We start from the raw sequence: 133,659 nt of genomic DNA, 5'->3' as shown, positions 1-133,659 counted from the left end.
ATCAGCTGCAGCAATAACCGTGAACTTCCCCTGCTGGAGGCTGGGGACAGGGTGCAGTGGGGCCCCCAAAGTGCCCGGCGAGGACACAGCTCCAGACTGAGCTAATGGCACATGTGTGGCCAAGGGACTATAGCATCGTGGTTAATTGTGATGAGCAATAAAATTCCAGCTGGGGATGAAGGTCCCAGCGCCTGCCAATTAGTCCTGGCATCCTGAAGACAGGCTGTAATGGGATTATTGAACCAGTCCTATTATGCACTAAAGCGTTCAGGGAAGCTCGCCACTGTGCCTGGAGAGCTGCTGGGAGCGACGTGCACAGAGCTCCTGCTGGGAAGGGATGGAACCAGGCACCCACCCACCCTCCCCACAGAAAACAAGCACTTCTCTTACTCCCTGGCTGAAATATTCAGCATGCCAAAGGGGTTTGAGTCAGTGGGCAGTGACCAAGATTTCGCTGTTTAAAATGAAAATGGATTTGTTTTCTCTCTTGAACAACAAACCCAAAGGAGCTGCATCAGACCCCAGCTGAGAACACTTAAAAGGCAGTGCCGGAGCAAGAAGCTGTTTGCTTGGCCATCTTGCTGTAATGGCAGGTATTTGTGATTTGGAGCTTTTTCCTTGGCAGCCCTGATGAGATTTCATGTTTATAACATCACAGTTCAGGGTGTGAGGATGGGCTCAGCCTGCCAGAGGAGCCACTTGCTGTCTCCAGCTCACAGAAGACATTTGGAGCCGGTGGGTTCACCACGGCAGATGATGCAGGAAGCTTCCTGCAGACTCCTCATCTCAGCAGCTGCCGAAAATACATGACCCTCTGGCTGTGCTTGCTGCAAGTATTGCTGGAGAGATCTCTCTTTGATGGGAAAGAGACCAGACCTGTTGTTTAGATGACAGCAACCCTGGCAAACCCCAGGCATGGAGAGGCGCAGATGTGTCTGCTGTGAGTGCTGCCTCCCCCAGTGCCTCCCAAGGGGGAGCCCAAAGGCAGGGACCACATCTGGTGTGTGCCAGTACCACAGCCCACACAGTGCCACCCTCCACCCTTCCTGGAGCTCTGAGGCCACTAATCACCCCAGAGAGCCCCTGGCCTGATCTGGAGCTGCGGTCTTCTGGATTGTCACACAGTTCCCATGGCCCCTGTCCCCTCAGTGCCATCAATCACTGCTTGTGGGTGAAGGGCCAAAATGTGGTTCCATTTTGCATGCTCAGCCAAAGAGATGAAGAAATTCTGCACTGAGAGAGGGCATTTCCTGATCATGGCTCACTCCAAAGCATCTCCTCCTCTGGAGCAAGGACCTGGCTGTCAAAGGGCTCTTCCACCTCCTCAATGGAGGGATATGGGAGCTTGCTGCTGCTGCTCCAGCCCCTCCACTTGGCCCCATCCCCTCAGCAGTGCTGCTCCTGCAGGACCTGGGGACAGGAGCCCAGGCAAGCCAGGGATTATGCCTGTCTTGGGCAGGACCACCACCACAGCAGTGGATGCCAGAACTGAGTCAGACACCATTTATTAGGCAATAAGGGTCACAGAAAGTGGAAAATGAGTGAGGTGGGAGAGGACGGGTTCTGGGTTGTGTCTGCAGGAAGAATTAGCAGGACATGGTTTACAGGGATGAAAAGCTTTTTTATTATAAGGACAATATTTAGTGCCTGTGACTGCAGGAGAGGAAATGCTGCTGCTTTTCCCCCTGCTCAACATAGAGCCAGGACTCCTCCAGCTGACCTGGTGGAGTGCAGCCACCACAGTTGAGACTGTGCATCATCCAGGGAAAAGTTAGGAAAGGTCCTGCTGTCAGATCAAGGCTGCTCTGCCCACGCTGAGCTGCAGCCAACCACTCTTTAAAGAGCTTCAAGAGGGTCTCAGTTTTATCTCCAGTCCATAAGGAGCTTTGCTTTTCTGTCTGGAAGCCTGGGCATGAGGTGCCTTGAGGTTAGGATTTATTTCACCTTTATCATCCTGGACAGACATCCGCAGGCTCCTGGGAAGGTCTATGTGAGCTGTTTAACTTCAGCCAGCTCAGCCAAGATGATGTGCACATCTCGGAGCCCAGACAGATGCAGGGAATGCCCTGGGAGCTGCCCGTGACACGACCTGCTCTGCTGTCCCCACGAGGCCAAGCAACAGTGACAGCCCACAGCAACGCTCCAAACTGACTCTGAAGCTATCATTTCCAGTGCATTAATTCCTACTCATTATTGATCACCTTGTAACATGCTGGGACTGTGCCGTGCTCCACTGGCCCTGAGTTATGGACCCATCAACGTCTGGCTGCAGTAAAGGAACTGCCCTCAGGAGCCACCCTCCTGTCATAGGGAGAGGAGAGGAGAGGAGAGGAGAGGAGAGGAGAGGAGAGGAGAGGAGAGGAGAGGAGAGGAGAGGAGAGGAGAGGAGAGGAGAGGAGAGGAGAGGAGAGGAGAGGAGAGGAGAGGAGAGGAGAGGAGAGGAGAGGAGAGGAGAGGAGAGGAGAGGAGAGGAGAGGAGAGGAGAGGAGAGGAGAGGAGAGGCTCATCAGGTTGCAATCCTAACATGTCCATTGACAGTAGTTACCTGCTCCTAACAGAGCATAACATGCTCACCACACAGCTGATCACTACAGTGGATTCAGCTATGGGTGGAACACAGCCCTTTGTTCATGCACTCCCGAGTTATTTGGGAGCCAGAGAGGAGAAGAAGACCAGGGCACATCAGTTGACATTTTTAAAGATTTTAGGGTTAGCAACCAGGATTTATCCTGAGTCACGGGTGCCCTGCGGGGTCTCCTCGATACTCTCAGCAGCCTGTGCAGCCTCGTGGAACATGCAGGCAGCGAGGGGACGGGGGGGGAGGCTCAGTGTTGGAGAAACAGAACTTTGATTTCTTAAAAATTAGATGCTCAAGGGCTCAGCTCCCACTCGGGACTCGGGTGCAAGAGCCACGCACATGCTGCAAGAGTGGGTCTCTGCGTCTGGGGAACACACCATCGGCAGCTGCTGCGGACACTGCAGGGAGGAGAAACATCCCAGGGTTTGCTCCTCACGTCCAGGGTGAGAAATGGGGGAGCAGGAGCCGTGTCCCCTCTGCAGCGCTTTGAGCGGTTTAAGTGCATCAAAGGACAGAGCAGCTGCGGCATCATCTGCTCTGGAGACGCTGGCAAGGACGGAGGGAGGGAGGGAGGGAGCAGCCTCTCTCTGCCCGTCTGACGGTGTCTGGGGCTGGTGGCAGTGGCTTGAGCATCCCTCAGAAGGACGCAGAGCCGACTCACAGCGCTGAGGACAGCGGCCAGAGGAGAGGACTCGCTCTGGGTCGTGCCGGGGGTGCTGAGCCCTCTGAGCCTCGCACCGGGCTCTGAGCTGCGCTGGGAGCAGCGTGCACTGAGCCCGGGGCTCTCGCTTGTGTCCCGCGGCACCACGAAGGCTCCTCACCCCGAGGAGAGCACACCAGGGTGTCCCCAGGGCACTGATGGGGTCCCTGGGCTGGGGGGAAGGACGCAGAGCCGGTGGCCTCCTCGGGATAGGCGGGAGCAGAGTCGAGGTCACATCAGGACAAGATCCAGTTGCTCAAGCAGGCCGTGAGCAGCAGCATTTCCCCCAATGAATTCCCTCTCATTTGGCTTTGTCTTTCCTCTTACCACTTTTCCCACCCTGAAGGATTTTCTGCACAAAGCAGGGGGCTCTTCCCATGTTTCAAGACATCGCCTCCCTGCCACCTGCTGCTAGTGGCAAGATAAGCCTGGGTTTTGGGAGGGGTGGCAAGCAGTTTCGCATGCACCAGGGAGCAAAGGGATGCCAAACACAGACAAGGACAACAAGGGGCTTGAGGTGAGCTGCCCAGAAAATATTGTGAGTTGCAATGTCGACTGCACAGACTCACTGCTTGAAAAAGAGTGACGGGTTTCCTTCTGTCAGAAGAGCTCATGTGCCTTCAGATGACCTGCCTGAGACATGAGAGAGAACAAGAGGGGCTGGCTCTGCTCTCTTTGGGACAAGCATCCCCTGTAATGCTGCTCCTGGCAGAGCTCACACCCACCTCCGTGACTGTTCCATCACCAGGCAAAACTGCTCCTGCCTCGAGCAGCTGCTCAGCTCTGGACACCTGAACAAACACTCCAAGAAAGCAGAAATCTCCATTGTGGGACACTGCGCTGAGCAATGGCTGCACACACCAGCTTCCTGTAGGTAATATGCATAATTTCTCTTGAAAGTAATTTTCATGAGCTGCAGACTCAGAAATGCCAGTCTCTTGGCTTCGTCAGAAACCAGAGCAGCTCTGCATATGCATTAAAACCCAGCACACGCAGTTTATCTTAAACTACCTGAACTTCTTGTTCTAGTGCAGTATCTGCCAGCATCCATCCACCCTGGGAGGCGTAACACAGCATCTCTCTGCTCAGAGCCCTGGTCCCTCAGGGCCTCGGTGGTTTAGATCATAATTCCTCAATAAGACACAAGCAGTTGGAAAAAAACCAGTAAACACACCACAAAAATGACAGGGAGCCTGCCAGCACATATGGAGAAAAGGCAAAGCAAGTTCTGGGCTTCCCACCCCTGCTCTCTTGAGTGTCGTGTTAAATTCCCAAACCGACTCCAGGCAAAGCCCAGATGTTTTGCAGCCATGCAGTGGGAATTGTTCTTGTCCCCGTGCTTCCATCACAACATTTTCATTTTTAGAGGCTCTTAATTAGCCACTTCATCTCTTGCCAAGCCCTCTTCGGTTTTGCAGCCTGCATGTTGGGATGGGGCCACGCTGGCTGCAGAATCCCAGCAGCCCCATTCCCACAGGACCATTCCAGTTCCCTCTATAACCCCTATGGAAATACACAGCAGCACATCCCTCCAGCCCCCCAAATATGTTTTCCAAGTCATTTATTTGTAAGGGACTTAGCAGCGGGCTTAAAACTTTCCTTTTTGACTCCGTAACTCCAAAGCACTGATGCTATAAACAAACAGCAAAACCTCAAACCTCTGGGCGGAGGTTCCTCCTTTGGAGTGATCCCCTCTGCAGCCAGGCTCCTCCCCAGGGCTGAGGTGCTGCAGGGACACCTGCAGACCTCTGGCAGAGCTCAGAGGGGGTTGCATAGCCTCTCTCAGCCCACACAAGAGAAGGGATGGTGGTGTCCCCTTCCCACTAACATCCAACGAAGGAGGGCAAGCGCAGGGATGAAGCAGGACCTAAAGCATCACGGGGCTCCTCAGTGACTCAGAGGAGGAGCAGCCAAACAGAGCTTCCTTTATTGATTTATTTATAGAGAATGAGATATTAATGCAAGACCTGTTGTTTGAACGGGTTTCTCCTCGCTGTGCCGAGAGAGAAGCCCTGCGGTGAGGGGGTTGTGTGGGGAGGCGTGTGTGGAGTGCTAATCCCTGCCCGGTCCCCTCGTCCCCTCCTCACTCCATCTGTTCCTTCAGATGATTCACTGCGACTTCTCAACTTCCTATTCCCCTTTCCCCACCCTGAGCAGGGAGTAGCTGGCAATTAAAATATTAGCAGGGGGGAAACATTTCATAATGCACATGATTATTCCTTAGTCCGAGGAATTTTAATTAGCTGAACACATGGAAGACCAAGTTTTGCAGGTCAGACCCCACAGACTGACGCTGAGACCTCACTGGCCGCCTTCTCCTGCCCACAATGTGCCTGGGACGCTCTGTTATTGCTGGGTCAGAGCTTGTGCCTCCAGATTTTCCTGCAGCTTTATTATTATTTTTATGTCTTGAGTTTTACAATACACAGGCTTTACAGCAAGGTACTTTCTGTGATGTTTTAGCTTTGGTTTTTGCTCAGTAGCATAACAAGGTGATGGGATTTATGGGCAGCTCTGGGTTTTCTGTTACAGCTTTCCTTAGCAAGATCATCACTTTTGCTACTATCCTTGCTGGCCTTTTTCTCTGGCTTTGGTCGTCCCCAGGAGTCACAGCCCACATTGGTCTCCAGCTGTTGTTCAAGCAACCCAAGCAAGGGATCACACAGGAGCTATTGTAGCTAAATAAAAGTTTCAAGAGCAGCAGGGTTTTAAAAGTCTTCTGATCTATTTCTGCTGTCACCTGTTAACACCAGTTTGAGCAAAGCCCTGCTTACTGGGGACAATGGCAAAAAGTATTCTTGGCTGGAGAGCTAAGGACTAATGCTGCAGTCCTGAATGACCAGCTGGGGACTGAGAAAGCAGCCAAGAACTGCACAAAGCCAGGAGCTATAAATTGGGAGGGGGGGGGGGCGGGGGGGGAGTGTGGAATAAGAAGAACCAGGGTATTATTTCTTAATGATGCCAAACCCAGGATTCAGGCGGGGAAGGTGTGAGCCAGCACCACTGTGTGCCCGAGCTGCTCCAGGAGGAGCTGCCTCATGGCAGAGGAAGCAAAGGCTCCACCCAGATGTGAATTTGGATCTGTGATTTTGGGGACAGCAGCCACGAAGGCTGAGGGATCCCCAGAAGCCATAGGGGATGAACCTTCCTGCAGTTTTCTTACAAAGGGCAGCAAAGAGCATCCTTCAGCTGCGATCATGGTGAGAATTTGGGAGGTCCCTACCAGACAGCCAGCAGCCTCGGCAGGCTGAGTCTGGATCCAGTCCCATCTCAGGAGCAGGAGTCTCAAAACACAGCCTCGTCTGCATTTGACTGTAATTGGGCAAATGAGATTCACCCACCAGCCCACCCACCCAGCCACAGCATGAGGAACAAGACCCATCAAAAATCTTTACCCCCTTGATTTTGTGGAGTTAACACTTGAGCTTTGTGGTTTTACTTAGCTTGAGTCCCAGACTGGGCACCAAAGGACAAAGGGAGGCTGGTACTGCAGCCTTGCTTCTTCAGCATCTCTCAAGGAAGGACAAGGGCCACAGCTTCCTTTTCACACCCTCAGCTCTGACAGCTTGCAGAGATGAGGACATTTCGATGCTTTTGCTTACACTTTGCAAATATTTCTCCACATGTTTGGCCAAATACTGGATTTTTTCCCCTCAAGGGAAAAGTCCCAGTCGCAATGCGGTCTGTGACGGTGCTAAGGCAGGTACAGAGTCTGGGGGTGTCCCTTACATTTCCTAGAGCTATTTTTTAGCTTAGCAAATACAAGATCGTTGTTTCGCAAGTCCCTCCCTGGAAAAGACCAAGGAGGAGTGCCTGGGGGTTTTACAGGAGTGGCACAACCACTTGGCAGGTAGCCTGCAGGCAGGACTGACCCTGTATGGTATGGGGCAGCCTTGCTCAACCTCCTCCTGGGCTTCCCCAAGCTCTGCTGCCTCCAGTGCCACTTCTCTCACCAACACGCCCCTCCTTACCACAAGAAGAAAAAACCCAAACATAAAGAAAGGCGGAATTTTTTTAGACGATCCAATTACAGAGGCATGGAAAGCCTTTCCCATAGCAAGAGCTCTCCCCCTCACAGCAGCCAGGGCATGGCAGGGCGGAGTCTGCCCTCTGGCAAGATGAGAAATTGTTCAGTGGGCAGTGTAAATATCTCAGCAGTGTTATCCCCCGTGTCTAAGTGCCCTGGCCATTCCCGGCTAATTCCCAGGGGTCCTGCGCAGAAGCAGGCTGCTAGAAGCCACTGCAGGGACACACACAGTCTCAGTGGGCTGGACACACATTTCCAGAGCCCCTAAGACAGGAAAATGTAAAAAGGCTCAGTTTGGAGCACAGAAGGTTGAGGGGAGATGCTGGGATGTTAATCCCAGCTCCAAGAGCAGGCTAAATGGGAGGGGTCAAGAACCGGGCAGGAAATATTGATCAGCAATGGCACTGAGAGCTGGTCCTGCGCCGGAGCTGAGAGGGGTGATCTCTAGAAGTCCCTTCCTGTGAAATCTGCCTGTGGAAAACAAAAATAGTGATACCCACCTGAGATTCATGGGCAACACATAACCTACACCAGCAAGGCATTACCACCACATTACAAAGCCTCCCTCCCGGAACTGCGACCAGCCAGGCCAGCAAGACATTATTCCATTACATTTGGGAGCAAGATGAGAAATCTTGTATGGTTTCCCTGCAAGGGACAAAGCAAGTAGGGCTGGGTTTTTTCCTGACAGAGCCACAATGAATGCCAGAGGAGGAGGGAGCCAGCCTTTGCAGGCACTGGGCAATGTGAGGTGGGAGCAAGGGATGCTGATGGACCATGGCTGAGGCCATCTCCTCTCCATGCCAGGTGTCTGCAGGGCACAGCTGCTGCAGGACCAAAGCCAAGCTGGGCTGGTGCAGTGCAACTCAAAAATTATATAAGGAAAATGACACTTCCAGCTTTAGCAGAGACTTGAAGAGAAATCTCAAAGGGGTGCTTGCTATCAGCAATCAAAAAAAAGGGGGCAAGGATGTCGGATAGAAGCAGAGATGCAGGTGCTGGTAAAAGAAACTTCCACTTGGTATTCATCTTTCCCAAGCTGCTGGAGGACTCAGTCTGGGCTGGGCATCTCTGTCCTTCATCCCACAGGAGAGTCCTAGCAGCTCCAGGAGGAACAGTGCCTGTCCTCAGCAGCTTGTCATCAAAATAATAATTAAAAAAGGAGGCGGAAAGCAATCGAAGCTCAGGTGAGTGAGGTGAATTTCATATCAGGTAGGAATTTCCCATGGTTACAGTTTGCTGGCTCTAATGCCACTCTCATAAAAATGAACTTTTTTTCCTTGGGAATATTTCAAGACTGATGAAAAAATATGAGTTTCCTATGGGAAAAAGGGTGTGAGAGCCAGAGACATTCGCTTAGTCCCATTTCTGCCTTCAGGGAGAAAACAAAATTAATGGGCGCTGGTTGAGCAGTCACATGTTGAGCTGAAAAACCCCGCTGAGCTCTCCTAAAGTTGTGCTGAATATCTCCTCACATGGAAAAAAAAATCTGATACTGCATTTCACCCCAATTCAGGTACAAAAATGGCTTTGAAATCACATTCTCGAGCATGGGCTGGGGTTTCATTTCCCAGCTGGCAGCAGATGCCTTCTGTCAGCAAGACCTCTGCTCTCTACAGCATGCCCTGCCCAGCCTGCCCCAGTGTCACCAGTTTAATTAGCTGCTGTTCCCAGTGCCTGTGGCTCAGCTTAACTTCATGTGAACAGACCCTGCTGTGCTCCACAAGCTGGACTCCTGCTGGCACCAGGGAGAAATCAGCGCCTTTGTCTCTGTTTTTTTCCCTAGACCTCATGTCTGGCAGAAATTAAAACTCGGAAACTGGGCCCAGTTGGATTCATATATGCCTTGGTCATTCAATCTTATATTTTATCTAAGGAGGAAAATAGAAAGAAAAGGGACCTGAGGGAAATGCATCCTCCACTGAGCCTTGATGTGCAGCTTTCCAGGCTGCTGGTGTCTGCCTGGGAGTGGGATTAATACCCACCACAGGGACTCATGGAGGGAAGAGCACCCTCACCAGATGCAGGAGGGGACAGAGAGGGACCAGGAGGGCCACATGGGGCAAAAACCATGAAGACTGGCTGGTAAAACTGGGCTTCAGGCTCAAAAAGAGCAGGTTGTAACAAGGAGATAATGGGAAAAGTGACGTCAAGAAAGGGAGGTGCCCGTTCTTCATCCTCTGCTGGTTGGGACACAGCGGGATGGAATGAAGCAGCAGCAAGAACATTTGGGGCTGGACATCAGGGAAACCCTTCCAGGACAGCCATCAAACCTGGGGCAGGTTGGCTGGGGAGAAGGCAGACACTGTCACTGTGGGGAACAGCCCAGCTGCACTCTCTGTCTCTGGGCACAGCACAGGGAGCTGATCCTGGCTGGAGCACGGCTCTGGGCCAGACAAATTGCTGAGGTTTCAATGGCTCCATTCTCCACTGGGCCAGCCCAGGGCCAGCCCCTGCCTGACTCCCTGGGGGATACATTTACAGCCACCTTTTGTCATTTTGCCACTCGATTTCCCAAATAGCAGCAGCACCCACCCACGGCTTGGGCACCCAGCTCGGATCCCATGAAAGGAGCTGGATTTACTGAGCTGCAAGACAAACCTGTGCATCCCTGGGTGAGCCAAGGGAAGTGTGCACGGCAGGGGGACAAGGACAACTGCCTAAAATATTTTTTCATGGGCTCAGACAGCAGAGGGGATTGGGAAAATACTTTGGAAAGGTTTGCTGAAGTGGGATTTTTTCTTGCTTGGCTCCACATGAACCGGATCAGGAATCCCAACTGGTGTCTCAGGGCACTAAAGTAATCTCTTTCCTTTTGGATAAATGATCAGAGACTTCTCCAAAAAGGTAGAAGAGAGGTAATATTCTTTTTCCCAAGAAGAAGTGTAGCACAAATGGGCGAGACTGCATCTACCAGACTGACCTGGATCTCCCTGGCTGCCACAGCCATGTCCTGTTCCTTTCCCAGGGCTCAGCCACCAGCCAAACCTGCCCCAGCCACAGCCAAGCCCCCTCCCCATGGCAGTGAGCAGCAATGACCCCAGGGACAGGGCTTCATCTCACTCTCAGGGTAGAGGAGGGGAGAGGGAGGGGTGTGCAGGAGGGGGTAACCCTGATGCTATGGAGTTCACCAGCTTTTTATGGTGTCTGATTTTTGTCATCTGCAAAGCTATCAGCCGAAAACGTCAAATTAGTGCTGTTAGTCCACTGTGCAGCTCTTATCTGCGTCTCTCAGGATGGAAGACACTTCAAGATGATTATTGTTCCCCACTGCTCCTGAAATGAAATTGGCCCTCCCAGAGTGCTAAAAGGGAACCGAGAAATTGTTTGCCTGAATTTGCATGAAAAGCCCTGGAGACGTAATGAAAGCGGGTGACAAGCCCAGTGTCACCTTCTGCCAGCTGAATGACAGAAGAGAAAATTTCCTTTGTGTTTCTGCTTCACTTTAGGGTCTTGATTCCCTCTCCTGCCCTTTCCCCTGGCCTGCCCCAAGCTGCTGAGCCCCGTGCACCTGCCTGCCCCATGAGTGACCTGGGGCTGCCTGTTTGGAGTCTGGATGATATTTTGCCACCCAAGGAAGTGTGGTCTGTCCTGCACGGAGATATGGACCCTATTCCCAGCACAGCAACAAGTATCTGTGTCCCCAGGGCACAGCTCTCCCACCTTCACCCCAGGCACAAAGTGGGGTCCCCCCCGTTCTGGAATATCCCATCCTGCTGTAGCTTTTCCCCAGTTCAGGAAGTCTTGCACACTGCAAACAGGTGCAGTGACACAACTTCAGCTCCCAGCCCTCACAACTTGATATTTTCCTTTTGATCCACCTGTTTGGCTGTGAGCAAGCAAAGTAACATGGTCCCTCGGGACAGACTGTGTGCTTCCAGGGCTCCTCCTGATTGCCATGGGACCATCAACCCAAACCTGCTGCACTCTGGATGGGGCAGGAGCGTAATGATGGGGCTTTGCTGGTAAAAAACCCCACAGCATCAAGGAAGGCAGTGCTGGGGAGGAGTTTCTCACTGGGCTCAGGGCAGCATTTCGGCAGCCAGCTCCTGCAGTGCCCAGATGGGGCTCCAGAGCCAAGTCTGGCCCAAGCGAGCTCATACATTTGTGTGTGTGCTTGCCCAGGCTGGGCAGGGAGCTGGCTTGGGGAGAGCTGCAGCCAGCTTCCAGCAGGGAATTTGCTCACAAGTCCTAGTTTGTGAAATTGCTAATTCCCACCAGCCTCGTGGTGTCTGCTGCCTTGTTCCCCAGCGCTGGTTATTCCCTGCCTTGCGGCTTTCCTTTGTACCGGGAGCACCTTTGGAGATTTCATACTCCAGGAGGAGGCCTGGAAATAATGATGCGAACAGGCACAAAAGCTCAGAAACCCAAAGGAGAATACTGAGACCACAGAAAATGTGAATAAAATGTAGAAAGCCATGGTGTGTTCAGTTTGAGAGAGGAGAACAGATCTCTGCCTTGCTTTGTCAGGGCAGTGCTGAGCCATCTCCGCCCTGAGGATTGTGGAAGCTGCTTTCTGAGAGCCCAGCCTCATCGGCTCCTCTGTTCCCAAAACTTCATCCCACATGGTTTTTCCCTCTTCTGCCTCCAGCCAAAGGGCTGCTTGAGCACCAGTACAAGCATCTGCATGGGTGGAAATGCCTGGAGGTTCAGGGAAGAACTGTGCTGCAGAGACCTTAATCCACTTTGTTTCTCTTTTAATCCATACACAAAGAAATGTCCTGGAGGCAGGACCAGCTTAGCTGGGACCTGTTCCTGAATTTTCTTCGCCTCCCATCAGCAGGGGAAGGCAGACACAAGCCCCTGCTTGGCAGATGGGTGGAAACAACTGTTTCAAAGATGTAGAGTCCAGCAGTGAACCCCAAAACTGGTCCCAGAGCAATGCCAGGAGCTGCTTCCAGCTGTCTGGGTGAGTCCCACAGAATCATGGCTGCCACCATGGGGACCAGGTGGGACATCAGCATATCCATTACTGTCCCACACCCTGACACGTCTGCCCCAGCCCCAGCAGAGCAGCACCATCCCCTTTCCCAGATGACACCTCCCAAGTGCAACTGGAGCAGACACAGAGTCCCACAGGGTGCTTCCTCCAGCTCTCTGCCTGCCTTTGACTCCCAGCAGCACTGGCAGCATCCCTCCCTGCCCTGGGTTATGGGCTGTGATGCACCTCACACAGGAGGGAACACAGCCAGAGTCACACGAGTGTCTTCATGCTGCTGCCTGGAGAAACCGTGCTGACACATTTTCCCTCTTCCCCATCTTCCCACCTCCAGCAGTGGGAGTTTTCTTGCGGCTTCGCCTCCCACAGCCAAGCGAAGGTGGGATATTGTGTAACAGGAGTCCTCGGGAAGGGAAACTGAGTCACAGCAGGGCGGGTTGGGGTCACTTGGAGGGGAACAAGGGAGGGCAGTGAGTGAGTCCAGCTCATCTGGGGCTCCGTGGCCAGAGGAGCCCGCCTGGAATGGGGGCTCAGGCACAGCAGGAGCCTCCCTGCAGTAGAAGTCGTTGCCATGCCGGGGAATAAACCTGCCCAGGGCGAGACAGGAGGATCTGTAAACAGCCATCACAACCCTGGGAAGGCTTCTGTGCTCTGGCTGGCTGCGAGGGAAAAAAATCTGATGGAAAAATACACGGCTGGGAATTAGGAGGGATCTTTTAGAGCCAACAAAGGGACAAAAAGACTGGTTACAGAATCAGAGAAGGAAGCTTGTGGGTCAATGGTGAAATGAAAGCAGCGATCACAATGGGAAAATGTACATATGTATATATGGCCAAGGAGAACCTAAGAGTGGTTCTTATGTTGTGGAAGAAATGAGATGTTAAGAATTAAAAAAAACCAATGAAAGTACTGGGGGAAAAGCATACCCAGAAGGGCTAAGGGCAATAAGAATGGAGTTTTTTAAACTCTATTTGTACTATTACAGACAAATGCTTAATAGAGATGGCAAAATTGCTAATGATACAGAACAGGCAGAAACAGGCAGCAAATATTTCTGTTTGGTATTTGGAAATGAGCAGGCAGCTATATTTGTGTCACATCAAGCTGCTGAAGCGCTTTCTAGTTCATTAATTATGTGGCCTTATTAAATATCATCTGTCAGGAATAAACACTGGAGAAGTGGTAAGCCAGGGTGCCTCAGCTCCATGCCCTGCCTGAGCCAGATCCTGGAGTGAAGCCCAGAGCCAGGGATGCTGCAGGAGGTAAAGGGGAGTTGGCTCCTGGAGAGGAAACAGGGGATGACCCAAATCGGTGCTGCCTGCTCAGCCTGGCTTTAATCCTACGCAAAGTAAAAGACAAGCTGATGCAAGATTCAATTAATAAAGAATTAAAGGATAGAAATCTAATTAATGCCATTCCACATGGTTTATGGAAAAAAATGTCTTGTCAAACAAAGCTGGCTCGTTCCGTGGGGGGGTGACGTTGGGTGAACGGAGGTGACTGCAACGCTGCACCAACCCACAACTCCTGGGATCTGGCTCTCAACTGGAGGGTGCCTGGTCCCCAAAACTGAGCTTAGCAGACTGTCAGCAAAGGGTGTGCAGCTGGGGTGAAATGTGGGGGACGAGCAGCTCACAGCATTGCAGGTTCTCCTGCACAGGCTCACCCCAGCTCCTGGGGCTGTGGTGACACGCACAGGGACCCTGCTGCCCCCCGCTCAGCTCCTCATGGTTGGAGTTTCCCATGTTAACTGAGGCGGAAGAAGACCCTTGGTGGCTTCCTCTGCTGCAGGAGGTACTCTGGCTGTCCCACTTGATGTGTGAGGTGAAACGACCTCACCTCAACTCCTGCACATTGGACAGTCAGCCACCAGATGGTTTCTCTCTTTTTATTTTTTTTCCCCCATTATTCCCCTGTTGCTTTCACCTTGATTACTTTTTCCCCCTTTGTTTTAATCAGGGATAAGATTTGGAGGCAAGCTACATATTGCGGTTGCCTGTCCCAAGGGAAGGGGAATGTGTTTATCAAGGCCAGGAGGACGCTTCCCTGCACTTGTGGGGTGCACAGGAGGATTTTGGGTGCTGGAGGGGTGCTCCCCTTCTCTGGATTTGGGACTGAAGTGAAAATGGATGCTGTCTGCAGGGATGAAGGCTCTGATAGAGGAGGCAGGGGAGGTCTGTCCATGAGGAGCAGTCAATCCCCCTGCTCTCCCTGCCTGCCAGCACACACACACCCAAATTAGACCCACAAACAAGGCAAAGGGAAGGGAACAGGCTTCTGTGTCCTGCCCAGTAGTGCCCTGCACATCTGGTAATTGGCCTTCACCCCCAGCACAGTGCGAGGGCATGTGGGGCTCTGGCAGGCACTGGGCAAGCATCCCTCACGTGCCAGGGGCAGGGGGTTTGTCATTCATATTTCTCTCATTCTGCACATCACTCTGCTTTCACTCCTGAGGTCCTTACAAGAAAAACAGAGATACTCTACTAAGGCTGGTCCCCAAGCACCTGCCACGTCACCTTGAGGCGCAGCACCAGAGGGGGACTGCGAGAGCCGCGTGCAGGGCGGCGTAAGCTCGAGAAATCTCTTCATCAATGGGAAGGAAAGGGAGAGAACAGCTTCTGTGCCAGGCACGTGAGCAGAGGGAAGAAGGAAACACCGCGGACATCCCGGTATCCTGGTGCACTCTGGTGCCGTGAGCCGGGCTGGCCGTGAGCCGCAGCGAGGCCGCTGTCCCCTCCCCGGGCACTGTGTCCCCGGTGGGGAGCACCGAGGTCCGTCTGCAGCAGCTCTATCTGCGCTCCGGGGCTCAGCCCGTTTCAGCCTCATTGCGATTCCGTGTCCTCGCGGCGTCTCCTGACACTGGATCATTTACAATGCCCAGGAGGCAAATACAATGACTCATTATTATAAGTTAATGAAGCATCCAAGCACTAAACCCACAGTCTGCCGGACGGATAAAGAGCTCAGGCTGAATCCGATTTACCACGCATCTCGCTGGCTCCTCTGGCAGCGATGGAGCTGCCGCCTGCTGCAGCCCCCGGCCCCTTCCCACTCTGGGTGCAGGCAGCAGGCAGGAGCCGGCAGGGAGCGGGGCCGGGAGCATCCATCCCGCTGCCAGAGCTGGTGAGTGGTGCTGGCTGCTCCCGCTGGGTCACGGCGCGGAGCAGAGACCACCAGTGAGGCACTGGAATCCCCCCTCCCGCAGCGGCAAATCCCTGACACAGCGCTGGCTTCAAAGCCACCAGCCTCGGGGGACAAGGGGCTGCGGGGGACAAGGGATCGTGCTCTGCGTTTCAAGCCTGCACCAAGGGGTCAAGGTGGGGTAAGGACAGGGGGAGGCATGAAGGACATGACACGTCGTTGGCTGGCAGCACGGATAACGCAGAATTTCTCAGGCTGCATCTCCCTTCCCAGAAGAATAAATATTTGATAACAAATTACTTTGAAGATAATCCACTTAATCCTTTGCCATGTCTCCAGGTTTCAATATAATTAAAGTGTGATTAATGTTCTAAAGAAAAGCTAAAACCCCATGCCTCATCTTGCCCCCTCTCCCCAGGCTGAGCAGGGGATGGGCTCATCCCATGACGGGGACAATGGGGTCCTACCAAAATCTCTGCTGGTGGCCAAGTAAAGTCCTGAACTGGACCTAAACACATCCTGCATGGCTCAAACCACCAGGCTTGGAGCAAGGACAGGACAGCCAGATGTGCTTCTGGCATGGGGAAGGGCTGACACAGGCATGCAGTTCCCAGGAGCTGCTCACCCAGATGTGTCCCTGGACTGGGAAGGGGCTTTTGACCCCATATCAGCTTTCCTCAAACTCTCCACCAGCCTCTCACTTTCATTAGACCTTGTCCCCCACTCAGGGCAGCTGATGTCCCACTGGTGTCCTGGTTTAAGGCTGTGGTCTGCAGAGCTGGTAGGGTGCTCTCCTGCATCTCCCAAGGGCTGATGCAGCTCCAAACCAGGGCTTTCAGGTCCTCAGCCCCTTAAGCCCACCTCCATAGAGGCAAAAATGTATTAGAGTGGTATCTTGGCAGGGATACACACGTGACAGTGCAGAACTGTGTGGGCTGGGGAGCAGCACAGAGGGGAGATGTGTGGGCTGTGCCCTGCTGATGGAGTGGGATCACCTTTCCACTCCTCAAGCACTGAAACCAGGGTTGACTCAGTTGATTAAAAATAGAGAGTGAGGGGAGGTGTGAAAGCCATGGGAAAAAAAGGAAAACAGGAGAAAAATGAAGAAAAGCCAATCAACCCAAGACAATCTGCATTCCCCTCCCTGAAGGTCCAGGAGCTGGGAGGTGGGGGCCTGGCACTTGGGGTATTTCAGAGCTGAGATACCTCCAGGGAGCCACAGTGACATCTCCCTGGTGCTCCCAGGCGTGGCAGCACTGGTCCCCTTGGGGATGGTAGCAGCTCTGACTTGTCACACCTCACAGCACAGAGCGAGGGATCCGGGAGAGGGGTGTGGGGGTGCTGGCAGCAGGTGACACCACTGGTGTTGGAGGACAGAACCCTCTCTCTGCTCTTCACTTCCCAGCACAGCTATCAGGGACTCAGACATTCAAAACCACCAGGAGGTGCATCCTTCATTCCCAGCAGTGTCCCTTGTCCCAGAGCTGTTCACAGTGAACCCAGGTTGGATTTTCTGGATTTTGCTGACTGGTGCTGAATGAAGCTCCCTACAGACCATCACCACAATGTCCCTGGGGCAGCACAAGCAGAGCTTGTCCCAGCCACATGTGTGTCCCCTACCATCAGAGCAGAGCAGAGGAGAGGAGAGGAGAGAGGCAGCCCTGGCTGCTGACACTCACATATTCCACTTCCCTCGAGGCAAAGCAGCTTTCCCAGCCAGCACTGGGAGGATGGATGTTGCTGCATGCAGCTCTGCTCTTGGTCCTGCATGACTGGTGCCACCACCTTGTCATCCCCAGGGAATTCCCCAGTTCTGAGCCAGCTCCTTTCAAGGCTGGATGCCCTGAAGAGCTCCCAGCTCCAGCGCAGGCTGAGGGGAGACAGATGAACAGACACAGTGGTAGAGTTGAATTGGGGTTCTTGTAGGAGATGATCCTGCCTGGGGACATTGCAGCATATCATGGGCATGAAGCCTTGGTGCCAGGCCAGCTGAGCTGTCCATGCCAGCCAGGGGAATGCCACACTTTGCCTGCATCTAACGAGGATATGGATCCTGGCTAAAATTAACACTGTGCTTTCACTGCACCAGTCCTGGCTGGGCTTTCCTTGTTATGTGCCCTAGGATAGTTCAGGTGTCTTCAGGTCAATCCTGTTAAGAGAAGCTCAGGACCATTCACCATGAAGTTAAACCCCCCTGAGCTCAGGGAGCGTGGGAGAGAGGCACAGAGCTGCACTTCTCAGACAGTTCAGCCCAATCAATGCTGGCTCTAAGGATGCAGATAAAGCTGCAGTATTCAGAATGTGAGGTTTAGCTATTGATTGTCAATAGCTGGCCAGTGCTTTTAAGCATCAAACACAGCAAGCATCTCGCTGCAAGTCAGGATGCTGCCCTGGAGCTGCTTCTGCAGCCGGCACGCGGGCAGGGACACGAAAATCTGCTGAAGAGAAGGAGCCAGTTGTCGAAGCCTGCCAAACCGTCAATGGAAAAAGAGTTACACTGCTGAAGGATCAGTTATTCAACAGAGATGGCAGTTTCATTGCTGGGATGAATCAGAGCCGTGGCAGCCCTGGTCGGGGAACTCTGCCCAGCAGAAGCTGTGCAGCCATTGGGGTCCGTGCTGCTGGAAGCTCTCAGCACGATGCTGAGCGCCAAGAGCAGGGTGGATTTCCAATAAAATACCACCAGTTTTTGCATCACGAGCTGCAGGGTTTACATTAAATGATCATGGTAATGATGAGGCATAAAACTCAGCACATTCCCAGTTTTTCTCTTGCAGGTGCTCAGCACAGTGCAGTCTGCAAGGCAAGAGACCTCTGCTCCATGTACTTTGCTTTTGCTGTACCCCGGGGTAGTCCTGAAGAAGTGAAGAAACAATTGCTTTCACAAGCCTTCCTCCCTGCCTCTGTCCTCCTTCTATTTTCCCCATTGTATTTGGACTCCCAAACAAAACTAGGCAAAGAAACTCCCCTGGTGGTCTCTGACTGAGCTCGCTGCAGCAAGGAGAGGTATTTTAGGAGCATCCTGCTGGGCTTTGTCTCTCCCCTTACAGGACCCAGACAGCCATAGCACAAAAGACCAGTGGAAAGGGGTTGAAATCAGCCTCAACCAGCACCTCCAAAAACCACTTGGCAGTGTCCCTGGCTGTCCCTCCCCATGGTCTCCCAAGCCCTGGGATGCCCCTGAGGGCTGTGCCCACACTGAGGCACGTGAGAGTTCACCTGGGGCAATGCCAGCAGGCAAGTTTTGTATTTATTTCCCTTGAAAATATGTCCTTAACGGGCAGTTAACATTATGCTTAAGTGACAACGAATTACACATTTCATTTAAGAGCAGGCACAAGGAACAGTGTAATTCCCTATAGACTAATGGTGCATTTCTCCTCACAGACAGTCAATTAAATATTTAATCAGCACAATAGCCAGTTAAGTATTGTATATGGCCATAAATACAACCCAATACATTTCCATGCCACATTAAGCTGAAGCTTGTAGACACTTGTCTCCCCAGCATCAGGCACGACAGCTCGGTCAATGCATCCTTCAAAAGCAGATTCTATTTATTTTCTGTCATATTAAGCAGGCATCATTTCTGTCCTGTCCCAGCCAAGTATATTAACTCCTCAGCAGCACCATGTGAATAATCTGCATCACACTGTGGACTAGGGGAAGATTCCTGCCTTCCTGCTCAGCAGCCGTTTGTGAGGTGACGGCAAATTTATTTGAATAATTTCTCTTTGGGTCACATCCTGGAGCTACAGCAGTGGCTGGAGGGCCACTGCTCTCTGTGCTCCTCAGATGCTTTAGAGGAGATGAAAGATTCAGCAATTAAAAACACAAGCCAGGAAAAGAAAGGGAAAGAAGAGAATTCTGCTTCTCCTCATTTAATGGAGAGGGCTGAGGTTAGAAAAGCATTAAAAATTAGGTTTGCAGACAGTGCACTGCCAGAAGGAGGGAGGGATGGGGCTTGTGGAACCCTCCAAGGACACAGCAGAGCACCGGGTGTGGGTTCTTGGTGGCAGCATAGCACAGGCTGTGGGCACAAGTGTCCCCCATGGGCAAGTGGAGCTGGCCCCAAAGAAGAGCAGTGCTGGATCTGGGCATGCAGGGCCATTCCAGCCCAGTGTCCAGAGAGAGAAACATTAATTCCTCTTTCCATCATCTGGGAGATGTGCTCATTCCACCAGTGTCTTCTCTCAGGCTTGATTTCTGCTCTGCTTACTTTCAGTCCCCACTTCCCAAGCTCTCATCGGCTCAATTATAACTGCGAGAATCAATCTATTTAAGGTGCATTGTTGCAAAATGAATCGATAAACCTGAAGCAAGCACAAGGCCAAATCCTCGACAACCTGAATGGTTTTGTGTCAGCTGCAGCAGGGGCTGCCTCCCACATCCCCCCTGAGCCTCTCAGGTGAGTGCTGTTTGCAAGCACAGGGGTCATTCCTGGGACAGAAAGTTAAGCACATGGGCTATTGACAGATGATTTTTCTTTCCGGCTTCTGAGCAATTTCAGATACAAGCCAAAATCCTCTTTTTAGTTTTGGCAGCCACAGTGATTGGTGCTGGTAAAGGAATGAGATGAATATGAACCCTTGCTTGTGGAGATAAGCTGTGCTTGGAAAAGGGGTCTTTGCTTGATTTGGGGATTTCAAGCACATATCAAGGAGATGCTGTGATACAGCACCTCAATATGGCAGAGCTCCCAAAAATTGGGGACCATGTAACAGTAAATCCTGCAAAATGCCACTGTAAAAGGCTTTTCAAGGGTTGTGAGCCACCCTTTGGAGAGCTGGAGACTGTGAAAAGGTGGTGTGCAAGGAAAGGTCAAACTACAGGAGGGACACCAGATTTTGGTTAATTTAACCTGTTTTAGATTAGTTTCTGGAGAAATCTGCTACATTACATAAAGATTTAGGGAAGTAAAGACTGTGTAACTCACTGGAGGCCAGTGTACCCCAGGCTGAGCGGGTTCACACCTTCCCAGCAAGCTGTGGTGGCCAGCCAGGACTGTGACAAGGGGCTCCATGACCTCACAGGGCTTCATTCTGACATGTTATTCCATCCTCAGCCAGGCTACCAGCGTGCTTTTGCTGACTGCATCATCTTGGCTGAAGCACAGTAAGGCTTTAAGCCACAGGAATGCCCTCAGTTCTGTGCCCCTTGCCTTAATTACAACCTGAATTTCAACAAAAGTCAGTTTGATCCTAGACACGGGGAGAAATGGAGCTGGGAACATGCCCACAGGTGCCCCCAGCCACCCCCACAGGCTTCCTACTAATAAATCCCCTTCCATTAGGAAACAACAGGCAAGCACCAAAGGTGGTTTACACTTTTCTCTCTCTGTTGCTCTTAGTTCAACCTCTGCAACAGCTGCCAGGAGCCATAAATCACCCAGCACAGTCCTGGAGCTGGGGATCACTGTCTTGTAAAACAAACATCTTCCAGATTTTGTAGCACCTGATGCTGGTTACAAACTGTTGGTTGTCAAATTCTTCCTCTTCCATTTATTTCCCAGCCCCTCATCTCTGCTGCTCCTTGTCTGCTATATATCTTCCGTTTATTGTTATTTCTTTCCCCCCTTTGTTTTAATAACTCTTTTACTGTGGATTCTTGTAAAAACAGCTGCTCCAGCCAGTAAAAGAAAAAAAAAGAAGAATATCTGGAAACAGATGCCCTGGCATTGCTTCAGCTGTAATCTGTTAGATTTATAATTCCTCTTCAGTTCAATATTGATTCAGAATAAAGCAACTCAAAACACACTGGCAGCTCACATCTTTTTGTAGTCTTCTCCAGTCTTTCTCTACCATAACATTTCTTTTGTCTTCATCCACACAACTAAAATATGTGGAGGAACAAACCAATTCAAGCTGATGAGATACACCCAAGTGCCTGTAGAGCAGAGGGTTTATGCCTGTGGCAGCTCAAAGGAATGATGTCAGCTGAATTTTTATTGTTTTAATTTCTTTCCTCTTGTCCAGCATTATCTACCTCCTCACAGCACCCCCCCTTAAGTCACTGCCCTGCATTTCAGGGACTTTGAGAGTCCCCAAAGCTCACAGGGAGGCAGTGGCAGCCTGGCAGCCCTGAGCCAGAGCACAGCACCTGCCAGAAGATGCAGCTGGGGCCATTCCCCTCGGGCTCTGGGTGCAGGAGCCCAGGGAATGGGCATTGAGGCTCCTTCTCAGCCTGTGTGCCACTGAACAGCTCCACAGGGATTAGTGAGTCCTCTGGCACCACATTGTAAAGGAAACACTGGAATTTCCCTTCCATAAAGTGCCTTGAGAGTCCCCACAGGACAGGAGAAAGCTGTTAGCACACATCTCAGGTCTGTGGGAAAACAAGCCCATTTAGGATGCATGTGTTAAACATAAAGCAGCAGATGTCCCTGCAGCCTGACTGTAAGTGGCTGGAGGGCCACACCACCCATCCACCAGCACACAGATTTCTTTTGGCTGACCCCACAGCAATGAGACTCTACCTAAATGCTGAGTGGAAGGGTTGTCTGGAGCCTAAAAGAGGAATCTGCTCTTTTGAACATTTTTTCACAAACCATAGACAATGGCACCTGCCTCTTACATCTCAGGACTATTTGCTTTGAATGGTTGGGACTATTTATACCTGGCCAAGTCCAGGCCCCCTTGCTCGCTCCTGAGAAAGCTCTTGAGAGTCCCACAAGCTGTGTCTTCCCAGTGGAGCTCTGTAAATGTATTAATTTCTTCTCAGAGGTAGCCTGAGCTCTCTTTAGCTTGTAAAAACTCAGAGGGTCTCCAGTCTCACATCTCACCCAGATATGGTACCACCCACACTCTCCAAGCCCAGCAGAGTCCTTTGGGTTCCCCCTCAGGTTCTCCCCTGTGTTCTTTTCTCCTCTGGCTGCTTTTCCCTCTGAGGAAATGGGCCCAGCTCAGTCAAGTGTGTCTGTGCTTACTTAAAGCCAGGCACTAAGAGGCACAAATTTGGGAAGTAAGGTATCAGTCCTATGATAAGGTGGGAAATGCCACCTCTAGCAAAGCTAAACTGCTGCAGGGAATTTGATTTGGGGAAACAACTCCCCAGCCCTCCCAGCCCATAGCCAGGCTGTCTCAGCAGGGTACTAAGTTCACTGGTTGCCCCAGCTGTGGCACATGTCAGCCCGGAGCTGAGAAACCCTCCAGCGATCATTTGCATCCCTGTGCCTGGAATGACAGAAATGCTTCTAGAAATGTTCCCAGAGGCTCTGCATCAGCAGAAGAGCTGTGCTCCATGCTGCCTGTCTGCAGATTGGAGTGTTCTGTTCTCCTCAGCGTGGAACTTCGTGTCAGGGTGGGTGATTTCTCCAGCAAACAGGAGGGATGGGAAGGTGCCTGTTTTTAGCAAGCTCAAAATCCACCTTTACCATGTTGGCCCAACCTGAAATATGTGCTGGCCAGGGAAAACACCACAGGCAGGAGCGGCTTTCTGTGCTGAGAGTACCTGTGGTCCCCAGCTAGATGTCAGGCACAGCCTGTTGGAACCAGACAGCCGATGTCCCCTGTACCCTGCCCAGTCTGCATCTCAGCAGAGCTCACAGATAGTTCTGGAAAGTCACCACGGAATGGCAACAGTGAAGTAACTGAGTGCTTCCAGCAAAACAGCTTGGAAGGCAGAGGTGGTTGTGGGTCTGGGGTGCACCAGGGTGTCAGTACATCTTGAGCAGGTCAGCAGGGTGACAGACACCAGGAATGCCTCCCTGCCTCTGTGCTCAGCTCTCAACAGCAGTGGGGGGGTTTGCAGCTTCAGTGTGTCACATTTTCTGTGCTGTCCCCTCCTTCCCATAGGAACAGCATCAGGACTGAGCTCTTATGTGAGGTCTTACATCTGTCAGCCGGAGAGCTGGGGACCAAGACCCGCCTGAGGTTTGTCACAGCGTCCTTGAAGTCTGCTTGTGCAAAACAACTGGGATTTAACAAACTGGCAATCTCCAAGGAGAAAAAAACCTGTTCTGTTGAAGCATTTCCAACCAGCTCTGTGGTCACTGTATTTTTCTTTCAAGAACTGATGTGCTGGCAGAGATGCACAACCCATGCGCAGTCCCTCAGGGTGGCCTCTCCCTGCCTTGCATCTCCAGCTCACTTCCAGCACAATTCCCCACTGCTGTCCATCACCACTGTTACTTACTCTGCCACTCAGCATTTCCAGGAACGTGCAAGTGCACAGCCTTTCCCATGCAGTCCCTGATGCCCATGGCAGGCACTGGTCCTGTCCAAGCCCAGGGAGGGGTGGGTTCCTGTGGGAAGCAGGATGGTGTGGGGAGGAGGGCTTGCTTGCCCTGACAGCCACTGTGCCAGGAGCTGGCAGAGCCATCGCCAACCAATCTGGGATTGTCCTAATTTGATTATTTGTTGGCTGCCTTCGGGGTGCCAGAGGAAAATGCACACAGCCAGGGCACGCCTGTGGGTTGGTGATGGAGATTCATTAGGCTTATTGCATACCCCATTACACAGTTATGAGACTCTCTGTGGCTCTGACACAGCTCTAGAAGATTTGCAGTCACAGTGCTCTTTCTTGGTCTGTCTGTATTTATTTTAGGGAGGAAACGGGGAGCTAGGCATGATGGTGGCTGGAGAAACAGTCCATGTGGAACTATTCCCAGAGGAGAGTCCACACTATTGCAGTCCCTGTGCAAGGAGCAGGGAAATGTGATTTTCCAGATGAGAGCATTTCTTCTCCAGCACTGGACACATTTACTGTGTTTTCCTTCCCTTCTCCCTTCTCAGACAGCCCAGCAGCAAAGCAAGATGTTGCTCTCTCAACACTGGTTCACCCGGTTCCTCCCTTGCTTGCTCTCCTGGGCAAACCTATGTGTCAGCTTTAGGCGGAAATCCAAGAGTCCCAGAACTGACTTTCTTGCTCAGTTTCCAACAAATTAAGCAAGCAACACCAGAACTGCATAGGAGTGTTCTGGGGCACAGAAGAACTTGAACCCCTTCCCTTTGTCTCTGTCCTGGTAATAGGGGGACCTCTGATACCACCCCTCCGACCCTGACCATGACAGCGACCACACAGCTCAGGCCAAGGCACTTCTCTGCCTGCTATTTCCCCTCTGTAGCCTCCCTGTGATATGGACAGGGTTCAGCCTGAGGTCTTCCTGGGTGGATGAATTCTCCTGTCTCCTCTGAAACTTTTTGATGTGTTTCCCAGGAGGGCAAGTCTGGGGGAATCCCACGGGAAGTGCTTTGTCTTACAGTGCTGTGTACTGCAAGATGATGGTTATTAGCACACTCAAAGCAGCTGTCAGTTATCTTTCATCCTGCTGTATCCTCTGGGAACAAGGCAGAAAGCTCTGCACAGGGCTTTGCTCAGTAGGCTCAAGTCCTTAACACAGGGCTGCTGAATCAACAGTCCTCAGCAACAGTAACAGCAATGGGATGTGACAGCCACAGCCTGGGATGTCTCTGGTGCCTCATGTCAGCCCTGCAGACTCACCTTCTAAGCAACATGGATATGGGACATGCAGGATTTTGCTTCCCAGGCTTCCTCCAAAGGCAGCATCATCCCTCCTCCGTTCCTATTCCCACCCCAGCCCAACACTGGTCCTCTCATGTCATCATCCCTGCAGAAGGAGCCCAGGGAGCACTGAGAGCCTGTCACAGTGAGTTTTCCTGATGGTCCCAGGTTAATGACTGCCTCTCACGCACACAGCCACTTAAGGCTGCTGTTTGCTGCCCCAGGAGACTCATTACTGGCTGCCTCAGAGGGCAGGAGGAGAGGAAGGAGGAGGATGGGAGGGATGAACAGCAGACTACAGGGGGAGGAGAAGAAAGGACGTTTGGGATCTTCAGGATGAAGGCAGTACTGAACTTCACCTCTCCAAGTGCAAACATCCGGTCCAACCAAGTTACTGTAGCATCTTCTCTGTCAAAGAAGGGAAAAATTCCTCCAGAGGAGAGGCTGCCTGTTTGAAATGCCTGTTGGGCCTTCCAGGGAGACAACTGCCTCTTCATTGACCTCCAGATAGTCTCTGTGTACTTCTGTACAACAGAGTTAAAACATAATGGAATTTCGGTTAAATTACAAGATTCAGCTGATGGGAGCTGTACAATTCCTTCCACCATGTCTTTGTGTGTCTCAGAGGCCAGAAGCTTTATCAGGCTCTGAAGAAATAGAAAGAACAAGAGCAACCCTGGGGATGTGAAAAAGAAACCATGAGGTATCCAAACCTCTGATGTTAACATATGAATTCATCTCTAAAAGATAAAAAATTGGTAAAATACACTGAGCAGCTGAGCAGCTCCATCCCTGGCTGATGGCTACCTGCAGCCACAGGGCAGCCTGGAGGAGTGAGGCTCCTTGAAGATGTGGAGGGCAATGACTTTGAGACAGCTGAAGGTCTGACCTGACCCAGCAGACCTGATCCCATAGGCCTGAGCAGCGAGCTCCTGGTGCCACAGAGCTCTTGGCTCTCCCTGTTCATCGCCATGGATCAGCACCACAACTCCAGCAAGCACCAGCCCTCCCAGTCTCATCCTCTCATCCTATCCCACACCACATCTGTCTTCCTTCTCTGCTTCTCAAACACAGCTTTTTCTGCCTCTCTTTTTAGAGACAGAATATAAAGGACAGAGGTCCTGATTTCCTTCTAGCTCTTGAACACAACAGCTCTTGGAGAGGGCCTATTTTAAGAGTGGAGAGCCTTCCCACTGCTGGAAAAGCAGCTCAGCAAGGGCAGGCTCAGTGCCGTGCCCTCCAGTCGGGCACTTGAGACACCTGCTAACAGCCACTCAGGCTGCCAAATGCTCCTCCAGCAGTGGCAGAAATCACTGCCTGCAAGCCAAGCTCTGGCAGCATCCATGGGGAAGAGCGGGGAAGGTGAAGCCCCCACTGCAGACCTTCTGCACTGACTCATGGCATGGGTGGCAGCAATGCCACCTTTTCCCTGGAGTGGGCAAAAGCACCTGCTGGGTGGTTCGGGCCCTCTCCAAGGCTGAACATGTCATGCTCTCAATCCAGAGGGCTGAAGAAGCAGAAGGCTCCCATGGGAAGAGCTGCCCAGGCTCCTCTCACTGATGGCAATCATTTTTTGCCCAGTATGAAAAATCCTGAAGCTGAGTTCATGTCAGATGCAGAAGGCAGGGCAAGATCCCACAGAGGCCACTTGGCACATTTTGTTCTGTGCTTAGAATTGTAGAATCATTTAGGTTGGAGAAGACCTTTAGGATGATGGAGTCCAACTGTTAATCCACCACTAAAGCAGCCCCAGGCTTGGGCTCCAGGGTCACATCTCATCTTGGAAAGCCCCAGTGTGTCCACTCCAACCTTGCCCAGCAGGTCATTCCCTGCTTTTTTGATTCTCCACTTGGGAAGGCGCTTCTTGACATCTGTTCTGAATTTGAATCTCCTCTATTTGGGTTTTATAGCCCTTGTTCCTCTCCCCTTGGAAATTCTGATGATATTATCCATATCGCTTAAGCTTTTAATCACTTCACCTAAATTTTCTTATAACCAGCTTTATTTTCCCCTTCCTATATTTTTTTTAGTGCTGGGTTAAGCATCTTTATCCTGATTTCCCCTTTCCACATGCTTATTTTTTAGGGGTGTAAACAGAGTTTATCACACATAGCAAATAATCTGTTGAAAGAGAGTTTGAGCATATAAGTGTTCTGATCCACTGCAGATCCACCCTAAAGAAGACTTTGGACCCAAGTGATGTTCCTCTTATCCTAGAATGCATCCAGCAAGCTGGAAGAAGAGCAGATCTATCCTCCAGGTTCAGCTCAGTGATGCAGAAACGAATCCTGTTCACAAGAAAGCTGCAAACCTCCATTGAAATCTTTGTTGCTCTCACATATGCATTGGACAGTCTCTTTAAATTCCTCCTTGTCAAAACCATGCAAGCCCATGGCAAGCCCATTTTAAGAGCTGGTACCTGTTCCAAGCCACTACAGGGCTGCTGTGAGGAACAGAAAAATGAGGCTGAAGGCTACAATGTTCAAAGCTGCCTTAATTATTAGAGCGTGAGCTTCCAAATCCCTTGAGAAGCACAGAGTGTGTTGGCCTCAAAATTCACAGCGTGCTCAGAGAAGCCAGGGAGCCAGGGAGTTTTGGGGACATCTTGACTGCAGTCTGTCTGCCTGGCTCCACCGGACTTGGAATGAGTCCGATTCATTGCAGCAGCTCTGAATTCAGAGCAGAGGGAGCAGACAAGGCTCACTGCTTATTCCAGCCAGAGAGACTGCAACAACATTTGTGGTTTTCGTTTTTTCTTTAAAATAAGGTTACTTGGGTAGACAGCCAGGAATAGACCCTCTGTCTCCTCATCTCTAAACTGAGCCCCACTGATAATTATGCACAAACTGTCAGGGCTGCTTTGGAAAAGCAGTTCTGGAACTAAAGCAGCCTGACGTGGCTTTGTACAATGCTTTGCCTGGAGAAGTGGTGTCCTCGATGACCACCAAAGTCCACAGGGGAGAGCTGGGACCGTTCAGACCCTGCACAGTGCACCAAGAACTTTTTCTCTCAGCCACTAATGTTCCTGAACGTTGGGTAGCCTGGCCAAGAGGGGCATGGATTCATGTTACTCCTGAGGAAAAATATATTCCTGTGCAAAGGAAATCTCTGCATATGTTGGTGCATCTGTTTGCATCGTGGAATGCATGAGGTTCCCTCCTTGCTTCATGCTCTGCTCCAGTATTTATCCTCCCAGCAAGCCATCACTGCCTCATCTTCCAGGACTGTGCTTCAGCTTAGACATCAGCAAATTCCCCTGCCACTGGCAATCAGTGAAATTACCTGATTTAAGGCCAGAAGAGTCAAAAATGTTACACTTTGGAAAACTCTTTCCACAGCTTCATTGCTTTTGCACATCTGCAAGCTGCAGATGGACCCAGTCACTTCTTCCATTTTGCACCAGGCTGGAGGAGCGACCACTGGCAATGGCACTGCTTTCTGAGCAGGACCCTGAGCATCCTCCACCAGCATCCAGCTTCAGCCACCCTCTCCTGCCCTGCACTGCTGGGCTCTGTTTGTCCAAAGTAAATGCAGGCAGATTTCCCTGTTGACCGTGGGGATTTTGCTTGCTCAGGTGGATCACCATTTTTATTTTATTTATTTTTCTGCTAAAAGTCTGTTCCATGCAGATAAAACCCCAGGTCAGTCATGCCACAGATAACTCCCAGCCAGGGCACAAGGATTCATGGATGTTGGTGCTGTCTGTTCATTTCTTGGGAGGGATGGGAAGATGCTCCCCCGCAGCGACAAGGTTTGCAATTTCTTTTTAAAAGCCTGTAATCATCTCACTTCTATGAGCTATTCAGGCATTTACATTGTTTTGCAGCATCTTGAGTGCTGGCTGGAAGCAGCTCCAGGGTTTGGGGGAGTGCAGCAGGCTCGCTGTGGGGGGCTGTGCTGACAGGCACCCCCATACTGAGCAGAGGAGGGCTGTGCTCCTGCCCACAGGTGAGCAGGTTCCTGGGCATCGTCCTTTATCAGGAAAGAAAAAAGGGGAAAAAAACTCCAACAAATCAATTCTGTTCACATGAAATTTGAGCTGAACTTCAACTAATAAACACTGAAGGATAAAGAAATGCCACGGCAACAGAAGTCCTGTTGTGACAACAGCCACGGCTGAGGTTCATTCATTTTTTAGAGATTGTTTTTCCCTTTTTCCTCCTGGCTAAAAATGAGATTTTCAGAAAAGAGGAAGCATCATCAGCATACAAACACAAACCAAAAAAGGAGCTGACTTTCCCTGTGGGTGCAGCCATCTGACACAGGACAGTGTGGACACAGAGACCTGGATGGGAGCTCCCTAACTCCATCCCCCATAGTGGTAATGTGTATCTGCAGCATCTGGGAACCCAAGGAAAGAACCTAACAGGCTCTCGGGTGATATTTTTCCCAATTTCCCCCTTGCAGATAAGCCATCTCTCTGGCAGTGTTTTCTCCCCCTAACCCATGCTGTGAGGCTGGCACAGCCACCAGGAGCATGGAAAGACAGCTCTTGTCTCACTTATGACCATTTAGCAGGAGAGGGGGGATACCATAACCGTTCAGCTCACTTGCAGGGATCCAAAGGACTCCCTGCTTTCCATCAGCCACCCCTGCAGAAGTTCCAAGGTCGAAATGCAGCCCTTCACATGAGTCAGTCCCTGCCCTGAGGAGCTGCAGTTGGAGCTGACCAGAAGGCAGGAGAACACTGATTCCCTAAGTCCGTGCCATCTCGTCTCCGTGCTGTCATGCCATCTGTGGGCTTTATCCCAGGAACTCCTGTCACATCCACTCCCATTAGCATTTTTCAATGCTCTCCTGCCCTTTCCCAGCATCTGCTGACCAAGTCCCTCTGGTCAACCCTGCTCCTCATCCTTCATCAAGGCTTTTATTTTTCATGATGCCGTTACCCACTTTTGCTGTGCTCTGCCCTGCAGCAGCTCAGCACATGAGCTGCAAACCAGGCAACCCAGCTCACCAGCAAAGAGAGTTTCCAGATGGGGATTGAGCTGCTATTAATTTATCCTATATTTATTTTGAAAAGATGCCGGGGGAAGGTACACCATTTCCCTTTCCAGTTAGAGGCTTAACAGCCACAGGCTTTCTCCTTTCTCAGAAATGTAAATCCATGTTTATTTTGCATGTACCCGATTAATCCCCAAGGCACTGCATCCAAGAGGCCAAAATCAGATCTCTGTCTCCACCAAAACACTTCAGGAGAAAGAGGAGAGTGAGACATGCTCTACCTTTACTAGAAGAAACATCTATTTATTTGGGATCGAGGCAGCTGCGTGGAGTATAAATTACTTTAATTGGTAAGCCCAACAGGACTCACTCCCTCTTGAAGCAGAAAGGAAAGACCTGGAACATCCAGAGTGATCACTAAGGAGCAGCCAGACTTCAGCTCCTATGAGGCTCTTCAGAGGGTTTGATCATTCAGGATGCTCTCACATATACAAAATGCTAATCTACCTGCTGCACCAGCCATAATCTGGTCCCAGTTAAAACTTGTGCAACACTGCTGAAAACAATTTATGAAGCAAACATTTAATTTAGCGAGCAGGCTCACAATCCTAAATTTAAACATATGTCAAGCCAGCTAGTGGCTTTGTTTTAATTAACTCTCAAACTTTGTGGCTGTCATTTCTTTATATAAATGAGGATGTTCTGCCAAGGGCAGCCTGTAAGCCTGTGTGCATCCCTACGAAACCTCCTGCTATTTCACAGCCACTTTTCAAAGAGCTCTTGCAGAGGCAAGGGGTTGTGGATGTTATTATAAGGGTCCATATGGCAGTACACTGGCACTGCAGTATTAAATCAGAGGTATTGTAGCTTTCCAGCCTGGATTCTCACAGTACCAGGTAATGTATATGTAGCTTTATTGTTGTACAATTTTAGTGGCTATGCATTATTCAAGAGCAGCCTAAGTCTCAGCACTGCCGGAGGTGATTCAGTGATGATAAAGGGAATACGCTTTGCTTTAAAGGCAGGAGTGAAGGGATTTCACGGGTCGGTATCTTCTCCACCCACGGAGAAACAATGGAAGCATTAACACTTCTGGTAAAGAAATCAGCTGGCGACAAATTCTCATCGATAATTAAAATGAAAGTACAAGCTGCCTTAACATGTAGTTAGACTTAGGAACTCTAACCTGCTCTCTAAATTAAATGCTTTCCTTGATAATTTGGCTCTCGCAGCAGGCACTGAAATCTGCTGGAAGATGCCATCTAGTGGGTTATGGAAGTTTATTTAAGTTTAAATCCACACTTGCTGGTGTGGGGCGAGGGTGGCAAGAGCTGCAAATGCTGGGGTGCATAATGGTTTCCGCGGACTTTTTGTTGTCGCTCTAGGAAATTAGATATTTCCCTGCGGGGGGGCTGCATTGGAAGAGAACTAATGTTTATTTTACCAGTGCCCAGCAGGGCACCGGATTGTCACAGCTTTGCTGTTGACACAGCCGAGCCTCACGGCTGTTGTGCTGGCAGAGCATCTTCCTGAGCGCCGGGGCTGCGCGCTCTTCACTGAGGAAACGGATCCGCTCCCCATTTTGGGGAAAGCTGCGCCGCCATTGTATTTTTTCCTAAAAAGACCCCTCAAACACTATCCTGTGCCTCTAAATTATGTAGTTTACAGTATAGTTGAAACCACTTAATTGGTATCGGACTAAACAGCATTGTTTTTTAATGCGAACCACGGACTGGGATGGATTTGGAGCGATCCTGAGCGTTGGCGCGGCCGCCGATGGCTCCTCCATCCACGGAGCGCTGCTGGCGACTGCCTCGTCCCCCCGTTGCCGTGTGTCCGTCAGGCGAGTTGCAGCCCTTTGGGGACCACCTTTGAGGAGCACTCACAGCCCTCCAGGCTGCTCTGCTCCCCCCAACCCACGGCCCAGGTCCCATCTGAGGGCCCCCTCCCTTTTAAGGCGTTTGAAGCCAATTAACCACTTTGCCTCCCCCCCACCGACAGCCGGTTCGAATCCCCCTCCCGCGGCGCCCGCCCAGACACCCCGCCGTGCCGCGGCCTCCCCGGAGCGCTGTTCTCAGGGAGTCATTAGCGGAGGGTCATTAGCAAAGGGTCATTAGCGGGAGCGGGGGCGGGGCCGGGCTCGGGGCCTCCCCGGGCGGTGGGCGGGGCCGCCGAGGCCGCGCCCCCGAGGAGCGGAGCGGAAGTGCCGGAGTTGCCGCCCGGCGCCGCCGCCGCCGAGCGCGGGCGAAAGTTGCGCTCCGGGAGCGCGGCGGGGGCGGCCGGACCCTCACCCCCGGCTCCTCATCCCCATCCCGCTCCTCATCCCGCTCCCGGCAGCCGCTCCGATGCGGCGGAAGCAGAAGCGGCTGCTGCAGGCGGTGGGGCTGGCGCTGGCCGCCCTCGTCTTCTTGCCCAACGTGGGGCTCTGGTCCCTGTACCGCGAGCGGCAGCTGGAGGGCGGCGGCGCGGCCGGCGGGGACGGGGCGGCCGCCGTGGGGGCAGCGGCCGGAGAGGCGCCGGTGAGTGGCGGGGCTGGGGGTGCTGAGTGGCCCCGGGTGTGCGGTGGGTTGGGGGCGGTGGGAGCCGCTGTGTGAGTGTCGGGGGCGCTCCCGTGGGAGCCGCTGTCGCACGGGGCGTGTGCGGGGCTGGGCGCGACCCCTCCCCATCACAGAGGGGAGCTCGGCACGGGAGGGGGGCGAGAAGCGGCGGTCGCCCCCATAAGAGGAGGGGGCAAGGGAGGGAAGCCTGGGAGGGCTCCTGTGGTCCCCAGGAAGGAGCTATTTTATGTGTCCTGTGCCTGCGTTGGAGGGGGAGCGTGAGTACTTTCTTGGCAATTCACGGATGCGGGGACGGGAGGGTCTGCTTGCCTTTTTTTGGCTGAGCTTGGTAAGGGTGTAAAGCAAGGTCTTTGCTTCTTTCGCCAAGGAGTGAGGAAGGGGAGCTTGTCCCATCTGTGCACAGAAAAGAACGGCAATTCCGTTTCCCAAGGGCGTGCTTCCGTGCCATTTCCCTTTACCTGTCTTGGAAGGGTGTGGGAAGCAAGCATCACCTGTTACTCTGCGTCCCCGCAGAGCTGAGGGCGAGAGAGTACCAGGTGGAGCTGGAGGATTATGTCAGTGGAGTGATGCTCCTTTGGGAAAAGAGAAGCGGATAACTCTTACTGAGAGGCAGAGGATGCCCGCTGGATACGTGGCCTGAGGATGTTGCAACACATGACTGTGTTCCTTTCTTGTCCCACTGGTACAGTAGTAAATTTAACAGCCAAACCTGTCTGTATAGCGTGTGAGTCAGGAAGGCAGGATCACCCAAATCAGTCGTTTGGAAGCACAGTTTAGCTGCACTTACTTTTGGCTCTGTAATTGCTTTGTCCCCTTCTGGGTTTAGCTTTGTACCATTAAGAATGATGGGGACTTGAAAGCTGGAAATGTCATTGTGAAACTATCAGTTCAGCTGCCACTCTAAAAGGCTCTGCTTGTTCAAAACCACTTAAAACTCTTAATTGCCTAAATCTTTCCCTCCTTGGAGACTTCCTGCTGTAACTGCACCGTAAAGGTGGAGAAACCTGCTGTGACAATTTCTGCTCTGAGGGAGAGAAGGCTCTCAAAGAGCTATAGTCAAACTGGGACTGAGCTCTTCTTTCCCCCAAGAAATGCTTTTTCGAATTCAAGCTTTTTAGTGTAAGTCTGGATATAACCATGCTCGTGTCCCATGCTTTTGGGGAAAGGGATCAGCTGTTGCCTGTCATAAAACATACATTTGTAGCACATCCTCAAATCTGCACAGAAGTCCTTTTGACGTGATCACACAGTGATCATTACATGCCTGGAGTTCCTGATGTTACTGCCTTATGGTTGTATTTCTGTGGGATGCAGGGAATCTGTTTTGCATGACTGGTAAAAATCAAGCCCTGCTCCATAGCTTCATGTGACGTGGCGTTAGGGCGAAATGAAGACCTTTGTAAAATCATGTATGCTCCAGAGGTAAAGAGGAGAAAGTTGTAATTATTCTGAGGAAGCTTCAAAGTGACAAGTTGACTTTTATGGTTTTGGTCTTCAAAAACTGTCCTTGTACCGTGGGGTTTGGGTAGGTGTAAGCCAAGCAGTACCTCTCTGCTGGTTTCTGTGTCCTTGCAGTGTTCTCGGTGTCCAGATATCCCGAGCTGCCCGTGTTGTACACAATGCCTACTCCATTTTTCTTTATGTCTCTGTAAAGTACGGCAGCTGTCAGTGAATTGAGATCTGCTTTTGTTTTGATGGTGTGTGGAGCTGGGCAGGAAACGCCTGTGCAGCTCGCAGAAAAATTTGCAATAAAACCTCTCTGCACTTGTGTAAATCACAGTTGCTGGGTTTTAGGTTGAAGGCTTCATCTTCCAGTCTAATTAATGTGGAGTTATGGGCTGCAGGGGGTCTGTGAGGGAAGATATATTTGTGTCATGTGCTTATTTTTTGAAAGATTTGGCCCTGCAATGATAGCTCTAGTTACATTGAGCAAGGGAAAACATAGCCTAAAGGACAACAGGCTGTCTTGGTAAAAATAATTTCAGATGAAGTAGAATAAAAACAACTCAAATGTGATTTTGTTTTTCTGTTTAGTTGTGTGGGTTTGTTTTACTGTTGTCATAGAGGTATCTGCCAGCTGACTGCAGAGTTTTTTGGGCATCCTCACAATCAATGGTTCCAGCCTTCCTTCCTTGGTCCCAACAAGCATTCATGGGTTTTGTACTTAATAATCAACTTCCAGCTTGTAAATGAATATGCTGTTTGTCTGCTTGTTCCTGAAGCCATTTGAAAGAGCTGACTTCTTAATACAAAAACTCCAGATGATAGGAAAGAATATAATGAAAAAATACATTCAGAGCAGTCAGAAAAGATTTTCTTCTGTTTCTGGCTTTAATTTGCCTTTTTGTGCAGGCTAATCTTTGAATTGAGGACGTTTCCTATGTCCTACAGAATTGAGCTTTTCAATGAAATCTCTGTCCAGGCTCATTCTTTCTCTTTAAATGGTGTCTGCTGTTTCAGTCAGTAGTTTTATCCCTCAGAGAACAGCAAAAGGGGGAAAAAGGTTTTAAGACACAGCTGAATTAAAGCTATAAAGCAATTCCTAGAACACTGAGTTGTGATGCTAAAATTTTGACATTTGAAACCACCTAGGAGTTTTTGTTGTCTATCTGTGCTGCATATTACCTTCAGTAACATGGCAATATAGGTGATTTGGCTTTATTTAATCTTTCTAGTGCCTGAAACAAATGTGTCAGAAAATTAAGCAATCAGAAACCATGTAAATATATTCTAGGAAAGATTATTCTAAACGGTTTCTGCGGAAGTGCCTAGGCAGCTAATTGCTTCTGTATTTATATGTTCAGGGGAAACATCATGGTGGCTGAAAATAGTGTATTGCTTTAATAAGAAGGGTGAGGTCTCTGCTCTTTCCTTCTGCCTTTAGGTTTGTTCTTTTGCAGCTCTGTGGGTGCTTCTTGCTTCACAGAGGAGAGAGGGAGAGAAGTCATCAAGGTCTTGGCCTCAAGGTCGTGCGGCAGATCTCCTTAGAAAAGCTGAAGCTTTGAGTTAGTCCTCACTTAACTGCTCTGTGCTCAGAAGTGGCCTCTGCCACTGTGTACAGTGGCTCAGCAGACGAGATGGTCTGGGAAGTCCTTTTCTCGTGGGGTGTGTAACAGGTCTGGCTTTAAAAGGGGATGGTGACATTGTGGTACTGAAGTGTTTCTGCTGACGGCTTAGAAGCTGCTTTGACTTCATGACTGTTCTGTTTGCTCACCACTACATGAATCTCGGTGTGCTCACGGAATGCAGATTGACTTTTCTGTAGATTCATCTTTTTCTTTTTTTAACAACTATTCAATAAGTAAAAACATACAATCTGTGGGTGTGGGGGTAGGAAGAAGCAAAAGGAATGCTATTCCTTTTGTCTCTTGGATCTCTGCTGTCTGCCTCAGAGGCTGCCGAGCATCCTCAGTCAAAATGTTTAATTGATGTGGATGTAGCTGTGCAGTGTGTAAACCGAGGATGGCTTAGGCTGGTGGTTTATGCTTGGGCTAAGTATTTATGCTTGGGCTAATGCAAGTATTTACGTGGCTTCCAGTGCTCTGCAGAGCTGCTGCTCTGCACCTCTGTGGTCAGGCTGGAGATCCGCACTCTGCGTGAAACCTGCTGTTCTGGGAATGTGTCATTTGAGCTCGGAGAGATACTAAGCTTGAAGGTTTTTCTTTGAATTGCTGGCTAAAAGCACTGTAGCAAATTAGCTGCCTTTTGTGGCAGTGCGTTTTTATCTGATATGATGAATGCTTTATGGAGTCGCCCTGTAGCTTGTTGTAGCAGTAATTTGTGCTCTATAAATTAACTCGGGAGCATGATGGAAGTGTATAAATCACATTGGTGATTGTGTGGTGCCCTCTGCTGCCGGCCGGCTGGAGTGATGTGGGGTACACCCTCCTGCTGCTTTCTTGGCAATGAGAGACCAACTGCAAACTTGGGATTGAAAAATGGCTTGGGAGGATGCTGCTGTTGGAAAGTTTGGGATGATAAACTTTAGCTTTGGTGCAATTGAGCCTAAGGCGTCCAGCCAGCATTGCTGAAAATGCAGCCCTGGTGATGATCTGAGTGGGGAGCGATGCTGCTCTGCCTTCCAGGCTGCTGCTGCTGGTGTCCTTCTCAGCTCAGGAAGGGGATGGGCTTTGCTGGTCTGACCTGGAGGAAGCTGGGACATTGTCAAGGTTTGTCAGTGTCATGATGTGGTTGGCAGAAGCTAGTAAGGAAGAGGGTGTTTGTTAGGTGACAGACTCGCTGCTGCCAGGGCTGGGGACGGAGGAGAAGGGCTTGGGAAAAGTTAGAGGAAAAGCTTTTCTGCTCTCTGCCAGCCAGAGGGAAGTAGGACAACCAGCTTGCTGTACTTCACAGGCAGATTCCTCTGGCAGGTAGACTGGTTGTGTCCTAGACCTTGCTGCTGCTGCTGTGTGGGGCCTGGCTCCTCACAGACCTCTTGGACACTGCTGTGTTGGCAGCTGTGTTTGCCAGGCACTCATCAGCGGATGTAAAGGGAAACTTTGAAAAGCTTATTTTTGTAAGTGTAGTGTAAAACAATTGGCATCTAAGTACTGACGTGCAAGTGCTACAGCTGAACAAGCCCGTTTTAATTTAAGAGTGACTGATTCCCAATGTGGGCTACTCTGAAGTTTATCACTTCAGTGCACTTGTGAAACAAGCAGGGTTTCCAGAGCTAGGTAAGCGTGTCCTGCACTCTTGATTGGCAAAGTGAGTTGAAGTGAAGGTGAAATGTCTAAACCATCTCACAGCTGTAAAGTGCAAAGTAAAATTTGAAAATATGTTTATAAAGAAACTGGAGTTTTCAGTGGCCTTTACTCAAGGTCTCATTGTGGTTGTCTTCACTGTAATGGCAACACAGAGCTGAATGAACAAATAGGCTGTATTGTAGGTCTCCTGTGCTGTGTGAAAATAAAAGGTTTATTATATTTTCTGTTCTTCATCGTTGAGCAGGTCCTTCTGTTACTGGAAGAGTTGTTCTGTTTCACTGTTCAAATATGCTCCACATGCTGCAGTGGTGACCTTTCTTCATGGAAGGAAGATTTCTATTGCAAAGCTTTTTGGCTCCTGGCATCTGGACTACACTTTAGGTTACTGGTGAAAACCATAATCATGTGGTGATCTCCAGAGCTGTTTTTTTCCTGTAAGAGTATGAATCAAACTGATTTAAGAGCAACCACAGTTACAAATTTCCTGGCAGATAACTGCCAGGTATTTGACTTTAAGAGGACTGAAAAACTAACAGGAAGTTACTTATTACCAGTGAGGAGGGTTGGTAAAATTAGGCAGAAAAATGTTATCAACCAGACTTTGTTATATAGTGTCACTTTCCACTCCCTGTTTGAATACAGTACAGGCGTCACTAGAGAAAGATAAAGAACTGCAGTTTACCTTGCTGTCACTCTGTATTTGCTTCCTTGTGGAGCCAGCTGTAACCTGGCGTACACTGTGTAGGAACAGACCCTGTCTAACTTTGAGGAAATTGTATCCAGGTGTTAAAACAAATCTGCATGCTGCTCCTGTTTCTTTGCAGCCTTTTCCTGTGCCAGGTGACACAGGCAGGCAGCCTTCAGCTTCCTTCTGGGAAGTACAGAGCTGCTGGGGTGCATTCGGAGTTGGTAGGAGGGATTCTGCTGTGTGCTGCAAATATCAGTAGAAGAAAAATTGTGCTGCAGGAATTTGTTTTTGATTCCCTATGAAAGCAGCCATTTCAACCTGTGAGCTTGTTTTCCTGTGGGTTTTAGTGGAGCTGTTGGTGGTAGGTTTTTATGGAGTGCACCTCAACCGGAGTGCAGTGTGCGGAGTGCCCTGGCACTTCAGCATGGAGTAAATGCTCGTGTAAACAAAGCTGCTGTGGTATTTGCCATCAGAGGACACTCTCTTTCTCTAGTGTCCATCATGCTTCATGCCTCCATCCTGTTAACTGTGGAGTAACCTGAGTTAACAGTGCTTTTATTCAACAGTAGCATGAATAATGCACAATTCTGTGTACACCCAGAGAGAGAGGTGGCTGCGGTGACTTTGTGCATATGAAATTTTTTAATAGTAATAGGTCTCCCAAGTCAAGTGACCTGAGTGTATTTGTAGATTTTTTTTTTTTTTTTTTTTTTCTGGATCACCTAATCTAGAAAGCTGGAAAGGCTGAATGGAGTAAGAACTGTCTGCTGTGATAGGATACACTGTGATGGCAAGCAGACATTAATGATTATTTTAATAGTCATTCATTTAAATATTATTTAAATGTTGCTTCAATCAGACTGAGCTAGATTGGGAATAGTTACCTTCTGTTAATTTAGTTTGCTCTCTGTTCCTGTTCTGGAATCAAATCAGGAATAGCCTTTCTGCCTGACATTTGCACTTTGTCTTAACCTGATCTCCTGTCCCTGGACAGAAGGGTTTTGGTCAGTCCTAGTGCAGTTTGGCCACTTGCATATTCCTTCTAGATACAGCTTGGCCTGGGATTCTTCTGCTTCTTGAGAGTTGTATAAAAGACATTCTATCTTGCCTTCAGGGCCCAGATTGTTTGCAGAACCGAAAGCTGTCGGTGGGGATTTTTAGCAGTTCAGGGATAGTGTGAATCTGTTTATCATGTTTCACAGACTCCTGAACAAATTCTGGTGCCTGAGTCACTTTCAAGAGTGTAGCAGTGTGATGCTTAATTTCTAAATCCAGGGATAATAGCCCCCACTTTCTAATTTTAAAACTTCATGTTCTGCTTTCAGACTGCCTTTTGTCTTGGTGGTGGTGAAAAAACTTTCATATTCTCTGTTATCTCTTGAAGAGCCTGCTTGTGGTTTTCCCTTCAGATCATGACTTCTTACAGCTCAGGGATCCAGTAAGTGCTACTGGTCTTGCTTTATTCAACATGAAGCCTGGCCTCTCAGTGGCAATGGTATCTTTTCTATCAGTGTAACCAGCACCCGTGGTGGTATTTCCTGCATTTCTGTTATCCTGGATGGGTGATGGATAGGCAACAAGGAATGGAGTGTTTATCTACACAGCTTTGTTAAGAATATAAGTAGTAGTGGATATCAAATTATGGCTGACTTGTCAGACTCTGCCTCTTTTGTTAGATTTACAGGGTCTGGCAAACGATTGGGGAAAGCTACAGATCAGTAAATCAATACAAGCACAAAGAGTTGCCAGGCAGCCCTCCTTTTCAAATGCCTGGGTAGAAGAGTAACTTCTACTGTGTCTGAGATCTGCTGGCAGCTCTGCACCCCCTAAAATACAAGAAATGGGTTGTTTGACATGTCTCCTTATTGTTCCTTGTATAAACTTGATAAAGCTTTCATTTGCAGCTTCAAAGAAGGGAGGTCTACCAGTTTTTGGTCCTTAAACTTGCTTTTCTTTCTAAATAATGACCTCTCTTCTCTGCCCTTTTGCAGTTCCTCCATTTTCTCTAATCTTAGCTCTAGGTAATAAGGGAGCTCCCTAGAGCATAGATCTATAATTAAGGCTTTTTAACCACAGTTACAGTGGAGCGTCAGCAGTGCTCTGGTGTGGCCAATACCCAAGGGAGAAACTTGCTTCAGTAGGAAAGCTGTTGATGTTATTACAACCAAAGTCTCTCCTATCCCACTCACAGAGTTTCCTCTGATGGTGCTTCATGCCTTCCCACTTTGCTAAGTTACCTTTCTAAGGCTGATGACCATTAATGGCACGTCTTCTGTAGCTCACAAGAATAAAAAGGTTTTATTTAGTCCGCCTGTCATTTTGTGGAAACACAGGCTGCCAGCTACTGCAAATCATGTCCCTCACGAGTACATTCAGAGAACTTGAGGATTTAAAATGGAAACCCTGTTTTGAGCAAACTCGTGTAACTCATGTGGATATTTTGATTCTTTCCTTGGCCAGAAATAGAAAGCAAAGGAAGGGAAGGAGGATGGAGTCTACGAAGGCTTGACTGTGTTGTGCTGCCCAGCTTGGTGGTGAAGTTCACTCTTAATGTCACCAAGTAAGGTGACTGTGTCTTCCAGTCTCAACTTCATATTAATTTTTCAGCTTGAATACTTTTTTCCTTCACAATTAGTGCAAGTAGCAGAAAGCAACTTCTAAAAGCTGTCTTTCAAAACAGTGAATGCTGACATCCTTCCCTGTTAGGCTGAGAATTGCTTCTGCCCAGAGGTAACTAATTTCTGATCAAAGCATCTCCCCTCACCACTAATGTGTATTTCTCGTGTGTATGCCATGTGTAGCTGATCTAGCAGTGACCTGACACCTGTCCCTGATGTAGCTTTCAAAGAGAGAACTTGTCCTGTTCTTCGTGGTTGCAGATCACAAGGTGACTGCTGAAGTGAAACTTCCAAAAGTCATGTCAGACTATTTTTTAAAATACACAGAAAATGCAGCTGTTTACTGAAATAATGACCAGCAAAGGGGTTAAATTTCAAACAAAAAGAACTCACGTCTTTAACTTGGATGCCTGTAAATGAAGCCTGTCTTCTTGCTGTAGAGCTATTTGGTCATAAAAATAACGAATTCACGGAATAACAGTAGATCGGTCTGTCTCCTGCAAGAATTTTAATTTTTTGGATGCATGAAATGTTCTTGTTTGAATACTGTCCCTTTCAAAAAATCTGATTAGATTGCATTTTGTCTTTGTTAGTCAAGGTCTTGTGATGTTTTGGGGCTTTACCAGATCTTATCTGGAAACACTTGTCAGCTGTCCCTCCTCCACGAAGAGCTGCCTTGCTTTAGCCCTCCTGAACAACTGTTTGTTTGGGTTTTTTTTTTACAAGCTTAAGTTACTATGAAAAGTTCTGCTCTGCTTGATCCCTAAATCCTGAAATCCTTTGCTTGCAGCTATGTGTGCAAGCTAAGGTGACTTTTCAAAGGAAAGTCATTTTGTTGTCTGTCTGCTTATGATTATTCGGAAGATCTAGTATTTAAAACCCCTCGTAGCCAGTCCTGTTTTGTCAGTGGAAGATCACATAGGCTTGTTTTTCTGTAAGTTACCTTTATTGTTTTCAGATTCATTTGGGAGGTTACTTTTACCTAGTTGATCACACTAGCAAGGAAACAATTTTTCTCAATGATGGCAAAGAGGTAGTTTGTTTTTTTCTTCATTGAGCTTCCCTAACACTTCTCAGTCTTCACATGAGGTCCAAAGAAGAAATGTTCACAGGGACTAGTAAGCATGAGCTGTTTCTTAATAAATAAATAAAACAGGTGAAGCAGAGTTTGAGTGTTCTTAACACTTAGACTAAAGTTTTCAAAGATGTCTTAGGGTATGATGTTCCTTTGAAAAACAGGAATCTTGGTGACTTTGATCTAGGGTATGATATAAAAATAACCACAATCAGGACTGGTATCCCATAAGATTTTTTTTTGTTTGTTTTCTGGGGCTTTTTATAACATTTTTAAAAGAGTAAGCAGCTCCTTCACTTCTGCTCAGACTGACTTTAATCTTAACTATGCTTGCTTGGAAGTGGCTCTCTTTAGAGACTGTACTTTCAACTCAGATAAAGAGACTGTACTTTCAACTCGTATAAATACAAGCAAAATATATTCCATCACTGAAGAAAATCAGAACCTAGATAAATACAGACATAATGATGTTGTAAAAGGCTTTCATTGGGCAAGTAAGTAATTTTCTGTAACATTACAGAAGGTCACTTAAATTTAGCCTGTCGGTCCACGTTAGCCACTATGTAATGGGCTTATTCAGGATCTCAAAAAGAAGTGAACCCTGTGATTATCTTCTGTCTTCTCATTTATCTCCCAGGTGGCCTGTTGCCAGTGTTTTGTGTGTGATAGCCAAGAAGGAATAACTCTTTGTTTTCCACTCCTGTGTGTGTTGATTTTGCTGATCCACCAAATACACTCTGAGCTGCCACTTCCCTTTGATTCTCAGGCTGTGCCTTACTGTGTCAGAAATATTTAAAACTCCTATGGATATCTTGCTGCTGCATGTTGCCTATTTTTTTTTTTTTTTTTGTATGTGTGTGGCTGTTTTGGAAACTGATCCAAGGTACTAATTTAGCCTGGAAGAAAAAAAAGTCTCCCTTTAGAAAACCAGCATCTGCTCACAGGTCTTATTTGCAGCAGTGAAGAAGTTATATTGGTACAGTTAATGTGTTTAGAGTGAGATTTCTCAAAATAACTTTGCTTGCTTGGTACTGAGGGCATGGATGTAAACTGCAAAAATTTCTGCAAAGTACTGGAAGACCTGGGATTTTGATGTAGAAACTGGCAGATGTATATCTGGCTATGTGTATGGAGACCAGAGAACTATCTAGGTTATCATTGTTGCTGTTGCAGCTGATTTTTGGAAATGTGATTCTTGACCAATTGTGCCCCAGGTTGTTTCTGATCTTCAGATGTGAATTGTGTGCTCTGCTAATGGGGATGTGGAAGATTGGAAAAGCCTTATCTGTGACGCGTGAAGGTCCTACTTTTGTTGTCCTTGATTTTGATTGCTTCAGAGAATCTGTGTATAAAAGATAACAAGTGTTCATTCATTGTACTGTCATATTTTCTGCAAATAGGAACTTGGGCCTCCTGATTACAGGAAGAGAGTCCTTGGCAAGGCAATTACAAACTAACAAGAAAGTGTCTTGAACCTCGGTCTGTGCCAACAGCCCTTTCTGTGTATCTTGGCCAAAGCTGTTACCAGCATAAACTAATACTGGTCACCATGGGTGAAAAGCCTAAGCTGTGGAAACAACTGATGGTTTGTGGCTTTTCAAGTGCTGATATTTTTATAATAAGAGGCTGCTCCTGATAGAAATGCATCTGAGAAGCTGTGAATTGACATATATGAGTAGAGAGCACTGGCACTGCTGATAAATTAGCTGGGAATTGTCAGTTGTGTAAAAGAACTCAAATATTGGCTTAACCTGAAAATGTGAAATTAAATAGAAAAGAACAGATTTTCTCTCTGGATACTTGAAAACAATAACAAGTCATGTGAAAACTCGTGTTAGAAATTATTTCTAGAGGGTATGAGTTTTCAAGCCTAATGCAGTGAAGTCTATTTTTACAGTCCTTGAAAACAAAACCTGACAGACCATATTTGCCAGCACTTATATTGCTTTGGTGACAGTGCTTCTTTTTAGAGCATGCCAGAGGAAATACTCTGTGCTGCAGCATATGTCAGTGATTAGTGGACTAGTGCTGCAGGATGAAGTGGAAGAAATATGGTTGTGTGAAGAAAAAAGCTGAATGGACAGAACGTGAGAAATGTAGCGGTTTATGGGTTGGGTTTAGGGTAGGAATGGAAAATAGTTATTTTTAGGGATATCTGTATGTAGCTGACATGCTGTCTTCCAAATCATTGGGGTTTAACTGCGAGGATGACTGGTGCCTTTCTCTGTGTGTTCCCCTTAATTTCTTCTTCATGTAGAAAACTGTTTTCCCTTTGAACCGATCACTGTTTGTATTATGCAGGTGTTACCTAATGCAGGTATTTGTATGCTCAGGGTCACCTGAAGACCTCAGGAAGTGAGAGACTTTGGTACCCAACTCTTTTTATGAATTTGTGAGTTTAAGGGCTGAGGCAGAGAATCTTCCTCAGAAACCAGCTAAGTCTCTCCAGACCTGACTTCCTGGGTCCAGAATTCTTACCAGTCAAGCCCAGGAGGTGTGTGCTCACGTTTTGGTTTGGGGTAGCATTTGCCATTTCCTTCTCCCCCCAGAGCCATCCTTGGCATCAGCCACCTTGTGAAGGATGCTGAGGTCAGAGCACAGCTCTTGGCCCCAAGTTCTGCACAGGCCATGTGGGACTCGGGGTACTTGTGTTCAAAGTCCTGGAGTGGAGGGAAGAGGAGGAGGAGGATGGAGCCCTGCTACCCTCCTCAAGGATCACTGACAGCTTTTACTCGAGAGCTGCAGTGCAGCAGCTACAGCCCTCAGTTGACTTTGCCTCCCTGCTTTGACCATCCAAAATAACAGATACCTGTGCTGTCTGCAGGCACCAAAGCTGCAAACAGGTACGAGTGATTCATGTGCAGTACGGACCACCATTGTGCTTAAGCCATGTACAAGGACCTGGAGAAATCAGGTCAAAAACCTGTCATACCTGGTTGTTCTAAATGTGATCCTGAAAGTGCCCGCAGACCTCACTCAAGGACACAGACTCCTCTGTGGGAAGCACAAAGCTGGAAGTTGAGCTGCAAGATGCACAGCCTTGTGGTTTTTAAATTTCTTGTATATTTAGCCCTTGACATCACAGGTTAGTCATCAGTCAAGTGCTGTAAAAATATTCTGCTGCCTCACCCCGTTTTTCGTATCTTGTCACTTACGTTGGAGTGCTCCAAAATTTTTGCTATTCAACATAAATGGGAGAGAAATTAAAATGCCCTGTTCCCTTTATCACAATTGATGCCTGTACTTGAACTTTGCCAGTATTGTTTATGAAAACTGCTTGTTTTCCCCTCTGAAATGTTTTTGTCAGAGCAGCTCAATACAACTTGGATTAGGGGAAGTCAGAAGAGAATCTCTGAAAACTAGAAAATGGATAGATTAGACTCCTACATAGAATTACCCAGCTGGTATCAAAATTAGACTGCTACTGCAAAGTAGACATTTGGCTATTAATAATTAAAGAAATAATGCAAGAAGCCAAGCAATATTCAGTTAAATGCAGGTTATAAAATAACTGTTCTGAGCTCACTACACCTGTGACTTACCTGACTTTGACTTTTTTTTTGCAGAGTTTTCCCTCATATTAAAGAGTTTTTAAAGCTATTTTAGGTCTGGTTTTTGCTACCCTGTAAAGTTCTTGCTTTTGAGTAACTTTTGAGATAATTGGAAAAACAGAATTAAATTATTTGGGCCCTTTAGGAAAAAGTGAAAGCTTCATGAGGTTTGATTTGTATTTCTATAGCACATAGGCAGCCTAGTCAGAAGTCTTCAAGGAGAAAGTAAAACACCCAAAGGCAGACTGCTTCCCATAAAGTAACCCAAACTGGAACTATATATTTATTTTTCTTTCCTAAAGTTGCTCTGTAGAAAATGTCTTAAAAAACAGATTGTTGGTGGTACTTGTACCAAAAAAGGGAGCTTCTCAGCAGTGCAATAATTAGATTTTGTACTGTGTCACCAGTACTGCACGGATTTCTGAAAGGGACATCTGGGTTTTCACTGGTGACTGAACCCAGTGTTTAAAGGTCTTGGTGTTTTCAGTCTGATGTGTGGTGTCTCTCAGTTCTTTAATTGCTTCATACTTGAATCTGCTGGCTCAGGCATGAGATTTATGGATCCAGTTTCCTCTTTGTTAGTTTGTCAGAGCTGTGAAAGGAACTGACTTTGAAACCTTGATCGTAGTTAATCTTTTTGTTTCCTTACAACTGTTAAAGATCTAAGCATTTTAGAGGAGCACCAGCTTACCTCATTTGTGTGTCAGAGCTTCACAGTGACAGGATGTCTCCTGCAAAATGTTTTCAAGCTCCTGGAAGTTGGATCCATTTGTAATGGATTCACGTGGTCTCTGTCTGCAGATGCACTCTGGGGTTTTTTCTCTTCTGCTGGAGGGCTGTTGAAAGCTGTGGCTCTTGGTGAAGTGTTGTGATGTTACTGTGAACTTCTTCATCAACTGCAGTGATCTCTGCTCAGGAGGTGGAAGATAATACCAAAGGAAGTTTCCTTCCATCCTACTCAGGAACTTTGTCAGCTTAACATGAATGAGTTTGGTGCTCAGTGCTGCTGGATTCTGCAGTTAGGATTCTGCTCTGGCTTCCTAAACAAGAGCAGCGTGTAACACATCACCATTCAGTGCGTGTGCAACCTGCCCTGGTTCTGTGCTGTCTGCAGTCAGCAAGAAGGGTCAGGATTTAAATAACGAGATCAGTTTGTGCACCTGGATCTTGTTTGAAATCACAGGGTGAAAAGCTCCTAAAGCCTCTAAAACCTCTCGGTGGCTCCTCAAAAGAGGAAACTGGTTGGCAGACGAGAGCCTGAAATCGGATTGGTTATAGAGTACTCTTAAAATTTAATGAAATGTAATCCGAGGTTTTAATTGCATGTCTGGGCTTATGCATTTAATGTTGACCTTAGCAATTCTGCTTAGTATCTAATGGGGCTGAACTCTTTGTGTAACTGTGAACCTCCTCCAAAAGATCTTAAGATTAAGAAACACTTGAGAAAGCAGGGAGGGAGAGGCAGCCGTTGCAAAGATACCACCTGGTTTCTTGAAGCTCCTTAAGTTTTGAGCGTCCTTTGTGGTTCAAAGTAATCTTGGCTTTAGTTTGTTATGAAAATTTCCTCCTTCCTGGTCTGCAGAATGGCTTAGGCAATCTATGGCGAGTGTGTAAGAGATTTCTGTGATCTGCAGCCAGAACAGTGGAAGCATCAAACAGGCTCTTTAGCAAACATACTGCAGAACAGCTTTCCAGAGGGGTTTAGACGTGTCCATTCCTCCATCTTCTCCTCAGGCAGCATCCTAATCCCAAATGCAGCGGGCAGAGTGGGCTGCAATGGGCAAACACTTGGCACTAACCCTAGGAAAGCTTATGGGCACTAGTACTAGAAGCTGGCATCCTGGATCTGACACAGTGCTTGACACAACTCTTAATGTGTGTTAATGGAATTGCCTGAGCGGCCTTAGTTGTTTCATTGTGGAGTCAGCAAGATGGATGTTTCAAGTCTGTGGTGTTGAATATTTGTTCCCAAGGCTCCCACCCAGCTCCAGGGTGGGACGGTGTTCTAGCTCAGCAGCTTAATGTGCAGCTGATGCAGGAGGTGGTTGCACTAAAGCAGCACTCTGAGGTGATGATTGTGTGTCCTCTCTTGCTTTCATGCATCAGAATAGCTCTGGTTTCTCTCCTGGTCTACAGCTTGAAAGGAAATGTCTGTCATGTAAACATTTTTGTGTGTATGTAACAAACTGTAAACACTGAGGTGTTTCGGTGTCGTACAGTGTAAGGCACCATCTATAAACAGTGGCACTGGTTGGATGGGCAGCTTTCAGAAAGAGAAAGGTGTCTCTGCTGTAGCTTTTGCTGCTCCATCCATTTCTGTGGTCATGTCTATTGCTAGAAGGGGACTGGCTGTACTTTGGAAAGGTTATAGTTGAAAGAAGTTACAAAACAGCACCCCAGCAGGGTATAATCTCCTCCAAGTAATCTCTTGGGAACGTACGTACTTGATAAGGCATTTCAAGACATAAGCCTTCTCTAAAGAGTAAAGGAAAGTTCATTGGTACCCAGACAAAGACCCTTTGGCCATCTGGACTTGACTTCTGTCATCTGCTCTTGCTCATGGGTGAGGAAGTGCTGTCTGAGCTGGGCATATAAGGTGCTATGCACCTTAAGCTCCCTTGACCTAATTCACTTGCTTTTTTGCTGGAGCGTGGATTAGCAGTGGCTTGCTGGTGCAAAAGTAAGCAGCAGTTAATTCTTGTAAGTCAAGTCCTGTATGACTGATTTGGGTGATGCCATCTTTGTGGGAAAAACAGGGCAAACTCCTCAGATGAAATGGTAAAAGAATGGCAGGGGTGATCCTGGAGGCGAATACTGACACAGCAGGCAAGTTGTGTGTTCAGGTTTGGATGATGCTGGCTACTTTTGACTGCTGCTTTCCCTTTCTAAGTCATGACTGATCTCAGCTCAGCCAGAACAGGCTTCCTTGGAGGCCTTAACACATTCCACAGGATTCCAGATTGTTCTGAAAATGCTTTCTAAATGCTCTCTTAATTAAACTTTCTCTAAGTCAGAATTAAGGTATTAAAATGTTCCAGGCATTTTCTAGAAGTCTTTTGAAAGCTGGCTGTACATTCCTTTCAAAGTTGATATACTGCCTGTTTTGAGTTACAAAGTAATATTGTGCTGCTTGTGGGTTACAGATAAGGTCAAATAAACAGATGATTAGGGTTTTTTGCAGCAGTTTGCCTTTTTGTGAACTGACACTGCTATTGAGTCACTCTTCAGGATTTTGCAATTGTGTAGTTGTGGTTCTTTAGCTTCATATTTCTGGGAGGGCACTTCCAAAATCCCTGGGTATGTCAGAGCAGGTAGTGCTGGATAAGACAATAAACTAATATCCATCTAAAATGCTTTCGTTTTGTTTTGCAGAACCCCGTTCTAAAAGACTCGATGATCATAGATGATAGATTTTGTATTATATAGAAAAATTGCACTGTGTGGCAAGTTTGCTCACCCAGCTGTGGTGCTGCAAGTATTCAGTGTGCTGCTGAGGTGATCTGAAGGTGACAAGTGCCAAAGAAAGAGAAGTTGTGCTGTCCTGGCTCTGTCCCTGCCAAGCTCTGTGAGAAGGGGTGGTTCTCTGCCATCAGAATAGTGGTTAGAGCCTCAAAGCCAAACCCTGTCCTGACTTCAGATGCATGTACTGACATGGATTGAGTGCTGCTGTTCTGGGTTTTAATTAGGCTTTTAGTGTTTTAAAGGCGCACTGCGACTAGAAGTATTCTGTGTATCAAATTGAAAAGGCTGTTTGTTGGAGGGAAGTGGATTTCTGTAGCAGTAAAGTGGAGTTCTTAGCTTAAAATACCTGTTTGTAAGAGAGCTCTTGTTCTGCTTCCTTTGCATATCCAAGTTCTGCTTAGATTATGCTCTTCCTTGCATTTTGCTGGTAATTTAGAGGAGCTTCAGTGGAGTTGTCACCTTTTCCTGTTGAGTGCAGTTAACTTCTGCAAGATGATGATAATCACTGTCCCCTTCACTCAGCCAGTGTTAGGAAAGCTTGACTGCTGGTTCCAAGATAAAGTCAGTGCACAGGTGTCTTTCTGAGCTTGCAGTTGGCTTTGGCATTTTGCTGCTCAGCTCTATGAAGTTGCAAAAGGTTTTTTAAAAAAAATTGAATCAGTACCTTGTCAGTTTATGTTGCTTCTGCTGTGGCCCATGAGCAGCTGTGAAAGAGCTGATAAAGTTGATGTTCCAATTCTGACTGGAATTTGGAAGAGCATGTCACGTTAGAACTTGGCCTGAAAACAAATGTGTGGGTATAGAGAGCCCTGTTGTCACGTACATCATCCCAAAATCTTTTACAGTGAGCGAAATGTTAATTGTTTTCCGTTTGCTCTGCAATCTTCTGGTGTATCAAAAGCTGTGTAATTATCTTTCCTTATTAAAGGTTCAGCAGTGGGAATGGATGACTGTGTCCATATTTGCTGTGCAATTACTGTTAAGTAATGGGAAAGCCTGCTGAGGGGTCAGTCAGCAAAAGCATTACTGGGAAACTACGCAGCTATGGAGCACTTGGAAGCAGAAGAGAAATATTTAAGTGTCCTTTGTGTTCTGAAAGAAGGATGGGAGGCAGCTCTTACAAACTTTGCACTGAGATCATAGTCTAAGCAGTGAAGGCAGTGAGTGCATTAATCCATGAGGCTGAGAAAAATGTTTCTTTTCCTAAGATAACAAACTTTGACAGGGCTGTTTATCTCCCTTAAGCTTCCCAGGAGGTATGAACACAAAATATGTTGTGCTCAGCCTCTTCTATCACTGTGCTAGATAATTTCTTTGTAAAACATCTTACCCAGAGAGGTCAGGTTTTTAGCACAAGCCTTGCTCCTCTGTTCCTGCTCTGTTTTTGAGAGTGTTTTGCAGATGTGCCTGGTTTGTGAGAGCTGCTCTCTCCAGGGCAGCAGAGGTAAAATGGAGTTTAGAGCTGCTTGCATTTAAAAGACAAAGCAGCATCACGGCTGTGTGAACAGTTGCTGCTCTCTGACCCACAAAGCAACAGTTATTGGGAAGATGCAGTTTTGGGGGAAGGTTTACATAGTTTTTGGACCACTTCACTGCAATCTGAAGCACAAGTTGTGTGTTTGTTTAGAGGATTTCCATTTGCAGTTCATCACTCTCCCAGTGCTCTTGCTCTGGATCTGGCTGGTGGAGTGTCCTTAGGGATGAGAAACTCTAGTCACAAAGTTGTGCTGAACATTTGCTATTTAAATTGAACATTTTTGCCTGCCTGTAGCACAAGTTGTTTGAGCTGGCTTCAGCCTTTCCATTCAGGAATGCCTGTTTGGGCCATAGGAACAGCAGCTCAAGAACCTTTGCAGCAGGAAAATCCTCTCACCTTGTTTGAATGGCTTTCATTCAGAGGGAATGGAAGACCTGGATCAAAATGGAGTTCCTGACTGATTTAAAATCCCGGCTTTCATGTACTTCATTTGAAGCAGTAAGCCACTATTTATTTGAGATGAAGTTTAAATTTAAAACCTGCAAGGTAAATTACTTGGGAAGGGATGTCTTTTCATGCACCCATAATGGTGATAAGCTTAATAAACAATTGCAGGAAACTTTTATTTCTGGGGGAGAAGCCAAGGGAGGTATTTTAGCCATGGCACTTTTATGATAACTTCTGGAGCTTACTCCTCTTACAAGAAAGATTATGGATGTTTGACTGGTACAATCAAAACCAGCTGGATTTGGGGAATTTTAAGGGGTTGTTTTTTAAAGCATTTTTATAAAAACCCAAGAAGTCCAATTAGTAGAATTCAATTCATAGGAGTTTAAAAATTAATGGTAACTTACCCTATGAAATATAGGTCACTTGAGACTAAACTAAGAGCAGACATATGGTTTTGATTTCTTTTTTTTTTTTCCTTTAAACACTGGCACGGTACTAAGGCCAGACAACTTTATTTTCCTGATGCATTATAACCAGCTGCAGATGTTTTAGATGTTATCGCTTCTAAATGGGCTCTGACAAATGTCTCCTGGAAGCCAGCAGCTCTAAATATTACATGCACTGTATTCCGAGGAAATGTTGAAAATAAAGTTTTAGGAATTAAATGTTCAGTGTCTGAATGAAGAAAATTTACTTTCTGCCTTTCTCAGGGGGATTTGCTAGCTGAAAACATTCTTCTGTGAGACAGGCACAGATGTTAGTCAAGACACACGTGGAGACTGAAATATTGCCACAGATGGTCTTGCATGGTGTTATTTACTGGCCCTCTATTGCTAATACTGGAAGGTGGACACTCGAAAAGGTACTTTGACATACAACTAAATGCTGACCTGGAATTTGTAACAGGTGCACAACTATTCAGCATTAAGGCAAAAAAAAATTTGAAGTATTTATTAAAACATATGGAAACATTGTGTTTTGTGCATCAGTGAGCAGGGCACGGCCCTCTGCTACAGAAACTTGTGATATTTCAGTTACTCTGTTCAAGATTAAAGTAAATAGTTTTAAGGTTGGTTTTTTGTGTTGTTGGGGGTTTTTTTTGTGCTTCTTGTCTTTTCTGCATACCTTTGAATCCTTTGAATTACCCAGAAGGACATTTTCACATATATATAGGCTGTAAAATGTTGCTTGCATATCAGATGTGTGGCTTTGTGGGGGGAGAGGGACCATATGAATATTGACATGGGAATTGCATCTGATGTCCTTGATTTGCAAAATTCAGACAGATTGATTCATCACTGCATAAGCCATTCACATTCATTTTTTCCATACCCTGAGAGTGGGAAAAGATCTGTGCTTTGCTGTAGACACCTCATTAACATGTGATTCCATATGCAGCTCTGTGGGTTCTCAGGTCAACACAGGAGAGGAAGGAGGTGTCCTGAGGGGACAGGCTGAGTGACTAAAGGCTGCAGGCTGAAAACTGGCTAGTAGAAATACCTCTTCAGGCAGGGATGTGCCAAACAGGCACTATATATGATAGGGCTTGTTCATATGTTAGCAGTTCACCAAGTAACGGTGGTCCTGATCGCTTGAAATTTTGTTGGGAGTCTTGCCAAAAATCTTTATAGAGTTTTAAAGGGAAATGGGGATTGCTGAAGTGTTATCAATAACTTTTTGTGTGTGTGAGAGAGCTGTTTTGGTAAAGAGATACTTCAGAACGTGGTATGCACTTATTATGTATATAAAAGGTTAATGATGCATCCAGTTTGCACCACACAGGGTGACCAAAAGGAGTCTCCTTGCCTGTCTGTGTTACCCCTAAAGAACCTTGCTCCAGCTTTGGTCTGGTTTAAGTATAAGCCATCTTGTGCTCATTGGAATCCCTGGAGTCTGCCTGGCACTGGGGAGCAATTCCAAGAGCAGATTAGGGCTGGAAGCATCAATGGGTAAGTGCTTGAGCAGGGTGCTGCATGCTTTGCTGGGAGGGACGTGGCACAGTGCCCTGGGCGGGAGCCGAGCCCAGCAAATGCAGGTCTAATGATTTGGATTGTGCTATTTCACATTAGTGTTTAAAACTGCTTAGATATAATCCCCCCAGCAAATCTCTCCATGCTCAGGGATGGTGAACATTCGCTGCTGCACACTCATTTTTAAGTATGAACTGGTTACACTGAATTCTTGTGCAGCTGAACAAAGGCTCTCACTGGTGCCTGGCAAAGAGGAGAAGTTTTCATGTCTGATTCTGTTTGTACAGGAGCATAAAATGGGTCTTTGTATCAACGTGCTGTAACAAATGAAACATTCAGGCAGAGGTTTGGTTTGATGCTTGCCAGTTGTGTGGTGACTCTGGAAAATCATAGAATGTATGTATAAAATCCTTGGCAAGGAGAAGAACTTCTGCTGAGTTCAGAGTCCAGAGCTACTGGTTGAATGTGTTGAGTTGGACATGTTTTCTTGGCTTACAATTATTACTAGGAAAGTTTATACATTGAAGGTTGATGTTCTTAATGTGAATCTTTTCTTAGTGGTTGCTCACCTGAGCCACAAAGTTTTTTTTCCCCAGTCACCCAGGATATTTCCACTATCTCTAGAGCTTGCTCTGGTTTCTTGCGGTAACTTCATCAGAAAAAAATCTGAAAGATAGTATGTGCCCCTCAGCTGCAGCTGTCTGAATGTACTTATGCTCAGAGGTCCTTTTTCTCTACTGTGTATGGAGCCCTCATATTTCTGAATAAAAGACAAGCCACAGTTCATTTTCTGAACCATCAATCAAAAACACACAGTATTTTTATGCAGCTCTCAGAAGATTGATCTGAATACTCTGAAATCTATAGAAGCTCTGAACTTTGGCTTGCATCTTCTTAAGGAAAAGAAAATGATCCTACCTTTGATGGAAGCTAGCAGAAAGTTGGCTTCTATTTAACTCGGAGTTTGGGATGGTTTCTCATCTCTGTGGTCTAAGTGGAATATCTTGGCTTGTTCAAAACAAGTGCTTCTTTATTAAAATGCATTTAAAGGAATTTCAGAGGTTAAAGTATTTGATTTTCCTGTGTCACCCATCATGTACTGTAGTTTCTTCATACTTTCCCCTTCTTGGTGGAAATGTTGAGCTTGCTGCAGAAAGTGTTCCAGAGGGTCAGGAGAGTTCTTACAGAGGACAGAGGATTAAGTGATGAGGGCTTTTATAACTACATGAGCATTGGGTTATTTTTGTTTTTTGGGGTTTTGGGTTTTTTTCCATGCAATGATCTTTCTGAAGCTTGCAAAGAAGATTAAATAGAACGGTGCTACTGTGGAGTTGTTTAATCGGGCTCTTCTTTGGCTGTCACTGAGATTAAAATGCTAGCACAGGCTTGATGCAGTTTTGGAGACTAAAGCAAGAGCCTGTTTAAAGTTTTATATAGGGAAGATGCCTTAAATTGCAGCAACTAATTAGATTCAACTGTTTGGAGATGTTAAAATAGGTGTACTAAGCGGACAAAAATGTGTGGAATTTCTCACCTACTAATAATTATTTATTGATTCCTTTAATGCTGGCACTGAGGTTTCTCTTCTGTTTTTACAGAAGCAACGTCCTGCTTTAAAAGGTTTTTAAACCTCTTTGGTTTGATAAGCCTGAAAGTTAGGGGAGGTGGAGATAGATACATGCTCTTGTATGAGGAAGTATGAAAGTGTGAATTTGACTTTCAGAATGGTAGAGATGCAGGAAGAATAGTAAATTAATTGCCTGAGTGTGCTCTGCTGCCTGAAGAGTAACGATCCAGTAACCAGGGCGTGTTAAGGAGGGCTTTGACAGGGGTTGTCTCAATAATAGAGGCAATTTGATGATCTTGCCCCCATTTTCCAGCTTACTTTCCTCTCCATTGCGCTTGTACAGCCCCGGATGGGGGACTTAACTGCAACCAGATCGATGAGAGAAGCTGGATTTGAGACAAGAAAAAAGCCTTTAAACTGAGCTCTGCTTCCGAAGATGATGAGTGTGGAACAGCACTGTAATTTGGCCAACTGTTTTTGCTCAGCTGTGTAGAGCAAAAAGACTGTCGGTCTCACCTCTTCAAAGAATTTGCAAGGATTTACTTCAGACCATGGACAAAAGTGTCAGGATTTATCAATCTTAAGATTAGCTTTACTTGAAAGTACAGAGCAGCCTTGGTTTTTGTTTTGTTACGTGAATTGGAAACTAATTCCACTAAATTGCATGCATTAAGAATCTTACTTTTTACTTTTTGGTAAGATTGACTTCTCGTCATTACAGTAAGTGTCATGGTCCTTCCTCCTCTTAATGTAATTTGTGAAAATCCAGTCCTATGTAGGCTCTTCTGAGCAGCTGTCTTAAATAGGATTACTGAAACATTGACATTTATCTGAGCTTTTTCTTTTATAATTCATAATAGCCAAGTGCTCTGGCTTATGCTTTTTGGGACGGTGAACTTGTCTTGCCTCTTTGCACAGTGGTAAATTTATGGAAATACATAAATATTTCCTAATCTGGTAGCATCATGTGGACACTTAAATCTTGAAGTCTCTTTGCTTACTTCAAGTTTCAAGAGATGTTCGTAGAAGTAAAAAAGACTAATTCACTTTATGTGTGGCCTCTAGAGTGTTTTGTAACATGAGGCATGGGAAAATAGATCTGGTTGAAGTCATCTGTGAAGAGGTACTGAGAGAGAAGTGGCACTTCTCTCTGAGGTAGATACTGAGGAAGGGTGAAAGTGTTTGCTTGCTCTGTCTGCATGCTGAAGTGAATTTAGATGCATCTGAAAGACCACTCTGGTTGGCAACTTGCTGTGAAATACCAAGGCTGACTTTTAGTATGTGTTAGATATGAATTATGAAGTGATCTGGGTCCATATTCAGTGTGCATCTCTTAATAGCATAAAATTATTCAAAGTTGACTTGTTTCCATGCATTAAATGTCTGGCATATTTATGATTCTCTTGCCTTTCTAGCAAAGGTGGTAACTTCCACATCTAACATTTTGATTGCATTTTGGGAAGGCAGTTGCTTTTTTTTTTTTTTTTTTTTTTTTTCATATTACCTTAAGATATGTAGCTTATCTCCTCGTGGTCTTTCATGTGCTGACACCCAAAACTAGCACTGTATGTAAAGGCTTTGGGATTCAGGCTAATGTTCTTGGGCAAGAAACACTTGCCATGTAGCATCGTGTTTCATGATCTCATGGGGAGAGACTGCTCACAGGATGAGGTGTGGCTGACTGTGGTTTGGGCTAAATAATCTGCCTACTTATTACTGTGTGGTGCTTTTTTTCCCTGAAGCTTCACAATCATCATTCCTGTTTCAGTTCCACCTCTCCTTAAAAAGCCATCTTTCTTACCACAGACTGTCTCATCCATGAATCCTTACCCTGAGAGCAGCACTGCAGAGGGGATGTTTTCCACAAGAGGTTAGTTGATTAAATGCTATGACAAATTATTATAGCTACTTGAAAGCAGTTGCTGCTGTCTTTAATTTTACAGTGTCAAGTTACTCTGTCTTACTTAAGTGCCAGCACTCTCCAGCTGCCTTTTGTCGAGGTCGTTGTACATGGCTCACCTGTAAACATGTTCCCTTCTCTGGGAGGGGAGAACAGATGTATCTGCCTCCAAAAGATGCTCCAGGCACTTGCTGCAGGAGATGGTCAGCAGGCTGTCAGAAGCAATCTTTATGGGCAGGCTGGTCTTTCACAAGATGTGTTTACAGAGCATGAAATGAACATTTTTGCACAGAGGCAAATAATTGCTTACAATGGAGACTTTAGTAGCAGATTTGAAGCTTGAATGATCATTAGTAAGGTCAGCTGGAGCATACACGATGTCCATCTCCTGAGCAAAGTCATTCAGGACTTTTTAGCTGTTCTTTTGTGCTGAAAGGTTTTAAGATGTTGTAATGTTCACGCCTTGAGCTTGTCACTTTTGATAAAAGCTTGTGATAGGCTGTGTTGCTACATCTGTATATGTGGTATAGTTCTTTCAAAATCGTTCTTAAATGGCGAATTATTTTTTGACTTGAAGGAAGAGAGGAAGGAGCCCCCATGCCCATTATCCGAGTCTTGAATTATTATCTAGTAGTACTCCAGGGTTGGCAGGGCTTTTAAGATGCAGAGAGCATGTAGTGTGTGGGGAACAGGCTGTTGTCATGAGCAAAAGGGATCTCTGTGAAAGCTTTCTGTGGTCAGGAGATGGGTCTGAAGGGCAACAGCTCTCAGGGAATGTTGGCTGCCCCAAAATGCTCTGGTTAATGCTCTCACTCCTCAGGTCAGAGCTCTTTCTTGGGCAGTAATGAAAAATGGTTTCCGAAGAATTGCTATTGGCAAAATTAATCAGATTGATTCTTCACTTATGACACAGATCAAGACTTGAACTTCAGTCTTCCATGGTAATAAGACCAGTTCATCATCACTAATTGCATCTCTTTGTTCCCGGCAGTTTCTTCAGCCTCCTTACTCTCCTCCAAGGTCACTTCCTCGCTCAACAGATGTGCAAGTCTGACAGAGCGTTTAAAAGCACAGGGCTTGAAGTAGATGAAGGTTTTGTTAAAGCAGTTTTGTTTGGTTGCAATTAACCACGTTACAGAACTCAGGAAGTCTGACTGATGTTAATTGTGAGTGCAGACAAACGTCAGAGCAGAGGGAGCCTCTCCCCTCTGCACACCACGGTTGGAAATGCTGCTTGAGGCTCGGAGTGCTCCATTTTTGAAACATCTATGCTGCTTCAGGGAGGGAAAAAATTGCCAATGTCACAAAGGCTGTTCTGAAAAGCTCTTTAAAATGCTGTGTGTTACACTCATGATCTTCCCATTGCTTTTCTGTAGGACATCACTCTCTCCAGAGGCTGTGGCCCTTCTTCCTTCATTCACATTGTGCAGAACAGCCTTAACCATAACCCCTTTCAGGAGAGTTATCCTTGTCTGTGCTGAAAGCCAGTGAACATAGCTCTTAACTGGAACATTAGAGCACTGCCTGAATACTCCCAGAACAACTGTCCTTGAGTTCAGGGAACACACAAACTCTAGGATACAAGTTGTGTCTTGCTCCCTGTTCCCATGAAAAGGCTGCTTTAAAATAGTTTATGCTACTCTGTACAAGGCTGAGCAGAGTTTCACCTTCAGAGTTCCTCCAAAGAGGTGAAATGGAGCTCCCTGTGCGAGCTGAGCAGCACTGTTTTGCCAGCACTGTTTTTGCCATGAGGTGTTACACCATAAATTTTCAGAGGACTCGAGAGAGATGAACACACAATGAATTAGTCAGGCGCTCTCTAACATGACCTGCTAATAGCCTGCCCTCTCCGAAACAATCCCAGCAGTGGGAGCTTAATTCTTTTTTCCTGTTTAATGAGACTTGGTAGAGCAAACACCTAAGCAAATCGGAGGAGTTTGTAGCTGTCGTTCTCTGCCGCATCTCATGTATAACCATGCGTTTTATTTCTTTATTGATTTTTTTTTTCTTTCTTTGTCGATGCTTAAGCAGTATTCTTTCAATATGAAGCAAGACTCATAAAAATACCAGATATAACATATTCGAGTCAAATTGGGTACTTCTGTATTCTGGTATGAGACGCTACAAAAACTGTATTTCAGAGAATGTCCTGCTGTACAGCAATTTTTCTCAGTCCCATGGAGCTTCATTATAGCGAGGTCAGACTATGCCGTAGAGAAGAGAATTTATGTTTTATCATAGGGCTAACTTCTATGCTCTTGTAATGACCCTGAAGGACAGTAAATGCTCTAAATAATTCAGCTTCTTTGGAATTTAGTTCCACTGTGCTATAGGAGCTAGAATAGATCTAGGAAAATAGAAAATATTGTGGTATATTTTAATGTGATGCCTGAGGGATGCTCATGAGGATGTTTGGCTGCCATAACTCTATCCAGGGAGTGGACACTGAAAATTTCAGGGATTCAGTGTTTTCAGTGTATTCTCGAGGGAAAGACCTCCCTTAAGATCCTTGTGGTGAAATGGGACTCCTCAAAGTCTAATTGCCTCTTGGCCCAAGATGGAATATATTAATTTCTCACGTAGTTACAAAGCCTCTTCCATAATTTCATGTGTGGTACTTTTAATTTCATGTCTTGGCCTTTTCTTCTTTGCAGCAGTGTGGAAAAGTGTGAGGGCTATTTGTAATGCATGTCCTTTATTTTCTGCACAGTCATCTCTGCCCTCATCAGCATCCATTATATTGCATTTTTCTGTGTGTGATGTTTTTGTAAATATCTCAGGATGAAATTAGCTTTTTCAAACAGCAGGACAGAGTTCCATGCAGTCATGATGATAGAACAGCTGCTGAACAGCTGCATAAAAAATCATTGAAGTCTCACATTTGTACAGTTAATGCCTTCTTTACCCTTTGAATTGTATCCTAAATTTTTGATGCTTTTTTCTGTGGTTGGGACTGCTTTTGAATTTTAATCCCATTTTCCCGTTAGCAACATCAGCAGATTTAACAAGCCTGTTTTCCATTCCAGTATTGAAATCAATAGATAATTTTACAGAGTCTAGAAAGATTCTGGCAAAGATTGTTTTGACACATGACCTGAATTTTTGCATCAGAGTGTGTAAGTTTTGATTAGATTTGAGTGAATCCAATTTGGATATTAACAATAACAAGATTCAGTATGCTTAGTTTTACATCACTGAGTGACACTTCTCTTTTCTCTCCTGTCTGCTTGGTTGTTACCTGTCCCACAAAGAAGCTTCTTGTTTCTTCCTTTTTAATCCTGACACTGCTATAGTTAGCAGCTGTTTGTCACTTTTAAGATGACATCCAAAAGTGATTTGTCACCTTTTAGACATATACAATGTTTTGGTATCTGCATCCCCAGCCCTGCTCTTCCTCAATTCCCCAGAAGTGTTCAGCATCTTTCAGTTATTGGAAATATTATCTGCCTTCCACAGGCAGCCCAACACTGTCAACCAGCTTGTTCTCAGACCCAACCAATTCATTTTTCCAGCCTCTATCTTCCCCTATTGCACCCAAACCAGGCTCAATGGTCACTAGTAGAGGGCATCTCTAGAAGGGACCAGTGTACCCACACAGGGTCTAACCTCTAGATTCAGCATTCCAGTGTGGATTACTTGATCCTTTCCTGGCCTTGAGTCAGCCCCACCTCACCCCAGAGTGGAGGCGTGGACAGTTAAGTCTTGGTGGCATCAAGATGTGTGATAGTCCCAATTTCATGCTGTGTTTGAAAGGAGTAGAGTGAAGCCTCATGAGCAGCTTGCTTGGGAGAGGAGTATTAAACTTGGGAAGTGTGATGAGATGATGCACATACGGTGCCCAGGAACGGGAGTGCTGCAGGGAGCTCTGCCAGTGCTTTCCCTGTGGAGGGAGGAGTGGGGAAAGGGTGGCAGACGCTCTCCCTTGCGCTAGGTACGTGTACTTGGCACCTCAGCTTTTAACTGCTGGGAAGCCTCTAAACATCACTGTAAATGAAAGTTATTTTTAAGGTGCCCAGAACTTGTCCATGGGGTCACCTTCCCTTCGTGGTTCCTGGTGGGTTTTTAATCCATAATTGTGGGATGTGTGTGTTCTCCGAGTCGCTTTTGCCACCCATCAGTGGTAACGTGGTGTCCTAGAAGAGGTTGGTGACTGAATTTGGGATTTTTGTGCAGTAACTGATTTTTGAGATTTTGGGATTTTTGTGCAACATACTTAGTCTGAGCAACAGTTAACTAACTCCTTGGGAAGAAGAGCCCTGTTAAATGTTGCTTTTTAATCCTGATGTTTTCAGTTTAACATAACACCGTCAAGAAGCATCAAGCTTGTCAGGAAGTTGGTAGGAAATTCACTTTAAAATCTTTAAACAGCTAAAAGGGAAATAGGGATAGTCTGTTGGTGAAAACCAGAAAATTGTTGTTTTGCTGCATTGCTGTTAAGAAAAAGTTGTGCTGAGATTGATGCTGTTGGTGGGAATCAGGCAGCAAACCTGTTTTGGAGCACCACCTGAAGTAATAGTAAAAGTTTATTGAAAACAATGATTTTCTTTTTTTTTTTTCCCTAAAGTAAAGCTGCCAGCGTGGTTGTTGATTTTCCAGTGTCTGCAAGGTAAGTGAGCAGTGTCAGCACTGAAGGTACTGCCTGAAGAGTGTGGAAAATAAAATAGAAAAATGCTTGTGATTCTTTTTGCTTTATTGGAGTTAGCGGGAACTATTTGGTTCAAGATGTGTGTAAGTATTATGTAGGCAGGATAATTGCTCCTGGTAGCAGAGATACACTCTGAAAACATCTGTAGGCCTCTTGATGGCTTAGGTTCTCCCTAAAATCCTTTTGGCCAGGTATTTATTGTCACCTGTCTGCATTTCCACGGACAGTTTAGGGTTAAGCTGCAGTCAGGGTCTGCTGAGCAAGGTGAGCTGGCACAGCCTGTCTGGGGATCGTTCCCTGCACAGGTGGGTGCTGCTCATAGGTGCTGTGACATCCTCTGGTTTTGGGTCTGACTTTTCCACAGATGACAGTCAGATTGTGCCTCCTCTCAAATAATCTGGTTGGAGATACTTCATTAATTTTATGTGTAGCTCCTAATGATGGGTGAAGGCTCAAGGAAAAAAAAACCCTAAAGTGCAGATTTTTTTTTTTTTTTTTCCTAGTAGCTTTCAAAATTCATCAGGGAGGAAACAGTTTCTAAGCATGATATGCAACTTGCTGCGGGTAGCACTGTGCTGACATAAAACACATTCTCAGTACCTGGCACACAACAAAGTGGCAGCTACAGTTCTTATTCCAGTTTTTGAGTCATATCTGTCACGTAGGTTTTGTATGGATTGAATATATTTTTCCATAGCATTAAATGTTGGGTCTTTTTTTACCTTTTTGGAGATTTCAGAAGAGCAGTATTAACCTTTCTGAAGCCAGGGTACTCTGCATGCTGAGAAATCTTTGCCCCTCACCAGGCATCAAACCTTCCATAATGTGCCCTTGAATTTTGTTTGTGTAAGTTTGGCAGCAGCCCAATTTCCATGAGGAAAGGTAAATATCTGATCTACACTGTCAGCTGTTGCAGACTGCAGCAGCTCTGTCAGGCTTATGGATGCCTTATGGTGCTCTGCCTGCTTTTTTGGGCAAAATCCTGAGCATTTCTGTTTACTATTATGAACTATAACTGTTGGCAAGCTTTCAAACTGCCTCGCTCATCTTACCTCAGAAAACTTGTTCTAGTGCAGTCATGCTTGTGCCTTTATCACAAAGTGCAGGGCATCCTGGTAGTATACTTTGCACATTGGTAAGTCCCAAAATTAAGTGTTTTTCTCTTGAAATGTCTGTCTCTAAGGAAAGTACTTAGAATTCTTCCTTTGCATGTCTAGCAGGTAGATTTTGTCCTGTCCTTGCTTCAAAGATTATTGGAACATTAGCAGCCTTATGTTTTTGTTTATTTGATTTTCCAGTTATGCCAGTTTATACCAGGATTTATGCCAGGGTTTCCCAAGGACCTGGTACCCAGTCAGGTGGATTCCATTGTATGAAAGGCACAAATTGCCATCATTTCATCATTCAAATAGTTGTAAATGTTGTGTATTTTTCCTGTAAACTGAACAAAATCATATTTGCAGTCACATGTTTGCCAGGTCCACCTACATGCAGCACCACCTGAGTTGTCATCTTGTATTAGTTGGGTGCTGGGAATTTCACCTCTGTAGTATTTCTGTGTTGAGGATATTCAGGATGCTCATTGTGATGTATTTAATGAGATTTCTGCTAATATGATACAGGCTTTGCTTCTCTGCTTGTGTATAAAATATTTGGAAGTTGTGTTCATCTGAGCAGTCCTTGATTGGCTTAACATTCCTATAATCTGATCTGGAGTTTATGGCTCGAGTACAGGGAATTCACCAAAGTGATGGAATTAATAGGCTTTGTATCCTGCATTTTTATTAAATCTTAATGCAGATTATTCAACTACTTCTGCATATGCAACATAATCTGTAAATCTTACTGGAAAGTCAGATTTCAAAGTGTGTCCTTAGAGGAAGCCACTACATCTTGTGGGCTGTTCAGTTGTGTTAAATGGAGTGTGGGTATCTGCAGACACGTGCCAGGTTCTGCCTCAAATGGTCACTTCTCAAACTGATCTCCAAACCAGCTTGCTCCCTCCTGTGACTGTAAGGCCGTCTTTAAGACAGCTTCAGCTAGCACTAGATTCTGTGGAAAACAAAGTGCATCTCTCTGGATTTCATGCTCGTAGCTTCTGCCAGGAGTTGCAGTCCAAAACCAGCTCAAGGATGTGATAAAACACTAAATGTACCCCGGTTCCTTGGGAGAGCTCATCTAGTTTTAAGTTTCCAGCAAGCTGTAAAGCAGAAAGGGAAGGTGGGAGGGATGGGAAGTCTGTAATCTTATTTGGAGTGGCGGTTCAGAGATTCCTTTTGTCTACATCTTCATTCTGTGTGTTTGTTGTCTGAGCCCTCCTGGCTGTTGTCCCTCAGGCAAGGTGAGTAGCAGGTTGTCTCCATCTCAACCAGAGGCTAGCCCACGGTGTGATGTGTTCCTTGGAAATTTTATAGTGTTGCTGTGTCTTAGAGCAAGGTCAAAGAAATGTTCTTGTTGCTTGAGGGGAAAGCAAGGTGGTTCACCCCAGCTAAATGCCTGCAGGAGCTGATTCCAGGGTGTTCAGCAGATGCCTGCGACAGGCTCAGTGTGGGAGGAGGAGCAGTTCTGTAGATGGAAAGGGCTGTAAACGTTTTAGTGAACAGAAAAGATGAGAAAGCTGTTGTGGGCAAATGCATTCTAAAACTAGGCCAGCTGGGGTTTTAACAGCTGAAAGGAAAGTCTGAGACTGAAACTGCTGTGCTGTCACAAGATGTGCTTGAATTCAGGGAGGAACTTGCTGCTTGGTGCTCTGTGCTGACGACCTTGGAAGGTGCTGTGCCTCTGCAGGCCTGGGCTGAATTAGTCAAACAGGGAGTTCAGAGCAGCAGACATCACAAAACCGTAATATTATATCTAAAGGTAAGACAAGAACAAAGTGTGAGGTATTTGGTAGAGATAGATGACTAAGCTGGATGTCATATCACTGTCCTCAGCTGACATCTGCAGACTTTAATCCACCGATGATCCAGGACTTCTTGCAAGATGAAATTTTTCTTTGTGCTAAGGGGTTTTCAGCAATTGATGTTGAATAAAACTTGTTAACTGAAAGAATTCAAAGGGATGGGGGGAGTTTCAGTTCAAGCAGGTACTGTTCTAGCACTTTTTAATGCTTTCTGCATTAAAAAAAGCAGTCAGCTAAAAGCAGCAGGCTGCCCCATCCACCAAGGAGCTTGCATTCTGCAAGGAACATATTTCTATAATAGCTCTACAGCTCCCAAATTTCCCTGGGCACCCTGCACAAAAGGCTCTGCTTTGTGCCTGTCTGCACTGATCCATTCAGCTGGTTCTGGTCCAGCTGTGGTTTCATTCTCTGACATAGGGTAAGGACTGATCCAGGAGTGCCCACAGTTATCTGGGGCTCTGTTTCTGAAGGAATTAGGCAGGATATTTCCATACTCCGAAGCCTGGCCTCCTCAAAAACAAAGAAGAAATCTGAATTCAGTATTACTGGTGTTACAGGTGGGAAAGAAAATGATGGCCAGGGGATAGCATTCTGCAGGAAAAGTTCAGGTCTGGTTCAAACCTGTTGCTTGGGTGTGAGTCTCAACAAGCTGTGAAGATGAACTTGGCTTTTTTGTCTTTGAAAGCACTTAAAAATTCTGCATGATGTGGTGCCATTTAGTCCTGCGTTGCCTTTTAATAGTTCCTGAAATGTTGAAGGTATGGATTATGTTAATGTACCTTTTAAATTTTTTATGGACTGAAATAGCTTCAAAAATTAACCTTTTGAAAACACTTGGGTAGATCACACAACAGGCTTTTAGCAGCTTTTTCTTCCAGTAGTATGCTGCCTCCTGTTCCAGTAAACGAGGAGCTTTGATTAACTGAGGTTATGCTCAGCTTCCTGACCCAGGAGCAGCCTCCAGCTGATATTGGTGATATTTTTATTTTTCATTAGCTCATCTGAAAGTCTCAGCTGTTTTCCTGCCAGTGAAAAGGATGGAGGCTGTTTGTGCTGTGTGAGTGCTGTACCAGTTTGTTGCTCAACGCATGCTAATAGAGCTCTGACAAACCAAAAAAAGAACTGCATTTCTTCATGGTGCAATAACACTTTCTATCTGTTTATTTATGAAAGGGTTACTTACATTTAGCATGGATGGTCTCACAATCCTTAAAACCTGAGCTTGCTGCAGTGAGAGGGAGGATTGCTCCTGGTTTCTGCTAGACCTGGCTTCCCTCACATTTTGCTTCCTGAAACACCTCAGGTACTGTAGGTTTTGGAAGACTGGAAAGAATCCGCCTATAGATGTTTTCTATTTCTGCTTTATCATGTCACAGAATGTGACAACTGGGTTGTACCCAAGTGTGTACTCTCGAGTATTCCACTGAGTTCACCTCAGGTTGCAAGCTCCTTTAATAAATAGAGGAATGGTTCCTATTTGCTGCTTTCCCTTTGCCTGTTGGTTTTTTTTTTTTAATTGTTTTGGCATCTTCAACATCTTGTTGTAGGACATGAGTGCAGGATAGACTTGCTGAGGTGCTGGGATAAATGAAGAGGTCTGGGGTGGAACAGATGCCCCGTTTGACACTGTCTGCAAAGATCATGGGTCTGATCATAGCTCCTTGGTTTGAAAGAAAATAATAAATCAGTAAAACAAATGTTTGAAGAGGGTTTGAGATCTGTACAGCATTATGGTTAACATACATGCTTCAGCAAATCTTTTTTCCTCATGTGCAGAAAACTCTTGGCTTATGTCTCTATCCACACTTTTTTTTTTTGGCTGCAGCCAGGCACACTAAATAGTGATTAAACAAAAAATTAAAATTCCATTTTTGTGCATTTGGTGTTTGAACGCTGATCAATTGCTTTGGCGGCGCATTAAGTAACAGTGTGGTAGACAACAGAAGGGGCTTATTTACAGCAATCTGTCTAAATCCATTCTCAATGTATTGCTTAATATGCCTTTCTACTTTAGTTCATTTTCAGTTTTTAAAAAATGAAGGCTGGAAACAGGCAGGAGAACAGTTTAAGATATTGCTGGAGAAGTAATCACTCCTTAGTGGTAAACAACTTCCAGTTCTTAAGGAAAAGAAAATGTGCTTGAGCTGAAATAGAACTTATGGGCTTGTTGTAGGAGTTAATGGATGGAATTCAATGGCTGGTGCACTTACATAGCCTGACTAGTAAGTCTATGATCATAGATGATCATAACGAAGCCTTCACGCTTTAAAATGTGCTTTTTTGCATGTTGTTTACAATTGACCATTTAAAAAACCAGCGATATTTTTACAAAATGGGAAGCTAACACAGAACAAAAGTGAAAATTACTGACCTAATTTTTTATAGGGATAGAAATCCAGATCCATAATGTCAATTTACCCTAACCATGCAGAATTGACAGCTGCAGTGTTCAAACAATGGTCACTGCATTTCACAGATAAAATGCACATAAGGGGGGGATGGTTTGGACAAAAATATTCTACCTCCTGCTGTGCAGTTATAATTAATGAGAAATTAGGATAAGAGTGAAAATTGAGGTGAAATACAGCATTACACATATGACATAGCTCCCCATAAATGAGATGCTTCTTTAAGAGTTAAAGTCCTAGGAAGCTTGCTGTGTTTTGCAGATTGCTCTGATAGCACAGTCTAGAGCATTTGTTGAAGGAGTATCATCAAGTTATGTAATTTGCATAATTGAGTCAAATCCCATGCAGCATCCCTGAAGGAAACCACTAAAAAAAGCAACATTCTGGTCCCTGTATGCTGTGTCTGGATTTCTAGAGCTCAGACATCTTCTACAAAGAGGGAGGGGAGGAAAAAAAAAGCAAGAAAGAAGGAGAAGAGCTTCCAGAATCACATCGATGTCAGCAACCTGCCCATTTTCCCAGTGAGAGGGACTTGAGGACATATGTGCACATCCTCCCTCTGCCCGTGGTGGCATCATGCCCACAACCTTACACACAGCTCTGCTGGTAGTGATGGCATGAGATAAAAGCTGCAGTCGAGGATGGGGAAGGCAAATGTTTTATGGTTCACACTGCCTTTTTTTGGTAGTCTGCTGAAATGAGGTTGGTCTCGAAAGTGTGGTTCTTAACCAGAAATACGACGCTGATCAGGCTGCTGCAGCTACACCTTCCCTGCAGGGCTGTGTGGATGGTGAGGGCTGGCAAGGTCTCCGAGGCAAAGACACTGATATTCCTTTTCTAGCACTGAAAGTCACTTCAAAATTAATGTTTAGACACTGTTGACAGAACTTGTCAGTGACTCACAGCAGACTTTTCAGTTATGGTGTTTTAATAGCGACCTGCAAAACCAGAGCCCTGTATGTTTGCTTGCAAGGGGTACATACAGTAAGAAATATTCTAACCTCTTAACATTTACCCAAGCTGAATTAAATGTGATGGAGGACTCCAGTGTTGAATGAACTACGGTAACTTCTCTGCCCAAGACCAAGGAAAGCTCAAGAATGCAGCATGTCTGCCATGATCTGGAACTGAGTCTACCCTTCAGGATTCTAAAAGCCACTTGGAGGTTTATGTTGATCCAACAGAGGTTCATGTTTTGCTTGTCCTGTGTGAATCTCTTTTGGTGTTAGTTGTACAGAGAAGAAACACCATGAGCACTGCAGGCAGAGGAGCTGATAATGACTCACCCTGCACAGTCCTCATTTCATTTTGTTGATGCCAACATGAAGAAGTGTTGATCCTTGTGAGTCTCCAAGACTGAGCGCTGTACAGAGTCTGTTCCCCAGGACTTCAGGATCAATAACTTATTCTCTGCACCTCTGAACTCCCACACTGCAGAGAGGCCTGAATAACTGATGCACGTGCTTGATAGTTTTCCCTCTTGCTTAAATTTAAAGTTTATAAATTACTGACATGTGTGGCCTTGACAGGGTTAGCTTAACCCAGCTCACAGATGCTTTTGTGTGTAAATTTATCTGAGACTGAGAGAACTAATAGATCTATGTGCTTGACTTTCTACTGTCCATCTGCCTGATTGGTACTGTGTGTAACACAGAGGCAGTCTGTGATTTTTTTTTTTTTTTCTTTTTTGTTTTTCTTTATTTTAATAGCCCTGGAGGATGGTGTGCTGCTGCCTGCTTCTGCTCTATCTCAGGGTTTAAATTGCTTGCATTAGGTTGTTGCTTGCTCTGAGGATGTTTACATGCACATTGCTGACCCCTCTGAAGAATGGCTTGAAGCTGTGCACAAAATTTACTTCCCTGTACACATTATCCTACACTGAGTGCACAAACACAAGGATCCCTTCAGCCCAGAGCCTGGGGGTGCTCATGCTGAGCAGGGATGGCTGCACCTGCTTTTTAATGGCTTTTAGGCTGCTGCTTGGGTGGGACAGCTGTGTAATGGTGAGAGATGCACCTCCCGAGCCAGCCCAGTGTGGCTTCCATCAGAGGGTTCTGGAGATGTTGGTGTGAATCCTTTGAGGTGTATTTCAAACTTCTCTCCCGTCTCCTGGGAGCTGTTGTGGAGGACAGCTTGAGATCCATCCCATTAGTGTATTTCAGAAGGAGTGAGTCGTGGTTGTATCCCAGCTGCTAGCTCAGCCCCACGCAGCCGCTCGCTCACCCCCACCGTGGGGTGGGGGTGAGAACTGGAAGAGTAGAAGTGAGAAAACTCACGGGTTGAGATAAAGAGTTTAAAAAGTAAAGCAAAAACCACGCAAAGCAAAACAAACCAGGGAATCCACTCCCCGCTTACCACGGGCAGACAGTTGTTCAGCCTTCTCCAGGAATGCAGGGAAGATAAATGCCATCACTCCAAGCAACCCCTGCTTTCCTCCTCCTTCCCCCAGCTTCATGTACTGAGCGTGACACCACATGGTCTGGGATGTCCTTGGGGTCAGCTGTCCTGGCTGTGTCCCCTCCCAACTTCCCAAGCACTGCCAGCTTCCTCTCTAGGGCAAAGCAAAAAGGCCTTGGCTCTGGGTAAGCCCTGTTCAGCAGTAATGAAAACATCCCTGTTTTACCAACACTTTCCAGTACAAAACCAAATAACAGCCTGTGCCAGTTTGGGCAAATTTGGAAATACATCCTCTGAGAGAAGGCAGGTTACAACCCTTCCCTCCCCCACCAGGTTCGGGAAAAATTGAATTTTCCTCAAAGTGAAAGAGATAAAAACTATTTATTTATTTAACAAATACACAGGGAAAGGATAATAATGCTAAATAATAATAAAACCTCTTGCTCTGCTGAGAGAAACCTGGGAAAATTTCAGAGTCCTGCCGTAGATCTCTCTCTCCCCTTCCTTGGAGCTGGGATGGGGTGGTGGGCCCCCCCCTCCAGGGCCAAGGCCTTGGTGGAAAGTCCTCCCAATGTATTCTGATGTTGAAATCGTCCAGCAGAGAAGAAGGGAAAAATCGGAGTCCCAGGAAAACAAAGTTCAACTGTCTGGAGGAAAAGGAGCTGAAAAACCTGGCCGAAAGCTGGCTGGAAAGAAAGCAAGCCGGGTGATTCCTCCTGCTCCTGCCTCTGCTGAACACAGAGAGCATCTCTATCTTTGTGTCCTTGAAAACAAAATGTTTTAAAGAGTTTTGTTGGGTTTTTTCTCTCCCCCCTCTCATTTTAAAGGCATAGAACAGCGATATGGGATACACATCATAAAGTCACCCCAAGACACAGCCCCACACCACCTCCTGTGAAGAGAATTAACTCTACCCCAGCCAAAACCTGCACAGAGGGCAATCCCCATGGGTACCTGCAGCAGTGGAAAATTTCCAAGGGATGTTTTCAGAGTTCAGAGGGAAGGGAGGTGCCTCTGCAATTCTAGTTTAGGTTGCCCGAGTCCCAAAAAGGGGTGGGATTTAAAGCACTCTTAACAATGCCCTGTTACACAGACTTGGATGTCTTTTTGCTGGTGGGTGTCAGTTTTCCTCTTTTTCTTCAGGGTGCCTGAATTCCCTGCTCACTTTGCACAGGTTTGACACGGGATGCTGGTTCCCACGTGCGCAGTTGGTGTTGTGAGGTTCAGAGTTGTGCTGTGTATTTCCCCTTTTGGATCTAGTCCCTGGACACTCTGGCCATGCTCTCCTCTGCAGTGGTGGGTGGGGTTTCCAGAGCAGCTGCTTTTAAGGGATTTTCACGCGCTGACTCACAGGCAAGTGGCAGGAGGGACAGTGGCATTGCCAGCGATTCTCCTGGTGTGTGCATTCCGTCCAGAGTGCTATAAACAAAGAGACAAAAGAGACCTAAAATATTGAGATTTCAGACTTGCCAGTTGTTCCTGTGCCCAGTATGATACTTGTGCACAAGCCTAGTGCTCAGAAAGTTGGCAAAACTCTCCTGGCAAGGATGTGCTCTGGTCTGCGAGAGCTTTCCAGGACTTTTCCTGGCAGAGGAGTACCCTGCAGAGGAGACTGGTCAGTGAGCTGGCCTGGCAAAGAATTGTTCTTGCAAAACAGAGGCAACAATTTCACAGGACGGTAGTGTGCTATAGCGTGGGTTATTTAGTGGGAATGATTAGAAGGATGGCATTATCAGCAGCTAGGAATTCACAGGAGAAGAGTGGTGTTTAATGGGACAGCTGGAAAACCACAGGGCAGGTTAAGCAAATTAATTTGATATCTATGTTTGGTGAGTTCAGGTGAGCCCTTCCATGACAGGAGTGTGTGGTTTTTCACCAGCTCTGCTGCTCTGGGGCTGCACTTGCCTTCTCCTGCATGATGTGAATCAATAAGGCTTTTGCAGTGCCTCTCATTAATCCTCTTCCCTTCAGCAAGTCTGAGTCTCCATCCTGTGCAGTCAGAGGTGAGCTGGAGAAGTTGGATTACTGGGGATCTTCATTTGCTGACTTGTTTTCAAAGCACCCCTGGCTTTTGAATTTCAGGAACAACATAATGAAATAGAAGCTCTAATTGGGTTCAGCAGCAAGAGTCTTAATAAATGACCTTTTAAATCTTGTTTTGATTTTATTCAGGTGTGGTAGCGTCTCATTAATAATGATCCTGCAATAGGTCTCCCATTACATCCTATTTAATTAACAAAAAGGCTCTAAGATGTATTGGATGTTTTCAAGATGAAAATGGGAGTTTTTAATAGATTCTCTGATCAAGAAATACTGTTCTGCATACATGATGGTGCCCTGGAAAAATATCACTTAACAGCCATAGCTAAAGTACTGTTCTGAGACAAGCAAAACTCACTTCCTCCCTCACCGCTTTCAGGCTAAAAGCCACTTGCTTGTGATGATTTTGCCTTAAGGGAGATGTTTAATTTCCTCTTACAGGAAGGGGAGGCTGCTTAGGAAAGGTTTCATTTGTTGTGTATTTATTATATATCCAATTTTTTGTTTAAAAGGCATCATACGTGAGGCAAAAGAAAGACCATTACTTTGCTGATGGACAAAGGAAAAAGGACTGGCATAACAAAGAAGCCATAAGGAGGGACTCTGAGCGTGTGGGTATGTGAGATTGCTATAAAAATGTTTTAATACAGATTGTAACTTAGTTTGATTTTATTTGGTAGGCTGAGTGTAGAACAGCGTGTTTAACTTCAGAGTCAAGGTGATGTTCTTGGCATGATGCAGCATTAACGCCAATTTATCTGTTAATCTTTTACCTGTGTTAATCCCAATTTAATTCCTTTTTCCCCAACTGCACAATAACCATTTTGAGGTGAAAATGTATCAGTTAAATCTCGGTGCTTTCATGACAGGTGGAAAATTGATTTTTTTAAAAAAATCCCCCCAGAAAGTGCGTGTGTACCTCTCCCAAAAATGGGAGATCCAGAAAGGAAGAATGAGAAAACCATTCTGGACTATAACATTCATGAAAGTCCATTCTGCAGTTCTGGGGTTTGTCTTGCATTGCAAATAAGGGCCCATTTTGAATATCACAGCTTTACACTGGCATGTTTGCAAGGGCTCTGCCCTTCAGTGCAAGAGCTGAGGTTGTAAATGCACAAATCCATCTGTGCTGAGAATTCCAACAGTGCTCAGATATTCAAACCGTATGGATTCTTCCCACTGTGAAACAAAAGGCATTCTGTAGATCCTCCATAGCATTGCCAAAACCCCTTCATCTGTTTCTGATGTTAGAAGGAAGACTTTTACCTTTGATTTGCACAGCTGAGTGGTTTGTAGCAAAACTGCTTATCAGATAAAATTGTTAAATTGGCGTGGTTGACTCAGTGCTAAATATGACACAGAGCACAAAACTAATAAAGTAATGTTCAAAGGACTATAAGATGCTCTTTTTTTGCTATATGGATTAGTTTCTGGCCGTTAAGCACTAATTAGCAGTAATGATCTGTATTTACTTTCTGTCTATGCACAGGAAATGGAGAACAGGGAAAACCTTACCCAATGACTGATGCAGAGCGAGTGGACCAGGCATACAGGGAAAATGGCTTTAATATCTTTGTGAGTGATAAAATTTCTCTGAATCGTTCCCTTCCAGACATCAGGCATCCAAAGTGAGTATACAGTTGCATTTCTACGAGTGAAGGTTTGCAAGCCCTAAATTACCACATCAACAGGAATGTGTTCTTTTTTATTCTGGACTCTTGTACCTTTGCTCATCAAATACAATCCTTGCACTGCTGGGTCTTGGTATTTCCTTAATAAAGGATGGTGTCTAGTAAATTCAGTGGGAAATAGAAGAGATCGAATCTGGGGAAAAAAATCATTTTTTGATTTCAAAAGACTTAAAATTACCACAGACTTGCAACCCTGCTTAGAAAAGACCTTGAAAGTAACCCAGAGGTTCCAGTTCTTATGTTGGCCACTAGCTGGAAATGACAATGGAATGCTCAGGAGCAGAAGATGCGAGTAGTTTCACTCAGCTATGTATGAAGAGCTTTATCAGGTTTATGGATTATTTTTGTGGACATCTTCCTCATAAAAACAGCCTCATCAGGGCTTACAAGTAGAAATGAGTTCCAACTGAATGCTGATTTTAGAGTTCATCTGGTTTTGGACATTATGATGTAGAATGGCATTGAACTGGGTTTTGGTAAAGCCAGAAGTTTTTCACTAGCAAAAGTGCTTCAGTTAGGACTTAACCCTTGTTTATACAAAACTGGGAGGTTTTTAAATACTGTTTGTGTGGTTCTTAATCTGAAAGCATTGCTAGACATTTGAATCCAAGCTTCTTTTGTGTAAAGCTGTGTTTATTACAATTTAGTAAATCTGAATTCAACATCTGCTTTATTCATGAGATACAAGTTCCAGAAGTCAGGTTTTATAATTTGTTAACTGCACAATTGAGATATTACCTCTTCAGCTGTCACAGCAAACTAATCCAATACACTGGCTTGACACCCTTTCTCAATATATACACATAAAACAAAGTAGTGAGTGTAGCTCCATAAATATTTTAGGCATGCAGCTGAAATGTTTAAACATAGAGATAAATCAGGTAACCGAAGATGTTTGTGGATCAGCCCATGCTCAAGTTCTAGGAAATACAGTTTGAGTTTACTAATCTAAATTCCACCTGTCCTCCATTTACACGGGCTGTCTTGGGCTCTGAGAACTTAAACATCAGACAATGTCAGTATTTCGTTATCTGAGGATTTAATGTGTTACCTCACATGCCTCAGTATTTCCTGAAATTGCCAACTCAGTGTTAATTCTGCTATTTAAACTTCTTTAAAAAGTGAGACTTCTAACTCCAGCCCCAGTTAAAACTAGTAAGTGAAGTGTCTGGGACACCAACAACTTAAGCTGTGATTAATGGTGCTGCTGCAGTGGTTTGCTTGTTGCTTGACACATCCTTTCCCCCAGCATAGCAAGCTGTAATTGTGGGGGCCTCGAGGAGAGGATAAACACCGTGTGCCTCATGGGTGCTGGGATTAGCTGGGCAGGGAGCAGGGTTACCCATAGAGTGGGGGTGTGCACTAAAGGAATTCACCACTGGAAAGGTCTGCTGTGCATTCGCTGGGCCCAGTAAAAAAGCTATACATGAAATGGTATGGTTTGGGTTACTTGAGAGGTTGATGAGGGCAGTTTATAACAACGTTAGGCTGAGACCTAGTCATAAAGTCACAAGTCCATAAAGAGTATTCCAGAAGGAAGGGAGCTGTGGTTTAGAGCCTCTTACATCCAGTGAGGTAATAGAGGCTTTGGAGAAGTGCCCGCAGACAGCAGGGAGCGTGAGGAGAAGGTGTACTGGGCAAAAATGCATCATCTGCCTTGCCCTAAGCTTTGGAGCCACAGCTGGGCTTCTCCCCAACAGCTGCCCTGGGTGGAGAAGGACAAAGAAGCAGCTGATGTGTGAGCTGATGTGTGGACTTTAATATACAAATAGTGTGTCACCTCTGCTTTCTGTTAATTGTGGGACTCAAGGAGCTGGGGCACAGCATGTACTGGATCTGCCTGGTGCACACATACTTGTTTGTTTCAACAGTCATGTCTTCCCCTGGTAACATTTTTCTTTAAGTGCCTCTAGGGCTTTTAATATTAAACACTAATTTTGCAGGTCTTGTAAAGCAGTTGTAGATACAGTAGCTGGAGGGAAGCAATTTCTCTCCACACTTAATGGTTAAACTTAATAGCTAAAGTTTCCCACTTGTTAAAGTTAGTCAGAAAATGAGAATTCCAGTTTAAGAAGAGTTAGAAAAGATTCAAGAGCTCTTGGTTCATACAGGAACAGGACTGTAGCTAGTAGCTGTTGGAAGAAGGTTAGGATGGCAATGCCAAGGGCCGGATGAAAGCAGTCCCTGCAGCTTCAGTTTGCATCTTGCATCTGTGCATTGCAGCCACAGCCTGCAGGCTCTTGGCAGCACCCCAGGACAATTCATTACACCCAGAATAAGTTACTGTCCTCTCACACAGGCACCAGAGTAACTTCCTGTAGGCACAGATGTATTGAACTTGTATAACATAGGTGTGTCCTTCTCCATGCCCTGGGAAAGGTCCAGAACAAAGCTGCCGCTGCCGGAGCCGCTTTCATTCCCGTCTGCCCTTTCGGGAGCCAGGGGAAGGAATTACTGCCTGTGTGCATGGAACTGTGCACAGAGTGACTGCCTCCTGGGGGCCTGGCAGAGCACAGCCTGCACAGCAGCCTGGGGGCTGTGCAAGGGGCAGGGAGCAGCGTGGGACCTCCCTCCCCTGCTCCTGGGCACAGGGCAGCTCGTCCCGCTGGCACTGTCGTTGTACCCTCCACACACCTCCATTCACACAGCCACCACTGGTTTGCTCTGGACACAGGGGCCTCCAGGAATCAAAGAGATTTTTGATCCCTTCTGAAGAGCTACTGGGTGTTTTTTAACTGCATTGGGTCACTGTGTGGTCTTAGAGGTTACCTGTTTAACAAGCTTTGAAATCCACTTATGGCCACACCTGCAGGAAAGTAAACACTGCACTTCATACTACAGAATTTTCTTTTTTAAACTACTTTGAAACCAACCCTACAAGGCAAGAAGTCGTTACCCCTATTTCAAAATTAAGAAAATTAATGCACTTTGCATCATTTTGAGGAGTAAAGAATGAACTAAGTTGCTTGCTGGTAATTAATATTGAAGCGCTGGTGTGTTCTGGCAGCACCTTTTGACTTGCTCTGTCTGTGTCCAGCTGCAAGAACAAGCTGTACCTGGAGAAGCTCCCAAACACCAGTGTGATAATTCCCTTCCACAACGAAGGATGGTCCTCCCTGCTCCGGACAGTGCACAGCGTCCTGAACCGCTCCCCTCCCGAGCTGGTGGCAGAGATCGTGCTGGTGGATGACTTCAGTGACAGAGGTAGGATGGTTTGTGTGTGACATCCCCACCGTATCTCCCTACCTAAGGGATCAATACACTTGCAAATACATGTATTTGCATGAGGTTTTTTGCTTGCCAGCAGCAGAGCTCAGGGGAATCTTGTTTTAGTACATCAGAAAGCAAAAAACCTCGTGTTCCATATTCAGGGTGTGCTGGTTTAGCTGCTGCTGACATGGACTGTCCTGCCTTCTGGGCAATGTGAAAAGCCAGGGAAGCTGGTTTTAATATTCAGATAAGGGGCTGAGTAGCCCTTAACATAAAATGTTAAATGTTGACTCTTGAAATAACCAAAAAAAGCCAAGAGAGAGGAATAGCTCACTCCTTACATTCTGCTTGCTTTTTTTTTTTTCCCCCCCTGGACACAGAACATATAAAAGAATCCTTGATAAAAGGTTTCCACATGGGTCTGTCTATGATTTGGCTTGCCTTTCTCATGAATTTTTTTGCTCCTGGAAAGTAAATGTGCAGCATACAAACCCTTGCTCTCTCTTGCTGGGAACTTCCCTCCTTGTTTTGTTCTGCACTGCCCGGAGTAGTCCCTTTGGGCTGGGTTGAAGTGCTCTATGCAGAGGTGTGGAGTCACTGGCACCTCACATCACCACTAATGGAACAACCACTTGTCATTGCAGCAGCAATGTGTGCATGTAGTTGCTGAGATCTTTTTCTCTGAACCATTTAAATGGTGCCTGATGCAAATTTAGCTGTGCTTTGTCTTGTGTTTTGCACCCTTGCTGTGGTAGAAAAGGCAAGTGAAGGAGGAATGAATGCCCCATCATGTGGACGTTGCATAGCTGGAGAGATCCCATGGAAAATCCTCTGACTGGGGTTGAAGAGGGCACAGTGACTTTGAGGGGTTATGGTCAGATGTAGCAGCTGTATTTTCTCCTTTAAAGTTATTAAGACTATTTAGCTTTATGAGCTGTGGAGTTCAAGCCACTGATACTACTCAAGTGAGGCAAAAGAGTTTCTATACAGATACTAAAGGATACATCTCCAGAAACCTGACATATAGGAAGCCCCTAAATGAGCTTGGAAACAAGCTTGTGAATATTTAGTGTTCTGACCTATACTGGCTTCCAAATAGGCACTACCAACAGCTGTAGTACTTGCTCTAAAGTTCTTCTCTCATTAGTTTGCAAGCAAGGCATGCTACTTTGGAGAAATCAATGTTACATGAAATAAGTATTTCTTTAGAGGATTTTCAGGCTAAGGCGAGGAGAAGGAAAACCCACCCTCCTGACAAGGTCTTTTTATTGCTACTCTAGAAGTCTAGAAGCAAATTAGACAAGCTCATGCTGCAAGCACAAGTGAATTGTGCAAATGGGTTCCTTTTCAGAGAAGTAAACTCATGAATTCTGGTTTCCTGTGGATCTGTTTTCCTTGTTCTTTAGATGTGCCCTGACCAAGTGAAAGAGAGCCCTCCTGGCTCCTCCCCTGCTCCTCAGTCTGTACCTGTGCTGTTTGTCCAGCTTGCTCTTCTCTGTTCCACCTGCCTCTGATAAGACACAAACTCTTCTCCCTTGGTCATCCATCTTCCATAAAAAGGTTGCAATATGTAGCTGAGATTCATTTGTGTGCAGCATCTATTTATAAATAGATATAAAAGACTCCAGATGCTGGACAGTGAGCTGAATTGTCAAGGGAAGAGAATAGCACTCATGCAAAGAGAGTGTGTTAATAAAAACTGGTGTGGGGGTTCTCTTTGTTTGGGGGGGGGGGGATTTTTCTTGGTTGGGTTTTTTTTAAACCAGAATTTTCCTGCCAGCACAGCTGATTTCTGCACACTGGGACAATTACTGGTTAGGATGAAACATCTTTCCTTCAGTGCTGTCAGTTCTGTATCTGCACTTTTCTTCCTTAACCACACTGGGGTTGGCTTCCACATCCCTCAATGGGCTTAAATAGATCCTTACTCTTAGGGGGCTCTTAAGTGCTGATCACATGATCTTGATTTGAAAGGCTGATGGTTACAAATTTCTGGTTGTAACTTATCCATTGCTTAAAAAAACAAAAAACAAATAAACAAACCAAAAAGCCTAAAACCTAAACAACAAACACTTCAACCCAGTAACTGAGAATTGATAGTTTAATGCATCAAATTGAAATGCAGGAAGGTGTGGAAGTTCCAGGAAAACTTCTACTTGACGTGTTGTATGTTTGAAAAGGGCACATTCTTGGGTTTGGACTGTTAGGGCAACTGCTGCATTATTTTCTGTTTCTTATGATTAAATTGGGCAGGTAATAAGAACTCTGTGTCCAAGCTGATGATCATCACAGCTGTGCCACAGAACTGGAGAGCACTAAAAAGAATGAGAAGAAATGTCTTGATTTTTTTCTGCAAATCATGAATGATTGGTCCTCTGCATTGTCTGCAAAGTATTCTGTATTGTCTGCAAGAATTCTGTGCTTCTGTTTGAAATAATAGTTCCCCAAATTTGTAGCAGCATCTTTCTTTTAAAGTTATAGAATCACTATTAGATATAGTGACAGTAGAGGCCACGTTTGAGATCAGAGGGGCATTGTATGAACAGTAAATGTCATCTCCTTCCCTGAAGAGATCAGTAAATAGTTGCCATAAACCTTTTCCAGTGAAAAGCCAAAGATGGAAAGGATAATCACTCAATAAAAAATCTATTATTCATTTTTTTTATCGAGAGGTTACTCTGACAGGATAAAACATAGGATATCTCTGCTGTACCTCATGCTGGCTTTTCACTCGAGGGTTGTCTAAACAGACCTGTAGAATTTTAATAACTCTTTAAAGCATAATCTTCAGTACCTTGACCTTCCCTGGCAAGGAGACTGTCTCTCTTGCCAGTATTTCTTGTGTGCTGACCTGTGCTGGGGTTAAATGTGCTGGGGTTTGCCAGCTGCCCTTGAGGTGCTGCTAGGGTTTCTTTCTTGTTCTGCTGTTTCACTGGTTTCTGACAATGGGGATATTGGTGCTGATCCATCAGCCTCTTTCATCCCTGTGTCTCACACATGGAGAATCTTTGCTGCTCATGAAGTAAAGAGGACTTTGGTAATAATAGAAATAGTAAGTGTGGAAACCTGGCTACTGCAAACAGTGTTTTTCCTGACAGATGTTATTTTCATATGTTTTTCATCTGGTTTCAAGCTTGAGAGTAAGGAATTTTTGGTGTGTCTACGAAGAGGGCTGAGAAGTTGGCTAACAGAGTGACAGGAGAGTGAAGACAGATTTCTGGGTTAGCTGGTGGCTGCTGTGGTCTGCAGCAAACCTGAGGGGCAGCTGTGGCTGTGTGTGACTGGAGCTCCTGGACAGATGAATCATCATCTGGAAGTGTCAGCAGCCATTTATTGCTTAATTTGTTTGAAAGAGACAACTCTGTGACCTTTAGCAATAAACATTTTTCATCCAAAAAATGCTGTCCTGATGACAGCAAATCTTAACAGGGAGCAGCAAAAGCTTTACGAGTCATGTTTTTTAAATGTTTCCTTTGCTTCGTACTTGGAAAGTCAAAATGTGCTGGAACAACTTGCTGTCTGGATTTGGGGGGGTTTTTTTGTATGCCTGCAGTATAATGCAAATGGTCCAAATCTAAAAAAAGGCTAGAGCCTTACCTCACCCAGATTGTGTGCTGGATGCCATGTCAGCCAGATTGCTGTGGGAAAGGCTGCCTGTCAGAGGGGTCAGTCGGTGTGGTGGTTCCATCCCCTTTGCCTTGAGGTGCAGACCATGTTGTCACCTTCCTGAATCTTCCTCTGTGGGGATTCCCTTGGTAGGTTGGGTTGGCTTAAAAGGAGCTCCTTTCCATCACGTGCCATTAGTCACAGGAGTAAATACTGCAGGGCTGTTTTTTACTTTCTCTATCAATAGTCTCTGTTATCAGTGTAGCATTGCATTAAGACTGCTGTAATGCTTTTTTCCCCACAAACTTGTTTGAGATATCTGATGTAAGAACTTTCTTCCCAGTTCAAAACACTTGCAGAGATTTTCTGTACAGAAGAATATAGGTTATATTGGAGAGGGAGACACCAATTCAGCAAACTGTTGTTGGAGAATAAAAATTAACCTGCCTAGCACTGGCTGCTTCTTCCTGCATGGTACAGAGAACTGCTAGAGAGCCACAGACTGACCTCCACGGGTTTGATGAACCTCAGCTATTGCAGGGTGCTCCAAAATAATGCCTGCACTTCTGGATAAGCAGAAATTGGAATGCAACCCATGTGAATTACCACTCTAGAATTCCTGACCATAAAAACTCCTAGCTGTGGCAGTCCTGTGTGGATTAGTGGCTTCACTTTTAATTTCTATAGCTATTCTTTAGGTCTGATCTCAGTTAAATTAAGCCTTTTCATATGCTGGCTTGCAGGGTACTAATTACATCCCTCTGAGCTTGTGTTACCAGAATGGCCCCAAGTAAACTAAAATGTTTTTTCATATTTATCAGTTTTCTCCTGGGTACTGTCATGTGAAATTTGTTTGCTTTTTGAATATCTAATTACCATGCTGCTGAGTGGGAGTTTGGTTCTACTCTATCACAGAAATGGGAGGAGGAGAAGACAAGTGGAATTGCAGGCCAGTTTGTAACACTGCAGGTTTTTCTGTCAGCTCTGATGGCATTTTATTATTGATAGCAGGCAACGAGTAACAGGCAGGCAGTTCATGGTTCTTCAGGGTCTGCTTCAGTCCCTGGGCCTGCAGCCTGAATTGCTGTGATGAGAAATGGAGCTGTTCAGCTCTAGTGTCTGTCTTGTACGAAATGAATTGTTGGTCTCCACCTAATTCTTGTAGCTTGTGGGCACCTCTGCTGTAAAAGCTGTCTCTGTGTCCACATGAACAGATGTAAAGCTGTCCTCTGTCTCTCACTAATAAATGATCAGCCTTAAGCTGGAGGAACAAAGGATGGCGCATCCCTTTGCAGGATGCTTGTCAGAATGTTCTTTGCTTTTCACCTGGCACATACTTGGTAGTCCAGCAGTGTAACATCAAATACTCCTGGTGAAAGGCAGAAGGCTAACTCTTCGTTTTGGAGGAGAGGTCTCTTACAGGTGCAGAATTACAAATAGTTGAGTTTGGAAAGTACATCTGGAGATCATCTAACTCAGCCCTTCTGCTCAGCTACAGCAGCTTTCTCCAGATCTTATTTATTCACTCAAAATTGGAAAATCTCCAAGGATGGAGACTCCATAATGTCTCTGGGGAACCTGTTCTGCTGTTCAGTCACACTGTCAGTGACCTAGTTTAAAAAAAAAGTAATTAAAAAATTACCTTACGCTTAAACAGCATTTCCCGTGCTTCAGTTTATGCTCAAGGACTCCCAGGTCCTTTTCTGCAGAGCTCCTATAACTTATCTAGGAAACACCTGTAAGAGAATACCTCTAAAACAAACTAATTGTTTGCATTTATGTGCTTCTGGAGCAAACTGATATCATGGATTTTTCAGCCTTTCCCTTAATGTCAGACATGGTAGGATTTTTACCTTTTCACCCTTTGCAGCAATGGAAATTTAAAAATTCTTCAAGACATTTGAAACTGCTGAATGTCATTTAAAAGAAACATCTTGTGGTGTACTTGGGGCTGGCTGTGTGCACACAGGAAAGGGTACACACCACAAGGGGTTTATCTTATTTTATGTCTGAGCTTGACAGAAATCAGTGATTGTGGCTAAGTGCTTAGATTTCACATAAAACTCACGTTTCAGCATTCAATTATTTGCATATTGAGTGACAGCCTGTTCTTACTTGTTTTTAAGATTACTTTGGTATAAATGACAGTGTTTTAGAACAAATGTTGTCCCTTGTTGAAGAAGAGAACTGCAGCATCAGTCATCTCCAAAGCATGAGTTACATGCAAAGCACTGTGTTGGTACAATAATAAAGCTGGATGTGGCAGCACTGAAAATGCTGCAGTCTCCAAACATCAGGGTTGTTCTGGAAGTCTTAACCCACCTGGGCCCTCTGCCTTACAGTGTTGCATGTTTGTATGGTGGCAAGATGCAAAAACTGAGCATCCTTGTCAGAGTAACCAGTCAAAATCTGCACCTGTCACTGGGAGGCAACAACAGCTTTCAGCCCAGGTATTTGAATATATTTAACCCAATATGACAATAACATTTGCAAAGTGAACCTTCTGGCTTTTACATTCAGCACGGTCTGGTTTAGGGAGTGGTTATCCAGAAGGCTGTGTAAATGCATCCTTGGCTGCTGTGCATTTCAAGGAGACAGTTTTGTTCTGAGGAATGTGTATGGGAACTCATTTTCCCATGGGTGGTTGTTATGGAGGTTATGGATTTCAGTTTCATCTTCCAAGACTACCCAGTTGCCTTGAACCTCATCTTAATTTGTGAAAACTTTTTTTAGGATTCTGTTCTATTTATTTGTTCAACCATTTAAAATTTTTTCTTACTCCTTCCCCATTTTCGCTCCCTTTTTCCGTAGCTGTGTGTGCTCAGCAGGATTTGTGCACTCAGACTTGGAGCTGCTCTTTGGTGTTTGGGAGGCAGCGAAGCACCGTGAGCCTGGAGTGTGGTGTGTGGCCACTGCTCATCTTTGAAAGGCAGCAAGGGGATTTCAGGCCTTGCAATAGAGGAGTCCAAGGAGTGTTTTCCCCAGGCAGTGTCATCTCAGCCCTGGGTTTTGACCAGCATCGCTTGCCCTCTCCCCTCACGCGCCGTTGTGCCATCGCACTGCCCTGGAGTTGCCCTGGATATTTACACATTCTTGGAGCCCATCCTTTCCCAAATCCGAGAGGAGACAATCAAATCCTGTTTTTTCCCTTGACAGATAAATCCCTGTGACATTTTAAACCTCTCTTTATATTGCAGTACAAGTACAAGTAATTCTGGAGGTACAGGATAATCTGAATGGAAAACCAAATGTGAGTGAGGCAACTTGGCTGAACCCTGAGCAGCATAATTTGGTCTGGAGGGCAGAAGTTACTAAGTAGTGTAGTGAGGGAGAAGGCAAGGGGTGATTCATGGTCATTTGGTGCAGCAGCAGGTATACAACAAAATCAGCTCTGTTCCATTAACTACATCTGCCAGGCCTTAATTGAAAGAAATCATGTTCTTAGTATCTGAAATAGAAAAAGGTTTACTACTGGAATTCTTTTTGATCTTTAAATGGAACAGTAACGGATTTATGCAGCTAAAGAGATTATCTTTTCATCTTTAGGCACATGCACTGTAAAAGTAATTTTTTTTTCCTCTTAAATGCACTAAAGTGCATCTGGTTAGTACATCTCAGAATATGGAGTGACTGTGCTTAGGACAAAGTGATGACAGCCTTTCTTGCTGAATTATCAATACATTTATCTTAAACCTTTTTACAGTAAAGTATGGAGAAAAGAAGAAAAAGCTTCTTTTGGGCCAACTGCTTTTCCACAACCTTTTTGTAAGTGTTGCTTTCAAGCTCTCTTGTAGAAGTTGTGGTAACTGTTGTCCCAAACAACTAATAAAAAGATTATTTTTGTAAACTAAGTCAGAATAAATAGGGTATTTCCTTGTCTTCAGAATTCATTGGAGGCCATCTCAGGTCTGTTGAGACTCATGAATAATTTCTTTGAAGTAATAGTCAGTGAGACAGATCTCCCTTTGGGTAAGTGGGAGAGGGTTGGTTCTTCTAGGTGGAGAGATGTGAAGTTTCTTCTCCAGACTGCAGCGTGACTCCCAGGTAGCCCAGCAGAGCAGGGATGTGGGTGTAGGAGTGAATTTGTGAACTCACCAACAGTCTTTTCCATAGTGGGCACCAAGGGGAGCAATAAAATAAAAGCTGGTGCAGATGTCCCATTTTAGTTTATGAGAAGAGAATAATTTGTTATTCTCCCTTTCTGGCAGTGTCTTGTGGGTGTGGGATACTTTAGATAACAGTGACAGAGTCTGCTTTGGATCAGAGTGAGATGTGGATGAGATTCAGTTTTATGTTTTCCCTTTTTTGAGTATTCATTTTTAATGTGTCTTTAATGTCTGTACTCATGTATTGCCTTCCTGAAAGGATGTCTAAAACCTGCACTGTTCATTAGGCAATGGCTGAGGAGCATTAAAAGCTTATTCTCTGGTGTTTTAAGAGGCATGAGCGCCTGTTGTAGTTGTTTACTACAGGTTGGTTTGTGACAGCCTAAATTAACTAACCAGTTTACTTTTCATCATCTTGTATTTTTTTGTCTAAGATTGGTTGCTGCGGGTGAAAGATTATTCTAGAAGGGAGAGGAGTTGGCTTTAAAAGGTCGAGTTTACTGTGACCTCTTTCTCAGCTAATTATTGTGTAGTGAAGGATGTCTGGCAGTCTAAAGTTTAAAAATAAATAAATAATTCAGAAGCAGAGTTTCCATTACAGCTCATTAAGTAAATCTCAGTGCATTGCTTGCTACTAAGAAACCCTACACATGCAGCTTCTGTTAGAGGAACTTTGCGGGAAAACAGCTTTAATTTTATTCTACTCACCTTGAAGTACATGTCCTCATCTGCTAGGAGTCAAAAATCTAGATATCTGCCAGCTGCAGTGCAAATCAGCATTTTAATGCTTTCAGCTGCTTCTCTGTAGAAGTTAATTTGAAATGTGATTCAAGCACCCTCTGCCCATATATGATACCTATTACTGGTAATCATAGTTTCTGCTATGTAAACCTGCATTTGGGGTGGTGTTAACAAAGGAGCTGTTCCACACAGGGACTTTGATAAAGGTGGAAACTTCTTCATTTTGAGAAAATTGGAAGCTAAATGCTGCTTCAACTGAAAAATAAAAGTGGATAAACCAAACCACATTCCTTTTCTAGTTTTAATTGTAGTGATATTTTCTTAGTAGAGAGATGCACACCATTCTCTCAGTGTAGCATCAGTTCCTGAGGACCTCTGTTGCCTGTTACCCACAACAGGGATGCACTCGTGAACACAGTAGATTAACTGTGCTGAGCATGGGGAAGCCAAAGCTCCAGATTTAAATGCAGGTACCTTCAGCTGTCAGTCCTGCCCTGTCATCCAGATAAATTGGATGTGTTACTTGAGAATGGTGTTGCCCACAAGATGGCTTAGTTTTGGTATCAGTACAGCTGTGAACAGGCCTGGATTTGTGCTTCAGGATTTAATAGATTTTTTTGACCTTTCTAGCAGATGTCACTGACTTACTGTGATAGCTGCATTTCTCATGAGAAAAGTAAACCAGTGTTGGGAACTGATGGTGAAGAGGTCTAGAAGAAGAGTAAAGTGTGAGCTTATAAAATATACTTCTGGCGTAGCAGATTTTGTTACTGCAAGTCAATCGTGTGTGTTCTCCCTGCAGCTGTATTGGTAACTTTTTCATTTGCCAGATACATTGTTTTCTGTTCTCTGACACAGACTACAAGACAAAATTCCTTCTGCTTTGTCATTCATGGATATTAATGTTTGAGCATCATTGTAGGATTGAAGGATTATCAGTTAATTTTCCAATATTCCAATTTGGCTGCAATGCCAAAGCAAAAACTTTGTAGTTCCCTGTTATTAATTTTAGGCTTCATAGTTGTTCTTCCACACTTAGACACTTGAGATCAGAGCCTGTGGGATCTGAAGGGGTGCATTCCTACCAAATCAAAGCCATTTTCAAGTGGGTTACATCTTGGGCCTAACAGACTGTTCTCTAACAAGACAAAAGTCTGGAGCAGATTTCTCTGTCAATCCTTGTGCTCTTTCTGGAGTATTTCATTTTTTGATGGTTTGCACAGAGCAAATACTTTTAGGCCAAGAAGTTCTTTGCCTCTATCAGCACTATTCATGTACAAAGATAACTCTCTGAGGACTGGCTTGTTTTGGCATCTTCTTTTCTTTTTTTCCCCAGCAAAACTCAGTGACTTTTAAGGCTTTAATCTTGCAGCTTTGATATGATCCAAAATGTTTCAGTAAGAACTGCCTTAACACTTCATTTGCCCACATCTCTTCAAATGGTGGCAAGTTCTGCCTTGCTGTTGGTCGTAGGCTTTAGGTTCATGTCATGGTACACCGTGCAGAGCGTCGCTGGCAGCAGTGGCTGTATCCTGACACAGAGATCCCTGGGCACTGAGTAGGCTTTGGAACAAACTTCTGAGATGCTTTTGCACCCCTGCTTGTCTCTCCAGTGCCCAGAAAGCAGTTGATGGTGTAGGTTCAAGGCAATTAAAGATTTTTGGAGTGTGGGCATTCCCTTGGTTAAATAGCTGGATAGTCAAAGCTACTGGTGTGGCCTTAAGATGAGCGCAGAGATTCCTTGGGCTGAAGGCAGTATTTGGGACAGTAATGCCCTTCCTTGCCAGTCACCATAGCTACATCAAACTTGAGCTGAATATTAAGTGTACTGCAAGGAATTCACCCCTGTTTTGCAGCTACAAAGGCTGCGTAGGCCAAAACCTGCAGCTCTCCAGTGTGTGCGTGCCAGCACAGCAGCTCTGAGGTTAAAAGCAATCAACAGGAAATGACTGAGAGTCACAAAATACCCTCTTTAGATGAGATGTAGTCAACAGAAGAGGGAAAAACCTAAGTGGGTGCTTTAATCTTGATACATATTTAATGAAATGGAAAGGGAGAAGAGTAAGCTAATGAGAATGACTTGACTGTTTCCCCTGGGAGAGATGGGTTCTGGCAGAGGGGGAAAAACTGGTCTTGTGAGTTGGCCAGGAGATCAGTGTGCGGGATGATCTGTACTCCACAGGTTGGCTGCACTGCTCCTGAGGAACAAAAAGTGTTTAAACCTTTACAGCATGAAGGAAAGATAAGTAAATGGATTGGAATTTACAGTTGGAATAGACTCCTTTACAAATCAAACCTTCCTGAGAGATTGAGAGGTTGTGCTGTAACTAAGATGATTACTCCCAGTGTATTTCCCTGCTTGGAAATGCAACCTACTAAACTTTCCTTGGGGTCTGGGTGTATTTAGATGCTAATGCCAATAAGTGTGAATTTTTCCATTTTAAAATCAGACCTTTGTCTCTGCATTCAGTACTAGTATCTCCTGAAGGATACCTGAGCAGGGTTGGGATGAGAAAGTTCCCTTTGCAAGCTGAAGAAGTAGGATGGTACAAGCAGGACAGCAGTTCATGCACCCGTGTTTATCACAGCACAGGCTCACACCAGTGGTTTTTGCCCCACTGACTCACAATCTGGCTTATTTCTTGGGCTCCACACTTCCACTTCTGTGCACTTTATTGTACCTAAAACAGAAGCTTGGGTTTAAACCATTTAGAAAGAGGACAAAACCAGTAAGGTTTTCAGCAAACCCTTTTAATCTTTGTTGAAGTCCAAACGATGCTGTATTATCAAGTTGGGTACACATTCAGCTATTGTCCCATGCACAGAAACCCTTTCCCCCCTGAGATTTTGTTTGTAAAGTTGTGCTGAGACCCAGCACTGATGCAGAATGGGCAGTGGAAACTGGGCCCCCTTCCCTTTTGGAGTCCACCCCAGAACTGTAATCAGTGAAGCAACAAATATTAATTCTCTCCCTTCCCAGACCTTTTCCTCTTTGTAAGATAGATTCAGCTTGGAAAGCTATGATCAGCCTAATCAATTTTCTATTACTGAGACTGGTGCTCATAGTACCATTTGTTAAATCAATTTATTATCCTCCCAACCAACTTCAGTGATCAGAGCGTGAAAACATTGAAAGAAAATTAAAACTAGTGGAAGTGCTGCCTGTTTGGATAACAGCACATTTTGCTGTTTCAAAGGATTACTCATCTGCACCAAAGTTAATTTCAATGATTTAGAATCTTCTATTTCAGGGAGGCCTGGCTTGCACATTGTGATGGATTCAGGAAGAAGTATAATTCGTTCTTAAATTGTTAAACAGCACGTTAGGGCCAAGTAGCCAAGTAAAAATGAATGGATTCATTTGTAATCCTAAACAAGCGTGTCTTAAACAAGCGTGTCTGCGTGTGGGAGGGTAGGGATGGCAGGCTGGGGTAACCTGTAAACAAATGCCAGATGCACAGTAGCACTTCAGGCTTTGGTGTTGGAAAGTAGCCAAAATAACCTGCAGAGAAGGGAAACGGTCCTTTTCTGCCTAAAATGGAATTCTGCAGATCCTCCAGTCCTGTCCTCCCATGCCCTTCAGTGGGAGGGGGAAGTTCCCTGGATTTTCAGAGTGCAGTGGCTCTCCCATCTTCATATCTCTAAGCTTCTGAGTGTAAACTAAAGCAAAGCACCTCAGCAAGTGCCACAATCCTGTAGGGCAGAGGGACTTTTGGAAGGTGTCTGGGAATGTTTCTGATTTCTGCTGCGCTGTTCCTTCTGGATTGGGTTGATGATACACATATGGCAGGGGCACTGGAGCTGCAGATGTGCTGTACAGGGTAAAATTCGGAAACCAAAGCTGATGGTATCATATGAACCATGAAATGTTGCACTGGCGGGACAGGGGAAGTATTTCACTCATAGTTCTTTCTCAGGACATAAATCTCTATAATAATAGTTTCAAGTCATGGCTGGTACTTAAAATTAGTTGGTTTTTTTTTTTTATATGGCAAATATTGGTACTTTCTTCCCTGCCAAATACTGCAGAGCTGTTACAGGGATTATAAGCCATTAAAAGAAAAAAAAAAAAGAGGTCCTTGGACTCTTCTGTCTTCCTCTGGGTTCTGTATATGCTTGGTTTTGAATTTCTTATATGCCTGTTCAGGTGGCAGAGTGCAATGTTGGAATGAAAAGTCAGCTGGATATGAGGAATTGCAGTCTTGGAAAGTCCTTGCCACGCTGCCACCAGACTAGTGGCATCTGAGGGCAGCTCTGCTTGGATGAGGCCAGTAGGAAGAAATACAGTAAGACCACCACGGAAATTTAACCTAGGGGAAAAAAATGCCTTATTTTGGAAAGTTTTGGGCTGTTTCTGTAAAGCAGGCTGCCTGTTGAAGCTTTTCTGCTCTCTTCACACAGCTTTATTTACAGCTCAAAGTAAAGGAAGTGGCAGTTCTTGACTGGGACTGTTAATGTATACACTGTACATCACGTTTATTGCAAAGTGTGTTAGCAAACTACCAGCCTAGTTTTTAATCTGCAGATAATCTTACTCTCATTTATATTTTTGGGCTGTGTTACTTTCTTTGCCCAGCATAGGCACAGCCATTGGAATCCATCCAGTTCACCTAACAACTTTCATTAAAGAAAATAGCCCTTGTAATAAAAATTACTCAGTGTGACAAGATTCTATAATGTATTTTTTTAAAGCTTCATAAAATTTTGTAGCAGTTAATGCCACTTGTTTGGGGTTTTTTTAATTTTCTCTTAAAAGAAAAAAATTTGGCTTAATTGGGACAATATTTGAAATAGAATTAAATAACTATTTTCTGTCCGGGTGCATAGAAGCCAGGCTGTGTGGCAGGAATAGCACAAGGATAAAGAAATAAGAAATCTCCTTGAAAAGCACATTTTACTGACTTTTGTGTCTTGTGAGGTTGCTCAGAAATCTGAGATTCTTCAGTTAGGGAAAGCAGATGCAATAAACTCTGCCCACTTACAGTTCACAATAGGGAAGTCTTAATCTAACAAAATGCAGAGATCAAACATGGATTTTTCTGCAGCAGTTGGGAGGAGCAGCTTACCTGAGCATCATCCCTCTGGCTGCAGGACAGCCCTCAGCAGGTGTGTCCCCTGCAGCAGTGCTGAGGGAGCACTTGCAGCTTTTCCTTGTTCTCCCAGCCATCAGGGACATGATTCCTGATGTGTGAGGCACTTCTTACCAGTGCAGTGAGCAGCAGGCTCCTCACTGCAAGCATGGAATGCTTTGGTATTTTCCTACTATGGAAGTGTAGTAAAGAAGTGCTGAAGAACCAAACCCAGCTTTAGGGAATGCAGTGAGAAGTCAGTGGATTGGGCTCTCTGCTGTCTCTTTGCAGAGTACTTGCCTGAGAAAACTTCATGGCTCCAATACCATCCTTTCCCCTGTTGCACAATAAAAATGGGGAAATCTCAGGTTTTAGCTGCTTGTTCATCCATACATCCAAATCACCCTGTCCTCAGTCAGTGTAGCAGAGCAGCCATCATCATCACAACTGATATGGTCAGTTCAGTGACTGTCTTCACCTTCTGGGGCGTGTGTGAGAGCAGATCCCAGGACAATCTCGTGTTTGGTAGCAGGCTGAGTGTGCCATGCTCTTACCCCTGGAGGAGTCACTTCAGCTGCCTTCAGGTCTCACAACAAATGAAATGGCACCACAAACCAGAACGGTTCAGAAAGGCAGATGATGCTAAAATGGAAATAATGAGCGCACACGTGGAAGACAAACCTCTGGGATCTTTCAGAGTCTCATTTTCTCATGTTAATCAAAGAGCTGAAGAAAGTCTCACTATATTTTCCATCGGTTTGGAGCTTAGGATTTTTTAAGACTTCCCACTGCTTTTTAGGTTTGGCTTGGATAATGTAAGTATTGTGGGGTCTGATCTTCAAAGTGTCTTCTGCTATTACCAATCTCTGGCTATTGTTAGGAAAATCAGACTGAGAGTGTCTGTGTGATGGTTCCCTCCTTTATTATAACGAGCACCAGGAGCCACTCCCGTGTTTATCTTGTCTTGGGCACACTAAGTGAGGTCTGCATCCTGGTTTGGGTTTAGCTGATTTATGCTTGAAGTGAGGATTGTTTGTTCTCTGCAATGAAACAATCTTTTGTGACAGACTAACAATGGCAAGGGATGAGCTCTGATGTTAAACAGTGGTAGCTTTTCTTTCCTTTCTTTTTTTTTTTTCCTTCTCTTCTCGTTTTAAGTCTACCCACTGCCTCAGGAGGAAGGCAGCTGCACTAATAATATGCCTAGTCTCTGTGGAAGGCCCTTATTTGGAAAATCTGTAATTGAGTGGACAAAATTTCTGGTTGCTTGAGAGAATCTATTCAGAGGAGACCTGAAAAGGATGAGGGAAAAGCACACTAGACATCAAGAAGTCCTAAGGGCTCTATTGAGCAGGGAAACCTATGTAGATATTGTGGGACAATTACACTTGTCAGGCAAAACACGAAAAAGGATCTGTGAAAAAAAATTCCTGGGGAATGTTAAACAAAGCTTTGAACAGGGCAAAGAGCTTGCTGGGAATACCTCAAAAGCAAGGAGGTGTATTTGGCTGATATCTGAAGGAAAGCACACGATGGCTGCTTCAAAGAGCAGGCACAGAATGTGTTATGACAGGGCTTCTGACCATTTTCACAGTTGCCAGGTCAGCACAAGGGGGAGAGCTCGTAACTAGCTTAAGTTTATTTGCTCCTTTGCTCTTTTCAGTGAGCTGTTCCAATGCCCAGCCTCCCTGGTGCCCTGTTCAGGGACACTTTCCTGCTGTTGGCCTTTCCAGCCCCTGCCTTTCATGCCTCCTTTGGAAGCTGAGGAAGATGTGCTGTACAGAGTGGAGAGGATGTGTTCGCTACAGAAGGCAAATAACCCTGTGAGGTTATTTGTATTTCAGTGATTGCCTCTAGTCAAGTTTTGTTGTGTGAGATTTTAAGAAGTTACTTGCTTGGATGTAACATACTAAGTTTTGGCTAGTGAGGCTTCTTTCCTGCATCGGTTGCTGATGGCAGTGGGTGGTGTGGGGCATTAATGAACAATTCCTGGCACCCTCTGAATGGGGTTTGCTGTTAAAACTTCAGATGCCTAAAAGATCAACCCATTAGTGATGAGGCCAGCATCAGCTCAGCCTATTTTTAGGGTTTTTTTGCTGCTTCACTCTGATGTAAAGACAGCTGTGTTCCCCTCTCTCTTGATGCAGACCAAACTTTTTATCTCCACTTTGGAACAAGCTGTCCATTGTTTTGATCACTCAGTGATCTTTCTCTGCAGCTCTCTTGTTTGAATTCTTGTTAATCATGGTGACTGCCAGTGTCTGTGTTAATTCAGATGTGGCTCCAGTCCATGTTCAGTAGTGTAAATATTTCCGTATTTAAATGCTAATCTCCTCTGATAAGCATTTAACGAAGCCATCCCCCTACACATTGTGGCTGTGCCTGTCTTGCAGCTTGGAGGGGTGTCTGACTAGGCTTTTTCCTGGTTTTTATTTATGCATGAGTGGATGGTTATGTTGTGTGTTTTGAAGAAACCAAACATAACTTAAATGCCCTGAGTGTGGTTTACTTCTGAAAATAAATTCCCCTGTGTCTCTTCTAAGTTACAGTGGTTTTCCACAAATGTCCAAGAATCCTGGCTCAGGGTCTGCTAGCTGTCTTGTTATTTCTTTTCCTCTTCCTCTGCTGCTTTCTTTCTCATCCTATACTCTTTGTTCCTTTTTTTTTTCTCCTCTGTTTAATTGCTTCTGAGATTTTGGAACATCTTCAAAAAGTCTTGCTTAGGCAGTTATTTTTAGACCTTTAAAAGAAGTCATTTTTACTTCTTTTTTCCTGTTACTGCATCTGTTACCTGTTGAGGCCATACATCTCCTTCTGGTAAAGACAGAACTGCATTTTTAAGAAATGGGTTGTTACAGTGTCCCAATGTCTCCTTTTCATACAGAGCACCTGAAGAAACGCCTGGAAGATTACATGGCCCAGTTCCCGAACGTGCGGATCCTGCGGACCAAGAAGAGGGAAGGGCTGATCAGGACTCGCATGCTGGGGGCCTCCGTGGCCATCGGGGACGTCATCACCTTCCTGGATTCCCACTGCGAGGCCAACGTCAACTGGCTGCCACCTCTCTTAGGTGAGTGGGGAGTTGTTGAAATTATTCCCACCTGTTGTTTTCCCCTCATGCTGTAAGTGGATAAAAGAGACATGGGATGTCATAAAAGGGAGAACAAACCAACCACAAGACTCAAGTGAATTGTTGGCAACTTGTAGTGTTTAACAGAAGATTTTTTCTGTTCTGGAGTCCTGCACTGTGCAGTAACCCTGCCATATGCTTTTGTTAATTAAAGAGCAGAAATCATATTCTTCTGTTTCCTCGTTAAATGAAATCTTAAATAATTTACAGCTTGGTAGAAGAGTAAACTATCACATGGTCATTCAACAGCTTGCAGAGAGGAATGGCTTTATGATACAGAAAAGATCTTTGCATACAGTTTTTGAGTAGCTTTATAACTATATTTAACTTCATAGCCTGTGAGCCTGTGAAAAATACTTCTTGTGAATGAGAGCTGCTGGTGTGTATTTGCAGAACATGAGCACTCTTTTCCAAGGCAGCACTTCATCTTTGAGGAGGTGTCAGTTCTTTTTAAGGATGCCTAATAGCAGGGACAGTGCCGTCTGTTTCTGGTACCTTGTCTGCCTCTGGCTGGTACCAAACTCCTTCACAGCCCTACTGTGAGTGACCTGTCAGAGCTCTCTGAGGTGTGACTTCCTCAAATAGGCTGTGGCAACAATCATCAAGTGGACATTTAAGAAAGAGTCAGATTTTCCCTCAGGATTGATGGATTGTTATCCTGTTGCTTTCACTACAGTTTATATCTGGCAATAGTTTGAAACATTTGCAGCTTTATGAGCCCCAGGGAGGGAGGACAGAACTAGCTCCAACACCATTTAAATGAGAACACAAAGAGGATGCTTTGATTTTTAAAGCACAGAAAGGATTTCTGTGAGATGTGTTTTGGAAGCTGAAACATCATTTTATCGCCTTTGCTCTGAGAGCTAACTTCCAACAAGAGACCGTCTCAGTAATAAAATATTTTTTAAATTCCAGATGTTTATGCAGGAATTAATCCTGTGTTGTATTATTTGGAAGAAAAGGTTGGAGGGGAGGAGGTAGCACTTGCATTTCTTCAGCCTGCTGAGAGTACTTATGCCATTAGTCTGAAACGTTTCCTGCCAGATTCTGGCATGACAGTTAGGGCTGGGTGGTGCCGTGGGTTATTCCCTGGATTTGGATCTGCACAGAAGGGTTCACATCCTGGTCAGTTGTGGAAATGGGGATTGCTGACTGAGTACAAGAAGTCTGGTTTCAGCCTGGCAGTCAGCTCTCTGTGGTAGTGTGGCTGTGTCTTCCCATTCTGCTTCTGGGTGATGGGTGCCTGATGTTTTTCTCTCAATGATTGCAGAAGTAGCAGATAAATTGATATAAATTGGAGCATCTGCTCAGGAGAGAAGCAACAAGGAAGAAAGCTGTGTCGTTCTTGGACAACTTCACATTTTGATGCTCTTTTTTTGTAATTTCATGGTCAAGAGAACCAACTGGTGCAGATTTTCTAACGTGTTTCTCCAATCTTCAGATCGCATTGCCCGAAACCGCAAGACTATCGTTTGTCCTATGATTGATGTTATTGATCATGACCACTTTGGATATGAGACTCAGGCTGGAGACGCAATGCGAGGGGCATTTGACTGGGAGATGTATTACAAGAGGATCCCTATTCCTCCTGAGTTGCAGAAACCTGATCCCAGTGATCCCTTTGAGTAAGTTACTGAAACACAGTGTGCTAAGAGCCAGCTAATGAAATAACACCCGCTGCAGACTTGGTTTACGCCTCAGCATAGCAAAAGCCAGAAGCTGGTGTTAAGCTACTTGCTTTTTTTGGCAGCTGTTTGCTTTGTTGGTTTAAAAGAAATGCATTGTATAGTAGCTGTGAACACTCTCCTTTTCATTGCTGTTTTTTGCCATGTTAATCCCGCAGAAGTTAACATTTCATTTCATTGAAAACTCTAATGTGTAACAATTAACGTGGTCATTTATTACTGAGATCTTTCAAACATAACTTAGTATCCCTAATGCTCTGCCAAAAACAACAAACCAAAGGTGGGTTATGTGTCATTTCCAGGTGGGGGAAGAAGAAAACCTAGCAGAATAATTACAGCAATTTTGATGATTACAGTGCACTGCAGAAGTAAATCTGTGATCAAGTTGTCCTCTGCTGTTGCTGAGGACACTGAGACAGTTCTGCTTTTATACTTCTGCAGTGTTTTAAAAAAACCAACAAAACAAAAATAACCCAAACAAACCCCTTTTTGAGGTCAAACTCAAAGACTTAATCCTACAACTGAGGCAGAGCATCATGTGTGCAGCATACAGGTCCCGTGGGGAGAGGTGGTGTCCTGTGTCCTGTCACTTAATGGTCAACTCCTGCCTGTTTGGAGGAGAGGCATTGGCTGGTTCTGAAGGGAGCCAGGTCTGGTCCTCCTCGTTTGCAAGTGGGAAATCAGTAGATAACACCAAACCAACCAAAACGAACTTTGACAGGGCTGTAAAGGCACCAGGAATACTGGGTGGTGAAAAGAATATTTGTCAAATCTTGCTTTGTTTTTTAAATGTTTAGCTAGAGATCTGTGTCTTTGAATGTTTTGTAATATGGAGTCTGGTTTTTCCTTAAGGTCTCCTGTAATGGCTGGAGGACTGTTTGCAGTCGATAGAAAGTGGTTCTGGGAGCTGGGAGGGTATGATGCAGGTCTGGAGATATGGGGAGGAGAGCAGTATGAAATATCCTTTAAGGTGAGCCATGTTCTCTGGAAATTACTTTTGTTTTGAAAAGTAAGAATTTGTTCTGAGGCACAGAATGTGAATGATCTATCTTGTCCTTGCTTTTGCGTGTGACTAAAGGTGAAAGAGCTGGGAGTAGTAAGGTAGTGCACAGAAGAAACAGTGCTGATGTGAGCAGTCAGCTCTGAGGGTCAGTTTTGGAGCAGGGTTAGCTGGGGTGTCCCTGTTCTGTGGCCACAGCTCCTGATGCATGCACCCTTGGCAGCAAGGGTAAGTCAGCTTGTGTGGAGCTCTTTGACTCTTAGGCTCACCCTGGAAAGATGGTGAAATACTCTCCTCCTTGAGGGAAGGATTCCAGTTCCAGGAGCTCAGTTTGAGTGCCCAGAGAGGAGAACAACTTTGTCTGTAATCAATCCAGCTGACTCCTGGCTGTGAGGAACCCAGGCTAATACTTACCTGGGAAGAAATCTTCAACAACTGGAGTCATAACTGTTGCTGGCAATGACTTTGGATCATTATCTGCCTGGCTTGGGAACAGTTCTGCTACTGACTGATTGGCTGAGCTGGTCAGTCGAGGGCTTTAAGAGTTAGCCAGCTGACCAAAAATGCATACTAAGAGTAACACGCTACTGTAACCCATCAAGACTGCTGGTACCTGTGTTCTGTTGGAATATGGCACTCTGAAATCCAACTTGGGAAACCCAGCAGAATGTCCCAAACCCCTGAAGGCAAGTGGCCTTCTCTTCAGTAGGGGGAATCCTTCCCATAGCCTGGACCAAACTGAGTGAAGGTTTCTGTGTTAAACTCTGTTTGAGGTTTCTTTCAGAGGTTGAATATTTAATTTTACAGGTGTCTGGATGCCACTGACCTCAGCACGGGGCTAAAAGATGGCAGGGGTGCTACTGTAGTGCACAGTTTGGTTTCAGCAGCTAAAACTCTGCACATCTCCCCTGACAAGTCATGGCTGATCTCTTACAAAACAGATTCCTGAATCTCCACGCCTCTGTGCAATTCAAAGGATATCAATCCTCAGCAAGCCCTGTTGCCATACACACACCCCGTGTGCTACTGGGCAGCAAACAGAGGGAGAAAAGACTTTGATTTTGAGACATTCTTTTCTTCCATCATTTTCTCACAAGAACCTCTAAGTCACCTTGGATGTCCCTTGTCCTCTGTAATGGTGGCAGGAAGGGAGGGGTGAGGGCACCCTCTTTGGGGGTGTCACTGTGGTTAGAGCCATTTCATCTTGGTGTTGCATGTAATGAAATTGTGTAAGGCGCTCATTCTCTGTGGGAAGGGGAGGGGCAGCATTCAGCCTCTTCCTCTCTGAAAATGCTGATTTCCAAGAGTGATGACAGTGGCTGGGCAAGCCCTTTGTCTCCAGTGCCACAGCAGACAGTCACACTGCTTGATCTGCAGGAAATAAGACTGCTTCATTCATCTGTTTGCTTATCCCCTCTGAAACACGCTGTGTTTTATTTCAGTCCAGAGATGGTAATTTATGGAGGGATAAATTTGCTTTAATTAATCTCTGCAAAGACCACCTTTTTCCTTTCATTGTGCAACAGAAAAATGAAGTTTTCACTGAAAGAGACTCAGTGTATTTTCAGAAATTAAGATAAATTGATACATTCATCTGTGGCTGATAGATTTAATAATTCTGCTGGAATTGCAAGAATAGAAGGTTTGTTCATAGAATTTATGAAGCTATGACATTTCCTGGTGAGCTTAGAGCTACGTTTTTACCTTTAGAAGCAGACTGAGATTTTGTAGTTAAAGGTGCACTGTCAAATAATTTAAAGCTCTGGCTTTAGGCATGGGGTACCCGCTTTCATATTATTTATTATCTCATGGGAATTCAGATTCTAAGCATGCCAGATTTACAGCCCAGCTTTAACAAAGAATCCGTTCCTGTCCCTGGGTGTTGTGGGTGCAGGTGCTCTTCTGTACTGCTGGTCTGTGATCCATTGCATTGGATCTTGCCTTCTTGAGACTTACCAGGAGTACAGGGATTTTTGGAGGGTTATTTTGTGTTTGGGGTTTTTTTTTTTCCTTGAGCATATTCTTTTTTTGGCCATTCATGGACTGTACTTTGCTGGTTTTGCCTTTATTTTAAAATCCAGGGCTCTGTTGCTGAGAGACTGGAAATAAACAAGTTTATTTAGGAGCCTCTTCCCTTTCTATTTGGAAATCATACATATTTCTGTTATCAGCTGTCTCTGCTTCCTTCTGAGCACAAATTTTCAAGCAAGCCAACAGAGAAAGCATCAGTGTTTAACACCTCAGAAAAAGATTTAACTAGAGGGTGGATCAAACTCTAGAAGCCTTGCACCTTGTATGAAACGTGTACATCAAACATCACTAGGAAACATTGCATGTAGGAGGAACAAAAAAATTTAGGTGAACTTTCTAAGCTTAACTGCTGGTTTGTAGTTTTCTGGGTCTTACCAATCCCTTAAAACAGAAATTTCTAGTTCAGAAATGAAGGAGTTGATCTATCCATTCCGTATTCAAGCAGAAAACAGGCGCTGCTTCCTTCTCTTGACCTGTGTATATCCAGAGCAGCTCAGTGCCTCTAAGGCAGCACTGCTGCAGGTCAGGGTGTGCCTGTTTCAGGTCACCCCAGACACAGCAGGCCGATCACAATCTCCAGTGGTAGTTGCAGGTGAATTCCCAGCTGCTGACCTTGGAGTGTGTTCTTGTATTTTGGGAAAAGAGTGAACAAGCATTCGCAGCTGTCTCTGTGGGGCGTTTGTCACCTTTCCTTTCTGGTGCCTCGTGGTTCCTCTGCTCAGCAGACTTCATTGAGGTGGGGTTTTTTGCTCTTTTGGAGTTACTTCCTTATCTCTCCTCTCTTAAAGTTTTTCCTGGTCTTCCTTATCTTTCTGATTGTGTGAACAAAACTAAATGCTTTACCCAAAGTTACAGTGGGCCTTTCCTCTTCTGAAAACAATTTAATAGCTGCCTACATAACCACTTCTTTTTTTTTTACATAAATGCATTTAATTTCAAGCAGTATGTGTGAAGCATTTAAACTGTTCCTTCCTGCAAGTGCTACTTTGTACAGCACTTATCTACGCTCAGTTTTATTTGAGATGCTGTTGCCTCTTTTCCAGTATTTTTGTGGTTTCTATTCTGTTTGGCTTACGTAATTGTCACTAAACTGCTTCTCACCTCTCTTCCATAAATACATAGTCTCTGATTTTTTTGGTTATGGGGAAACAGAAGAGTAAAAAGGGATGTCTCTTGACTTGTATGGGCATAATTATAGATGTACTTTGTATCTCAGATCTGAGTGGTGTGGTTCCCAGTCCACACTGTACTTGAAGAGCAAAGAATGAGAATCCAGAATGTCCCTCGCTAGGTGATAAATCATTTCAGTTTTAGAAACATTTGTCTTGTAATTTGAAGATTGGAAAGCCTTCATAAAATGCGAAGGACTCGGTGCAAACAAGCCAGATTGGCAGTTGCCCTGGAAAGAGCACTTAAAGGAGAGACAAAAGAGCTGGTCAGTACTTGTGATCTTCACTTCTTGCTTCAGCAATAGGAAAAGAGCCATTGCACTTACTCTGGTGATTGTAGGTCATTGCATTTTTCCGGATCCTTTTCCCAAACCATCAGCATGGATTGCTTCTGATTTCCACAGCACAAAACATGTTACATGTTTTCCAACAAATCCAAGTGCTGCATAGCTCCTCTTCACATGTCTAATGGCTGCATCTCCTTTGCCCCACGCCAGCAGCACGTTTCTGATTCCCATTTTGCCACTGGGCTCTGGCAGGTGCATAGTTCGGGTGCAGCTGCCAAGGGATCCCCTCTGACAGCATTTCTACTTGTGTTGCTGAAGTTAGTGCTGATTGTGAGCCTGCACTGCTTATTCCGGGCACATACTCACGCTACTTTCCAGCAGCTCACGTTTGCCCACACTGGAACAGGCCGGGCATTCTGCTGCTTTTTTTGTGGGCTTTTTTTTTCAGCCAGCACATGCTGCTTAATTCTAAGGCTCTCAGCTGCAGTACAGGGTGGCTTCTCTCTCCCTATCTGGTGATGCACGGATCAGTTTCAGGCCATTGACTTGAATTTTTTGCCTTTGTTCACCCTCTGCTTGGTTCAGGTTCCTGAGCAGCCTCCCACCAAGCAGCAGCAGGGAAGTGCTCCCCTCCAGTCCCTGAAATGTGATTATTAGAAAGTGCTGTCATTACTCTCAAATGCTCCAGACGGCGAGGAGGGGCTGTACTGGTGTGTGGTGTGTGAGAGGTGCTGTGCAAGCACACGGATCCCAGTGCCTCACGAGCTACCTTAATCTCTCAGAGAGCACCAAGTCCCAGCAGTAGGAGCAGCTGATACTTCCAGTATAGAGGATTACAATTTTCCTGAATTATTGCTCTTGCTTTCATCCTCTCAGCTACTTTGTTATGCAGAGAACCCCCTTGACTTATCCTCTGCGTCCTTTTCTTCCCACCTTTCAGTGTGTGCTCACACAACCAGCCAGCTGCTCTCTGTTGGTCCATCCCATGGTCTTCAATTCTGTTGTGTCTTGCAGAAGCAGCTTTATTTTCAAGGCTTAACTATCCTTTGTGTTTTTTCCCTCTCTTGGGAAGCATTGGCTCACTATGGTGCAGTCATTGGAAACCATAAACCTTGTATACTCAGGTAATTTGTGTTCACACACCAACTGCAGCATTGTATTGTGTGTTTGAGAGGAGAGGTTCAGCTGTCTTACCTGACATTGTTTTCTGAAATTGCAGAAAGGGAATTGGATCAGCATAACATTCCCATGTAGAGAATAGGTGGCATATTATCTGCTGCTTTCATAGCATACTGACTGAATCGAAGGCTCTGGAGTTGCTTTATGAATATGGAGTTACAGCTCTCCAGGCCTCTGGGAAGAGGGAAGCAATATCACCAGTGTTATTTTATTTCCCTTGTGTAGTTTTTATTATTAGGGTGAGATTGTGGCCTTAGCTAAATCTGCTCAGTGTGCCCGTTGACCTCAGCATAGCCAGGTTTTCTCTTAATTCTAGCAGATCTGCCAGCTGCTGGATTCCAAGCCCAAAATGAAGATTGGCGAAATTGTGCCTGAGGAGGAAGAGAAATTTCCTGTTCTCTCTTGATGAGATCTGATTAGATTATTGTAAGAAGCACTGTCTTCCTGACCAGCTTTAATTCTTGTTCTTACGGCATAAATGGCTGTTTGAAATCAGGTGCAAGTTCAGGCTCTGACGTTTTCTGTCATGTCAGCCAGGGAGTGAGGCATGATCTGTAAAACACCCAGAAGAAACTGGCTCCTGTGGCCTAAGGAGAAGGCAGTAAGTGGCAGTCATTGTTGTGGGGAAGGCACAAGGTTGTGGCCGTTTCAGCTGTCTGACAGCGCGGTATTTTTAGCAGTGTACGTTCTGGTGTGTCATGCCTGGGAACTGTACTCTGCTTTAAAAACAACCAAATATCAGTAACTGAGTGGAAGTGTTCCCTCAGCTAGCACACAGCTATTTTGGGTTTGCTTCCCTTGCAGTTACTCCTTGACAGACCCTTGGATGCAATTCCCTGACCTTTAGCTCTGGCTTTCGAATGCTTTTGTTAGCTGTGTTTTACCAATGCATATCACGCTCTTTCCCTCTCCCCCTTCTTCCAGTTGTATAGATAAGGACTGGTAATTGTCTTTATGGAGGTGGTAATGAGTTCTGTCACCACACAAAGCAGCTCACTAATAAAATAAATCAAAGCAGCAACGAATGAATGGAAAGCATGCCTTTAAAATTAGATTTGTACTGTGGGTGCCACACTGTCACTTGCAGCGTGAGGCAACATTAAAAAGGCACAGAGGTGGCAAAGTACCTTGAAAGGGTCACTGAGTTCTGCTAGTAGGGATTAGGAAGCTTTCCATTGCCTCCATTGCAGCATCGTTTGGAAATAAATATTTTAAAGCACGATCAGGAAAAGAGGAAGTCAAACTGATGTTAGGTTTTACTCATTAAGCAACTGAGTTAAGTAGCTTTTCTGATCACATCATTGCATGTGTTCATGTAATGTTGTCTTTTATGCCTGGAGTCTTGTACCAGGCTGGAGCTCCTGGCCCATCAGTTGGGTCCAGCCTCCCCCTCCTGCTGCCTCTCCAGCGTAGGGCTCTATGGATCATTGCTGTCTGGTACCACTTCACCAGCTCTGCAGCACAAGGACAGCTCTCTCCTCTCCAGCTGTACTGACTGCAGGGCTCTGCTGCTCAGCTTACACAGGGACATCCTGTTCCAGAGAAGTGTATTCATGGTGGTCTGCCTGAAAGCCTTTCCTTAGAGATGGGGCAGGTGAGGCATCCTCGGGGCAGGCAGCAAAGAAAACAGGCTGGTGTTTGCAGCCAGGCTTGTGTTACACTAAAATGCAGCTGGTGTGAACCCCTCAGGCTTCTTGCTGCAGGGTGCAGTGCAGGGTTGTGCAGGTTGTTGAGGAGTGTGTGTCTCTGCAACGGGGCTCTGGGCTTCTGCTGCTGCTCCTGCAGGTTTTTATGGTTCCCAGAACTGTTGCGGCTCTTGGAGCCTTACACAAACCTTTTCTGTCGTAGAAACACAAACCATGGCCAGATCCTTGTTTTCTCAGCTTATCTGTTAATTTCCTAGCAGTGAAATCATGCTCTGGCCCTCTGCAGCCGAAAGCACAATCGCTGCAGAACAAGAAGCATTTCTAATTCCATAAGAAACTTCATAGAAGCTGAGTGCTAGTTTCTTTTTCATCTCTTCTGCACCAGCCTCTCAGGACACAGCAGGGACAAAAGGATTGAAATTCTGTAGAAGGAGAGTTTGTCAGCTTTCTTCTTGTCTCTCTCATCATAACGACATGTAATTAAGTACCTTGAACTTTAGAAGTTGCCTGCGAAAAATATTTCTCTAACTGAGAGCAACCAACCTCCATTAAGTTATACGCAGTCAGCAAATGACTGTAATTATTAGGGCCAGCAGACAGCTGAAACTCCAGAGGACTTTAGTGTCAGGGCTAATAATTATGCAGCAGCCTTGGCCAAATATTTCTCTTCCAAGCTAAGTATTTAATATTGTCGCTGTAGAATATTAATGGAATTGCCTGCTATGTGTGAAGCTGTTGACTAAGCTCATTGTACAGTGAACTATGGTGGCTCAAATTAGCCCCAGTGAACAGGGAGATCAAGAGCTCTGCACCAGCCTGCCCGAAATCCATGGCCTTCAGGGCACTCCCGTGGGATCTGGGGACAAATGGAAAGGCAAAGGCAGTGCCTCGCTTCAGGAATTCAGAAAGTCATTTGTTTGGCATTCTAAAGGGTGCTTTTTCTTTTAAGTATTGATTGAATATTTCTGTGAAGCACACAAATATTTCTTAATGAAGTAGATTGGCTGGTTTAGAAAATGTCTCCTTTTGTTTCACTTCGACAAAATTACTACATCCATGCTATAAATAAAGAATAAAAGAAGGTTGTTGCAGAGCGCTGGCACAAAGTGAAATCTTCCCAGATGGGGAAGGAAGCTTTTGGGCCCAATCTAGACATTAACCAAGCATCAAGGTAGTCCTCTCCAACTAGGAGTGTGTTCTAGTGACTTCCTGAGGGCTTTTTAAAGCTATTTATGTGTTCACCAGGCAGAGATTTCCACTTAATTGTAAGGCTGCAAAAGCAATGAATGAATGTCAGCAATGAAACCATAAAAGAGCAGTGATAACCACAGGGAAAAGTAGCAGTTTCTTCTGATTTCTGGCACTTGAACAGGCTCATGAATTCCCTGGAGCCTTGTGCATAACACATGACCACCTGTACTAGGGAGATGGCCTCCCTTTTACAGCCTCGTTACACAACCTACACCCCGGGTTTTTTATGGCAGCCCAGTTTAACTATTGTGGTTACTACTGCTGTAATAACATGTATCAGTTTAAAGCGAGGTGTGTGCTGTTTTCTCAGTGCTCAGATTTTTTTCCCTGTTCTTTTCTGTATAGAAGGCTTCAGAGCACTTGTGCTAAATCAAGGCTTGCTGCATGGCTCTAAGCAGGTAGTTATAGGATTTGGGACTAAGGCAAGGAGGGGAGGGGATTTGGGAAGAGTGTACTTTAATGTCAAAATCTGGGTTAAGTTTTTTTATTACTTGAAAGTCTTTTCTTTTTCATTTTCCTTCATAAAGCCAAGACTGAATGTGTTTCTCTGCTGTTCCACAGGTATGGATGTGTGGAGGTCGCATGGAGGACATCCCTTGCTCTAGAGTTGGTCATATCTACAGGAAATACGTTCCATACAAGGTTCCCACAGGAGTCAGCCTGGCAAGAGTAAGTGGCAGTGGCATTCCCCACAACAGTAGTCTGACTGCAACGTGACCATGCTGTTGTCTACTCTCACCCCACAATGAGAGGCAGATGTAGGGGGTTTTGTCTGTAATTTGCACTTGCACAGTTTTACAGTGGTGGATGTGTAGCACAAAGGGAAGAGAGCCCGGGGAGCTGCAGATGAGTGTGTGAACAGCTGCCATGCTCCCGATATCAGCCACTGCTGGGTGCTGGACACAGACTTTGTGATCAGGCGCTGGCTATAAAAACAAGATATGGCTTTATTTGTATAATACTTCAGTCATTTTATAGCTGTGCTCTCCAAGAGCAGCAGGCTTCAGCGTGGTGATTGGTTTTGGTGATTGAAAGACCTCTCAACTTCAAGCATTACAGACCACTGAATGGGCAAGCTGTAATTTTCCACAATGGAATGTTCAGTGCCATCTTATTTCTTAATCTAGTGTAGCCCAAAAAAGAAAGAGCTTTCACCTGTCCTGCGCTGGGTTTCTCCAGCTAATTTTCAAATTGAGGAGGGATTGCACTGCCCTCTGGTGGGAGAAAAAAATCATAGTAGCAGGAAGGCTGCAAAAGTAAAAACCTCAGAGAGATGCCCTGCTTTTCTGAAGTCTTACAGCTTGCTCAATGTTACAGTGCTTCCCAGTTTAATAGCATCGCCCCAGTTATAGATTTGGATTTATTCCTCAGCCCAGCAATGACCTGTCAGAGCGACAGAGCACTCTCCTGTCTGTGCCATCTCCTCAGGAGGGAGCTGTATTTCCTTTGATTCAGTATTTGGCTCTTGTGTACTCCCCAGTGCTGGAAGGAAACAGCAGAGAGGTAGGAAAGGCTGTTTCTTGGCATCTAACAGACACTTTGAGGTAAACACCTGCTCCTGTTGTGTGGAGGCTGCATTTGAGGCAGGATCAGCCAACTGCTTACTCTTAGCTTCCTCATTTTTTTGGTAGTAAATGATCACTGCTGGACTGAGCAGCTTCATGCAAGGAGTCACAGCTGCACATGGCACATTACTGACGGTCACCAAGAATGTGCCTGATGTTGCCAGAGAATAACCCAAGGTTCAGCACTCTCAAGGGTGCTGTGACAAGCAGGTCGTCTTGGGAGGGTGGTGTTTGTTGCTGTCTTGGAGTTGCACAGGGGATTAAGTTTTACAGTAATACATGAAATGTGCTGCTGCCACGAGGTAAAACCCTTTGCTTCTGTTCCAAAGGGTCATCATCTGAAAGCTCCCTATTCCTGAGGTATCTCAAGAGTTTTACCCAAGAAAATGGAAAAAAAGTGCTAAGAAAGAGTATTGTGAACTGAAGCTTTTCAGAAGGGAGTACTGCAAATCCCATTTCTAGATGGATATAAAAGATGCAATAAGAAGGATTTAAGAAAGCAGCTTTTTGTCAGAGACCTTTGAATGTCCAGTGGTATTTACCAGCATCATGTTCTGACTAGTTTCCTTACAGAAAAAAAGGGAAGAAAAACAACTTTTGATTAATATTGTTTTTCTTAGCCACAAGGAACTAGATATAATGGCCAAGTGCCAGGATTCTGTTTTGACCTCAACTGAAAATATCTTTCTAAAAGTCCCTTGGAACTAGAGAGTAATAAAAATAATCTGTGTCCTGAAGCTGGAGAGAAAGAGTGGATGTGAATGAAAATCCTTTCTGAGCAAAAACATGCGAGCTGCTCTGAATGCTAATGGTGGTTTGTGTAGCACTCTCAGGTGGTTTCCTCTCTCGTTCTTCCCCCAGAACCTGAAGCGGGTGGCTGAGGTGTGGATGGATGAATATGCAGAGTACATTTACCAGCGCAGACCCGAGTACCGGCACCTCTCCGCGGGCGACGTCGCCGCTCAGAAGGAGCTTCGCAACAACCTCAACTGCAAAAGCTTCAAGTGGTTCATGAATGAGGTTGCCTGGGACTTGCCAAAGTTCTACCCACCAGTGGAGCCTCCAGCAGCTGCCTGGGGAGAGGCAAGTTTGTGCTGTGACATCTGCAGTGGGCAGGCAGGCTGCAGTTTGGTTTTTTAAGGTTGCCCACGTGCCTCAGTTGCTGTGGGTAAGGTGCGAGCAAGTGTTTAAAGATCCGTTGATGTTTCAAAACCCAGAACTCCTCTACCATTGCACTGGCCTGATCAAAGCAGGCAGTTGGGCAGGCAGCTGCTTCTATTAGTGCACAGCTCCAACGAGAATAGAGACTTGGCTTGTTCTGCATGTTGTGTATTAGCAGAAAGCAGAATGTGCCAGAGGGAGGACTAGGGAGAGGCAGCAGCTGAGCAATAGTGAAATCTTGTATTTCCAAAGGGCTTCACAACTGTGTTGAGCTACTCTTGTCCTTATCTTTCCCATGTGAAAGGCAGGAAAACCATCCGTATTTTTGAAAGTCAGCTGTGTTCTGGGAATAGAATCACCCCAGGAGTGAGGCTGTGAATTGTTACACACGTCTCTCGTGGCTGAGTGTTTTGGGTCACTTAAAGAATCACTGGCAAAGGCGTCAGCAAAAGCAGGTGTAATATAAAAGTGAAAGCATGACAAAGTTTATTGGTAAGGTTCACTCTACTACTTTCTAGAGGGTTAAAGCACACGGAGAAAAAGCAAGCTAAAATCTAAAATCAATCAATCTAAAATTGAAACCAACCAAAAATTACCTGTGTGAAGACTGGGGATGGAAAAGGGTAAGGACAAAAGAGAATAAGGGAGAACCTCTCATGGAGTTACAAGGTTCAGAGTGGACCTCCTTACTAAACTTAGCTCTGAACTCAAATAGTTTAAGCCTAATGGTTTAACAGCGCTTAAACTTAACAGCACTTAATGGATAACTTAACAATTTAGCAAAAGATTCATGTAGGATTTACTATAGCACAACAGTAACTCAGAAATCTAAAGTACTTAAGAATCGAGGAGACTAACATTCATTGTACATTTGCTGTAGCATATTCACACTGGCACAGACCTAAGGGAGGATGAACAAGGTATAGACCTGTGAAAAATGGCACCACCAGACAACCCAGCCCACAGTGGGCTCTGCAATCCTGTCACTGGTGGGTTTTGCTATGTGCTGGAGGTACAGCTGGCAGTGGGCCCCATTTTGAGTTCTGTACTTTCTCCCAGCTCTAACCAGCCAGCTCAGACTCCCAGTTAAGTGAGGAATCTTAAAACTAACTTCATACAAACACTGCTGCAATTTGAGACAATTTGAGCCTTCTTTCTGCTAGGAGCAGGAGATTCAGTGACTAATTTACTATTTCAGATACGCAATGTGGGAACTGGCCTGTGTGTGGATACTAAGCATGGAGCCCTGGGATCCCCACTGAGGTTGGAAAACTGCGTGAAGGACAGAGGAGAGGCAGCATGGAACAACGTGCAGGTAACAGTCTGATAAATCATCGGCCCCTAAATCTGGGGAGGGAGAGGTTCCAAGGACCAATGTTTAAGGAAGGCCATTTAGAGCTGTCATGTCCACCCCAAGGCTCACGTGCTCATTGTACTTAGGTACAGGATGTGGCTTGTGCTTGTGCCACAGGGGGGTCTGGAGCCTGGCAGACTGTGCAGAGCTTTTACCTCTGCTTTGAAGTTCTCAGAGAGAACAAAAGAAATGACAAGAAAACAGTGTGCCAAAACAATAAACCAGTAACAAGGCAGCTGTAATATGTAACAAAGTGAATATTAACTTCAAAGGTTGTGCTGAAAGAAGTGATAGAAGAGCATCATGCATATTAATGAACCTGCAGGAGCATTCAATAACTGTTCACTATCATCCTCCTGACAGCAGGCAAATGCATTATAAACACCCAACCATTGCTGGAGTGATGAAACCAGCCAGGTTATAGATTCACCCTCTCAACATATGAGGTGCCAGAAACGACAGCTTTATTGTAACAGAAGGGAGGAAAATATTAGTTTGTCTAAACTGTAGCAGCTGAGCTGAGAAAGGATCAAGAAAACAATGCCTCTATTACAGAGCCATGCATAACTCTTCAGGGAATGGCTTCAGTAGTAGGAGACAGAGGGTTGTTGCATATCAATTTGATGCGTGAAAAATAGAAACAAAACCAATTTACTCAGGCACAGTCCAAAACTAAGCCTCTGTTGTGTCAGGAGGATCTTGAAAATTAGTTTTGGCTTATGTTTAGGAAGAGAATGCGGTTTGAACTTCTGAGTAGCATTGAGCCTAAATTATTGTGGTAATTTCTCTCTCAAGAGGGATTTAAAAGACAGCCAAGAACAAAGTAGTTTCTTTGTGCAAAAGTTTTTGGCCACACTGCTTCAAAGAGCAGCACCCTGATCATTACTTGCCTTTCTCACTGCCCCATGAGAGATCTCTGAGGAGAACCATTCCTCCAGCTGACTCCAAAGGAGCCTCCAGAACAGCCTTTTCCTCAGGGACTGAAAGGGAGGTGTGCTGGCTGGCAGTCCTGCAGAACCACATGGGCTAGTGCTGGCCACGGAGGACACTTTCGTTGAGGCACTGCGTTGCCAGGCATGGGCTGTGCCCAGTTACTGAAGTTAAAACTCTTCCTCTGCTCTGTAGAGTCCCTCCTTCATTTCACCTGAGAGTGCTGAGTTCATTGCAGGATCAGTAGAAGGGAGCATCACGAAGCAATGCCCAAGTGTTTGCACTCCCAGCACTCCTGTGGCCAGGGTAGGAAGCTGTGGCTCCTGGTCTCTTGTCCCAGAAGTGTGGGACAATTTCTCAAGGTGACTGCAGGCTGCCTGTGCAGACTCGGGTGTCCACTGCCAGCGTTAACTCAGAGCTCCTGGAGCTCTCTGGCTTTTTTGCTGGCTGGGAAGGGCTGTAATTGGTCAGCTGTTCACTTAATCCTTGATGTATGTCTGCATTGCAGAGACATCCAGGGCTGTTCTAGTACCCAGGCTGACCAGCATGGCTGGCTGCAGCAGCACAGTCTCATTTCACATGCTGTGTGACAGCTGGTACAGAGTCCCCTGGTCAGCAGTCCCTGTCCTTAGGGGTGGGAGGAGTTTTTCCTCTAGAAGACACTGTCCTTTCCCTGAAGCTATCCCCACCCTGTGGGCACAGGGAACAGCATTCTGTGGGTGAAAGTATCATGCCTGGGTACCAGCCATCCTGAGGGTGCTGTTTGTCCTGACAGGTATTCACCTTCAGCTGGAGAGAGGACATCCGTCCCGGCGATCCTCAGCATACCAAGAAGTTTTGTTTTGATGCCATTTCCCACAGCAGCCCTGTGACCCTCTATGACTGTCATGGAATGAAGGGGAACCAGCTTTGGAGATACCGAAAAGTGAGTCTGTGTGTGTGGGCGTATTCTCATCTAAGGTGTCAAATTGCCTGAGGCACTTACGTTTCCTGAAAGTGTCACCACTCGTGTTTTATTCCTTCTTTTCATGTAGCTGCAATAAGAGAATCTGCAGACAGCTGCTTGTTACTGTACCATTGATTAAAAAGAGGTGACTCCCCTGTTCCACTGGTTAGAATAAGGTGGTGACCCCAGGGCTCCTGAGCAGGACGCTCTCTGTGCAGTGTCCCCACAGCTGGCAGAGAGGTGATGTGCAAAGAGGTATTGTGAGAGTTGGTTTGTTCTGAGCACTGCAATGTCCTGCCAAAGGTAGATAAGGATTTATTCATCCTCCTACTAATCAATGCTGTTCTGAGCCACAGGTAAGTACATTCTTGTCTAAGTGCCCTGTCCTAGTCCTTCCAATCTGCTGGCACAGTGCCCCGGAGGGATGCAGCAGAATTCCAGCCTGGAGAGCCCATGGCTTCTGGGTGCCTTCAGAGCTTCCTGGTGCAGGTGTGAGGATTGGGCTGGATTCTGTCGAAAGGGGTGGGAATAGACCCAGACACCTGTCAATCAGTTAAGTGTGGAACAGATACACCCAAGTGACACAATAGCTTGCCTTGGTTTTTAAGGCCTCTTTCTGATGGTTTTAAAACAACTTTTCTTCTCCACTTAAGCAACCTCACACCAAATTTCTCTCCTCCAGGACAAGACCCTCTACCACCCAGTCAGCAGCAGCTGTATGGACTGCAGTGAGAGTGATCGAAAGATCTTTATGAATAGCTGCAATCCTTCATCTTCAACACAGCAGTGGATATTTGAACACACAAACTCAACCATCTTGGAAAAATTTAATAGAAATCTTGATCTTTAAAAGACTGAGAAAATATATATATATATATTTTACAATTATAGTTTTTACTGGGGAGGGTTACAAAAAAAATTTTTTTAATACTTTTTTTTAAACACTTAATGAAGGTAAAAGGGAGAATCTCAGGAGAAGGTTAAGTAGCAGGCCAATCTTTATTGTGAAGATGCTGCATCCTTCTCTTCTGGGGATGGTGGAATTTTAAAGACTTTGCCAGAGCTACTTCTGTGCTGAGACTGAACAGAAACTCTGTTTTTAGAGGAGTCTGAATGTGTTTCAAATGGCTTTTTTTTCTGCCTTTTTTGTTTTATTTCCCACTGGGGTCTGGTGTTAAATGATTTTGTTATCCAGGACCCTTCAGGACTTTTTGTAGCTGCTATACCATGCATAGAAGCATTCCCCCATAGGTGCTTTATCTTCCAAACTCCATATAAGTAAAATCTTGAAGACAAGATTTAAGCTTCCAATCAAAAAAAAAAAACAAACCATTATTGTAAAATGAAATGCGTATTTTTTTTGCCCTGAACCAAATATATTTCAAACAGGTTGAATATTATTACTTTCCAAATCATAGCTCTGATGAAGGAATGAGCTCTAGTGGAAGTGCAGCCAAGTGTTGGGAATATGGCTGTTGTTATTAGCCATGAGGAATCTGAGTTTCTGGTCCGTTCACTTTGCAGTCAGTTTGTCACTCACTGTTGAATCTTCAAGGTGAAAGATTAGCAGAGGGTTTTTAAATTATCACAGTTCTTACTGGTGAAGACTTTATGCTAAGAGCCTTTGGATATCAGTTTCCAAATTTGCCTCTTATAACCTTTTTAGCACAGACACCTCCAGGATTTCTCCTGTTAAATCTACTGCGTGAAGACAATTTCCATTCGTCCTTTAGAGGTTTGATGGCTAAGTTAATTTACAGTTGGTGTGAGCAGATTAATTCAGGATAATTAAGTCAGGGCTGAGATTAGCGATTGGTCTTTATCCATTTGTTCATCAGTCTGTAGTTTCTTGAGTCCTGTGGTCAGTAGTGTTCTAGCCTTGTGGAAATGTGCTGTTAATCTCTCCTCATTTCCCAGCACCCACAGCACTGTACAGTTTACTGTGACTGGAAATCTGTTTGCTTTAGCAGAGATGTGGGACTGATGGACCCATTTTACTGGTACCCTCTCCCTTGTGCAGTCAGTAAGCAGTGCAAGGTGTTACCCTTCTGGTTTGGCAGTCAGATCTGCCAGACAGTGAACCGGGATTGTCTCATCCCAGGAGCTGGAATGTACTAACACTAAAGAATGAATGGAGGACCGTTGGTTCAAGTCCATCTGAAGCAAGTATTTTTTTAAAATCTGGTTTAAAACGAAGTTATTGCGAAAACAGATTTACTAGTTCCCCTGACTTCGTCTTGTACTGAAGGCAGCAGTGGCATTTTCTGGTAAAAGCTGTGAATGATGATGCAGTGAACCTCGTGCACAGATGCTGTGTGCATTAGTAAACAGGATTCCTTTGCCAGGAATTGCCCAGCTCCTTGGTTTGTCTGACTGCCTGTGGAGGGGTGTTGCAAGAGTAGCATGCAGCCAGCTCTGGGGTGAAGGGGATAGGACCCCTCTGGGATGCTTGATGAGCATGGTTAGTAGACTGCCCCACCTCAGAGGGGCAGGGAAGCTCTGCTCTGGGATGTCTTTCATGTGAAGGCAAGGAGATGCTTCCCTGGTGTCCCAAAACAAGCAGGATGGCTCCCTCTGCAGATCTCCAGAAGCAAGAACCCCTTTTGTTGCCAGTTGTAGGGTCGTGTCTCATGTTTCAGATGTGTTCAAGGCCATGCAGAGCTGTACCTGGTAGCTGGGAGCAAACAAGAACACAGCTGTCTGCCCCTCAAACTCTCCAGTCTGATGTATTGAGTAGGAGGCTCAGAATTCACCTCTCTCGTCCACACAGCTGAGTCCATGTCTTACCTTTTCTGCCAGCTTAGCTGGTCCATGCAGTCATGGAGAACAGGAAACATGGACACTGCATTGCAGCTGGGACCAGGTTTCCAAAATATGTTGGTGTCTAATATTTTGGGAGTGAAGAAAGAAAAAAAAGCCCTAAACTTCCCTTGTGACAGTTCTGCAGCAGTATTGAATGGAATGAGACCAGCATCAAACAGAGTTGACATCTTATGTTCTCAGTTACTACAATAAGTCTGTCATTAGGATCCCTCCTCATTTCTGTGGGAGACAGAGTCACCTTCCAGTGCTTTGTGTGTGACTGCTGCTTTCCTTAAGTTATTAATGCTCTCATTAGCCGAGTAGTGCTGACTGTGGAGCCACTAGATGGCCTGACTAGATGTCTTTATGAATGTTTTAATGCCTGTGGAACAAGAAGCTGTTTGTTCATGAACAATGCTAGATTTTTATAACTGGGACACAATCAGCATATTCTATAAATGGACTGTAGGTTGTTCTGCTTGCAGGTTGCAGCTTTGTGTGTCTTAGTTTTCTAATGAGAGGATTAGCTTCTGTTTCTAAAATGCATGGCTTGCTTCGTACTTGGGCTCACCTTGTGAAGGGAGCCCTTGCTTGGCTGGCTGGATTCTTGCTTCAGAGAGAGCTGCAGTAATGAACAGGTCTTTTACCCCTTGGTGATCTTAATTTGGAGAGAAAGGTCAGCTCTTACCAGCTTGCACCAAAAGATTAGGCAATAGTTGAGGCAATTCCTGTTTGACAACCCACCACCAGTACACAGAAACTGGAGCTTTAGTGTAAGTGGTTGTAGCGGGTCCATCTCAGTGTGGTTGATCTGTTTTCTGAAAGTTTGGCATCTGAGTGTGGTTAAGAGCCTCACAAATTGTGCCCACTTCCAAGTAGCTCACTGGGCTTTGAGCTATTAATTATTTGCATCAGTTATACTTTTCAGTATAGAGGCTTTGTTGACTAAGGCAAAGACTTAATATAGCAAACCATCCACTGATTGAGAAATATAAGCTGTATTTCATCATCTGCATCTTTAACTGAGCCTTTGCTGGGCAATCTGGTTAATTATTCCAATTACTTTTGGTTATTTGTAAGCAAAATTGCTAAAGCATAAATACATAATCAAATCTTCACATCTGCATGCAAGTCAAGACTGCAGATTAAATACCGGTGATTATCTAATGCCAAATACATGTTTTCATATTTTTCCCCCAGAAGTATTGAAACACCCCTCTCTTCATGGCTGCGTAAGTTTTGCTGCTTTTAAGTATCAGAATCCCAGACAGCAGGGTGTGTTTTATGTTGCCTGACAATACTTTGATTTGCTCTTGAAGCTGTTGTTGATCTATACTGGTGCTAATCTCTAAGGCCTACAGACAGCAAATAGGTTTGGGGCTCTCGTGTGCAAGGTGTCTTTTCTCATACCTAGGAAATTAACTTCCTTTTTCAAACCACAACAGAACGTATGAGCCTTCCTGAAAGGGGAATACAGCATCATTAAAATAAAGATGTGCCTTTTTAAATGTAAATGTACAGCAAATGCTTAAACTTGAACCATTTCCTAGTGCCTTGCTGGGCAAGAGAGGAGAGGGGAAGGGGTTGGGGTTGGGGGATAAGGATATAAGAGAAAGCTTGGCTCCTGCAATGTTTGTGTGTGGGTTTTTTTTTAAATGTCTGATTTAAAAATATGTGTGAACGACAGTAATTCAGAAGCTCTTGGGTTCCACCTCTGTTAAATCGATATCGTTAATGACTCTGCGGAGGTTTGTCACTCCTAATAGGATGACTTGGAAAGGTTGGCAGCTTCCTCCTGGTGCACTGTAACAGCTGAAGCTGTGCTGGAGGATGTCTTGGTTAGCTGCTGGATGTTTCACCTCATGGGAAGGCTCATGATTTCACTGGCATGCGGGATCCTGCATTTTATTTTCTAAGTATGCAAATCACAATTAGTCCCAAAAGCATATAAACTCTAGCAGAAGTGTCTTTCAGAAGAAGTTGATGCCTTCCATCACTGGGACTTTTCAAGAGTGTGTTAATATCTCTAATACAGAAGTAGCAAGAAAGCAATTTCTCAGCCTAACTTTCCTCATGGTTGGTTTTACAGCAGGCTGTGCACAAGGCTTTGCTTTCCTTTACTGGAGTGTTCCACTCAGCAAACTTTCCTTTTCCCTGCTGCACTGAGATCAGTGACCTGAGAGTCAAACAGGCACCACCAGCATTTCAGGAGCACAGCGCTCTGGGGCTGCTGCAGGGCTGTGACAGCAGCTCTGCTGCCTCGCGTCACCCACGGGAGAGATCTCCTAATAGTCATATTGGGCAGTCATGGAACTGCCAGGTGAAAAGGGAGAAGATTTTTATTTTAAATTGTCTTTCAAGATACAGACAGGGAGTTGAATTGATTGGAGAGAACAGCCAGCCTCTGGCAGTCAGCCTGTCACACTTGCAGTCGAAAGAGCCCTGGTAAAGCCATGTGTGAAACAGCCCAAGTGATGCATGAGTACCTTGCATCCCACATCCACTCCCAGCAGCTGGGGCTCATGGATACACTGGGTGGTTTCACGGGATACGCAGCAAAGGGCAGCTGGCTTGTGAGTCAGGAGCTCTGGGTCCTGCTCCCAGGCTACCATGGCCTGTTACTTGACCTTAAGCAAGGAAAGTCTGTGTGCTGCAATTTCCCAGCTTGTGTAGGATTTACCTTTAAGTGCTTTATTTTCTGACCTGGTGAGTGTTGAGTCCAGATTTTAAAACAAGCTGCAAATCCTCACCTGGTTCGAGTGGCGAGAGATGCAGTGGGTGGAGAACGGGAAATGAGATCTGAAATTGCCATCAGCATTCAACACAGACTTGTCAATTCATTTCATATTCCTCATTAACCAGTCAGATTGATTTATTCACATTATAAATTTGAAGTGTAACCAAAATAAGCTCACCTCCTGCTCTGATTGCTACTTTGTAGTGCCATGCTTTACCTTGGAGAATCTGTATGGAACTAGGCAATGATAGGTCATGGAAACCCTAATAAAAAGCCTGTGTCCGTTTTTGACTCTGCCTCTGCTAGCTGAGTATACTGCTTAATTGAGTGCATTTGAGCTTTCTTGATGCTTCTGTATGACCCAAAAGGCTTCAGTGGTTCCAGCAGTTGTGGTGATTTGGGAGCTTTATATAAAGCCACTGGATCTATGTGGTCTTAAATATACTAGTTCAACTCGAGGAAAAAAGTCTTAATCCCAGGTAGTGAGCAAACAAATGTGAACTTCAACCACAAAACAAGATAAAAACTGATCGAGCTAACAGCGTGAAACCTTAGCCCTTATGATAACAGCAACAAATAGCTTTAGCCTCTAGGGTGGAGAAGGGAATTGGTTTCAAAATGCATTCTCTAGGATCTCGGTGATTAGGTCTAAGTTTGTCTGTACCTTGTACTGCATGCATTTTCTCTGTAAAACTGGATGGTGCCTCTTGAATCAGTGTGTATTTATTTTGTGCGTATTAGGACCAACAGCCTAATATCTGGGGGTGGTAAAGGACTTGTAGCACTTTAATGTAGTAGCTTTCATAAATTGGGAATCATTGATAGAATGCCTAGTGTTTTTAAAGTTGAATGGACTTCCTTTTATAATATATTTAAAATAAATTTTTAATGTGTTTTCTGAAAACTGTGTACGCAGACATGACTGTCCCTACCTGTTTTGCTCCCGTGATTGATTTCTCTTCTACTTATGAGAATAAGCTCAGCTGCCCTGGTGTAGTGTTTCCCCAGCACAGGTTTCCTGTCACTCCATGCCCAGTGGTGCAATCCTGAAAGAACCACAGCTGTAGTGGACGATTTGTGCCCAGGTAGGACATCCCTGGGGGACAGCAGCCATGGACTGTCCTTGGTAGGCCACACTGGGAAGCACAGAGGAACAGAGAAAACCCAGCTGTGACTCTTCTTTCTCTACTTGCCTTGGAAGCAGCTGCTGGGAGATGCATCCCACACCTTGGTTTGCAGGGGAGGGCTTCAACAGCTCATGGCCTTGTTTGTGTTCTGATCTCCATGTGGGGAGAGCAGGCTCAGCCCAAGACAACAGAAGTGTATCAGCATTGCTCATGTTCCCACTAGGACCCTCAGTGCTTCCTGCTGTCACCACTTCATTTCTTCAGTGGCCTTCTCAATACTCCTTTTTACTTAGCTCCATTGGGTGAAAAGCAGTGGGGAAAAAAAATGGATGGGAGACAAACAATGAAATGTGTGAAAACCTGTGTGTGGGAAAACAAGCCTTTCTGGGGGACAAGCAAGGCATGATCCCCAGGGAAGACTGTGCTGTGATTCCTGGCCACAGGAACATTGCCCAGGGTAAGTATGTGCCAAAAGTTGTGACAGTTTAAGCATTTTAGCAGGTTCAATGTGTGCCACCCTAGAAAAGTGCTGATGAGAGTGGGAGTCTGGGGGAAGGTGCCAGAGCTGTGTTTTCATTGGCCCCCCCAAAGGTACTGAGAAAAGAAATGGTCTGATTTCTGATTATGAAAAGTGTAAAAAAACCTTCTTCCCAGGACATCTCCAGCAGCACAGACCATTGGGAGAGAAGTATTTCTGGCCCAAGCCCCCCGAATGGCTCCATTAAAACAGTAAGTTCCAGATGACAGCTACACCACAGACTTACCTTTAGAGGGTAGTTGTTGTGGGTGAGATTTACAGGCCTGCACAGGTTCCCCTAATTTGATTAGAGGCTGACTGGGATGGCCAGGCTATTACTGCTTCAGAGGCACTAAAGCTGGCTGCTACTGATGGGTTTATGAAACATTGTTTCTCACTTCATTGCAGCTCCCACAAAGAATTATTGGATCACGTTAGTGATAGATACCTAATAAAGAATGTCTCTATGAGGCAGTTTATTTTGCAGCAAGCTCGTTCCCGGCTAGCAGACTGTGAAATCTGGAGGTTCCCATGAGGATAAATATGCTGAAATAAACTGCAATTATAAAAACACCTCCATGCACTTTTTTTTTATTTAGAAAGACTGAAAAAAAGGTGTCATCATGTTAGCCTGAGCAGGAGGTAATTAACATTGAATTAGCAAATAGACAGTGACAAAAGCTGGGTTTTTCCTTCTAGTGAGCTTTGCAGAAGGACTTAAAACGTTTTTATCTGCAGGGATGAGAGGTCGCAGCCCAAGATGAAATACAATCTGATGGTCAGTACCAACCTGTTCTGGCACTTATGGTGCCTGTTTCTTCCCAAAATATAGCCAGGGAGCACCTGCACAATCACCTCCTCAAGGTGACAGGAAGAAGTTCTGCTTGTTAGGATCATGTTCCCTTTTATCTCCTTGCTTGCTGTTATTATCATTTGTCCCTACAGTCTGTGGTTTTGGCTTCCTGAGTGTCAAGATAATCCTTCTGCAAGATTTCCTCAGCCAGCCATTTGATTTTTATTGGTAACGTTAAGATAAAGCCAGAAAGCTTCCTATCAGCAGCTTTGAGATCTCTGTCAGCCTCTTGGTGTTTTCCCTTTCTCCAAAACAAGGGAATATCTGTATGGCTTTGCCAGGAGGGTATTACTTCAGGCAGGCAGATCCCAATCAGTTTGGCCTGGGGCTTTTATAACTCGTAGTGTTTTGCTTTTTTTAAATCTCTTTGCGCTTTGCTCACTGCTTGTTTGGTCTGTGGGTAAAGTCGTTTGTTTCCACCAGCTTCCCGTGAGAACGGCCGGCTCCAGGGAGCATGTCCCCAGGAGGGTGCACTGTGGTTCTCCGCCGGTCACATGCACAAACAGAAATTACTAATTGCCTGAGGGCACCCGCAGTAAAAGCCAAGGCAAGAGGCAGAACTGTTGAGGAGTGTTAAGTCTCTGCCCTGCATATTTATTCTGAGGCTTGTTTGGTATTGTAAGGAATGCTTGGAAAATACAGATTTTTGCTTTTCTCAGTCGTCTTGTGCAGACCAGGCAGAATTGGTTGTCAGTGTTACTGTGGAGCAGCCTGAGCTGATGACCAAGGGCTTTAAGGAGTCTCTTTCTTGCGAAGGTATTTCGTGTGATTCAGCACAGTTCACCCATTGCTCACGCACATTGTTCCATGTGCAGGATTTCAGGCTTTGAAGTCATTTTAGTCTATAGAACCTTTCTTCTCTGTGCAGAAAGTCTTTTCTTCAGGAAGATGAAATCCTTTTCCTTTTAGAGCTGCTCAGGGACCTCTCACAACAGCATTTGCTATCTGGTAGTACAGAAGTCACAGCATTTCCAGAAGTTACATCTTTTCTTCACAGATCAGTAGGAATTTCATTCTTACCCCACCCCCTACTTTGCCTCCTCCTTTTTTCTCCCCTTTTTTTATTTTTTGGGGAGGTTTGGGGGTGGGGGTTGGGGTTTTTTTTGTTGTTTTGGGGGGTTCCTTTGGAGTTTTATCTTTTCCCTGAGATGAAAGAAATGCGAAGCTTAAACTCTCATTGCTTTGAGAAACAGTTCTCCAGGTCCCATCTTTTCACTATCCGTGCCTTGTGATTAGAGGGGGAGGAAAAAAATAATCAAAAGGAAATCTTGTTATTTCTTATACCATAAAAACAATTACATTTCAGCCAGAACTCCTGCCTAGGTGACGACCCAAGAACAGGCATTTGTGGCTGTGCCGACCCGAGTTTTGTACGAGGGCCGGGTGGGAGCCGCAGCTTCAGGTCTGTTACGGGTTCAGGTCTGTCACAGGAGCGGTGCCGGTGCGGCTGCGGGCGGCTGGAGGAACCCGCGGTCCCGCGGCTGCATGCGGGTGTCCCGTGCGCGTCTCGGGAGCAGAGGTAGCCCGAAGGCCGGCGGGGCAGGGACGCGTCCCGCTTCCTCCGGGAGATACCAGCCCAGCCCCAGCAGAGCAGCGCAGGGAGAGGCCGGGTGCCCTCAGGGTCCGGGCGGACGGGGGGGCCGAGCCGCCGCTCCCTCCGCGCGCCCCTCACGGCGACCTTCCGGCTGCGGGGGCCGGGCGGCGGCGGCGGACGGGCAGCTCCTCCGGCCAATCGGCGCTCGGAGCGGCGCGGGGCGCCCCGCCCCTTCAGCCGCGCGGCCCAATCAGAGCCGCGTCTTCGGGCCGGGGGGCGGGACTTCCGCGGCCGGGGAGGCGGTTTTGTGTGTGCGAGCGCTGCGCGGTCCCGGCTCCCCGCGGGCGGCGGCGCTTGGGGGGCCCGGCCCGGCCCGACCCCGCAGGCAGCGCTGAGCGGCGGCGGCGGAGGGGGGTCCCCTCTCCTGCCGTAGTGGGGGGCCCCCGCGGGGGCGGCGGGGTCCCCCCGAGGGCGCGGTAGTGACGGCGGCTCGTCCCCCGGTTGGTCCCCCGGTTGTCGGCTCCCCGCGCGGGGTGAGGGGCGGGCAGGTGGGCGATGAATGGGTTCAGCACCGAGGAGGACAGCCGGGATGGGCCGCCCGCCGCCCCCTTTTACGGCCAGAGCTGCTGCCTCATCGACGACGGGGACCGCTGCGTGCGCCCCGCCGGCAACGCGTCCTTCAGCAAGAGGATCCAGAAGAGCATCTCGCAGAAGAAGCTGAAGCTGGACATCGACAAAAGTGTGAGTGCGGCCTCGGCCTGGGCTGCCGGGCGCTGCCGAGCCCTCCGGAGGGGCGGCCGGGCCGGCCCCAGCCGCCACCGCACTGCGGTGCCTCCGGGGAGACGCGGATCCGCCCGGCGAGTTGAGCTCCCGGGCGGCCGGGGGGGTTGGCGTTGGCCGTGCGGGCTGCGGGGCTGTGTGCGGCACACACGGTGCCTCCGGACCGCCTTTCCCCATCCCCAGCGTTACAGCTCTCGGCAAGGGAAGGACGTGCCTGGGTGGACGCGGCTGTTCCCCGGGTGCGTAGCCGGCTTTTCCCTATGGCACTGACCGTGTTGCTGGGGCATAATGAAGCTAAAGCACTAAACCCCGTGTTTGGGAGGCAGGTGGTGTGCAGGGAAGCAAAGGAGCGAGCTGTCAGTGCTTCCGAGGCAGGAGTGCTGTTCCCATTGCGGTTTCGGGTTGGAAAGGCTGGTGCTGTCAGGTGAAAACAGCGCTGTGGTTGCTGCTTCAGTCAGGCGGCTCTGACGTTACTTCTTTAATTGGTAGGAATTGGTGTTGTAGTGAAGCAGGTTAAAAGCCGAGCTGGTAGTGAGATGTGCTGCATCTTCAGCGGGGCTTATTCGCACACAGAACAGCCCGGTTTGCTGCTTAATGACACTAAGTGACAGCTGTCAGCTCGAGATAGAGACGGGTTATTTGCCCAGCAGAGAAATAGGCAGAGCAGAGTAGACCGTCAAGATCACAGAAGGAATTTCTCAGAAGTGATTCAGTTAACGGAATTCAGCTCTGCACGCTTTTCTTACCTGATCTTTAAAGATCAGAATCACTAAAAGCAAAAAAAAAAAAAAAAAAAAAAAGGTGAAGTTTTGAGTCAGTCTGTTTGGCAGCTCCCCCAGTTGGTTGGGTCCCTTTTGCACAGCCGAAATGCATCGTGTCACGGGAAGAGAGTGACTCAATTTGAAACATATTCTTAAAAAATAGAGTATTTCTCCCGGTTGTAGTCCTCAGCAGATTTGTCTAGTGGCGTAGTAATTTCTTGCATTTTCGAAATGAGTCTTTGTTGACAGATGCCAGGCTTTAGAAGCAAAAAGGGGAGATCAGACTAATGAAGTCAGAACAAAGGGAAAGTGTAAAGCCGGCTGCGTGGAGTGATTTTGGATGTAGGGTGCCTGTGTTCTCTGAAGATATTTTTGCCTTACAGATACCAAATAATTTTGATCTTTTGAGGTCCTTTGTTTTGCTAATTCTAGTGAGATAATATTTGTTAAAAGGGAGGTTCCGTGGCTGAACAAGCAAATAGGAAAGAGGCTATTCTGCGTTTGGTTTATTTGTTTTAATTGAGGTGAGCAGCCCAACTTTTATTTGGTCAACGTTTTGAAACACTTGCATTAGTAATCCTCCGTGCTATTCAAGCCAGAAAATTCACAATAGTGGAATAGAATAATTCTTTTTTTGGTAGTTACCTGCTAGTAAGTCCTGAAATAAATGCATTTCCTCCAGACAAGCACCCATTTTTTTCCTGACATATGATTGCAGCCATAAAAAAGAAATATATTATCTGCAGAGGTTCAAGTTCAGCTGGAGCTTGAGTTCTTTGTTTTCTTTGCCTTTAGTCTTTGTAAGATATTTCTAAATAAAGAGAGTGATATCAGACCTGGGGTTTAAGATTAGAAATTCCTCGATGTCAGTCAGTCACACCAGTCTTGAGGGATGCACTTGACACTGGTGTCTAAGTGGTTGCTGTTTCACAGTATCTTTTTTTGATTGCTTTTTTCACCACTTCTGGTTCTTAGGTGAGACATCTGTATATTTGTGATTTTCACAAGAACTTCATTCAAAGTGTTCGGAACAAAAGGAAGAGGAAGACGAGCGATGATGGAGGTGACTCTCCCGAGCACGACACGGATGTTCCGGAGGTTTGTGGGCTGCTTTGCCAGTTCTTAGCATGTTGAAGTTTTACTTGGATGCTCTCATATATCAGAAAATATTTATATCTTAAATTGCAAGGCCACCGAAGCTGCTGTGGAGTTACTTTCACTTTCCAGGAAGAGTTTTTTTAACGTGTGGTGTCCTGATTCTCTTCCTCATTCCTGTATGAGTTGTTTGCCCCTGTAAAGTTTTCTATAAAAAGAGGTGTGATAAGGTAACTGCACAGCTTTGTGTATGTACAGTTAAAACTGTATTTGATACTAATTTTTTTAAGGACAAAAATAAGTTATTTTTGGTGGTGTCTGATGCCCCATCATAATTCTTTGTTACCTAACATGCATCATTTTGCAAATACACTACAGAATTCAATAGGTCACTCTCTTTGATTGGGTGTTTGATATCCAGGGATATTGAGCTGCTCCAGATATTTGCATATATGGTATTTTTTTAGCACTATTTAAAACTACCTTTAAATAGTTTGTAACACATTTTTATTTTCAGGAGATAGGCCTGGGAGAAGTTTTCTGTGATAGAGAACTCTAGAATAATCCTTTCTCTGTGCCGTTGCGGGCTGCACTTGCTTCAGTGATGTTTCTGGTAGTGTTGACATGGCAAAAGTTGTGCAGAGGTGGTGTTGGGAGAAGCAGAGCATGGCCACGTCAGCAGAGCCCTCTGCTGGAAATGCCAACCCTATTGGCAAAAAGCCTTTAATTTCTGAAAGGAAAAAAAAAAAAGCCACCAAGAGTCATTTGCCAGCAAAGCTGTGCCTTGGTGCAAAGCTTGTGCGCACACCTCCTGTGTGGAGGTGTTGAAAGAGTAGCAAGTTTTTGGTATTGAGTTTTTTTTAAGATAACCTGACCTTTTGTTATCACTGTTCATGTTTCCGTTCTACAAGGTTCTTCCTCAAAACTTTCCTGTTCAAGCTTTGCAGTAGTTGCCAGGGTGATTGCTGAAGACCCAGTTGGCATCTAAAAATGTTGGTGCTGCAGAGCACACAGAATATTTGGTGGCTGAAATCTGAGGGATGCACGTCACCCAGCTGAACAGGGAACTCTGCACTGTGTCAGTTTTAATGTCACTTCCCTCTCTCTTTTCAGCAGAGATTCCTTTTGTCTTTGAAACTTGGCATTTCCCACGTGATCTTCATCTTCCCTGCTGTAACCTTGCCACCACCCCCTTTGCTTTTAAACTGTGCACTTCCTATTTAAGTATTTGAATTTCATTTCATCTCTCTACTCTGTTTTATGTCACAAGCCATTTGTTCAGTGCCTGCTAAATTGTTATTTCATGTGTGAGCTTTTTAAACCTTGTGGGAACAAAAGGTTCCCCTTTGCTTGGCGGTTGCAGAGGTGTAATTGAGAGCAGAAATTGGCCAGCAATTCTGTTGACAGCATGTGAACCAGAACAAAATTTTCTATTTCCCTGAGGCTATTTTGGTCCTTTAGCATTAACAAATACAAAATATACTTAGGTTTGTCAGTAAGACAAGCCGGTGTGGTTCTGAATGCAAGCAAGGAGAAGTCCTGTTGAGGAAGAAGTAGTTATTTTTAGATAAAATAACTACTCATAGAAGCTAAAGGTAGTACTCATGCCCTCTTCTCTTCCTCACTTCCAGGTTGACTTGTTCCAGCTCCAGGTGAACACCCTGCGACGTTACAAGAGACATTATAAGTTGCAGACTAGGCCTGGACTCAACAAGGCTCAGCTTGCAGAAGTAAGTGACGACAGCGGTGGGTGTTACCTCTGTTACGAGAAAACTTCTTATCTCCCCTGTTCAAGTGCACGTTTTGTGGACACTCACACCTGTGTGACTCACTGGTACAGACCAAGTACTCTCTGAAAGGTTTCAGGGAATGATGGCAGCAGAAAGCTTCCTGCTTGCTTTCACCTGGGACAGGCTTGGAAGGCATGGACACTGGCTCTTGAAAGCCTGTTTTAGTAACTTGTTTGTCTCTCCTTCCTTTCCTACCCTTTTCGTAGTCAAAATCGGTGCCCTTTAGGGAGCAGAAACAGGACCCAGTTTTCTGTGGCCTGGAGGTTATCTGGGGGTGGCTGCTCAGCTGAAACTCAGACTTAACCCACAAATAGTGTCTTTAAGTGCTCCTGTTAGTTCTTCTTTCTAACACGCACTTGAACTCATTGGAATTGCTTATTATTAAAGGCGGCATCACTGTCCATCGATTCAGATTCTTTATTTCCCTCCCTTGTCCTGATGATTCTGTATTTTAAAAGGATTTTTTCGTAAGGGCCTCTGCTGCTTTCTGACCATATGGGCTCCTTGTTCAGAAAGAGCTCTCCGTATCTCTCTGTTATTTGGGCGAGTTGTGCTTGCTATGCTTCTGCTCTGCTCTCTTTCCTGACTTGATCTGAAAAGCATACTGTGGGAAAAATCTTCTCTAAACTTGAAAAAACTGTAGTAGTTACTGATTAGTAGTGAGGTTGATTTTTTTTAAGTTGTGGCTTTTACAACTGTCTGCCTAAAACTGCCTGGTTTGCTTTTACTTTTGCTTTAAAGAACAAAAACCTGACAGACCAAAAAAGTCAGCAAGACACTGTCTGTCTTTCTTTCAAAGTCAACCAAGGAATGAATGTACAGAATATAGAGAATGTGCAGTGTAGGGCATGTAGGAGTAAGTTAAACAAAGCAGGATGGGGTTGTTCCTCATTAGCAGTCGTGATTTGTCATATTCTCACTAATCAGTTCGTAGTCTGTCAGCTGCCTCCTGCCATGAAGGACTGCCTGCTTAAGGAATTTACCATGAAGGTACCCAAGAGGAAAGAAAAGATCAATTACTGTGCAGGTGGAAAATAAAGGGAGCCTAATTTAAAGTTGTCACACACTTCCCAGATTTCCTGTGAAGCCTTAGCAGCTTTGACTCTATGCTGGATCCTCATCCAGCTCCCATGCTTGGATCACTGCTGGCTGAGGCTCTTACACTCCTCATACTATCCCACTATAAGGAAAACTCAAGCATCCATAAATCTCCTTGGAGTTACTTATTGCTCAACCTGCATCAAAATCCCATTCTGGATCTGTGTTGGGTATCAAAAAAGAGCTTCTTCCATGTGAGAAGCAGATCTTGTCCAGCTCCAACATGTTTTCTGTATTCACTTTCTGAGGAAAAAGTAGCTAACGTTTCAGGCCTTATGTTATTGTCAGAGAGGGATAGCCCTATCCAAACCCTAACCCTCCCATTTCAAATTACCTGACGTTCCTCTCAGTGAAAACTTAAGAGTCTAAAGGAAATCATTCTGGATAAAACTTGGCTACACCTGGTTCACACAGCAAAGTGCTGCAGTGTTTCTGACACTGTCCTTTAAAACACAGAGGTGCAGGGAAAACTTGCTTGCCAAATAATCTCAGCACAAAATGTCGCTGAGGAGAAGCTGTGCTGCTTTGGCAGGAGGACACTCTGGCTTCCAAATTCCTCTTGTAGGTTGGCTGCAAATCCTGCTGACATAGCAAGGCTCTGCTATGTTCATACACACATTCCAGCTGTAAAGAGAGAGGGAGGTAAATGAGGACTGACAGTTGGAATTGGTGCATGTTTCACTCAAAGGATAATGCACTCAGTGGCCATAAAATTGCTTTTGGAAAGTGAAGAGAAACCCTGTTCTGATCATTTATAGTTTTTAATTCCAGCATTTCTGTCTCTTTACTTTTTGTTCTTCTAGACTGTCAGTCGTCATTTCAGGAATATTCCAGTGAATGAGAAGGAGACACTTGCATATTTCATCTACATGGTGAAGAACAACAAGAGCAGGCTGGACCAGAAATCAGAAGGCAGCAAGCAACTAGATTGAAGATTAACAAGGCTTGGAATAAGAGGGATCTTGAAAGAACATGTGGTATTGTGCATTTTAGGTATATAAAAACTGTTAAAGTATATTGTAAATTTTTTTTTTAAATGCAGTGTCTGGATGACATAAAAAAATATAGACATTCTTATGAGGAGTATTTGAAAACATGTGCCCAGCATGTTTCCGAAGACTTCTTCCCCTCATTTCAAAGTCATATTGGAATAAAGAAATGAGGATAATGGGGAAACCAAATAAACCTGTAGAACTGTGGAGTTTGTCAACTTGGTGTTTTAAACCATTTCTGGAAATCTACATCTCAGTGCAATTCAGATCCCAGATGGAATTTTTTTCACTGAGTTCAGGCTGCATCACAAACCACCATGCAGTTTGTCTTGGTACAGGACCGGAAGAGCAGCAGAGATAAAATTCATTATCGAGGTGCATGGGTCAGAAGTTTGTCTGAAGCTTGCTGCTCACCTACACATGCTCTGTCTTGCCTTGAGTCAGTGCTTCAAGTCCCAAACTTCTACAAATGCTCCAGCTCACCAGATCTACTCCAGTGAACGCTACTTGACCAATATGAAATTGATGTATTTTTTTTGCCATTTTTACCTCCTGACCCCATCCAACACAGATGCCAACCAACTCTCTGCAGTCTCTTTTTCTAATCTCTTTTATTTAAGAACTCACTAATTAAATTTTATGTAAGCATTTAAAAACTTCTGCATTTCTCTGAATGTGGTATTAAGGCCAACACAACCTATTTGCTGGGTCTGATCATGTTGGTAGAAGTGCTTATTTAATAGATTTATGTATATTTCAGTGATGGCAGGTGAAACAATGGCTTGAGACATCAGTCTCTTAATTTCTGTGTCAGGTCAGTATCGGTCACAAGTGATGTGAATTTTACGCTGAAGCTTTAGCAGATGTCATGAAACTGCTGTGTGCATTCAGGGGCTCTGTTTAGTATAAAGCAGATTTATGGGTGAGACACCATAACCAGGGCAGTGATCTGACTGGAGCATTTCATGATACATTTCATCTCCCTTTGCAATGGGCAAGAAGCATCAAAGCATTTGCCTTTCATGAACATTACATGTACTTTCATGAGAGCTGTGTGAGTGAGGGTGGCACACTGGTTGCTCCCTACTTGGGCACTGTAGGAGGAGATCACCCTGATTTTATTTAAAGCCAAGGTGTCCTTACAGATAATACAGTGGGTTTTTTGGCAAAAGGAGCTTATAAAAGTGTCGGTTGTGACTGACTGTTCTCCAGTGACCTCAAATTCTCTTCAGGGGATCTCATGATGTAAAGCACTGCTCTGTTTCTTCGCTGTCCTGACCAGTGTCTCCATTCTGCTACAAGATGCCAAGACTCCACATAGAGAGGATATTCTCAACAAGCCTTAAGCAACGAAATGAACAGTAGAAAACTTTGGCTAGCATTTTGTAAATGGCAGGTTTTATTATTTCAAAACTGGATGAAGCTTTGTTGAAGAGCTAAACACACTGGTCATGGTCCCAGCTTAGTACTGCATCGTGTTTTGTAAGGCATGAAGGGTTCACTTAGTGAAGCTCTTGTTGAAGCTCTCCCAGGGTCTCTTTAAAATTCAAGTCACAATTTAAAGCAAGTTGTTCACATCACTCTGAATTGTTTGCTAATACTCCAAAAACATGTTCAACAAACTTCAACATGTCTTAAGTCCTGTGTCATAGGCAGAAATACTCCATTATGGTACACGTCCCATTTGTGACGTCTGGGGAGTGTGATTGTTTCAGCATTCCTTGTTCTGTTCCTTGTTTGATGGATTTTCAGAACATCAGACCAGAGAGAGGTTCAAGGAATGAGGAGAGGATGTCTTGTGTCGGTATTTCACGAATGTTTAAAAATTTCCTAATTGTGCTGGTCCTTTCCTTATTGAAAGGGTGGAGTAACTCCCACATCAGTCAACATGATCTGGCTTCTCTCATTCAGGACAGATGGTTAGAAGGGTATGTTCTCTGACTGCATGTTAATCTCCAAAGTGCTCATGTAGTCAGAGGATGTTACCAAGGGAAAATGAGTTTCTGAGTTGAGAAGGTTATGCCTCATAGTGATTCTTCCCCTGTACTGGGCAGTGGTGAGGCCATACCTCGAGTGCTGTGTTCAGTTCTGGTCCCCTCAATTCAGGAAGGACCAGCAGCTCCAGAGAAGGGAAACAAAGCTGGTGAAGGATCTGGAGCACAGGTCCTGGGAGGAATGGCTGAGGGAGCTGGGGTTGTTCAGGCTAGAGAAGAGGAGGTTCAGGGGCACCTTCTCACTCTCTGTAGCTCCCTTGAGAGGAGGGTGGAGCCAGGTAGGGGTTGGCCTCTTCTCCCAGGCAACCAGCAACAGGACAAGGGGAAATGGCCTCAAGCTGCACCAGGAAGGTTTAGGTTGGACATTTGGAGGAATTTCTTCACAGAAGGGGTGATTGAAGATGGGAATGGGCTTCCCAGGGAGGTGGTGGAGTCACTGTCCCTGGAGGTGTTCAAGAAAAGACTGGATGTGGCACTTGGTGCCATGGTCTAATTGACACGGTGGTGTTTGGTCATAGGTTGGACTCGATGATCTCAGAGGTCTTTTCCAACCTAATTGATTCTGTGATTCTGTGATTCTAGACCAAAACTGTAAAAACGTAGTTTGTTTGGGATTTACTTTCTTTGTGGTTGTATTTTATTTTGCTTTATTTTTAAGAGTAAATAAATCTGTTGGGGTGTTTTAGTAGCCAGCAGCAAACTTATTCTTTTCAAGGAAATACGGTGGCAGGTTCCATCTGTTCAGGTGTATTCACTGGAATGCTTTTGTGCCGAGGTGGTATCCAGGAAACTTTTCTTTTTTTCCTGAAATAGTCAATTGATGTTAAATGTGATCCTTGTTGGTTTCACTTCTAAAGCAATTACACTTTTTTGAAAAAAATTCTTAGTGAAATGTGATGATGAAGAGATGTTTACCAGCCATTAGCAGTTGTTTATAAGGTGGAAAGCTTGGAGGCAAGACACCAAAGAAACGGAAGAATCTTTGGCTGTCAGACCCCATGGCCTTATAAACCCCTTGCAAATGCCTTATTACCTTGTTCTCAACTTAGCTAAAGCAAAACACCTTGAGCAACAGAAAGCTGATGGTCTTGTTGGGAGGGTCAGCCACTTGCTGGCTCCCATGCTATGAACTGAAACCACACGTCAATTCAGTAGCAATATCCATGTTCAGGGTGCCTGTGATTCTTGAAAAGCATTTAGTGTCTAATAACCAGAAAACGCAACAATGCAATTGTCGTTGTGTACGATACCGTGCTGTGTGTTCGATTCCTTATGCTGCATGCCAAGTGAAAAAACAAAAGGAAGACTTTCCAACTTTTTATTTTAAACGTCAAAGTAAATGTGTTTGAACCTCACACTTGTGAAGCCATGAGGTGGGACATTTTCTCAGCACTTTTAGATGGGACTTGTTGGAAAGGTGTAAGACCCAAATTGCTTTGGCTGGTATGATAAGAGATTTTTTTTTTTGCATTTTGCTTTTCACAGATGGGCCTTAAATTCTGTCTAGCTTTGAACCATGGAGCACAAGCCTTGGGGGCATGGAGGATGACCAGATGTCATATTCTATTTATAATAGTGGAAGCTTATTTCTTACAAGCCTGCATAGGTGACATTCACCCTGGGGCAGAGGAATTGTCTCTGAACGTCTCCGGCCATTATATAGCCTAATGCAATTCCATAGCCTAGCTCAATTCTCATTGCAGACTTCCATTAACTTAATTAGAGTTTTGAATAGATCCAAAGCCATTAGTATGCAATCCAAATAATGCAGAAACATCTCTTCTGGGGTTAATTTCATCCTGTATGCTGACCCTCTGCTCACTTCAAGGGAAGAAGAAGAAATCATTGCTGGTAGTTACTGGCTTGAGCTCAACTCAGGGGAGTTGGAAGCATGCAAAGACTCGAGTCGGTAGCAACCTGATGGCTGAAAAGTGCAAATACATCCAAGGAGGCTCTGTTAGAATGCAGTTTTCAAAATTTCTGAATCTGAAAGATTATTATATCTCAACCTGAAGTAAACAGTTGCATTTAAAAGTAATGTTTCTTTTGCCAGGCACTTTAGATGCTCAGCCTGAGAAAAGCAGAGGTTTGTACCACTTTCCTCCAGTATTCTGGTGTCCCAGTTTTCCTTAGAAATGTGGCTGTAAACCACTATATACCCCTGTGTGCAAGGCTTAACCAGAACATGTCAAGCCTGGCATTTCAGGTTAGTCTAAAGTGCAAGCTGGGTTCAGAGAGGCTTTGAACACAAGAGCCTAAATAATCTGCAGTAAATGGGAGTTTTCATGTGGGTCATGATGGCACAGGGAGGATGAAGCAGGACATGGCCCACAGAGAGACTGAACAAAACTCGCTTCCACAGCAGCAGCAGCAGCATGGAGGGAGATTTGTTCTGCATCAGCTCTTGTGATGGATGTTTTATGAGAGGGGGAGGAGGGCAAGCTGTGCACTTTACATCTTTTGGTTGAGCCAAATGTAAATACTAATGGGAGATCTTCAGCAGGAACTGCAGTTGGAGTGGTGAGGAGGGGTCTGCTGAGGGACTGTTTGTTTAAGTTCGCAGATCTCTGAACTTCCCTGGAGCACTAGAGTCACTTTGTCTCTACAGTTTAGAAACGTGGGTAATACAAGGTGGCCTCCCTTCCAAAAGGAGTCCTTGTGCTGCCCAGAGTAAGGACTGAAGAGTCCTAAAGGTGAAGGAATGTTATTTGATGCCTCACTCCTCGTGTCACTGATGCCCTTTAACCACCTCTAGCTTACCAAGTTAGGGAGTTCTCATTTTCCACTTTTGAAGTGCAAATGAACTGTTAGGATGTAAGATACTCCTTGCACTTTTCACAGCTATCCCTGGTCTTGCGTTTTGGACTTGCTTGTGAACACATCTGTTTGGGATGAACTAAATGCTTGAAGAAAGTGTGGGGAGAGGGGGAGGCTCCTGCCTTAAACCTGAACTTCCCTTGCAAGCAGCTCTGCAGGCCATCCTCTACATCAGCAGGTTCCAGGAGCCTTTGGCTTACCTGAGCCTTACCAGGGCTGGGTTTACTCCTGTCCTACCCACACCTCTGCTCCACAGCTACTGCAGGGGAGGTGGGTAGCAGGTAACTTGCAGAATGGTTTGGAGTCTTTTGGCAGGCTTACTGGGAGAGAAAACTGTGTTCCCTCTTCTGTTTCTGGCCTCCATGTGTTGTGCTGATCTTATGCCAAATGTTTTGGACACCTTGTATTTTTAACTGTGTAATATAGCTGTGTATTGTTAAAGCAACTTAGTAACTTATAGCAAAAACTGTAGAACTCATTTCTCTGAGGTGTAGGAAATGTCCTGCTTCCACTGTGTATGAGACTTTAACTCTGTACTGTCTGACAAAGATAAATTCTGAATTTCACTTTAATAAATGATCTATCTAGCAACTAGGCCCACATTCCCTTGTTTGCCTTCCTGCCCTCGGCACGGATGGTTCCAGAGCCAATGGAGTTCTGCTTTGTGTGAATGTTTCGTGCCAGGCTTCTGAGATTCGCTGTCTTTTCCCGGCCACCTCCCCAGGGCTGAAAACACTGCAGACCTGGAGCAGAGAATGGCACTGCCGAGTGGGAATGCCAAGCCTGGAGTAAAATCTCAGGCGATGGGATGTTTTGTGACAAACCCATGTGGGTTGCACAGGTGCAATTCATGGAGTCTTTTGAATGCAACAAAAAGACAATTCACAAGAAGGATGGAAGTTGTTGAAGAGCTACGTGCCCTTGCATTTTGGGGAGTATTGGGCTTGTCTGTGATGGGAATTCCTCCCCTCCTGTATCATGAACAGTCTATCAAGTGCAGCTTCTCATTTGATTTATGTTTCCTAATGAATCTTCTTTATGTCTAGTTCAACCCTGTGCTTCTGTTCCCTTCTCAAGAACATCCTTGGCTTCATTTCATGCATGATTTATAGCTCCTGTTGTCCAGAGTCAAACCTGCATGCCCAGCTGACAAGGTGGGCGCTGCTCCAGAGCAATGCTGACATGGAGCATCCCAACATTCAAGATTCTTTCCCATTAAGTGAAATTTAATTCAGTTCAATTTTTTTTTCCTGATATTCCTCTTCCTCCTGACCATCAGTCGTACAGGCAAAGGTGTCTCACTTTTTTGCAGCACTGAGAAAGCAAGTGAAAAAAGCTGGGACTTGAGTACTTGTTCATCTGAACTCTGTCATGGTGTTCCCAAAGGCTCTGCTGGCACTGGTTGAGTCATGCTTTTAGCCTTGATTTTTTGCCTGGAAAGAGGTTGTAGTGTAGGTTTTCACACACTTGGATTCTCACAGGGGAGGATGATCAGATGTTGAAAGCTTTACACCCAAAACAGAGCCCAGTGTCCCTAGTGCCTGCCTTTGTGGATGTGTCTGGAGGCCTTAATGAACCAAGATAATTTTGGAATCTGCTGCCATGCCACATGAGGTCCCTGCCTCAGGGAGCTTTCAGCTGAGAAAGGCAAGACCAGAGTGACACAGGTGGGCACTGTGGAACAAGGAGCAAGGGTGGATCATGTCTCACAACCTGTGTGCTGTCAAGGGGTTTTAGGAGGTGTCAGGAGAAAGTCTTCAGGTGAGGACAAGGGCAGCATACCCCAGTGGAAGGGGAAAATTCTTGTCATTTGCATTCCCAAATTGATGAGTGGGGGCCTCTTCTGCCAGCACAGTGAGAAGGAGAGGAGGGCTAAAGGAGGACAGCTGTAAGCAGCAACCTGTTGTGCAGGTGTTAACTTCAGTATGAGAGGGTATAATGGAAACTTCTGATAGGAATACACCCTGCCAGTTAATCTGTTGTTCATTACTCTATAGTAATGAATAACGCTACTTAATCTCATGTTTGCTCCCTGCCAAGAAACCCACAGAAGATTTCAAACTCGAAACCGAGGTGGAATCTGCTCAGTCTTTTTAACTTACACTGAGAAACAGCAGATTGATCTGAGGGCTGAGAACTGCACGTCCCTCTCTGCACTCCCGGCTGCCGTGCGAGGGCAGTGTTAGCTCGGGAACCCGGAGGGGGGGATCGCTGCCCCTCCGAGCCCAGGGCAGCTGCCGGGGGCACCGGGGCCGTGTCCCCATCCCGAAGATGCTTCCTTGGCAGGAGCTGGCTGTGCTTGTCAGAGACCGGAAGCAGGATTATGCTGTGCTGGGATGTGGAGATCATAAAAACGGTTTGTTTGGGTTTTGAGGTTTTTTTTTCGTGGTTGGACATTGAAATTGAACACGTCCGATCCTCTGCGTGAGCCGTCCTTGCAGCCTTGATGGAATCCAGGCGTTGCTTCCCCGCTCCCCAGCAGAAAGGGCAGCACAGAGGACCAGGGAAAAATGTGAATGTGGATTTAATGGTTTTGTGTCTTAGAGAGGTGGCTGTGCAGGAGGAGTGTGGGAGTGAGACTCAGGGTTTGCTTTCTTTCCTTTCCTTTTTTTTTTTTTTTTTTTAAATTTCTTCTCTATCCAACAAGGGATAACTACACAGTTCCACCAGCACTCAGTCTCATTTTGCCAGGAGCTGGAGTCTATTTCACATCTTTTATCCTTGCAGGTAGTGCTGGGTTCTTCCCTAAGAACCTGAAAACCCCCCAGTGTGCTTTTAGTTAATGGCTTTTGGAGCTTTCTCCAGGATCTCTTCCCTTTCTATGTTGCAGGAAGTACTCCATGATCAGCCCAGCACCTTCAGCAGGAACACTATGGTGCTGTGGGGAAGAGGGAACTGTCAGGTAGCTGAGGTGGCTCTGCTGCTTCTCCTACTGCAGATATGGACTGCCAGGGACCAGAGCACAGTGATGGGCACTCCATAACCCTGTGTCCCTCCCTGGCCTTGACACCTGCAGGGGCAAAGCCTGTTGTATCCAGCTCATTTGCACCTCACTTTGGTGTCTGGGTTCTCAGCAGCTCGTGCACCCAGCCCAGCAGCCATGGCCTGAGAGGAAGCCCAGGTGAGCAGAGGAGGGTGTTCCAGGGTTCCTGCAAGCTTTGTGCACTAACTCAAACTCGTAACTCCTTCCCACGCCAGGAGCTCCTGGCCAAGGCGATTAAACCAGCCTGCTCTGGCCCCTGCTTTCCCCTCTGCTGCTCCTGTAGGTCACTCACAGGCCATGAGAATTTTGTCAAGGTAGCTGCAGTTTGAGGAAAAAAAAAACCCCTTTTCCTCTCAATTCCTCAGCTTTCAGCTGCTGGTGATGCCATAAATTCCCCTACTTCTCTGGTTACTGTAAAGTCAGTCAGGGTGGTCAGGACCTGAATTCCTCACACAAAAGAAGCTGGGGGAAAGGAAACAGCAAAAAGGGCCTTCCCTGCCTTGGGGATCTGTCACGGTGAGGCTCCAAGTGTGTGCTCCTGCTCTGCAATCCCTCTGGTCTTAGGTAACTGCCTCTCACTCCCCTCTCACCAGTGCACACCCTCCTCCTAGCCTGCACTTCCCACATCTGGCTCCTTGGCCCCTCTGATCTGCAGGCTCCTGGAGCTGCAACATCTCCAGGTTTGGAGTAACCAGGAGAGACAGAGCTCATCCAGCATCACAGAGCTGTGGGGATGGCACTTAGTGCTGCTGAGCAAAGTGCCCAGCTGGCTTCACCCCCTGCCCTGAGCTGTACAGAACTGGTCCTCCACCAGTCCTTCCATGCTGGGCCTTAAATCCAGCTGCTGTATGAGACACAAGTGGGCTGATAAGCCACCCCACACCACCCACCCTCAGCTGAGGGCTATGCTGAGATGTTGTGGGAGATCAGTGGGAAATTGGCAGCGAAGTGTTAGCACTGCCAGAGAAGGTGTTTGCTATGGGCATTGCTCCACCACTGAGCAGGACAAGAACAGGTCATTCTGCAGAAAGCTGTGGTTCTCCCAATCCTCTGCACTGCAGAAAGCCTTCATGGAATAAAGGAGCAATGCAGGCTGGCTTTGGAGAGGTAAGGATGTGGGATGGATGATGAGTTTGTCCATTTTTTGAAGGATGGTCTTGGGAAGGCTGGCCCAAGGTGCAGGGTTCTTGGTCTATTCCCAACACAGGCAGCTGCATGGAAGAATATACCCTGGGTAGAGCTCAGTGCCAGCAGACCTAAGCAGGGACTGCCATAAGGGTGAAAACCCAGAGACTTCGGGTTTGGTTTAGAAAATAAAATAGAAGCAAGAAAGTAAAAAAAGTCAGTCTGCATCTACCTTGTAGCTGCAGAGTCTTCCCGTGCTTGGACATCATTTCTACAGCTATGGATTAGAAATGCATCTTCTCTTTAAATGGGTCTCAGAACCACGTGACGCCAGGAGCATGGAGATTTGAGGAAGAGCTATCTCATGTCATGAACTTTGCGCCTGGGCGGGGCCTCGGTTGGGCAGAAAACCTTCCCACCTGAGCAGTGCTCCCAGGAGACGGTCTGACTCAGGAGCCAGCAACTGGGCAGAGAGGCTCCAAGTGTTGGGAGAGGATCAAAAAGCTCCCCTGGCAGTAAATCTTTTACCTGCCATGTGACTCACTGGGGCTTGTGGCCATTCCTCCGAGGTCGGCCCCGGGTCAGGATTTCTCCTGTCTCTTTAGCCTCCAAACCTGGAGATTTTTGTCTTATCTTTGACGCCATCTTGACACTGAAAACAAATTATGGCCCAATTACCCTTACTCAGCGGG

The 133,659-nt window shown here is 45.5% G+C and overlaps 2 protein-coding genes across 3 annotated transcripts; both read left to right on the top strand.

Moving 5' to 3' along the window:
* Positions 1–31,997: 31,997 nt before the first annotated feature.
* Positions 31,998–114,405, top strand: GALNT10 (polypeptide N-acetylgalactosaminyltransferase 10). The gene is made up of 12 exons (XM_032125383.1): positions 31,998–32,310; positions 70,718–70,820; positions 71,695–71,833; positions 74,934–75,100; positions 91,513–91,698; positions 93,200–93,383; positions 94,296–94,413; positions 102,568–102,675; positions 104,433–104,654; positions 105,931–106,047; positions 107,792–107,941; positions 108,645–114,405. The coding sequence occupies exons 1-12, from the start codon at positions 32,137–32,139 to the stop codon at positions 108,810–108,812; spliced, it is 1,836 nt and encodes a 611-aa protein (XP_031981274.1). The 5' UTR covers positions 31,998–32,136; the 3' UTR covers positions 108,813–114,405.
* Positions 114,406–117,873: 3,468 nt separating this feature from the next.
* On the top strand, positions 117,874–129,454 carry SAP30L (SAP30 like). Of its 2 annotated transcripts, XM_032125384.1 has the most exons (4): positions 117,882–118,273; positions 120,049–120,171; positions 121,800–121,898; positions 123,860–129,454. In XM_032125384.1, the coding sequence occupies exons 1-4, from the start codon at positions 118,088–118,090 to the stop codon at positions 123,986–123,988; spliced, it is 537 nt and encodes a 178-aa protein (XP_031981275.1). In that variant the 5' UTR covers positions 117,882–118,087; the 3' UTR covers positions 123,989–129,454. The 2 variants fall into 2 exon arrangements, with proteins under 2 accessions (XP_031981276.1, XP_031981275.1); XM_032125385.1 differs by lacking the exon at positions 121,800–121,898 and having other exon boundaries at positions 117,874–118,273.
* Positions 129,455–133,659: the final 4,205 nt, after the last annotated feature.

The sequence above is a fragment of the Corvus moneduloides genome, chromosome 15 (genome assembly GCF_009650955.1).
Source record: "Corvus moneduloides isolate bCorMon1 chromosome 15, bCorMon1.pri, whole genome shotgun sequence".
NCBI classification, from domain to species: Eukaryota; Metazoa; Chordata; class Aves; order Passeriformes; family Corvidae; genus Corvus; species Corvus moneduloides.
Note: the sequence above shows the minus strand (reverse complement) of the source record. Positions and strands in the feature narration are given on the sequence as shown.

Excerpts from the sequence above, each read along its gene's own strand:
- SAP30L (XM_032125384.1), top strand. The coding sequence starts at position 118,088 with ATGAATGGGTTCAGCACCGAGGAGGACAGCCGGGATGGGCCGCCCGCC. Across the intron at positions 118,274-120,048 it reads AGCTGGACATCGACAAAAGT|GTGAGACATCTGTATATTTG; the intron begins GTGAGTGCGGCC and ends TCTGGTTCTTAG. Across the intron at positions 121,899-123,859 it reads ACAAGGCTCAGCTTGCAGAA|ACTGTCAGTCGTCATTTCAG; the intron begins GTAAGTGACGAC and ends TTGTTCTTCTAG.
- GALNT10 (XM_032125383.1), top strand. The coding sequence starts at position 32,137 with ATGCGGCGGAAGCAGAAGCGGCTGCTGCAGGCGGTGGGGCTGGCGCTG. Across the intron at positions 71,834-74,933 it reads CCAGACATCAGGCATCCAAA|CTGCAAGAACAAGCTGTACC; the intron begins GTGAGTATACAG and ends GTCTGTGTCCAG. Across the intron at positions 102,676-104,432 it reads CAGGAGTCAGCCTGGCAAGA|AACCTGAAGCGGGTGGCTGA; the intron begins GTAAGTGGCAGT and ends TTCTTCCCCCAG.